Source organism: Akebia trifoliata, chromosome 5, assembly GCF_017979445.1.
Source record: "Akebia trifoliata isolate Shusen 1 chromosome 5, ASM1797944v1, whole genome shotgun sequence".
Lineage (NCBI taxonomy): Eukaryota > Viridiplantae > Streptophyta > Magnoliopsida > Ranunculales > Lardizabalaceae > Akebia > Akebia trifoliata.
The window spans coordinates 28679751-28805718 of NC_141379.1; the positions used below are offsets into that span (position 1 = coordinate 28679751).

General features: G+C 34.6%; 9 protein-coding genes across 13 annotated transcripts; 4 read left to right on the top strand and 5 right to left on the bottom strand.

Annotated features, from left to right (window-relative positions):
• Positions 1-5432: 5432 nt before the first annotated feature.
• On the bottom strand, positions 5433-16125 carry LOC147401980 (phosphoglycolate phosphatase). Of its 2 annotated transcripts, XM_086443483.1 has the most exons (10): positions 16065-16125; positions 15926-15961; positions 11025-11220; positions 9582-9901; positions 9216-9457; positions 8393-8539; positions 8186-8310; positions 6982-7186; positions 6480-6733; positions 5433-5745 (listed from the first exon to the last, which is right to left on the bottom strand). In XM_086443483.1, exons 3-10 carry the CDS (start codon positions 11132-11134, stop codon positions 5577-5579), a joined length of 1572 nt encoding a protein of 523 aa, XP_086299609.1. In that variant the 5' UTR covers positions 11135-11220; positions 15926-15961; positions 16065-16125; the 3' UTR covers positions 5433-5576. The 2 variants fall into 2 exon arrangements, with proteins under 2 accessions (XP_086299609.1, XP_086299610.1); XM_086443484.1 differs by having other exon boundaries at positions 9216-9441; positions 9578-9901; positions 15926-16110.
• A 5368-nt stretch (positions 16126-21493) lies between these two features.
• Positions 21494-29756, top strand: PMP (putative type 1 membrane protein). Its single transcript, XM_086443485.1, has 11 exons — positions 21494-21656; positions 21758-21841; positions 22479-22574; positions 22676-22751; positions 22848-22949; positions 23234-23322; positions 23443-23550; positions 23661-23798; positions 28214-28319; positions 28720-28931; positions 29298-29756. Exons 1-11 carry the CDS (start codon positions 21588-21590, stop codon positions 29364-29366), a joined length of 1149 nt encoding a protein of 382 aa, XP_086299611.1. The 5' UTR covers positions 21494-21587; the 3' UTR covers positions 29367-29756.
• Positions 29757-32359: 2603 nt separating this feature from the next.
• LOC147401982 (glutathione-disulfide reductase) lies at positions 32360-47606 on the bottom strand. The gene is made up of 17 exons (XM_086443486.1): positions 47376-47606; positions 46963-47125; positions 46642-46706; positions 45460-45529; positions 43058-43129; positions 42332-42535; positions 39930-40003; positions 39752-39835; positions 38676-38763; positions 38512-38593; positions 36984-37057; positions 36693-36800; positions 36485-36549; positions 34833-34946; positions 33425-33524; positions 32966-33019; positions 32360-32711 (listed from the first exon to the last, which is right to left on the bottom strand). The coding sequence occupies exons 2-17, from the start codon at positions 47104-47106 to the stop codon at positions 32616-32618; spliced, it is 1494 nt and encodes a 497-aa protein (XP_086299612.1). The 5' UTR covers positions 47107-47125; positions 47376-47606; the 3' UTR covers positions 32360-32615.
• Positions 47607-53793: 6187 nt separating this feature from the next.
• Positions 53794-57044, bottom strand: LOC147401983 (RNA-binding protein). Its single transcript, XM_086441595.1, has 5 exons — positions 56737-57044; positions 56503-56626; positions 56153-56390; positions 54891-55016; positions 53794-54165 (listed from the first exon to the last, which is right to left on the bottom strand). The coding sequence occupies exons 1-5, from the start codon at positions 57027-57029 to the stop codon at positions 54044-54046; spliced, it is 903 nt and encodes a 300-aa protein (XP_086297721.1). The 5' UTR covers positions 57030-57044; the 3' UTR covers positions 53794-54043.
• Positions 57045-61686: 4642 nt separating this feature from the next.
• LOC147401984 (uncharacterized) lies at positions 61687-69712 on the top strand. The gene is made up of 3 exons (XM_086443487.1): positions 61687-61926; positions 67343-67462; positions 67567-69712. The coding sequence occupies exon 3, from the start codon at positions 67747-67749 to the stop codon at positions 69550-69552; it is 1806 nt and encodes a 601-aa protein (XP_086299613.1). The 5' UTR covers positions 61687-61926; positions 67343-67462; positions 67567-67746; the 3' UTR covers positions 69553-69712.
• Positions 69713-76816: 7104 nt separating this feature from the next.
• TMKL1 (transmembrane kinase-like 1) lies at positions 76817-82584 on the top strand. Its single transcript, XM_086443488.1, has 2 exons — positions 76817-78354; positions 81713-82584. Exons 1-2 carry the CDS (start codon positions 76833-76835, stop codon positions 82351-82353), a joined length of 2163 nt encoding a protein of 720 aa, XP_086299614.1. The 5' UTR covers positions 76817-76832; the 3' UTR covers positions 82354-82584.
• A 4555-nt stretch (positions 82585-87139) lies between these two features.
• On the bottom strand, positions 87140-93889 carry LOC147401986 (putative pectate lyase 8). Its single transcript, XM_086443489.1, has 7 exons — positions 93672-93889; positions 93209-93262; positions 92473-92547; positions 88357-88999; positions 88145-88248; positions 87825-87963; positions 87140-87734 (listed from the first exon to the last, which is right to left on the bottom strand). The coding sequence occupies exons 1-7, from the start codon at positions 93776-93778 to the stop codon at positions 87513-87515; spliced, it is 1344 nt and encodes a 447-aa protein (XP_086299615.1). The 5' UTR covers positions 93779-93889; the 3' UTR covers positions 87140-87512.
• Positions 93890-109305: 15416 nt separating this feature from the next.
• On the top strand, positions 109306-115659 carry LOC147401987 (Tetraspanin family protein). Of its 2 annotated transcripts, XM_086443494.1 has the most exons (7): positions 109306-109757; positions 110013-110112; positions 110768-110848; positions 110959-111063; positions 111959-112162; positions 114885-115015; positions 115195-115659. In XM_086443494.1, exons 1-6 carry the CDS (start codon positions 109444-109446, stop codon positions 114987-114989), a joined length of 909 nt encoding a protein of 302 aa, XP_086299620.1. In that variant the 5' UTR covers positions 109306-109443; the 3' UTR covers positions 114990-115015; positions 115195-115659. The 2 variants fall into 2 exon arrangements, with proteins under 2 accessions (XP_086299620.1, XP_086299619.1); XM_086443493.1 differs by lacking the exon at positions 115195-115659 and having other exon boundaries at positions 109307-109757; positions 114885-115160.
• A 2539-nt stretch (positions 115660-118198) lies between these two features.
• Positions 118199-123881, bottom strand: TRM20 (methyl-coenzyme M reductase II subunit gamma, putative (DUF3741)). Of its 3 annotated transcripts, none has more exons than XM_086443490.1 (7): positions 123701-123881; positions 123124-123168; positions 122552-122701; positions 122027-122106; positions 120012-121865; positions 119237-119375; positions 118199-119129 (listed from the first exon to the last, which is right to left on the bottom strand). In XM_086443490.1, exons 3-7 carry the CDS (start codon positions 122691-122693, stop codon positions 118414-118416), a joined length of 2931 nt encoding a protein of 976 aa, XP_086299616.1. In that variant the 5' UTR covers positions 122694-122701; positions 123124-123168; positions 123701-123881; the 3' UTR covers positions 118199-118413. The 3 variants fall into 3 exon arrangements, with proteins under 3 accessions (XP_086299616.1, XP_086299618.1, XP_086299617.1); XM_086443492.1 differs by lacking the exon at positions 123701-123881 and adding an exon at positions 123350-123625; XM_086443491.1 differs by lacking the exon at positions 123124-123168.
• Positions 123882-125968: the final 2087 nt, after the last annotated feature.

The window sequence follows — 125968 nt, forward strand, 5'->3', positions numbered from 1 at the left end:
AGCACCTATTAAGGTTGCAACTTAACATAATGTGTGTAGAATAGAAAGGGATATCCCTACAAGTACATAGATTGTTCCCTATTGATATATGTTAAGAGTTCTTTTTTAATGTCTAGGAGTTCATTTCTTACTTTTTGTACCAAGGTGGGCATGTCAGATTTGTATGCTCTAGCTTGAGGAGGGGAGTGTTAGAGTTCTTATTTAATGTCGTGTGGGCCCAATACTTAAGCCCACACGACCAACCACATGATTTTAACATAAAAGAGAAGCCGAACCCTAATGGGAGTGATCTACTCATTCGTTTCTTTATGTTCCTCCTTCTCTCCTTAACCCTAATCTTCTAACATTGTATCAGAGCATTTTTATCATTAGATATGCTTGATTTCTCTTATTTTCTTATTTTCTTATTTTCTTATGTTTATCATTAGATATGCTTGATTTCTCTTCTCTCTTCAATCTAGTACTTCCAATCCTAAAACCTTGATTCCGAAAAGGGATTAGGTGTTTGAGGTTTGTTTGCTTGCACCTAGATGTTTATCTATATTTTGGTTTGTGTTTGTTTAAGGTGTTTATGAATGATTGAGGAATTGTTGGACAATTTTAAACCCCCAAAATTCAGATTTCAGAAAAAGAAATTGTGAATAATGCCGTGTGAATAATGCATGTGAATGGTGTTTTCGGGTGAACAATATTTTTTGCACACAAAAAATTACACTTCTTAAACTTCTTGATGAACAGTTTGAAAATTTTCCCCACATCTCTATTTTTTTCCGGATGCTTTTGGGTCTTGCGATTTTATTCCGATCGTTGTTTCGTTGGCCTCTCAACCCTAGTCGCATTTCATACAATATCCCTAGGGATACTCTATTTTTTTGAGAATTTTTTTCATCTCTATGCAGGTTTTCAGTTTACTCCTTGGATGGAAAATTTGGGGATTTTTTATGGTGTTGGTGCTTAGATTACCTTTGTCAAGTTCAACGGCACTAATCATCTCCCGTGACACTGTGCGAGTATTTCTTTATGCTAAGAAGAAATCAAGATTTTTGGTTGAAGATTCACCTCCCTAGGATGACAAACAGTATGAAGATTGACAAAGTGATAATTCCCTGGTTATGACATGGCTGTGGAACAGTATGGAGCCCTTGATTTCCTCCAATATGATGTATTTGGATACAACAAAACAGATCTGACTACCCATACAGGAGATATACTCTCAAGAAAAAAGCGTTTATAGGGAATATGATCTAATTGAGGCCATATTCACTAGACAAGGAGATAGATGCTTGAGTGACTAGTATAGCTCTCTTCAGGGTATGTAGGAAGAACTTCAACAATATCAGCCCTTGACTACAGATCTTGAGACCTAGAAAAGACACTGAGAAGAATTTCAGGTTACCCGTTTCTCTCTAACCTAAATCCAAAGTATGCTTCTTTGATGGGTCAGATTCTTGCTAGTGAGTCTTTACCAACTACTGCCAATGCCTTATCTCGTCTTCAGCGTACTTCTCTTGGGAATGTCTCTCCTACAATTCCTAAAACATCATCAGCATTGGTTTCTGGTGATTCATCCAAATCTTCTCGTGATCATGATAGAGGAGGTCGTGGTAGAGAAGGCTGTGATGGTCGTGGAGATGGTTGTGGTGGTGATTTGAAGTGTACCTATTGTGGCTACACTTGTCACACTAAGCAATTTTATTGGGAGAAACTTGATTGAGTTAATCAAGCTTAAGAAGAACCTCCTCATAATTCCACTTCTCAGACAAAATCTAGAACTACATCTTTCAATCTTATCACACAATTAGGAGAGATTCTTCATAAGTTGACTATCTCGACTACAAGACCTACTCCACCCACAACTGCTATGGCTGTTTTAGGTAATCCCGCATTTATGACTGTCAAGTCTCTCTTATCTTGGGTCATCGATTCAAGAGTTAGTGCCCAAATGTCTGGTATATCTCATCTCTTTTCTAATTTTCATTCTCTTACTTCTCACATTATACTAGCCGATGGGTCTACTCATAATGTAGTTGGGAAAGGTGATGTTTTTCCAAACTCATTTCTTCTCTTATCTTCCACTCTTTTGATCCCTGATTTTTTCATTTAATCTACCTTCTTTTAGTCAACTAACAAAATCATTTGCAATACTTCGTAACCTTATTCTCTTCTTATTGTGTCTTTCAGGATCTCAAGATAAGGAAGATGATTAGTTTGGGGCATGAGAAAGATGAAGTATACTATTTAATATATGGTGTCCCTACTTCTGCCTTAAGTGCTTCAGTTTCACCCCTTCAGTGGCACTATCGGTTAGGTCATGTGTCTTTGTCTAATTTGCGTTGTGTTATTCCTAAATTGAGTTCAGTGTAAGTTTTAGAATGTGAGGCTTGCCAATTGGGCAAGCATCACCATAGTTCGTTTCCTAATTGTACTGAGAGTCGTCAATCTAGTACCTTTTATGTAATTCATACGGATATTTGGGGTCTGTCAAGAATATAAAAAAAATTATCTAGTTTCATTACTTTGTGGTGTTTGTGGATAATTATTCTCGTATGACATGGCTCTTGTTATTGAAAGATTGCACTAAATTACCTCGTGTTTTGCTTACTTTCTATATATAAAAATTAAATCCAATTTGGCAAACTTGTGAAAATTATCCATTCTGATAATGCCTTAGAATACATACAATTCAGTCTTTTGTTCAGATGATGACATTATTCATCAAACCAGTTGTCTTAATACTTCTCAATAGAATGGTGTTGTTAAGCGAAAACATCGTCATTTACTTGATGTTGCTCGGACCATTATGTTTCACATGCATGTACCTAAACCTTATTGGGGTGACGTTGTCCTCACAATTTGTCATCTTATTAATCGCATGCCATCAACAATTTCAAATAGTCAATCACCTTTCTCTCTGGATTATCCTCAAGTTCATCCTTTTGTTGTTACTCTTAAAATCTTTCGTTGTATCTACTTTGTACACTCTTTTGAACCTAGGTTGGATAAACTTTCCACAAGATCCAACAAATGTGTCTTTATAGGTGTTATTGTCCTATCACTCAACGCTACTATGAAAGTGTTGATGTGACATTCTTTGTTTACATCTTATTTTTCTTCTGTTGTTACCTCATTTGATTTGGATCTTGTGTCTCCTCGTCAAGGGGAGCTGTCTCCTATAATTTCCTTCTCTCATATGCTTATAATTCTTCCTGCAGGTGACCCTTCCAATGTACCCAGTCAAGTATATCAACGCACTCGTTTCCGAGCACCTTCATCTTCTCTACCAACCCCAGATCCATCATCAGCTTTACTTAAGGTTCCTCCACATCCAACAACATCTACTTCTACCTCTAGTGACCTTCTTATTGCTTTAAAGAAAGGTACTAGATCTTGCACTAAGCACCCAATTGTTGATTTTGTGTCTTTTCATTGGATGCCACCTTCATTTTGCCAATTTGAACTTTCCTTGTCTGTTATTTCTATTCTTACTTCCTATACGTAGGCATTATCCACCTCTAAATGGAAACTAGCTATGGATGAGGAGACTGCAGCACTTCATCATAATCATACATGGGATCTATCTTTGCTTCCACTTGGAAAGTAGGTTGTGGGGTGTAGATGAGTGTATACAATCAAATATCTTCCTAACGGATCTGTTGAGAGGTTGAAGGCTCGCCTTGTAGCCAAGGGCTACACACAGACTTATGGGTTATAGTGAGACTTTCTCTCCAGTGGCTTGCCTGAACTTTGTTAGAGTTCTTATTTATGTTGCAATGTGTTATACTTGGCCCTTGCATCAGTTGGAGATTAAAAATGCCTTTCTACATGGAGACTCGTAGGATAAGGTATATATGGAGAAGCCACCTAGATATGTTGCATCTTGCAAGACTGAACAAGTGTCGCCTATGGAAAGCAATCTATAGGCTAAAATAGTCACCTAGAACTTAGTTTGATAAATTTAGCTCAGTTGTTCTCACCTATGGATTTACTAGGTCTACTTCTAATCATTCAGTTTTTGTGAGGCACTCTTCTGGAGGAATTATTGTGTTGATAGTTTATGTGGATGACATCATCGTCACTGGAAATGATCTTAGTGGTATCTGAGATTTAAAGACTCATCTGGCCTAGCAATTTCACACATTTAGGTCTAATTCGCTACTTCTCGAGTATTGAAGTAGCTCGCTCCAAAGAAAGTATTAGTTTGTCTCGAAAAAAGTATGGATTTGCTATCTAAGACTAGTAATTTGGGTTATAAACCAGTTGATACTCCTATAGATCTCACTACTAAGCTTGATGCTGAACAAGGGGGATTACTGTAGGTTAATTGGCAAACTAATTTATCTAATTGTCACTCACCCAGATATTATCTTTGTTGTGGGAGTAGTTAACCAACTTATGCATGCTCCGCGACAAACTCATTGGGATATTGTGTTTAGGATATCTAAACGGGTCACCAAGCAAAGGATTATTATACAGACCTTCACCTCTTATATCCATTATTGGCTTCTCAAATGTTGATTGGGTAGGGAGCTAGACTGATCATAGATCTATTTCTAGGTATTGTACATTCGGGGAGATAATTTGGTGACTTGGCGCAGTAAAAAATAATAGGTTATATGGCTCATTCCAGTGTTGAAGTAGAATATAGGGCGATAGTAAAATATAGGGCGATGGCACATACTACATGCGAGATGTTTTGAGTTCACAGTCTTCTAAAGGAGATGGGAAACGAAGTTCCTACCCCTATGCCTATGCATTGTAATAACCAGGCTGCTAGTTACATAGCTAATAATCTAGTATTCCACGAGAGTACCAAGCACATTGAGGTTGATTGTCACTTTATTCGTGATTTGGTGATGGCTAAGAAGATATCTACTCCCTATATCAAATCAGAAAATCAGTTGGGAGATGTTCTCACAAAACCATTGTCCAGGAGTTCCTTTCTTACTTTTTGTACCAAACTGAGCATGTCAAATTTGTATGTTCCAACTTGAGGAGGAGTGTTAGATTTCCTATTTAATGTCTAGGAGTTCCTTTCTTACTCTTTGTATCAATTTGGGCATGTCAGATTTGTATGTTCCAGCTTGAGGGTGAGTGTTGAGTTCTTATTTAATGTCATGTGGGCCCAATACTTAAGCCCGCACAACCAACCACATGTTTTTAATTAAAGGAGAGGCCGGACCCTATTGGGAGTGACCTACTCATTCTCTTCTCTAGTTTCATCCTCTCCTTAACCCTAATCTTCTAACAGACTTTTAATAGTTCTCATTCGCAAGTAGCATTACATTGGCATAGAAGCTAGTGCAACATGCCAAGATTATTTGATGAAACGAAGGGTGCAATTGCCACTTATATCAAAATTAGAATGAACTAGTTCAGATACTGCAAAGTAAGACCACTAATACGCTGTAATTAAAACCATAAGAATCAAGAAATATATAGAAGAAAAATTAAATTTCAAATGAAGATATCATTCCAACATTGTTACATGTGATATTCTTCACAACTATTAGGGAAGAGAACAAGGAAGATTACATGGAAAATAATGAAAAATTTTTAAAAGACAAGGTTAGTATATCTCACCGCCACCCAAGTGACTGCCTTATCCCAGTGTAGATGAGTCCTAAGGACCTTCCAATTAAGCAAACCAGAAAGAACGAGACAGCATTGCTGACCTTTGCAAAAATAGCTCTAACCAAAGGCATTGTAATATCAGAACATTCAAGAAATAAGCTGAAATAGTACCTCCTGCAATCACAAACAATTTTCCCGACTCAAAAGTGTTTTCCATCATCGAGAAGCAAAATCACATCTGTGAAGGTGCATGCTTGTCACATGTTTTTTAGGAAAAGGCCTACATGATGAAGATGTTGATGGTGGTGTTGATGATGATGCTTGCCAACATGTGTATGTGTGTAATCATTTCTTGGAAGATAGATAAACAATAGGTTTCCGGCATTCAATCGTGCATGGAAGCCAAAATGTTAACTTCAGAACTAATTTATGAACAGTTTGTTGACAAACCATCTACCCCAAAAGACCGGTCTGATGGGGAAGGTGCAACCATGAATATAAGAGGGTCACAAGTCGAACTGGGGCACGATAAGTGAGCACATGACACCTGGGAGCAGAGGCGGATAACACAACACTCAACACTCCCCCTCATTCATAAGGGTGGAAAATTCCTTCGAGGAGACTCAAACCCATGACCTATACGAACCTAGCGCTCTAATACCATGTCAATGAACCATTTATCCCAAAAGACCGATCTGATGGGGAAGGAACACTCAACACAATTTGGAGTCAAACTAGAAACTGAATAAGAGGGTACGTGTGCAGTTCTTCCAGACTTCCAAAAAATGCCAGGTAAGGGTAAGTGATTGTACACATCAACCCCATCTTCATGAGTATGTAAGATGGCTAGTGGCACACATGATGCACACAACATAGTATAAATATAAAGCTGAGTGGAAGAGATTTACCACCCATTTAAGGCCCTTAATTCCAGGATTCGTTTTACAGACATGGACAATTGGCTGATCACAACATATCGTAATGGGGATAGTGTCGATGCTGGTTTTTTTAGGACAAGCTTCTTCCACCAATGAAATTTCCCCATCTGGTGCTTGTTTGGTTCCTCGACAAGTTGGATACGAAATGTCCACAAGTCTATACGGTCCTCGTACATTGATACAACTGACTCCATATTTCGATGCAGCCACTGTTTCAATGCCACCTGATGCCAAGAGGTTGAGGATCAGAAATGAAGTGGACAATTATAGAACAAAAAGTTCTGGTCTACCCATGAGGAATGTTTTGGTCCAACATTTACAAGCATGCGTGGGTGCATGCACCATCTTGATACATACGACAAAACAAACCCCAATGGACCAATAATGACAGAATCTAAAGAACCCAAGCAAGAAACCATAGATGAGAGCAGATAACTGTAAAATTATTCAGGAAAAAAGCAGAACACTGTACCTCATTCCGTAATCTTTGAAGTGCTCGGGTTGACATAGAACACAAATTCAATCCCAGGCGATTCATTTCAGTGGACATGTTACTATCAACAGAAATAAGCTCTAAATAACTGCTTGTGATTCCATCAGCCAAAGTAATCACCAGATCTTCCAAAATGTCAACCCCATGACTGGCAAGCAATTTACTGTCGTAACGGCAACCCACCCTGGTACAGAAATTGCATGTCACATTCAATACTAATAAAAGCTGTCACATGTTAGGAAATTCAAAATTGGTGAAAATAATGCCAAACTTTACCGAGATCTATTGTAGCAGACTTCAAATAAAAAATAAATAATAAAAAACGAAGAAGAAGAAAGAAAAGCAGGAAAGAGCATAAATAAGGATGAGATAATTGTAACACCAGCTGACCGACAAGCAATATAAATAACTGAATTACATTAAACAATGATTAATGGACATGAACCAAGAGAATAAAAAACTCACAGCAATGAGAATATTTCTATGAATTGTTTGTTACATAAAAGTCAAGGATATACTTAAACAAGAGGTATAATGTTTGTAAGGCAAGTCGTTCAAGACCTTGCTGTAGTTCTTGCTGTTTTTTTGGCTCTTTTGATTTCTTGGCTTCTGACCTTGTAGATAGGTCTCTCTACCTCCGTTTTCTCTTTGATGCATTTATATTCATAAAAACAAGTCTTCATTCACTTCTAGCAATGTCTTTTTTCATAGGTAAAAGATCAAATTTTATTGAAGAAACAAAAGGGAAAAAAAAAGAAAGGGAGGCCAAGGTGACCACCCAACAACAAAGACACAACCACCCTAAACAAAGGGTGAAGAAAGAAAACAAAACAACGATGCTTATCGTTTAGTCAAAGCTAATTTACCAGGCTACCAGTAACACGTCAATCCTACCGCTCAGGTTTTTTAATTAACCAGATGATTTTATCGAAGGGACTTTAGGAAGCAAACAGAACTTGATGGGAAAGGGAATTAATTAATTGGATGAGTCAAAGTTGCAAAGGTGAGTCAGTTAAATTTAAGAGATTGAGGAGACAATTTTGGTTACTTAGTAATGGGAAAATATATCCACAACTGAAAAGGCTGACTAAGATTGAAAATACTCAATGACCAATAAATAACCTAGAAGATGAACAATTGGTCAACTGATGTAGTAAGAAAATGCAACAAGAAGTGAGAATACCCAAGGGAACAAAATCTGAGAAAGAATAGAAAATCTGCATAAAGATCTTCCTTGCCCGATTTTTTAATGTTCTGGAAAATAGCGTCATCTCCTTTCAACTTCTTGGACATTGTTGACAGAATTTCCTGGCAAGAAAATATGAATTATCGATTTCAGAATTTAAATGCAGCAAAGTATTAAACTAGAGCATTTTCATACTAAAAATACCTTGTCATGGCTCCTGTTCTCCAAAAAGAGCTCCTCTTCTAGCCATGCAACGAATACTGGTTGATTGAATTTCTGTATGATGTCTGGTAACACTGCCAACCAATCATCCCTGTCAACGATCATGTAGCTTCCTGAAATGTTATTGACCTGCAAAACCATTTTATGAAATTTTTAGAGAGCTGCTATTGGCATGCAAACTTTTACGTATTACACCCCAATTTCTTAAATTATTCATCACACCCCAATAAAAGGTTAAAACACACTCTTCAGACATTACCAAGGTTTGGCTCAAATTATAATCTCAGCATTACAAAACATTATAATACTCATTCAAACAGTTTCAATAGTTGTTCACAATTATGATTAGGCTCATATAAAATTATAAAACCAAAAAATAGAAATTTAGCTATAAATGAGAGAGCTTCTATTGGCACCCCAACATTTACTTATTCTCAACCATTCACTTATATTCGTTATTTTTAATTGGGTGTAATAAGTAAAAGTTGGGGTGCCAACAGCAGCTCTCAATTTTTAGCCAGGCGAGAAGGGCACTGAAAGATAAACTGAGATACCTTCGTCAAGAAGAACTGATGGAATTATCAAGATAATTATATTCCTTGATGCTCATGTGCAACATATGATCTAGCTTTCAATCACAATACTTACCCATTTCTTTCTACAAATCAGTAAAATTGCAGAAGTTTTGAAATCCAACAAAAGAAACACATATCTGTTAAGTGTTAAAAATGAAAAATATTTCACTCAAACAGTAAACCTAAGCAACATTAAAAGTGACGTAAGAGATATTAGAGACAATGCCTGCCTCTTTCTCGAGTCGCTGCAAAGTAGCCCAAAGCAATCGCAACTTAGGAGCCTCTCTGATGGCATACAAACTTAAAGGGTGATTTGTGCTGTATTTTTCGCATTCAACAACTCTATTATCCGAATTACCATCATGTTGAATAGCATCAAGTGCATCCAAAAGTTTCTCTTTCACTAGATCCCAAGCATACTTTAGGTTGACCTGGTGATCATCACTCTTTATGGCACTGCAAACAGAAAAATCTAACCAAAGTAACTAAGAATTATATGTCAAACCTCAAAACAGAGTATTGAATTAGTATATTAGAAGCAATCAAATCCATAATCCAGATAAAAAAAGGCACATTCCATGCTTACCCTTACCTACCAGAAGATGTATAGTTTGCAGGCTCAGCATCACGATCCGAGATATTCTTTCTAGAATTAAAATAATCCTTCTGAGAGGGTACTACTCCAGCCATATATGCAAGGACTATACTGGACATCATAAGTACTTGATCAACAATAGGAACCCAGCTTGAGGGCGTTGCACTCTCAGGATTTATCAAACTCCCAAAGCAACAAGACCTCAACGAACTCTCCTTGAAACGGAGGCTTCCTTCCAGAATTTTGGCAATAGAGGAACTGAAGCCACACACTTCCCAAGATGAAAACCGAACAAAAAGTCTGTTTCCATAGAAGTGCTTTCTACAACCACAAAAACAAAATATTCTTAGTAATTCAGATTCCGACAGGTTATTGCCTAAATATCTATATAATAAAACACAACGGTGGGTCCCACTCAAGTTACAGTTTTGTGGGAATATAAACGTCCCACTCCCGTCACAGTGGAGTGGGATCCACACTATCCAACTTTATTACCTTTCCTATTCTCTTCCATCAACTTTATTGTCTTTCCTCCCCCCCTCCCCTTCCCCCTCCTCCTTTCCCTTTTTTAATAATATCCCTCCAATTTTACTCTCTTTCCTCTTTTACCCCATTTTTCAATAGTACCCCCAAACTTTACCATATTTCCTCTTTTACCCCTTTAACCCGAAAGAGGATGCTCGTGTCATAGGCACGGGCAAACTCTAGTCTATATAATAGAACACAACAATGGGTTCTATTTCAACTACAGTAGAGTGGGGTCCGCACTACCTCACTTTATTGCATTTCCTCTTCACCCTTTTTTAACTTTATTGTCTTTCATCCCCCCATAAAGCACGAGCAAACTCTAGTCTATATAATAGAACATAACAGTGGGTCCCACTCCAACTACAATGGAGTAGGGTCCACACTACCCCACTTTCTTGTCTTTCCTCTTCACCCCCTTCAACTTTATTATCCCCCCCTCCCCCTCCCCCCCCCCTTCAATAATGTCCCTTCAATTTTACTATTTTATCCCCTTTTTCAATAACACCCGTCTAACATTACCAACTTTCCTCTTTTACCCCTTTAACCCCAAAGAGGATGCTCGTGTCGTAGGCAAGGACAAACTCTAGTGTGTGTTATAAAAGAAGTTTTTGCCATACTCCATTCAGTTACGTGGAAATTTTTACTTTAATTGTGTTACACAGCATAATATATGTAAACTACATGACAATCATAAAAATAATCAAAATTTTGTAATTTGTAAAACCATGTTTGTTGCTAAGCTTCAAAGGCTAAGTAAAATAGAACCATACTGGGAAGTTGGAATATTACAAAGATAAATGGGTACTATGGATTGTTATCTCAACCGGTCTTTTTCTTATTAATACAATTGATCTACTTATCAATAAACGACAATTGGAGGTAAGAAAGAATTGAACAAAGAGACTGAGAGAATGACCTTCGTACTATTCTGAAACATGTAATCCTTGGTACAAAGTGGCTCAATTTAAAGCAACTTTTCTGCAACCGCGGCTTGGCACATGATGATATAATTGCGTATTCCGCCATTCAAGAAAGTGTATTGTTCTATGAATTATCTCACCAGTAAAGAAATTGTAAAGAATACAAGCACCATGTACCTACCAAATTAACTTCTGCACCAAGTATGAGCAAATGAGTCAATTATCTGACACCATAAAACATCAAGGCAATAAAAGAACGACAATAAAATAAGTTACCTAGAAAAAAAAATCTAACTATAACAATTAAGCTATATCTCAAATAAGGTTCAGGGTAGGGAATTGATGAAATTAACATCACCAATATTAGAGAGTTGGAATCCACCACTAAATAGAACAATCTATCAGGGCAAGGCAACTCACCTTGAACTAAGATCAGTTCTACATCAACATAAAGGAGATACATATGTATTTGAACAACTTTCTAAACCTAAATTTCCTAATTCTAAACAAACATAGAAAATATCCTACTACAACTCAACTACTTCTAAGTTTATATTCATTAACATATCAATCAAATGCTATATAATATATAGATATATATATATATATATATATATATATATATAAAATACATATAAATTCAATTTTAAAGTAAAACAAATGCTAAGCTATTCATGTGGGATTAGTTTATCTTCAAACAATGAAAATATCTTACTATAACTCAACTACTTCAAAGTTTATATTCATTAACATATCAATCAAATGCTACATACAATAAATAAAAAATGCATAAATTCAATTTTAAAGTAAAACAAATGCTAAGGCCCTGTTCATTTGGGCTTTGGAGCCGTGCTTTTTTAGCTTTTACTGCTTTTAAGCTAAAAAAGCCCGCTGGATTACGTTCGTTTGGGCTTCTAGAGTTGATGGAGCTTCAAATTGAAGCCGCCTTAGAGGTGCTACGCAAATGTGCTTTTGCACGAAGCAAAGACCGAAAACAACTCCACCTAAAATGACCTAAATACTCTTCTTTAAACAATATTCCACCAAATGATTTGTACCCTTCTAAAAAAAAAATTTTGTGCTAGATGGGTCCACCACATATAATGGAACGAAAGAGAGAGTGATGAAGATCTGAGAAAAAAAATAAAAATTTGTGCTAGATGGGTCCGCCACATATGATGGAAAGATAGAGAGAGAGTGATAAAGATATGAAAATAAATAAAGGATGTGTTATTACCACACCATTAATTCTGACTTCACCCCAAGCAATTTGATTTTTTTTGTTTAAGTTATGGAGAAATTCTATTGGCATCCCAACTTTTACTTATTACAACCCAATTACTTTAAATTATTTATCACCACTTCCCAACAAAAAAATTAACACAGGGCATTAAAAATAGGAATTAATATTTTCACATTGCCACCATCGACTATAAAATTTAGATGGGGTGTTGTAAGTAAATGTTGGGGTGCCAATAAAAGTTCTCATTATAGATAATCCCGTGTGCTTTGAAATTCAAAGTTCAAACTGATGACATAATCTTTCTTTGGCCTTCCATGAAATATTAACATAAAATGATGGAAATACCCTTGTCTTTAATCTTAGCTAAAACAACCTTGATTTTTTCTTAAAAACATATCATCTCAAGTTCTAAGATAAAAATAAATAAAATTAAGCTTATTGTTTTTAACCTAAGGATTTAAAGACAAGCATAAGAGGTTTATTGTTCATCAGATGACGGTTGAGATAAAAGGAAAATAACTAAAATTTATCATAGATGACCATATATTATCTGTTTAGGGACTAGTATAATTTGTTTTCAGTGATTAATGAAAAATCACCAAATAAAATCCTAGATTTTTTTTTTATAAAAAATTTGAATTTTCTTTCAAAAATTAGTCATCTTCAACCTTTTATATAAAATAATACAGATGATGATGATAAGACAATAATAATGATGACAATGATAATGATGGCAATGCGTTAATGTCATGTTTCATATGTCCATTTTTAAGAAGAGATGTTGTCGAAATTTTGATAAAATTATAAAATTTATATATTTATTTAAATTAAAAATAATTATTTTTATAATTTTTTAATGGGGACGGTCCAGCAGCCCTAAAGTTTGCCAAGTTTGGTGCCAAACATTTTGCAAAATATGGGTTGGAAGCTTTGGAATGAGCTGATTTTTTGTGAGGATGATCTCTATGATGAGGAGATCATTCTCACCACAAATCAGCCTATTCCAAAACTTCTAACCCCATCAAAAGTGATTTACAAAAATTGGACGGTCCACGATTCTTCAACTTGTAAACTAGGCTTAGAAGTTTCAAAATGAGCTGATTTTTTGTGAGGATGGTCTCTTCACCGTAGAGATCATCCTCATAAAAAATCAGCCTATTCCAAAACTTCTAACCCCATCAAAAGTGATTTACAAAAAATGTTTGGCACCAAACTTGGCAAACTTTAGGGCTGCCGAACCGCTCCCTTTTTTAATATATATATTAAAAATAATTGTTTATATATATATACATTCTAGTCATTTTTTGTGCATTCTAGGTGCATTATCAACATTAAGGGTATTTTGATCATTTTACCAGAATTCAACAATAAAAAGTTGTCAAACGAACATCCATTTCTACCTTATATGTTTCTGTAACGAACAAGCTTCTGTTGAATATAGCTTTTCAGACTCTAGGCTTCTACTTCTTCCAGAAGCTGACTTCTGGAGCTGGAGCTAGCTTCTGTAAAAAATAGACCCTAAACTATTCATGAAGGGATAGTTTATCTTGTTTCATCCATCTATCAGGGCTACTGCAATGTGATGCTCTTGTATCAAACCTTCCTAGTTGAAAAGAAATCAACCTAAAAGTTGGATACAAGTATTTTAATCTATCAATCCATTGAATGGGATCTCATTCCTCTCCATCTTCATCGTCCATATCATCCAAATGGGAGTTGAAGTTAATCTCCAAATTACTTGATCAATCATGTTGTGAGCGCCAATCAAACATGATTTGTCAACTCTGAAAAAGTCATAATGAGTTGAATACATGATTTATCGTCCTTGATCAATGGCTGAGTCTCAACTCCCATCTCTTTAGCAATTAAGTAACTATCATGCATCATTGGAAGATTTGCATGGGTATTCGGCAAAAAATATCTTGCTTCATTTCCTCACAATTTTTTGTATAGGTAATTGGTTTTCACTTCCACGAAATCATCATGAAGAACAGGATCTTAGATGGTTTGAAGTTTAAACTTGACGGGGGGTCCGACTGCCATGAAGTTTTGCCCATACTTAGTAAAGGTACAATATAATGCAGTCTTTAGGGTCACATTGATTGGGTCGGGTAAAACAAGTCGTGATACAAATTTTACCAGTCTTTTCAATGAGGGATTGTGCCTATCAACGGGCGTAATGAGGGGAATTCAAGTTGATATCAGATGGATGGACCACAAAGCTTAATCCCCAAACAAAATTAGAGCTTGGCCAGTGCTTTCTAGTTTTAAGCCCAAAAAGTCTTGCCCTCCAACGTTTTACCAAAACAGAGGTTTTGATTTTTAAAAACTGCTAGCCACGGTAACAAGTCAGGGTACAATATAGCCGAGACTAACGGATTTGAACAAACCGTTCCAATGCACAGAAGATATCGAACAACTGCAACATATGGTTAAAAATGCAGTCATAGTTCAAAGTTTTGTTCTGTTTCAGAATGTTTCAGTGGAACATCCCACTTTTTCTATATACCAGAACAAAACAATGTGAAAATTCAGATGTTTCATAAAACACAGTAGTACGTACCAATATATATATATATACACAACACCCTACACTTTACCCTATGCTTTACCAAACGTGTTTTGTCCTACATGGGTTAGAAGTTTTGGAATGGGCTGATTTTTGGTGAGGATGATCTCTACGGTTAGAAGATCCTCCTCCCATTCCGAAATTTCTAGCCCCATGTTTACAAGTTGAAAAATCGTGGACCGTCCATTTTTTGTAAACCATTTTTTATGGGGTTAGAAGTTTTGGAATGGGCTGATTTTTTGTGAGGATGATCTCCTACTGAAATTCAAATGTTTCAGAATGTTAGGCAAAACATATCAAATGTAATATTTCAAACTATAATAACCATTAAAAAAATTGTAATTTTTAAGATTTTTCTAACCAAATGAAAAAGACTTTGAGAACATTATATATGCAACAAATGCAATTTTTCGGGGTGCAAATATTAGTTTAGCAATGGTCCAAAACTTTTCTAATGCAATCAATGTTAAAAACATAATTTTTAATCTAATTTCCATTTTAAACACTTCAAAAGTGATTGGTTATGAACAAAACTTCTAATAATGTTATAGAATGTTTTGAACCTATTTCATTTTCTTTCCGAGTTCTGGAAAAACAATGGAACAATATTACGAGATCTTAAACCTTGATTGCAATCAACATTAAACATGTTCTAGTTCAGAACAAACATGTCATACTTATTAAGATAATAATGGGATCGTATCAAGCCTCGAAACATAATACACAATTCCATAAGTAACTCAGACTCAAATTTCACATTGAGCCAGTCAATTCCTCACTGAATCAACCTCGGATTCCCCTATTCGTTTCTATTAGTAATAAACCCTAGATTATCGTTCTTTAAATTTCATCTATGCTTCCGATCTAATCAACAAAAAACTGTCAATAATCAATGGAATTCATCGCCGAAACAACAAAAATTGTCAATCAAAACCAATAGAAATCCTAACAAGCAAAAAGTGGAAACAAACCGATCTGGTGAGCGAAAATGGTGATAAATCTATGAACAAATTAAATGCAAATGTCTTCGAAACTCGAATAGTAAGAACAAGAAGTATAAGAAGATTGAGGAGAAGAAGACGAACATGTTCTGGTGTAGTTGTTGCGACTCCATTGGAACCCTAATATCGATTAGGGTTAGAAGAAAGGCATTGTTGAGAGTTCAGAGACGAAGTACACAATCACCAAGTGATGAGGATGAGAGAGGATCGGATATGTGCGTACCTGGTTTTATTACGGACACTTTGTTTCTTCCTCGTCTCGACTCGGCTACGTTTTTAATGAGCCTTTTAACATCAAACATCGCTTGTTTAGAAGTAACGAATTAGGGGTGTAAGGAAAACGAGTCGCACAGGAGAAAAGCCACGTCATCATAGTTAGACTTTTGGGACAAAATCATTAATGTGGAAAGATAATTTGCTATTCTTGTTTATATAAAAAGTTTGATACTATTCTTCTAAAAATATATTGTGGGGCTCAATAATCCTATGATATTAAGGAATTCTCTTGCTGGGGCTATAGACGAGAGAAAATACTAGTTGATCAATAATAGGATTGTTATTGATGAAATGGGATCAAAATCAATGATTATGCATCAACTAGAGCTTGCCCACCAATCCGATATGGAGATCATCTTTCAAGTTAGATTATGAGAAAAAAAAAAAAAAGACAATTAAGTTCGAGACGTATTATTAGAATATTGAAAAAAAGAGGATATAAAATAAATAAATCCAAAGAGATGTTCTTCAAAAGAGGTAGTAAAGAAAAGACAATAAAACCAAAAATTGTCATCAAGATAAACAACAAGATTAAATCCAAACCTCTCTTTATTAGGGGAATGAATCTTCTGTGGTACGCTTTTTTTTCCTGCAGTATTCCATCAATGGTGGAGAGATCATGCTAAAATATACAATCTAACACATCAACCATGTATTGATCATGACTTGGATTAGATTTGGAAATATATATATATATATACGTCTTCTTCAGCCTGATGAAGTGGATTTCAAATAATCGGTCACTATAATCTGAAAATTTCATGAGTGGATTTTGGTCTCTATACCACATGGCATTCTATCAACCACACAACCAAACTACAAGGAACTGCAAGAAAAAAATACTACAAAGGATCCACCCTCCTCTATTAGGGGGTGGGGGTAGAGATTGAGACAAAGTGGGGGATAACCATTATGTTTTATTATATACGTTATGAAAATTTGTCAATTTCAATAACTTGTCACAGTTAAAATTGAACATTTGCCAATAGAAAGGGTCGATCGAGTGTATTTTATAAGACATTTTCTTTGGGAGGGGCATCAAATTGTTTAAATGGACAAAACAACAAATTTTTGCCTCTCATTCACCTTCACTTAGAAGATTGATGCAAGGATCTCACATCAGACTCTGACTTATGACAATAGTTGGTAACTCATGAAAATATATATGGATCTTTTTGTAAAGCTGATTTCAAAAAGTTGCAGCTCCCCAAATCTTCGTGATCGTCATTTTTGCTAGGACTTACTACCATAGTTTTCAAAATCGAGAGACCACGATGACTCGCCCGAGACATCTTGGTATTGTTTACCAATGAGATGGATAGATCCAGTGTCTCCATCTTTACATCATCTCGCAAGATAAACGAGATGTCTGGAATGACATTTTGAAAATCTCACCCTGATCAATTGGGATTTTGTAGATTTTGATTAAAATAATTAATTTTTTAAAATTTAAATATTTATTATAAATAAAACATGAATTATATAATCTTTAAAAAAAAAAAACATGAATTTATGACTAAATATCTTCTAATCTCCCTTGTTTATTAAAAAAATTATAATTTTGTTTATTTAAATATTGAAATAAATCATTATGTATCGAGTTAAAAGGTTTATCTCATTTGAGACAACTCGGTAGTGCCCATGGATGAGAGACGTCAAACCAAGTTTTAAAACCATGGTTACTGCTCTTAAATTCTTACATACAAGGTGAAAGTTATAACTTATTGATTCATGATTAGAGTCGATAACTCCCAATGACAATAGTGGTGGTGATGATGATTTGATAATGGTCACGACCATCTGATTAGATCGATATATTTTGGTAGAAACTTGGATCCAACCTTTGTCAGGTGTTTTTAATTCTCCAAATAATATTAGAGAAACCATATTAGTAGTCCATGTGTTCCACCTGTTTTTAGTCTGCCACCAAACCTTCTGAGGGATTTATACAATCCAATCTTCGACATGATACACATGTATTGGAGTGGCTGTTCTATGCAAGTCTAGGGGTAATTCTCAAGCAATCAAGCATTGGAATTGCAACTCTCATTATCAGTTTTTTCTTTCCAAAAGTTGCACTATGAGTGGTTATGCTCCTTGGTGCACTAATAGCACCGTAGGGGGCGCTACAAGCGATTTAAATGCTTTAATAAGTTTAATTTTAGAGTCAATTTCGAACTTCTTCCAAGAGATGGAAATGTGCCCGCTTACTAGGGCCAACACCAGGATTCTAACTCCACGTGAAGTTCGAGGAGTTGGATTCCTGTCAAATTAACATACATTATCGACCAATTTACTATTTAAAAATATATACATATATTATATTTCTATTTTACATCCTATCAAAATTCGCTTTCATCTTCTCCTTCATTCATTGAATCCTAATGATCATTTGCCATAAACCATCGTGTCATCTCCATCATTGATTAATTTAATTCTTTTATAAAACATATTGCGTAATCAATTTTAGATTTGATAATATCATTTTATTTATTTATTTATTATAGTAAAAAAAAAAAAAAAAACAGGTTTGTGAGCGATTTCACGGTTGTAATCATCAGATTAGTTTCTTTTTCATTCTATTTTGTCCTAAAAATCGCTATACTGGTTCATTTAAGTGTATATCAATTATTTTTTTCAAAATAAAAACCCATGTAACAGTGTACAATTACGACTTTTATCGTATTTGTCTTAGGTGCTGTTTGTTAAACTGAAAAAAATAAGTGCTGAATAGCATTAAGCACTGAAACTTATAAGCGCTGAATTTAAGTGCTGAAAAAGTTGTTTGTTTAGATGCTGAATCATGTTTGTTACACATTGCTGAAACTGATAAATTGTCTTTGTTGCCCTTACAATCATATTATACATTATTTACATGTTTCAAATGCTTATTTATTATCAAACACAATAAAATATATTATTTCTTATAAAACTAAAATACAATTTATTTTTAAATAATAAATAATACTCAATTAATCTTCAATTTATAAATAATAATTTCTATTTATAAAAACCCACAAATTTCAAATTAAAAATAATAATGTCATACAAGTCACTAAAATTTGAAATCAACTTTAAAAGAACTTAATTTTGGATGAATAATTTTCGATGGAAATAAAGGATGTGTAATTATAAAAGCACCCTATGAATTAATAAGGACAATCCACATTATAACCATTTTTTGTTTTGTTTTATATGGGTTAAAGTTTTTGGAATGAGCAAATTTTTAGTGAGGATGGTCTATATAGTCTAGAGATCATCCTCACCAAAAATCAGTCTATTTTGAAACTTCTAACTTGTTAAAAATAGTTTTTTTTATTTTTAAAAAGGGACAATTTACGGTTCTTGAACTTGTTTTGATAGGGTTAGAAGTTTCAAGATGTGCTGATTTTTTGTGAAGATGATCTCCTCATTGTAGAGATCATCCTCACCAAAAATCAACTCATTCCAAAACTTTTAACCCATATAAGACAAAATAATTTAGCTATGGTGTGGGTTTATTAATTTGTGGGGTGTTTATATACTTACCATGGGATATAAGAGGTAATATCCTTTTAAGAATAAGGGCATACTTGTCCATGTTCAAAAAAACAAAGGGCATACTTGTCCGTATTGAAAAAAGCGAAGTGCTTACCGCTTCAGCACTTTTTTTCAGCATCAAAATAGTGCTGAATTTTTTTCACTTATTTTCAGCAATAAGCATAAGTAAACAAACGCGCTATTTTGACAAAAGTGCTGAATTTAATTTTTTTCAGCAATAAGCACTGAAAAATAGCGCAAGCAAACACCGCCTTAGTTTTATATATATATGTAAATAATGAGTTAGTGGTTAGCAAGGAAAAGTTGGATTCAAGGGAATTTGAACCTACAACGCAAGTGATTATGAAGTACTATTAAATTATTAACCGAAAATTAGGGCAAATTTGAAAGAAACCCTTCCATATATCACTGTTTATTAAATTATTTTCCCTAGTTTTAGGCAGGTTGGTTGATATAAAAATTCTTTGCTAATCAAAACAAAGTTAAGCCTATTCAATAAATATAAGTAAAGAATTCATATCTTTAGCAATAAATATTTTAAAAATAAATAATTAATATTAAAAGGGTTGGGATCCCTCAACTCCTAAGAATGACTCATGAAAAAAAACACATGATTACTAAATGCAAAATCCAATGATTGAGATTTATCCTCAGGATAAGTATCTTCGGGATTTGTGTTATCAAGGTACTCATAAATCTAAACCATTAGATTTTGTTTTTGAAGGATTGTGATCATGTGTTTTTTCACGAGTCATTCTTAGGAGTCAACCGATTCCAACTCATATTAAAATATTTATACATTATCATATAGTCTTAAGTTAGGGTTGAACTGGGTTGCCCAAATCCTCCACCAGTGGTAGATTTACAATAGGGGTACATCGACACATGCCCCTTACCAGAGTTTTTAAAATTACGAAGGGGTTATGTCTTACTAAGACTAAAAATAGCAGTTAAAAAGAATATCCACCTCTATTGCCCCCCACAAGATTTTTTAAAAATTTATAAGAGAATTAGTTACCCCAATGTGGATAAATTCCTAGTTCCATCCCTGCTCTCAATCTGAATTAAGGCCGAGTTGAGTTATCTTAACCCAAGCTCAACTCATGTTCTACATAACTTGGTCATGGCTCACCCATCAATGGGGTTGAGCTCAAGCCAGCACACCCAACTTGCACTTGCATATGTCAAAGAGTTGTGCTAGAGTGACCTTAGTGGGGGACATCTTGGCGTTGTGGCATGCACATGTCCATAGATGCATTTTACTCGTATCTCGAAAAAACACATCTACATACATGCGCACCACCACATCAAGATGTCCCCTACTGAGGTAACTCCAGCATTAATTTATGTTAAAATATCATTTATCATCCATTTACTATATGGCGTGATTTTATAACAAAATCACTTAGGGTTTAATTCATAATTTTATAGAATTACTATTGGCACCCCAAATTGTACTTATTCCACCACAACTTCTTAAACTGTTTATCACACATCAATTAGAGATTAACCACACTCTTCAAAGTTCAAACGTCATAAAGTTTTGGCTCAAACTCTCTCTCAAACATTACAAAACATTATAACATGCATTCAAACAATTTAGTTGTTTAAAGTTGTGATTAGGCTCATAAAAAATCCCAAACTTAAAGCTAAAATATATAAATCAAGAAAAAGAAGAGAGAGAGAGAGCTCCTTTATTCTCAACCATTTACTTTATCTTCTTTATTTTTTATTGAGGTGTAATAAGTAAAAGTTGAGTGCTAATAGCAGCTCTGTATTTTTATGGTGCGGTAATACCATCTCTGGAAAGTCGAAACAAGTCTCAATCGATTAAATATCACGTGCTTTTCACGTGACCTCATAGTTTTATCATTTACGAGATCTGACAAGAGCGAGTTGAATCTCTCTCTCTCTCTCGCTCGCCGAAGCCATGGAGTCTCACCTCTCCAGCAAACTCCATCTTCTGATCTTCGCTTCCCTTCTGTGCCTGCGAATTAGGGTTTGTAATTGTATTTCTCCGCATCTGACTTCGATTCTTCCAATCGGATCTACTAACCATCATGTTCGTTTGATTTGTTTTGATTTTGATTTCGATTTTAGGCCGAAAGCAGTGGTTCGGTTTTCTTCCTCGACAGCCACAACCATAAATTTCTCCGTACCCATTCATCGGATGTTGTCTCTGAGGTAAAAAATTTCTATTTTTTCACTCCTCATCTTAGATACCTAGAGAAATTCGAGATTATGTTATTGTGGACTCTTGAATTGGATTCAAATCCGACATCTTCCAATCCTAAACTTTTCGATTCTGTTAAGTTCAAGTAAATATAGATCTTTAACGCCATTTAATTGTTTTAATTTACAATTTAGAGAAGAAAGACTGAATATTTGATGAAAAAAGGGTTTCTTGATTGGAGTGGATGGTTTTTTATTGGTTGCCCATTCAATCCATCTGTTAAACGATTCGTATGGATGCCTGGATGTTTCTCTTTTCCACATTTCCCCTTCAAATTGCTACCATTTAAAGATTAAAAAATTAAAAGATAAAAAATGAATCTTTTTGCTCCTTTTTGATTGATACCAAGCTGGAATTTATCTAAGGCTAGATATTTTTCTAGAAATTCTAAATAGATAGTCCAGTGTTATGAGGTATAGTGCCGTTTAATACAATACGAAGGACGTTTTATTCTCTAAAAATTAACTGATATAGATCTGCTTACTCACTCTTCTCTCATTGTTGTATTGTGCGCGCGCACACACACACACACACACATATATATGGGATCAATTATCTTATTGTAGAGTTCTATTTGTATTGTCACAGGCTGGGCCAATGTCGCTCGATGATGTTGCTGCTGCCGTGACAGTCTTCCTTGGTTTTGCCCCACCTTCTTCTCTTTCAGCTGATAGTTCATCTAAGGTTATACGAATGATAGTTATGCCAACTAACATTTTTGGCAGAGCTTATCTTTTTGGTATTGGAAGGCTTGGTTGTCTTACTGATGGATTTTTTACTTTCAGTTGAATGAGATCCTCTCACCCAATCCATTCTATAGGCCTCGTGCTGTTCTCATGCTTGAAGTTGGAGGAATTGAAGGTTACTAGACTTAATCGCTGACACACATCTTAATCCTGCTACCTTAATTTCTCCTTACATGGTGAATAATTCCATGTAATATTTTCTTACGTGCAGATCAACGAAAATTGGCACACTCCTTAGTTAATGTCCAAGTTGGTGGAGCCATTAGGAGAAGGGTTATAGTTGGTCCAAGCAAAGCTGAGATCCAAATTCCAGGTATTGCAACTCTAGGAAACATGTTACCTTGACAGAACCACTTTATGAGATACGATCACTTGGAGAATTATTTTAGCTGATAGTTGCATCTGAATTTTTTTGGGAGCTTCTATTGCCACAACAACTTTTGCTAACCCCCCCCAAGATGTATGCTAATTCTTTGGTGATTTACATATGAATTGAGGAGGCATTAGCAAAAGTTGGCAGGGCAATAGAATCTCTCATTTTTTGTTTATTAACATTCAATTATGTTGAGGGTATCTTAATCATTGACTTTGTTGCAGACAAAGATGAAGTCTCCGTGGTTTCCTTGGATGAATCCTTAGCTTCAGAATGTGATGCGGCTTGCATGGATAAAGAACTTAATGATCTTGTTAGTCATGTTTTTCTTTGTTTGATTTGCATGTTGTATTGTTAACCTATTTAACCATTTCATGTTGTTCTTATTGTCCTATGTTTGTATTTTGAGTTCATTTTATATTTGTTTATGCAGCAATCTTTGTTGGGTGGATCATATGTTAGTAGTGCCTTGAAATCATTTGATGGGCAGTTATCTGTGGCTTTGTCCAGTGGCATCCCTTTGAATCTGGATATGTCAAAGGTCTTTCTTAGGCTTTGAACCTTCCTGTCTTGCTATTCATTTGTTTATTTAATATTTGAACAAGAACATTTTATGTGAACTTTTTTCTTAATCTATCACCCATTCTGCAGAAAGCAGACAGGGAGTTCACAGTGAGTCTAATTTCTCTGGTCCGCAATATCAGAAGGGCCATGGAGATGCATGGAGATGTTTCCGGAAGCTTGCAACGTCCGGCAGAGTTAGTGGCAGGCCGTTTCACTGGCATTGAGGTGATGTAATTGTGTCTGGTCATCTTGACCTCCTGTTTGGTTTATTTCAATATAATCTTTATTTATCCCAAAAAAAAAAAAAAAATTCCTTTTTTTGGGTGCCTCATGCATGGTATATCTTCTGTCAAGGCATGAATTTTTAGATCATTTAGTGCATGGGATATATATTAATAAAGGAAATCAACTTTTATGTTCTATCAGTTTTTGTTTGATGAAAAAGATCATCGATGAACTGATCGGATTAACCACCCAAAGTTAGCTTCAGTCATTATGTATTGAACAGAAGCAAAAGCCTCGGTAACGGTCGGACGATAGTAAAAAGTCATGGCAAACCCCGTCGCTACTTGTACTAAAAAACAAGTAAGCGTAATCCCTCCTAGACAATAAAATATGTTGACATGAGGAGGAACATATTTACTAGTTATATCATCTGCAATGAAACAATAGATTTTATCCTTTTCCCTGTCATTTATTGTTATGAAGTTTATTTAATGAAACAGAAAGAATAATGCTGAAGTGACCTCAACATTGTGCCTCATATTGCACTTTCCTGATGTGGAAGTGTATAGTAACTATAGATGCTTTTTCACTCATATCTCGATGAAAAACATCTATGGTTCCTACACACTTCCACATCAGGAAAGTGCGATATGAGGTACAATGTTGAGGTCACTCCAGCACGACTCAAATAGAAACTACATAATATCTAGCTTTTATAGATGCATTAAGGGTGATTACCAAAGAACCATGGTAACGAAAACTATAGTCTCACTTTTCTCCCCCTGAATAACCCCTTGAATGCTGGCCTTGATTGATGAGCATTGGTCAATAATCGTGGAACATGAAGCCAACACACAAACAAGAGCACCAAAAACATGGGTGATTACTCCTCTTTCATTAAACCCAGAATGAAGAAACAAAGAACGTGAGTTGTGAATTAGAGAAATGTGGACCACTGCAGATGGTCTAACATGGGATTGCTTGGCCCCCATGACTTTCAAATGAGAGTTAGAGAAGGGAGAGAAAGAAACAAAAAAGGTTGACAAACACTGTAAATGGTCTAGTAGAATTGAATTGAATGGGAGAGCGGGAGAAGATCCTTGTGCAAAGGGAAATTACTGAAAAATCTTTATTTATGTTTTTTTGACCAATTCGTTCTAATCAAACTATGGCCCTGCTTGGTTGCTCTGCAAACGCAAAACTTTGTGTTTGCGATGATTTACATTTATGTTTTACAAGTGAGATGCTTGGTAGATACAACCAGAAAGTCTTGCTGCTTCTAAGACCAAGACATCAGACTTGAATTCATCTTTCTGTTTGGCAAGAAAGAAATAAATTATCAAATAAATTTCTGAAAAGTGTTTGTAGCTCCAATTATTAAATTCCGAACAGCAGAACCCAAAAAATTAAAAAGAGATAAAAAAATAAAAAAAAATGAACTAGGGTTTGAGAGAGGAAGAACTGGCCAATTTTTTTGAATCCAACGGAAATCTTCAACTTCGAACTCTTCTTGTAGCGGATGTAAATCAAGTTTCAAAATTTTAAGGTCGAGTAGGCAACAAGAGATCTGATGCAAAGATTTCAATGGGGAAAATTTACTGTTTTTGGATTTAATTAGAAAATCAAACCTGGAGATTGAGAAAAGTAGGAGAGATTGAAGGTGGAGTTGCCTGGTTTCTAACAGTGTAGAGAAGAAAACAAGAAGAGAGAGAGAGAGAGAGAGAGAATCTGATTTCTGAAAGTGCAGAGAAGAAAACAAGACGACATAAGAGAAAAAGTGGGTGAAGGCGCACCTTTGAATCTCAAATTGTCACGTGTCGTCAGTTTGTCGAGCTTAATCCCATTAGTTATTTTGCGTGTCTTATTCTTGCAAATAGTAATATATTATTTTGCTGGTTGAAAGAAGGAAAAAATTCCTATTAATTGATGCAGTGGAAAATTTGGATTTGTGCGAAGATCAGTAGTCTTCTGAACCTTGACGAACAGATGCCAAGAAAAGATGTCCATGCTCTTAAATCCCGCATAGATGTTGTTAATTTCTTATTAGCATAACTTAGAAATCCGAGCCATTAGATGTGTTGGAAGGCTTGTTTAAAGATCTATAACAACTATTTCACGATTTTTGGGAAAATTATGATGTTTTAAATGTCAAAATATATTGAAAAGTTTAGGACATTGGAAATGATAAAAATTAAAGGCATTTTTATGTTATTTTAAATGAATTCGTATGATTTGTTTATTAGCAAGTAGGTTTTAGGGTTTTGTATTCTTCTATAAATAATTGGTTATCTGAACATTGTAAGTAGACTTTGATTGATTAATCATATTGTGATAGCTTGTGCTTTGCTAATATTGGTTAGTGTTAAGAGTATTAGATTATGTTGTATTGTATTATGGTGTATAATGATACACTAGATCATTATCTTATGTAGTTAGGGTGTAGTTACACGGTTATGTAACGGTTGCATGTAATCTTTATCTATTTAAGAGAATTTCACTGGAGATCTAAAACATCCGGGAATTTCACTTCATTCCAAACTCTCTCTCAATTGTTCAGTTGTTTTGAAAGTCTTTCATGGTATCAGAGCCATGACCGGCTCCAATCTTGTGATCAGGCCGGCCATGCTCCTGGCTTCTAAATCTTGGTTCTTTAATTTTTCTCTCTCTTTTTCTTGTACCTCTCTGTATTTGTGTTTTTAGCCATCAAAGACCCACAATCTTCTCTCATTAGATCTTGGCTTTTCATGTTGTTGCTAGTAGTGTATGTCCTCGTCTCTACATCTCACATTCAACAATCCAAATCGATCACCATCTATCATTATGCCTTTATCTTCACCATCCCTCCTCAACACATCATCACCACCATGTCCAGATTGCCCATCTTTCTTGCTTGGCTGCTCACCATCAATATTGTTGTACAAACACTGAAATACCATTGTTGTTTTATCACAATGACTATCAAACATATCATGTGCATATAAAAGGTTTTATTACCCATATCATACACTAGATCATTATCTTGTGTAGTTAGGGTTTAGTTATATGGTTATATAACTGTTGCATGTAATCTTTATCTATTTAAGAGAATTTCACCGGAGATCTAAAACATCCAGGAATTTCACTTCATTCCAGACTCTCTTAATTGTTCAGTTGTTTTGAAAGTCTTTCAGTTAGCCTTGGTTTTTCATGTTGGTTCACTTATATAGAGACTTTGGTGGGGTATCTCTTGATTCAACCACCTTGGAATACTTTTTTTGGTCTTCTTGCAGTCTTTTCTAATTTCGTATCATTATTAGCTTATATTTCTTTTAGAGAGCACTTTTCTCCTGCATCATTTGGTATCAGAGCCATTACCTTTCTAGGGCACGTGCCGATCTAAAAATGAAGCAACTGTAACCAACACCAAGAGATGGATTCGAAGAGCAACACTTGGAATGTTGTGTACGGAGATCCCACATATGACGTTTATGACAATGAAGAGATTGATTAGGTTGTTACTTCTCTGATCATCACACCATCGGGCAACATACCAATTATTTTCATACCATCAATTGTCTCTCTATCAACCATTGATCACGAGAAGTTACTTAATGAAGACACCTAAGGCACTAGATTCAGGTCTAAGCTTTTTTATGAGGGGGTGACTAATGCAGTAGAAAATCTATATCTCATATGAAGATCATAGATCAATAATCTTTTAAAGCCTTGGTTTACAAATACCAGGAAAATAGGTCCATGTCCTCAAATCCCGCCGGACTTGGATGTTAGTAGTTTCTGATGAACATGGTTTTTTAATTAGACATCCATTAGGTGTGCTCAAAATCTTGTTTAAAGATGTACAACAATCATGAATTTTTGGCAGATCCTAATGCTTTGGATGCTTAAAATATATTGGAAGTTTTGATACATTAGAAGTGACAAAAATGAAGGGTATTTTAGTATTAAAAGAAAATATTTATGTTATTTCAGATGAATGGTTATGATATGTTTTCTTAGGTTTTAGGGTTTTGTTTTCCTATAAATAGTTGATTACGAGCAATAACTTTTTTATAGATTGTGTACCTTTTGTGAGGGTTCACTTGCAGAAAGGTTTTGGTCAGTTATCTCGTTTCAACGACCTTGGAAAACTATTTTCAGTCTCCTTGGAGGCAGGTTTTTCTAGTTTTGCATGAAAACCAACCTATTTCTCCTAGTGGGCATCGGTTCTCCTGCATCATTGCTGGTTTGGTAGTTTGTCATTATACAAAACATGTCTCTATATAGTATTCTACACCCAAAGGTTTTCTTTTCTCCTCCTTTTAATCAAAATGTGTTTCGTTTTTGCTGTTTGTTTTTTTTTTTTACCCCTTTTCATGTAGGCTTGTTTTTATGTTACGTTTTCTCGGCAATTTAATCGAGTTCTTTATTATGTACAGGCTTTGCAAGAGCAATATGGATCTGAAGGCATTGCCCAACAGGGAATGGAGCTGTTCGTGACCACACTAACAAAATTATTTGACTCGCTACAGGAGGCATACCAAGGTTAAATGTTGTTTTGGCTTAGGAAGATTAACCAGTACTACTTGGAATTGGCCAATTTTATACACAAAATTTCCTAAAATACCTGAAATACTCTGTATTTACTTAACGAAAAAAAGAAGGAAAAGATAGAAGAGGACTCTAGTTCAGTAACAGTACTCAAGACTTGTCTTTCTTTCCCTTTGAGACAACCTTGGAATTATCTTAGTTTTATTATATAGAATAAGAAAACTGGGCTTATGTCCCAAAAATACTCCTTAGTCCTAATGCTGCTAAAGTCCTTTATTGAGGACAAATGTTTTTTCTGATTTTCCGCTGACTTTGTGAATTCTATGAATGAAATCTTTTTTTTGGTGCCCTCCTTTCCTATCTCAGAAACTTGTTGCACGTATGATTTGGGCAGGTCAAATTGTTGGAGTCATATTTTCCAATGGGAAGCATTATTCGGCATCCGAATCAATGTTGAATGTGAAATTTATTTCTCGGCCTTCTTCAAGGTGGTTGCAGGAGGTTCCAAGCCCGGCTAATTCGACCGCTGTTGTAGAGGTGCTACTGGTTAGAAGAACCCTTGCTTGGATAACAGGAATCATTCTTCTCATATCAACTCTGCTTGGGGTGAGACTTCAGTTAACGAAACATGGTTTAGCACCTTGTCTGTTTTAACTTTTAAGTAAATTAAATTGTCAAAATGTTTTCAAAATTTATAGAACATTGGTATCTTCTTTCCAAAAATATAGAGATGTGTTGAAGCTCTTGAAAGTTTTGTGAATTACATGCAACTGTTTTAACATATTTTTTTCTTCATAAGGATGATTTTCAATTTTTAAAAATATATTTTTTCAAATTGCGAGAAAGTATCATGAAGGATGACTAGCATCTTATGTTTTAGATTGAATCTTTGTTGGGGGGGGGGGGAAGGGTGCAGTCCACTCCAAGGATACTGACATTGTTTGGTGGGGTCTATTTTTTGTTTATCTGCAGATCTACTTTCTACTAAATATGCCGCTCACAAGGGACACCCTCCTTTACTCAAATGTCAAGCTCGACTGAGTATAAAGACGAGCCACTTGGTCTCCCAACTGCACCAAAAATTGAGGCACTCTGCCATCAAATCTCTGTTTCACAAGATATTTGTAGCCAATGCTGTTTATGTTTTCTCGGGTATGACTTTATCAGGATTGATTCAACGTTCATTTTTTGTTTCCGTTTTTGTTGAAAGATCCATTTCTCAGTGTGTATTTAGATCTGATGTTTTTAGCAGTTAGTGGTTGTTGAATTATGACAAACTGCAAAGAACTGAGAAAGTGAAACTATCAAAAGGCCATTCCAATGAGAAAATGTATATGGAACTAGCAGGTTTATGATGTATTTGAATTATATAGTAGATGGATCAAATTGGAATAAAATCACAAATGGTCTATGTAAATTCTTAAGATGCCAGTTGTACCATGTCGAGGAATTGCTTTACGGGAAAATTGCTCGACTGATTGTAGTTTCAGACCAAAGTAGAGTTGCCTTTTCGAAGTCCCATTACAACTGCCACACTGATGCCCTTGATATATGTTGGGGGGTGTGGGGGGGACTACAATTTTCCTCTATTGTTTCCCTTTTTAGATTCAAGAATAGTCCTGGACCATAATAATCTAGAAGTGGGAGTGCTTGATTGCAAAATAAAGGGAGATGTCAGACCTTTTGGGAACGTATCTGTCATCTGATCAAAATATAAATTTCTGAATTCATGTAAGATGTATTTGGCTTTGACGGCATCTAAACATTTAAAAGAATCTTCAACTACTAAAGTACTTGCAGTGGCTTAAGTGAGTTCCTTTTATATATATATATATATATATTATAGGATCAGGATCCGTGTGCACACATATCTAACGTATTTTGTCCTATGTGAGTAAAGTTTCGGATTGAGCTGATTTTTGGTGAGGATGATCTCTATGACGAGGAGATATTCCTCACCAAAAATCAGCTCAATCCGAACCTGTTAACCTCGTCAAAAATGATTTACAAAAAATGGATAAGAACCATAGATGCTTTTTCACTCATCTCGAGAAAAAATACACATGGGAAACCCATACACTTTCACATTAGGGTGTGCAATGTGAAGTCCGATCTTGAGATTACTTGCATTACAAATTAAAAAGATGTAAAAATGGGGATGAAATAGGGAAGAACGATGGCACCGTCTAAGATAGCTTGTGTTCTCTTCCCATATATTATGCTAATATGATTTTGGGCACATATCAAGTAGAGCCTTGTTGAATTCTTCATGGAAAAGCTAAAATCATTAATTCCTCTATAACTTGTATCGCAAGGATTAAAAATTGTGGAAATAAACATCCCTCATAACTTAATACCGCACTTTAATTTATGATAACTACCCACAGCCATGTAATCCCCAATGTTCTTTGTTTTGTAAATGATAATTATAGACCAAACTTAATTATGGTTATGTATCCATCCTGGGTTTCCCCCTCTTCTGGATACTGGGGCTCCTCCCTGGAGTTATTGAACCCATATGCATTATCACTGTCACCATAGTAATATTTGTTCATCAAAATCCACCCCTTTTGATGTTCCAAACCCCTCATTGGCTGGTACTCATTACAATATGAATCCTCATTATTCAAGTTGTAAGAGTACTTGCCATTCTCTAGGAACCTGGCGTCACTCATGCCTTGCTTGTTTCTTGTCCTTGGCCCAATTGTTGTTGTAGCCCATGTTGAACTCTTTGTACTCGTAGCTTCCACGAGAGTACTCTTCAGTTGATGTTTTGCCAGGGAGGTTGGCATACATATCATATGCATTATTGGTGGTGGTGGGAGAGTATTGGTTCTCGTCATGACCGTCGAGGCAAAAAGGACTTTATTCATTAGGAATCTCCAATGAAGGCCGACCACGTGAACAACATAAGTAGGGAAAAAAAACACAGTATTTACACATGACTTGGCTGTAAATAGGTTTATTTTTTTGCTATGTTGGTTAAAGTCTTGAGTGTTGATACGAATTACCTGGGTTTAGAAACCCATATGGTGCAAAAAGGTCTTCACTTTTTAAGTCTCTGGAGGGAAGAGCTTAAATTCTATAGGTATAGATGTGTATAGAGAAAGGCTTTGAAGATGTTTAATGATATGATACAAAAGGGTAATCTTCCCATATGGTTTTTCTTTTGTCAAATATTAGTGTCCACTTTGAAGTTTTACTCCTTTAAAAGCAAGTAAAATGCTATCTGTGATGCGGGAAGGATGATCAAGGAAAATGATTTTCTTTGTCCGTCAATAGAGAAACAATATACATTTAAATTTATAATTCATTAAATTTTTTTATAATTTGTATAAACCAAACGAAATCATGTGGTTCAAAAGTACTTTTGCAATAGTTATCATCACTCTCACGTGTTTTTATTATAAAAATTACTGGAACACGGCCATATCTATCTATTGGGCTTGGATGTTACATTAATTACCACTGTTCTTTGACACAGGTTTTTACATATATATGCCTTATTTGCACTGGGACTTTGATCTTCACCCCCAAAATCCTCTAATTTTTTTTTTTGATAAGAATATATTGAAAAAAGAGGGGAAAGATTACAAGAGGCCGAGAAAGCCTCGCAAAGGCTACACAAAAGAAAAGCAAAAGCATCAATGATTACAAACAGAATTCCATCTAAAGACAAAATCATCAAAAGTGATCCCTTGAATTCTAAATTCTGATTGGACCATAGGTACAACAAACCCAAAATCTCCAAGAGTCATTTTCTTACTTGATTGATGAGCTATGGTTGTTGTATCATGGGTTTGTTAGGCAGAAGACGGGTCAGATGATATAACAAGAATACATTAGGTTATAGAAAAGAAAGAATGGAAAAAATGGTGAATTCCATGGGATTCTTGATTGACATCCACATGAATAAAACTCTTTCTACTAAAATGAAATAGTGGATGACATTGCAACTCTTATTAGTCACATGATTGAGGTGTTTGTTTAATCAGGACTGAAAACTAGAAGATCATAAAAATGACGAGAATACATTTCTGCTGACAACATTGTATTTGTAATTGTTTTTAATTAAATCGTATAAATACTACATTAACATCAAACAGTACTAATTTTTGGCTATATTTTATTTTTATGCCAATAATTAAAAATAAAAACTCTTGAACATTGTTATAGGAATTATAGATCATATATGCTATTCTTCCATTTATTTGCATTGGAGGCATGTAAAAACACCACCTGAGCTAAGAGAAATGTCTCCCTTCTGACTTTTGAGTTTTTAATCCCTCTTCAAAGATTTGTCTTTGGTTTACTACCTGCAGGAACACGCCTAGTAACTGAGCGCATTGTTACGAACTCCTCCGCAGCTGAAGGGTGGATGCCAACCTGTATAGATTATTTAAAAAAACCAACTTAGTACTCAAAAACAAAAACAAAAACAAAAAAAATTGGACGCATGTTGACTCAAGGCATGGCCCTAGAAAGAATGGAATGTCAAAATAAAATCCCATATCCAACCCAAATAGTTGAAACTTGGACTAAGGGTCTGTCAATTGATTTACTGAAGCTACTCGTTGGAGAGGAAGTCTTATGTCCAGTAACTTTGCAAAGACAGAAGGTTGAGACGAATTTTTGCTTACCGTGCTGTCGAATTGTGCCTTGGTGGCTCCACACTTGAGTGCAACAGCAATTCCCTGTGAAGAACAACACCCAAATTAATATACCAAAATCAAACAACAGAAAAGAGAGAAGAAAAAGAAAGTGAGAAAAAGGTGAAAATTCATTAATGTCATATTTGGACAAAAAGTGAAATTGTTACTGGAAACTACAATTAGATTTTGTAATGAAATTCAAATTAGTTTTCATCTGTCATTAAAGGATAAGATAATATGGTCACTAGCCACTTATTTCTATAGGGTAACCAACTATTACATGCTTATTGACTGCTTTTGTCGCCAGATTTCTTCCATTAGTGCTCTATCAGTGACCAGGGATTAGATGTTCTCCCAAGTCAAGTTCATCGAGAAACAAAGCCGACAAGAGGGCACAAGATGTGTGAGAACAGATTTTGAAGCCATTACATTTTACAATACACATACCTGCATGATTTCAGCTGCATCTGGGCCACTCATGGATGCCCCAAGAACTTTATCTGTCTCAGCATCAACAACAAGCTTCATCATTGTCTTCTCTTGCCTTCTGAAAGAACAAGAAAATGAACAACATATGAGCGGTTATAAACTTAAAAGCATCACCTCTATATGAGAAGTGAGAAATGCATATCAGAAATTACAATGTCAGTACAACCAGATTGAGACCTAAAAAGGTTGAGAATTAATAAACAGTGTTCTAATCATTATCTTAGGATCTGTTCAATGATAAATGGTACCCTCTAATTTTGAACTTAGTTCTGTTAAGATGCTATCAAATGTAATCACCAAAGCACATGAATAAATCCACACACTAACCCCCCTCAGCAAACATTTAGGCCTAGGAAGGATGAAACCATTTTCAACCTTTGGAGCGAGATAGCTCACCTGTCCTTTGTTAAAGCGAAAGTGAGAAAAACTAAAAGATAGATGAGCAGAACCATGCTTTCAAGTTTTGCTGGGCACAACAAAGCTCACAGCTCTTTTAAGGATAGAATGCAGCTTAAAGAAAAGAATAAAAGATTGGATGCCAAACATAGGGAATATGCCCAACCATCAAGTTTTTGCTAATGCAGGTTTGTCTTTTTAATAGAAAATAAAAGACGAACAAGTTGTTGAAGCATGGAATGTGAAGAATGAATGATGTGATATGTGATATTGTTCGAGACGTGGATCAAGTATTGCCTTATTGAAGTCAAAGTTGACATAACAATATGAACCATCTAAAATAAATACATGTAATTGGAATTAATGTTAGGGATTTCTCAAAGAATTGATTATGAAAGATGGGGAACCCTACATGCATGAGGATATGCAAGTGAATTCATGTATGCTTTGTCTCCCGGATTTGGCACTCAATTCTCTCACACCATTTGGTACTCACTTATGGCACTTGACTCATAGATTAGGTTTAGAATCAGTGACAGCTAATTTGATTAAAATAATGGACTCTTTCATTTTCTTGGTATCACACACATTATTTTGTATTAATTGCGGGAAACTCGGTTTGGATTGCCTGTAAGAAGTACTTTGATGTGGAACATTGAGCACTAAACATCATCAGATTCCCCATGTTGGAATCAATAGAAAGATGAATAGGTCCAAGGAAATATTAATGTGGATTCTTCACATTAAATCTTATCCAAGTACCTGAAGAAGGTAGCTAAGCTGTCCTCTATTCTTTCAGGTAGCTAAGCTGTCCTCTATTCTTTCAGGTTAATGGGAATTTCATAAACGATTTCAAGATCTCCACAATAACTCTATAGTTGACATCCGTACCCGCATTCAATTTTAATTAATGAATCATAAAAAAAGCTTACTTTTCAAATGATTGATGTTTCTAAACTACTAAACTTACCCAGATATAGTGTTCTTCATTGGATTGAAAGTTGATGTGAAAATCAAAATGTCACCCTTTGTCTGTTCAATAGCTTGTTGTTCGCTGAGGCCCACTACAGAAAGGGGTGGTATACTGCCAACAATAAGAGTAAAATTTCAGCACAACTAGTTAAATTTTTTTTTTTGCAATCGTTAGCTCACTTCTTCATTTAAAAGCTTAGCAAAACAAAATGTTAAAAAAATATATTCTGCGGCTATTGTTAGTAAACATAAGAAAGTATTACAAACAAAGGAATATTCATATATACAAACAAATTTTGTGGCTATCTGTACAAAATAAATAAATAAAAGAAAGCTATTAAATTTTGGTTTCCTTGTTTATTTTGGTCAGCCTGGAAATGAAAAAAATTCATGGTAATATTTCGATCAGCATGAAAATAAATACAATTATCATCGAAGTGTTGTGGAAATGCTGCAAATATTAAGAAACTTTTTATTGCAATTGCAGGAAAAGATAAAATAGATAAGAAAACAAACTCATAAATCATCAAACAACAATAAACAACCTATTGGAGTGTGGGATTGATGATCAATAGTATTCCAACATGCTTTGGTGTATTATGTATCTTAGAGCTTGATGGCCAAAAACAACAACATTCAGCACATAAAAGTGAAAACGATAATGTCCCATTAACTACATACACCTCCAATTTAAAACAATTGCTTAAATGAACAAATTATTACATACTACATTAAAGTATTATAACATTTTATTTTTAAATATTTAGGAATAAATTACTAATATGTCCAAGAAATCAGAAAATGGGTGACTGTGTCCGTATATCCAGACAATTGCAACATGGTTTTAGGGCTTGCTATGTCCGTGTCACCTAAATATTGGTGAAGGTAGGGTTTTGATCCCTGGTCTGCGACTTTACCACCTCACCAAGGAGGTAGCTGCTAGATTCTAGACTTTTAGATAAACACCCATGATTTAAAACTTCTTTTTGTTTTGGTATGTGTTAGCTGAGACTTATTGGTATTGCGTGTCACCAGAGTGGAACAATAAAGTTTGTCCCGGTCTGTTTCAATAAGTATCAGCCTCTTTCGATTTTTAATGATATATAAGAGTAATATATTCATAATATATTGCTTTTGATCATGTGCAATGAAGGCAGATTACAGCCCTAATTAGAAGAGAGGAAGTTCAAAAAGGGAGTAAGTTGAGGTAGTTAAAGTGGATATGAACACACTTGAATTAAAAGAAGACATGGCCTCTAGAAAAAATCAAGTGGAAGAAGGATTTGTGCAGCTGACCCCAAATTTTTGGATAAGGCTTTGAGGACGAGGAGGATAAAGGTGTTTTTATTTTACGATCATATTTAGGTAGCATTTAATTGAAAATTTGGAGGGGCAAGAAGAAGAGGTGGGGGGTGGGGGTCATAACACAACCATGAACATGAGGTTCTTCTTCTTCTTTTTTGATTGATAGGTTCTGCCTACATTTCTCCTTACTTCAAATGATTGTACAGATTTTAATGAAAATAAAATGTTCAGTCTGTAAAGAAATGTAATTGGCCTCAGAAATATTTATGTTGTTAACTCTACATGGTTTCTAAATAAAACAGCACACAAAAGAAAGCTCTGCATTAAACAGGGGAACTTTGTTACCAGAACACAGCACAGGGTACATCTTTGTAGTCTGGTTTACTAGGTATCCCGCCAAAAACAGTTTTCTGCAGGCAAGGGAAAAAATATTTTAGATCAATTAGAAATTAAATATTTCCCAATTTGATGGGGAAAAAAACAAATAAATAAGAAAATTTGTGGTGAGCTCAATGTTGGTAAAAAAACAAAAAATTTCAGAGAATTCACATACCGAAAAGCAGGTTCCCTCCATCAAGGCAACTGGAGTAAGATTAATTCGGTTTGTAACATCACCGACAGCCCATATACTGGGGATGTTGGTACGAGAGTACTCGTCTACCTGTAAGCAAATGTTTGTGAGGGTGTCTAAGCATATAAGGAATTTAAAACCCCAGAACATATATTTCTGGTCAACATCAACAAAGAAATCCCACACCATTAAATCTACTTCGACCTTGAGAGAAACAATTTAAGAATTCAGAGCAGATTAAATGAAAAGAAGGAAAAAAAAAAAAAAGGCAACCTTTACAGCTCCAACATTATCAAGCTCAACACCTACAGCTTCCAAGTTCAACCTCTTTGTCCTAGGAATACGACCTGCAACCAGAGAAGGAAGTTGTAACCATAAGAATAACTTCCCAAGCAAGGTATTAAATTTTGGATTTGTTCAATTTCAGTCATCCTGGAAATGGAGCCAGTGAAGAACTTCATATGATTTTCATGAAATGATGGAAATATTGAAATAAGTGATGGAAATTTAGAGGAAAATATCATGAGACTATACAAAATAACAAAACGGGTATGAAAGCACACTCATACGTCATCAAACTATAATAAATAATCACATCACGTGAGGAATGAAGATAAATCGTGTTCCACTACATGTTTGACTAAAGTCTTTGTGTGCCCAACAGCAGAAAACAATAAAATTATACATGAAAATGAGAATGCTCAAGTCAAATTAACTACATACACCTGAATATATAAAATATTTGCTTAAATAAACAAAATATTAAATATATTTGAATAAATAAATAATATATCCAATTGGTTTATGGATGATTGTAGGTGCATACTCACATGCAAGGTTTAAAATCTTGTTCAGAGACAATATGATATATAGATTCCTAACCAACATTAATTCATTTCTATTAATGAATGAATAGTATTTCAATCGAAATATACTGTCTTCCAAAATATTTCTACTGATGTCTTGCATTTTTATACATGAAATTAGATATTTTTTTATTATCAAAATTTACTTCTTCAATGAATATTTCGTGAAATGAAAGGTGATTTACGCTGAAATACATATAAAGAAATTTGGAGTTGAATTTCCTGTTGAGCCCTAAATGGTAAGACACTGAACACTGGTATATCATGGAAATGTGACAAAATTTAATGATAAACATGATTATAGTTACATCAAACTTTTAGAATAAAATGTCATATTGCAAGGAAGATTTAAATCTCGTTTTGAAGCAATATTTTGGTTAGGAGAAGAACTGAAAAAGGGTCTCGACCAAAACATTTGAGACATTTTGAAACATTCCTACAACATTCAATGTTTCGTTCCAGTTTCAGTCAAAACATTCCAAAATGTCACAAAACTTTGAACCATGATTGCAAGAGCCCCAAGGCCTATTTTTGGCAAGTAAAGCTACTAAGAATGTTGAGCAAAAAAGTCCATCAAAGGTCAATCAGAAATTGGAATTGTAGACAATAAGAAGATTGAAGAACCAAAGAACTAATGCTACCAACTAAATATTATTCCCCAAAAATCTGAAACAATAGAGGAAATGGATTTTATTTTTGAAAATAGGTATGTGATATGTAAATTTTTAACAAATTGAAAATTGTTCAAGTTCTGAACAGAAGAGCTCTGATATGCAACCACTACTTTGTGCCTGGACATATGGGAGAACTACTGAATGGCAAATGAATTGTGCAAACAAAGATGGTCAGCAATTAAGCGCTCTAAATATTTCTAACAGTTGTAATAAATGAGAGAGACAGAAATAGCTTATTATGAGAATTAGGATGGAAATTACCAGTGGCGAACAATACAACATCTGCTATCAACTCTTCCCCATGGTCTGTGAGAACTCGTATGCCATCTTCTGTTTTAATCAACTAAATCATGAAGCAATATTAGCAAAGGAAACAAGAAACGGAACTACATGAGTACAGTCATCCCAATGGAGAAAGAATACACCTCTTTCAAACTTGTCCCTGGGTGCAATTTAATTCCCCTGCCTTCTAGATTTCTTGCAACTACCGTCCTCATCTCTTCATCAAAGCCTCTGCAATAAAAGATTCAAAATAAAATAGTATAATCAACACTAATGCATTGTAGACATACAGAGATCATAACCAAGTGATGGTTTTTCACAAAGACCTTTTAGACAAAAAGATAAAATGACGTACAAGATGGAGTCGCATATATAACTGACATACAGGAATTTGGCGATTAAATTCAATTAAGTTTCACATGATTTGTAACACGTGTAACTGTTAACCAAAAATTTCAAAACATAAAATATGTTGCCAGTCAAAAAAATGGTGATATTATACTTTGCAATGGTTAAGATGATCTACGGACAATATTTAGATCAACCCCATGGTCAAAATTACAGCCTCCACTACTTTTCAAAAAAAAAAAAAATTACAGCCTCCACTCTTAGAGGAACCAAGTTTCTTAATATTAGACTACATTTGAGACTGTTCCACCAGAAACAGCCAACTCATAGAAGGAATGCATAGATAAGCATCCTTGTCAGATTTACCCCAAACATTGGCATCCTCCTCATTAGGAGCAAAATGAACCTCATAAAGCCACTTCAGAGGGGAGACACCCTCGATCTCTCATCCAAGAGATTTCTCCTGAAATGAACTTTTCATACACATTTTTTCTTTTTGATAGATAAAGGAACTATTTTATGAATGGGTTTTGTTAACGTGTGCCCTAAAGGCACACATTAAGCTGCAATAAATACACATTGGGATTTGATTTCCATACCAAAACTGCCCTCAAAAAACTTTTTAATCAAAATACCCTCAAATGCTTATTTCCAAGGTGTATTTAATGCAGCTTAATATGTTCTTAGGGCACATGTTAACAAAACCCTTTATGAACAATACAACTAGAAAAAAAAAAACCCAAAACATTCATCCTAATCATGGGAGCATGCAAATAGAAAAACTAAATACACAGTATAAAACAAAATTGTGAAGATCAATCAATCTGGCTTCTAGTCAAGAATGAAAATCTATTAATACAAGAGCTGCAACCTTAAAGGAAGCTCTTTTCTGAAGAAAAGGTCAACGGCAACACCCATTCCACGCCATATTGATGCAAATTCAACAGCAATGTACCTGTATATGAGAGATTTAAAGAATGGTGAAATCACTGAGCACAGATACAGATGCATAATTATCCTTCACAAAAAATGAATTAACGATGACATACCCTCCTCCCAATATCACAGCTCTTTTAGGTAATTCCTCCAAGCTTAATGCCTCATCAGAGGTAATACCCAACTCCTAAAAGTCATCATATAAGAAAGTAAGAAAACAACAATGAAATGAACAGTTGTATAACATAGGGGTGTCAATGGATAGCCGAAATCCGAATTTGAATTCGAAAAATCGGATATTATCCGAAAATTTCGGATATCGGATATCGGATTCGGATATCATTCTAACATTCGAATGAGTTTCGGATACGAATTCGGATATTGCGATATCCGATTCGATAATATCCGCTCCGATAACAATACATATATCATGTATTTATGTTTTACAACAAAACTTTTATATATGTATATATATGTGTTATGTATTCGTTTCATATAACGAAAATTTATTTTTAAAACTTCGTCTTCTCTATCTAACCCACCTTAATGGCTAAAGCCGTAAAAAACTAGACGACACGGCGGGTTTCGATCGAACTTCGACCACTATCTTCTCCGGCCGGCGAGCATCAGGTATGTATTCTCTCTCTCTCTCTCTCTCTCTCTCTCTCTCTCTCTCTCTCTCTCTCTCTCTCTCTCTCCGATCCGATCTGAACCGGTTGGAGTGATTTTTCGGACAAATCTGTGGGTTTCATCGTTTCAACTATGCGAACTCCGACAAGTCTTCCCCGGCCGGCGAGCATGCAGATACATACTCTCTCTCTCTCTCTCTCTCTGATCTGAACTGGTCGGAGTGATTTTCAAACAAATATGTGGGTTTCGTCGGATATTTTATCGAATCGGATATTATCGGATATCCGATATATTTTTCGGATTCGAATTCGAATGTTTGTTAGGGATATCCGATCGGATTCGAATTCGAATTCGGATAGTATTATTTATTTTCGGATTCGAATTCGGATATAGCACTATCCGATCGGATAGTTATCCGTTGACAGCCCTAGTATAACACTAGCCTTAATACAGAGTATAGACCAATTTTTTCAAACGTTGAGACGTGAGGCATGGCATTAAGATCTCCAATTCCTTGAGGCATAAGGCACAAGCCTCGTGCACATGAAATCTTTTAATAAATAATACAAAATATGTAAGTAATTGGAATTTTAAAAAAGAGGAAATGGCACCACGGCAGTACAAAATCAAAATCAAATCACAGTTATAGAAAATGCATCAAAATAGTTTTTTTTTTTTTTTTTTTTTAAATTAAAGCATAAATTTCTGACTTACACATATATAGTAGTATGGTAAACATAGATGTAGATAGAAATAAAAATAACTTAAAAAAAGGAATTACTATTTTACAGCAATGCCTTATACCTTAGCAAAAAAAAAAAAAAATGTACGCCTTTGTCATGCCTCAACTAAGGCATATGCCTTTTTTACACTTTATAAAGTTTTCTTATCAATGCCTCGAGTGTTTGGATGCCTCAATATGTTTTTTGGTGTGCCTCATATTGAGGTGTGCCTTGAGACATATGCCTCAAACACCTTTGAAAACACTATAGAATTTCTCACGCAACAAGCAATAGTTCCAAGCTATGTATCACTTTTAAGAATTTAAGATTGCACCAGGTTCCCAAAAGATGCTACAAATGTAAAAGATGGCCAAATGCTTGCAAAATCAATTCTATAATCCTACTGCAGGAGAGCTTGGAGGTTAAAAGTTTAAAAAAGTACAAAAAAATACTATTTATTATTTGGGAAAGAGAGAGAAGACTCTTTCAGAGATCCTCAGTTCGGGACACTTGCAATACTATTAGGAGCTTTAATAGTGGATTGGGTACTAATTTGGAAAGTTTTCCAGGAGATCAAGCTACCAGAAAATGGAATACAGAGTGGAAGGCTTGTAGGGTGATTAAAGTTAAATATTGATGGTAGTTTTCAGGCACCCTTATCTAGTTGGCATTGGTGGTGTCTCAAGAATGAGCAATGTCAGATAATTAGGATTTTTCCAGGCTTGTTGAAGTGGTAAACCACATGGGAGCAGAGATTAAAGATATTCTTCAAGGTTTTAAAATTTTCAAAAACAATTTTGAAGGGCCTCTAGGAGTTGAAGATGAGTACGTGGCTCGTTAATCACTATTATTATAGAAGTTTAGACTTGAGTGGGATCAAATATATATCCTTTGGGCTTTGGTCATTTTATTCATCATAAATTGATGACAAACATTCCTACGATCACATGGATCAGGAACATCATAAGCCCTTGGTGAAGAAATCATTGAGGTGATCTGTACAAGGGGCAAAGAACTTATAGTGATCCTCTAGCAACACTGTCATGGACAAAGAGATAATCAATCTCGATGTGCTTTATTAGTGCATTGAGAATTAGATTAACACTGAGCCAATTTAGCTCACCGTATAGGATAAACTAAAAGAATATTGGTGCAAAATATACCTGCCCAGGAACATCTGGACGTTGTGCCCTACTTCCAGTTGAGATCAAAATATGCTTTGCAGAAAAGTGTAGTTTAGTGCCATCTAGTTGAGTCAACTCAACTTCATGCGGTCCAACAACCTTCCCCACACCTTCAAACATTTTAACCCCGGCATTCACCAACATCCTCTTGTAAATCCCATTTAATCTGGTTATTTCCTGGGTCTGCAGTGTCAATAGAAAACAAATGTAAATAATTGATGAACACGATTCCAGCTTTGTGCAAACAGCCAGAGAAATTCATCATTGGGCAATTCTCTTATTAAAGAGTGAGCTCAGAAATAGGGAAATAAATAGTAGAGTATAAATTGAAAGAAGATAAGAGAACAAGGTAGAAGAATCTTGGGGTATAAGTTCTACCTATCTCATTAACTTTAGCCAAAAAATTAAAATATGACAAGCACATGTGTAGGCTAAAGGTTATGAGATAAAACCAAGTATGCCCCACATACAGGCCTATGAATCTATCAACAAAGAGGAAATTTTGAGATCAGCTATAGTCTCAGCAAACAATGTTTGGCTGCTTGAATTTATTCTTCCCTGATGAAGCATGATGTTTATTATGACTTTCTTAAATTCATTACTTATCAGAAGACAGGCATTGAGTGTATATAGCCGATTAGAAATTTAAGAGGGGTTTGAATGATAATCATATGCACAAAAAGAAACATATGAATTAATACTAACCTTATTATGCAAGAGCTTTTGCCAGTTGAAGTCAATTTTCTCATTCAGTTCCCAGCCATAATTTTTTGCATCCTGCAAAATAAGAACCCATGACTAAATTAATAGATTGCACACTGTAAAACAAAAATTTGAACCATATAAACTGAATTTATCTTAATTCTGATGCTCTTTTCCAGAAAAGCTTATGTGGAAAAGACAACCAGCTCCAATTACAATAGAAGAGAGTGATGCATATAATACAAGGATACACCATGAAAATAGGACATTGATTCTATCATATAGGTAGGAAACTTGAGTTGGTCATATCTATTGCAGTACTCTTGGGTCTTCAGTAACATCTTTCATCATGTAACTCACACACATCCACAGGAAAGCACGCCATATACCGAGATGTGAGCCATGGAGATGTATAGTGCCTGAATCAGATAACTGGAACCAGCTTTGCCATTTTAAGGGATGAGATCATCATAATGTACTTGTTTACATTCCCCCATACAACTGTCTCTTTTCGAATACCAGAGGTGAAAACAATATGAGTCACTATGAACAATATTTTTCACTTCCCACGTAAAGCTGAAGACACGTAGGGGTTTAAGATCAGATGTCCAAGTAGACATATGGAGATACATGGGAAGTATTGAATTGACTTATCCAATTAAGTTTTTGAACAACAATATTTTGAAGATATGTAGGATAATGAATGAATTGAAGAAAATACTGTAGTACCTATCTATAAAAAGAAAGGAGACATACGAGCTCGGGGCATCAAACTTATGAGTCACTATGAAATTAAGGAGAAGAGTGATGGAGCAAAGATTAAGACAAAAACAAAGATGGCAGATAACCAATTTGATTTTTAGGGAGATCAACCATCGAGGCAATCTTTCTTTCTTTCTTTATTTATTTCTTTTTGGCAAGTAAAAACTTTATCAAATAAACATGGGGGTGTCGAGGAAACCAGCAAGCAAACACGTTACAAGCAAGGCAACAACCAGACCAATACAGGCAGCTACAAATAGACTAAATTACAAACCCAATGCCACGAAAAAATCTCAATATATATATATATATATATATAAATCCCTTGGAATTCTTTAAATCCTTTCCCCCAAAAACACAACAAACCCATGATTGACATGACACAAATGGGGGTAAGTTTAAAGAATGAAGTCGAATCTCCACATGGTTTTTAAGGACTTGTAGATAAAATATTTGACAATGTGCCTAGAAAGTTAATTTAGTGCATAATGGAGAGAATGAGTTCCAAGTAAACATATTGACATAGTTATGGACATGCATAACTAGTGTGGGAGTAAATGGTGAGGAGACAATAGGTTCCCGGTTACAATTGGTTTGCATCAGGGATCAAATTTGAGCCCATATATGTTTGCTAGAGCTATAGAAGAAGTAACTTCCCATATCCAAAGAGCAAGTCCATTAGTGTATGTTATTGGTAATAGAGGAATAATTGATCTCCTTAGTTTTAGCTATTTGTTTGTGTTATTCAAAAGTTTATTAGCTGTAGTTATCAAGCGTAGGAATTAGTCTGTAACAGACTCTAACTTACAGGATCTGTAACAAACTTTCTGGTATTCTACCTATTGTATTTATATACCAATTCTGATCAATAAAAAGCAGATTGAACAAAGCTCATTTTGACCTCTGTTAATTGGCAGATGGCCTGTGTTAGTTGAAGACTGGAAAGGGAGTCAATTTAAAAGTCGAAGTCTAAAGAGATGCTTAAAAGTCCTAGGGCTTTAGAATAAGTAGAATAAAGATATAGCAAGTAAAGTGCAAACTTATTATTCCAAATAGGTGATAAAGTACGAGAAAGTCGAATCACATGGTTTGGTCATGTGCAATAAGGCCAGTGACAGCCCCCGGTTAAAAGAAAGATGCAAGTTGAAAGTTCTAAGAAAACGTAAGGAAGACCAAAAAGCACATGGATTAAGGTAGTGAACAAAAATATGAACACCTTCAATTAACAAAAGACCTGACCCTAACTATAATTGAATGGATGTACATGATTTGTTCAGCTGACCCAAAATTTCTGGGCTTTGATGATAACAAATTATACATTTATGTTCATCGAAGTAAATTTTGATTCAGTCTTCTAATTAGGTACCTAAAGCCAATACATTTTTGGGTTTTAAACCTTCCAAATAAGAATTATTTTTCTACATTACATTTATTTGTTAAAAAAATTTATGAAATAAATAAATAACATCTAGGTTTCGCCAGGGTCATTATTGGACACTTTGGATTTCACTAGGCTATATATGCATCGCAATAAACTAATAAAAGCTAATCCCCAAGAACTTGGTTCCAAATAAAGTGATATGGAAGAATTCTTCACTCCAACAATGTTCAACACAAACTTCTAATGTAGACTAATATCTCACCTCAAATTCACCAGCAAAAGATGCTCCATAGACCAAAATCTTTTTAGGAACACAACCACGAAGAACACACCTACAATAACAAACATCAATAACATCATAACCAAATGGATGTTAATTGCGTCATGAACGATTCAAAGATCATTGAAACAAACGTTACACCCTATCAAAATCACAATAATTAACAACAACCAATTATAAGTCATTTCAATAAAAATCTATAATGAATTTGATGTTTATTACACAGCAACAATTGTATGAACCACTATTTGAAATGAAGGATTTCATCATTCAAACTTACTGAAACATAGCATTAAATTTAAACATATCTGCCAAGCAGGGCAGGCCAAGTCGTAATGAGCCCAATCAGATCTGCCAAGCAGGGCAAGCCAGGTTATACAATAACCGTAAAACTGTTGCGTGCACGCCAATCCCGGAAATCCCAGAGTGAATCTTTGCAAATAAGCATGATCGAACCAGAGGATCCCTATTAGGTAAACAACCCCGCAGAATTAACAGGGATTCCATGATTATAGCCTATAGAGGGGGAAACCCTAGAAAGGGCTAAGGGGGATAAATAGCATAGTAAGCACTATTGGAAGGGATCTGGCTGGGGAGATTGAGGTGGAGCACATTAAGAAGACTTTGGGATTGTTCCTCTACTGAACTAATTTGAGTGTCGGAGTGGTTTTGGCAGGTACCATGCCACCACAGGGAGGGAGGTGCTAGGAACGACTTCGAATCAGTGCGATCAAGTCCATTGTAGCCGTACACCGGATTCCGGCCACACATACTATTATAATGACATGAGGGTGAGTATCGTTGACACAAATCCATATTACTTAATTTTTTAAATTACAAAATGTTTTACAATTAGCCCAAGAAGGAATATACATTGTGATATCCATGACTAGAAAAAACTCCCAGGGTAATATGGGAAAAGAAAACAAAAAAAGGTTTCAACAACATATGTAGATCAAACCCCTCGGAAAGTTTAAGTAAAAATGTTGGTGTCATAATGTCTCCTTTTGCAACTTTAAGATAATGATACTTCCAACTCCAGATGAGATCCAACTCGATAAAAAAATAAAAATAAGTTAATTATAATCCTAATGATGACTCACAATCCATAGCAAACATCAATTGCCAGTAACACATAACAAGATGAGAAAATAAAAAACTTACGTTCCACCAACTCCTCCAACGACGTCTGAGCTAATCGGATGGAACGGAAGCTCACAAATTGCAACCTTGCAAATTTCCATAAGGGTTAGTGCACTATGGAATCTAGTTTTAATCAACATTTAGCCACAACGACACTACAATCATAAAATCTCACTTTATATCAACCACAAACATTTAAATTCTTAAAAATCGTATATGAAAACATACTAAACCAAAACAAACCAGTTGACTCAACCTTTTTTCCAAAAAACCAGCCGAATTTTTCAAGAAACCCACTGAGTTAATTGGATACGACAGAGATTAAGAACCAAGATGTTTTACCTTGGCTCCGAGTCCAGCTGAAGTTCTGGAGGCACGAACGCCACCACTTCCAGCCCCAATAACAAACAGATCATAATCGTACTGTGCCGCCTCTTCTTCAGTAGAATTGTTCACCTCTCCATCGATAAGCATCTTTCTCGACATGATTACAACACGAAGAAAACTGAAACCACATCAAATCATTGAAATGTTTCGTTAACCAACAAAAAAAAAAGGATTTTGAAGTTCATTGCAGTTAAAATTGCCAACAATCATCCATTTTCACAAGAAAACTACAAATTAAAAATAAATAAATACGAACAGGAGTCAAATCTGAGCGGATTTGATTGGAAGTTTATTATTAGACGGAACAATCAATAGAAGCTAATCTAAGAGGGAATCAGATCAAAAGCTTTATGGAACTTGAATCGTACCTTCTTTGGTGTTAAAGTGAAGATCACAGATAAGAATCTCTGTTTGATTTTGTTGCTCTTATGGAGATTTCAACCAAACAAAACTCTTGTTAACGAGACAACCACGACAGAGATCAAATTAGGGTTTTCGTCTTCGCATTTATAAACTATAAACTTTGGTCAAAGTAAAATTGCATTTGCTCTTCTAGTTCTAGCCGAAGTTGTTAATAAGACAACGTTGGCGCGTGGCATCAAACGTACGGCTCAGATGGCAGACGATTTATAAAAGCAATAATAAAGATTTGGTTCTTTATATTATTTTTCCAAAGATTTGGATCTCAACCCACGTTGGAGGTTTTCTATTCGCAATATCTTTTGGATAAGACACGTATCTGTGTTTTGGGTTATTAACATGTGCCGCACACTATACAATGCATTAAATAATGAATACACCTCGAAATTTTAAGATGCATCAAACACACCTCCCTCACCGGTCTCAAGTTCGAATCCCACTAGTTGCTAACATCAAGGACCGTAGGGTTAAAAGTCTTATTCAAAGAAGAGGGAATAGTTGGTGCACGCAAACTAACCCAAATACCCTTCTATAAAAATAAATAAATAAAATACCGAGGTGTATATGATGAATTTTAAGGGTAAATGTTAACAAAGGATAATTATAAAAGCACCTACAAATTAACAAGGACAATCCACACTATAGCAAAATCGGTAGAAGTTTCGAAATGGAGTGATTTTTTATAAGGATAATCTCTATGTCCTCATCATAGAGGTCCTCCTCACCAAAAATCAGCTCATTATGAAGCTTTTAACCCATATATGACAAAACAATTTGGCTATGGTGTGAGTTGCCTTTATTAATTCTTGTGGTGCTTTTATAATTATCCGTTTACAAAACCATCAAAATAATTTTCTTGCGAAAACACCTGCAAATTCTTATTTTTTAAAGTGTATTTACTATTTAATGTGTCTTAACATACGTCTTTAAGGCACAACATAAACAAAACTTCTATCCTAGAGTGATTAAGCTTAAATTTTGTAGTGTTTTTATTTTTTATAGTTTCCCATGCATTTTAGAGATCCCCATAGATGCCACATTTCTATTGGTTCACGTTGGTTGAGGTAGTATTTGCTTTTCATTTTCTTTTATGTTATTTAGTACAAGCACATGCAAATTTATATATATATATAGGGTGAGGTTTCTATGACCCCCATTACGACTCACATTGCGACACACCGTTTGTCTTATATGGGAAAAATGTTTGGAATGGACTGATTTTTTGTGAGAATGATCTCTGTGATGAAGGGATCATCCTTGCAAAAAATCATCCAATTCCAAAACTTTTAACCCCATCAAAATTGATTTACAAAAATTGGACAGTCTAAAATTTTTCAACTTGTAATCATGGGGTTAGAAGTTTCATAATGAGCTGATTTTTGGCAAGGATGACCTCCTCACTATAGAGATCATCCTCACAAAAAACAGCCCATACCAAACATTTTTGCCCATATAAGACAAAACGGTGTGTCGCAATGTGAGTTGTAATGGGGGTCTACAAAACCACCCACACACACACACACACACATATATATATATATATAGGGGACGGTTCAGCAGTCCTAAAAGTTTGCCAAGTTTGGTGCCAAACATTTTTCAAAATATGGGTTAGAAGCTTTGGAATGAGCTGATTTTTTGTGAGGTTGATCTCTATGATGAGGAGATCATCCTCACCAAAATCAGCCTATTCCAAAACTTCTAACCCCATCAAAAGTGATTTACAAAAATTGGGCGGCCCACGATTCTTCAACTTGTAAACTAGGGTTAGAAGTTTCAAAATGAGCTGATTTTTTGTGAGGATGATCTATTCAGTGAAGAGATCATCCTCACAAAAAATCAGCTCATTTTGAAACTTCTAACCCCATCAAAAGTGATTTACAAAAAATGTTTGGCACCAAACTTGGCAAACTTTAGGGCTATTGAACCGCTCGCATATATATATATATATATATGGGTCAGGTTCAAACGACAATCATTTCAACACACATATAGACAATGTGTTTTGTCTTATATGGGCAAAAATGTTTGGAATGGGCTGATTTTTTGTGAGGATGATCTCTGTGGTGAGGAGATCATCCTTGCCAAAAATCAGCTCATTATGAAACTTCTAGACTGTCCAATTTTTGTTGAAAAATTTTAGACCGTCCAACTTTTGTAAATCAATTTTGATGGGGTTAGAAGTTTTGGAATGGGATGATTTTTTGCCAGGATGATCCCCTCATCACAGAGATCATCCTCACTAAAAATCAGCCCATTCCAAACATTTTTGCCCATATAAGACAAACACGTTGTCTATATGTGTGTCGCAGAACCCGACCCTATATATATATATATATATATATATATATATATATATAGAGAGAGAGAGAGAGAGAGAGAGAGAGAGAGAGAACTTTCTGAATTGCTATCAAAAAATAAAAAGAAATTATCTTGCTCTTTCAATTACATAGCTTTCTTATTTAAAGGATTTTGTAGGCAAATTTTATTTAGCAATTTTCATGGACCCTCCTTAGCAATACCTCAATTTTACTTATTTGTTTTTTGGATTTCAATGTGTCGTGTATCCTTTTCTTTTATTATTATTATTATATTTTAATTGTGTTTTTACTTACTTTGGTGGGACTCATTAGAAAATGTCAAGTTTGGGTTTGGTTTGCCTTTAGAGTCGTGCTGGAGTGACTTACAGCTTGTACTTCAACATCATTCTTACCTTTAATCATGCCAAGGTGGGAATTTGAAGTTTGAGATTCAACCAACCAAGATAAGATGGGCCCTGTTATATTTGTTATTATTATCAGTTGTCTAATTACTTTTATTGTTTAAGAAATTTTAATATTTGATGTTTTTGCAATGTTTATAATTTTTTGCGTATGTTTTTAAAATTCAAAATTATCGTTTAAGAATTTTAAACTTGTTTAAGACTTTTAAAATGGAGGATTATCATTTTTTGTGAATTTTAAGGGAAACTTTGTTATTTGTTAAATATTTCGAATTTTGGTGAAAAACTTAGTTTTATCCCAAAATGATGATTTTTATACTCCAAAGTCTCATGTTCTTGGCGTAATTTTGGTCATTTTGTCAAGAAAAGCGAAAATGTTCTTCCAGTTCCGGATTTAGTTTCTATGTCCCAAAGTTGAATTTCCTAACGTTTTAATATCTCTAAAATCAGTGAAACGTGACTGCAATCCTGGGCATGCATAATCTCTATGCCAAGTGTGCCAAGGGGGAAAGAATTCCAAAAAATTTTACGAATTCAAATGAAGATATTAAAGGAATTGGACGGGCTGAGAAAAGTTGGGAGAGGTCTCGCACAAATTTTCGATCTCTTTAATTACTTTTATTGTTCATCATTAAAAAATCACAACAATCAGAGTGATAAATTGTCCGATTAGGCAGATACAAAATGGGATGTCTACAAGGAAAAATCTAATTATATATTTTACAAGAGAATAACCCTAATATCACCAAATTTTCATGTGAATTTATTAAATTATCATTTTTTTTCCTCGTGTACCTAGTTAATGATTAGGGGTATCATGTTAAGTCCAAAGGTAGGGCCATGCTTAATAATTTTCATCCCATCAAATCTGAATTGGGCTATTGCTTAATGGTAACTAGATTAGCACGACCCAACCCGCTACTATATCTTATATAAATATTCATAACAACATATTTAATTAGATGAATATTTTCTTAATAAGAGTAAGATATAATGTATAATTACAATTTAAATCTTATTTATAATTTTTATAGGTTAATAAGACATTAATTTCAAATTCAATTAGATAATTTTCAAACCAAATAATAATTTGGAAAGTACCTTTCATTTGACTCGAATCAAGCCAGAACCCACTAGAGTAGGGTTTCAACTTAAGCCCTATAGGAGTAAAAGGTTGGTCTAGTTAGAGCCCATCTCTTTAGATTCGGGACAGTGCTGAACAAATCCGTGCCTGAACCCACCCTCATCACTTTAAGACAAGGGCTTGACAACCCTATTAATGACCATGTTGCTCATCTCTTTAAACAAAAGCTTTACAATTTCTTTCTGGCCACATTACCAATATTTAAAGAAAATAATTGTCTGTGAACATGTTCCTAATATTGCTATCTCTATAATAAAACACAATGGTCAACCCTTCTCCATTTATCCACCACATAAAAAGGGGTTTAAAATTTAGTATCGTTGTGAATCTCGAGGATAACTTTAAACGTTATTGTCTATACTCTTCTATTATTTTTCAAGAATATCTTTCTAACTTTATTGTCTTTATTATTTTACCCCCCTTAACCACAAAGAGGATGCTTGTGTCAATAGGTAAGGTCAAACTCTAGTCTATATAATAAATCTCGCAAGCATCTCAAGGAATAATTTCAACTTTATTCTCTCTTCTCTCCTACTTTTTCAAGAATACCCTTTCAAATTTATTGCCTTTTGTCCTCTCCTTTTCCAATACTTAGTGTTCATTTGTGCCTACGGCACGAACATCCTCTCTTGGGGTTAAGGGGGGTAAAAAATAAGATAGAAGAGATGAAAAATAAAAGAAATAAAATGAATCTCACAAAAGAGGGCTTATCATTGTTATTAAAAAAAATTGAAGTTACAAGATAAAAAATAATAAAATAATAAAATGATTTAAAATTAAGATATAATAAAGTTAAAAGGAATGAAGAGGAAAGACAAAAAAAAGTATGTTGTGTGTCGATGGGACATTTGTCCAATCATAGTCGTGGTCGAGGGGACATTTATTACCAACTCAAAAAACATAAAACTATAAATATCCTTCTATATTTATTGTCTTTAACCCTTCTACCATTTTTCAATAATACTCCCACAACTTTGTTATATTTCTTATTTTAACCCCTTAACCCCAAAGAGGATGGTTGTGCCATCAGCACGGCAAAATCTATTGCAATGTATATGGAGTGCTCCCTTCTAAAATAATAAAGTGAGGTTGTTAGAAATCTAGTTATTTTTCGCGACTAAAAGTCCCAAAAGTAAGGCTGGCAATGGATGGAATGGTATCTATTAACCCAACTCATTGAACCCAAGTTATTCATGAACACCAGACCTCAAGTGTGATTTTTCAAATTCTCTTTTGACAATGTTGGGAGTTGGGACTGAGGAACACTAGGCATGTAGAAACACATCTCCTCCATTGTATATGTATATTCAAGGTAATCTGAGGTGTTCTGGTCATAAAAAACTGCTCGTATGTTGATCCACAAAATATAGCCACATGGACACATTTTTCAAATGATACTGATCCCATGAACTTTGGGGCCCACCCTTTGGTGGTCATTCCCACCAAAAATCAATCAACTTGATACATGGTTTCCAATTGATTGATCAGAGCAATTTTCTTCTAAGGCTTGAAGTATTTTTGGCCAATAATCAGAACTTTCAAGCCCAGTTCCACAAGCCATTGCATTACAATCAGAACCCAAAACAGAGATAAGCTATTCCCGATTACTATAAAAAAATTTGGATAAACAAGCAAGTTAAAGCGGATTTTAAATCACTGTAAAGTCTACCTCAAGAAGGTGATGTGGGCAGTAGGGCTGTCAATGGATAAGGTTCAAATTGGATTGAGTTTGATCTTTATACTGATCCAATAAGAATTGCATTAGATTCAAAACAATACTGTTGAAGGATAAATTCTCCGACCTATGAGATAACAACAGGTGTCACCAAAGAACAAGAGGGTCCACAGGAAGTATTCTTCTGACCTATACGTATGCAATCGCTTAGGTGGTTCACCAAGGGAAGGGGCTTGGACGAAGGTCGGGGAAATAAGGTTCCGTGAATGCAAAGGACTCTAATTCTTGAGATTTCAGGATTTGAGCTATTAAATTTGAAAGGAATCTTACACAATTCTTATTTCAAAATATAAGGGGAGATAAGATAGGAAAACATGCAAAATGGAAACTCCCTCTCTATAAATAGAGGACCACCAAATTAAAGGTACGCAATTTCTCTACACTAAAACCTTGTTGAATTTTCTCTAGAACTAACTTAGGCGTCGGAGGCTCTGTGGAACAGGGAACATGAAAGATCTCAAGGAGTTGCAGATCATCCAATTGGGAGAACAAGAATCTCAAGGTGATCACAAAAATCACCTTTACAAATACATAAGAATTTGATCCTTGTTGAATTTGATCTTTTATCGGATCTTAATATTGGGATCCAAATCCAGCTCAATAACAAGTCTGGATCAAATCAAATCCAATTTCAAACAAAATATAAATAAAGTTCAAAAGGTTTCAAATCGGACCCTTAGCAAAACCCAAATCCTTAATCCAGGATCTGAAGTTACAGGATCAGAATGAATCAGAGCCTTAGTGGTGGGGAGTCATAATGCCAACAATCCATAAGCAAGAATAACAATTGGTACTTGGGATTTGGGAACATTTCCTTACATGTATCACAAGATGGGCTGCAGTAATATGCCCATAATTTGTTTCTTGTTGGATTTGTTTTTTTCACTTTCATATTATACATTTAATAGACAGAAGGCTACAGTAACCAATCTAAATTAAGTAGATCTGTAGATGAGCCAATAAATAGAAACTTGGAATGAAGATGAGGCATACTATTTATGAATCATTCAAATTCCAATCAATGCCACTCCAATCCTCCCAAAGTTGTTGATCCCATACCTTCCCATACTTCATTGCAACCTATTTCTTCACTATCAACACCCTCCATATTGCAGTCCCACCAACCACTTCCATTAGCATCTAAAAACACAAAAACAAGAACCAAAATTATAAATACCAAATTTGTCAACTTAATTCACCAACGCAATTTGCTATTAGTGCCAAAATGAAGGATTTGTTTGGTTCGCAGAGTTAGACTTTTGAAGTTAACTTCTAAAAGTTGACAGTGATAGTTAATTATAACTCGAGTGTTTGGTTGCTTGTGAGAATTCACCCTGGAGTTGCAGAGAATTCCAACTCCAATACTTTGTCAATTTAGACTGTACTTGGATTGGATAGTGTAGATCCTCTAATATACTTCGTGGTCCACCAAGATTGAGTGGTGCAGATTCATGCACCACTAATATGATTTCTCTATTTGTCCAGATATAGTCAGGTGATATTCATCATAATTTGTTTTCTTATATTGGGTTGTAGGGTGAGTTATCAATTCTCACTTCTTAGGTAGAGAATTGGAACTCCTAAAAATATATAAATTATAAAGGGTTGGAGAGTTATAACTTTACAAAGTAGGACATTTCAACACGAACAGATATAACAACTTCTATGAGTTTTACTAACTTCCAACTCCAACTCTCTGCTTCCGAACAGACCCATAAAAACTCCAGCTTGCATGCAAAACCCATATATGAAAGAGCTCAAGCACACACACACACACGTAAATTATTGAGAAAATTTTGATTTGGTGATAGTTAATTTAAGAATAGTTTTTCAATAAATTGTGAGAAGTAAGATGGTTTACTTACAGTGATTAAAGTGAGGTCTTGGTTTTTGGTTCCTGATAAAACTAACATCTCTCCTCCTATATTTGGGCTTTGGATCATCTCCAAGAATCACCATGTGCCTTGGAGTGGTACGTCTCTCATCTCCTCCTTAAAAACCAGATGGAACAAAACAAAAAGTCAGATCAACACTTGAGACATATAAAAGCAATTTGATTCACAATGTTGGAATTTAAATAATTGAACAATATGCCAAGCATAGAACTCATATCAAGTGAAATGGGTGGTCCAAAAGTTCCTCAAGTGTTTCTTTCAATTATGATTAAATCGAACAAATGAAAAAGACAGACACCCTCATTAGATAGCATTAGAAGTCCAACCAATAACAATTTTAGAAAACCCCATAATTACGCACCCACACATTTTTTTTTTTTTTTGCTAGGCAAGCAAGGGTTAGTGATCTATGCGACGGTGGGTTCATCGGGTTTTGAACCCTTGTCACAGGATAAACACTACACACAACTTACCAACTTAGCTTACGCATCTTCTGCACCAAGACAATGTGGAACTTCTGCTTACAACAGAAGTAGTGATAGGTTGGCATTTTGAAGCTGAGACAAATTAGTTCTTTCTTCTTATTATCTTCTTTAAAAAAAATAGACAAACTATTGGAAAACATTGTGACTCTTCATCATCATTGTTGAAGCCTTATCCCAATAGAATTAAAGAAAGAACACAACACAGTAATTGGTGTACTTCGTGTGGTTTGGCATGATTGTCTACACCCACGGGCGATGATGAGATTCTTTCAGTGAAAACTAAGGTTATAATCTCTCAATCTCACTTCTTCACATAGAAAATCTGAAGATTCCTAATATAGAACCCCAAAATGAGTTTGCTATGAATCTATAGTCTGTACAAATATGAATACTCCCCTAAGACTAAATTTACGAAATTATGAAAATTTTACCCAAAATTTTTTCAGCCCATATGATATAATACCACTGACCATGGTTTGGAACTTGAAACCAAGATGACTCATCCAATTCGTCTCAGTATCATCCACCAACGAGACGGATTGACAAGTCATCTCAATTCTGACGTGTCTCCTAAAAATCAGTTGATTGTGTCATTCTTGAACGAGCGACTCGAATAAATCGGAAAACTTGTCCAAGACAACTCGGTCTCGTACATGGACTAGACGAGATGTCGAAACGAGTTTTAAAACCATGCCACCTACAGAATACAAAATACAAACATTACAAGGAGAGAAGGAGACAACAAACCTGTAGAAGAAACTAGAAATGGGTTTCTTCTTTTTCTTGAATCTAGTCCATCAGTTGTTATAGATACTTCAAATCCATCTTCACTAATTGAACCATCACATAAATCTTTCTCTTTCCTAGGATGCTTGAACTGTTCAAAAACAGATTCGTCAAAAAATTGATTTATCTCTGCTCCTCTCTTGATCCCAGTACCTCCATCGACTGAACCCACAAGTGACGAATATGGCTTCTGCTTACTCTGTTAATAATTGGGTTTTCTTTATTTAGCCAAAATGGGTGACTGTAAATATGAATAATCTTTGTAGTAATAATAATTACAAATAAAATTACAATAAAAAAATGCAATTTACCTGAACTGTTTTAGGTGGTACAGAAGATCTATCGAGTTTTCGATTTAGAAAATCAGAGAGGGAGATGGATGAATTCTTCCTTGATGGTTTAGTTTGCAAATTTTCTTGATTAGCATCCTTGGTACTAGGTATAGATTGATCACAGCAACAACCACCACCAAAGATTCAGAAAAAAAAAACCAAAATTTCAAAACTTGCAGAAAGATGACGAAATGGGGATTAGGGTTTCTTTACCTGCTGGAGGGTTTGAGGAGAAAAGATGGAGGAAGAGAGAGTTGCCCAAGTTCCTTGAATGAAGGTGGTTTTGAATCCATTTTCTTCTTTCCCTCCAAAACTGGCTTTTTTTTTCTCTGCATTTGCTTCCACTCTCTGTGATCTACTTTCCTTCTCTCTCTTTTTAGCGCGAGAATTTCAAATTTTTGAATCGGTTTAAATTGGAGAATTCTAGAGTTGATCATCGGCTGTGATGAGAGGATGCTTCCTAGAGATTTCCTTCCAAATATCTCTTTCAAATCTGTATTACTCATCCCATTATGATTTTTGGTTTTTTGGAAGTTTGCTACGTGAAAGAATCGTGATTTTCTGACACCCCCTCTAACATACACCCACCCGGTGGCATAAGCTAAAATCACAGATCTTTTTCTTTAGATACACAACTGCACATCCCCATAAATATGTGCATTTGTGCATCCTAGGAAAAAAGAACTATGGTTCTAGCACATGCCACACCAAGGTGCATGTGGGAGCGTATGTAAGAGGGTAAACCTTTTCTTACTTAAGGTGAGTGACGAGATCTTGGAGCAGATGCGAGAGCGGAGTGAGAACGCGTGAACGCCAAGTTCAAAAATATCTTTAGGTGTAGAATGCCTCTAAAGCATTATATAAATAATAACTAAAATATTTTTTTTATTTTTGTACACGTCATTTGCTGACTTATTCCATCACTACTTACTATCTGTTATAAAAATAAAAAAAATGTCTCTTTTTACAATTTAAATTTGACAAATTTTTAGAAAATAAATATATTTTATCAAATTAATTTCATATTGAAAAATATAATCATGGATACACTATTCTCCATAGCTGTTATATTCACTCACTCCATTTCCATGGGAAAGTGATTGTTTTCTTGTACTATTTATATAGGTTGATTTTTTTTAATTTTTACAATGGTGTTTTGATTCCGTAGGCCTGACTACCAAGGTGAAGCAATTGGCATATCTAGCCCAAATCCCCCAAGTATATGCAATACCTTGCAAACCACACATACCAAGTGAGTGGGGATAAATCTTTGTGGGTAGCTAATGAAAGGGCTTGAATTTAAGGTCTCTCCATTTTTCAAGGGATGCCTTGGCCACTAGCCAACGAAGGGTTTTGAACTCAAGACCGTTCCCTTCTCGGAGGGATGTCTTGGCCACTGCATTCACTACTCATTGGTTTGTATAGGTTGACTATTATCACCAATGTTATTATGTTATTCCTTGCCCTAGTTATAAAAACACTTTATTTATTACTATTATTATTAGTAACTCAATGACCAAGATTCGTTTCAATGATCGAAGTTTCTTTTTTTTCAATGGTTTTAGATTAATTTTGCTATCTTCTAATTGCAATACTCGCCAATATTTCGTTGCAATGTTTGTTTTTAAGGTCATTATGACTAATAATTATTTAACGAGGAACAAAATATTCAATATGGTGGGTAGAATGGGAATCTTCATGAAAAGCAGGTTTCCAATATTTTGGGAGCTGATTCCCATTTTGAGAGTGGGATTGGAGAAGGATGCACTTCCAAAACACTAGAGTGGGGATTGAGAATGGGAGTGACACTCCTAACTGAAGGATTGGGTCACTACCCCCACCCCCCCTTTCAATTATTGAGATTGATAGATTCAAATTGTTGAGATCAACTTTACTCCAATCATCAATATCGACCTTTATAACTGTCGAGATCAATGACTATACATCATCTATCTCAACTTTTGAACATGAATTGTCAAGATCAAAAATTCAAATTGATGATATTGACCATTTGAATAATTGATCTTGACAATTAAATCCTAGTCTCGATGATTTGAGTTTATTGTTTTTCTGGTTTGAGCAGTCATTAAGAAAGACTCTATTTTTATTGATCGGGTTGTTGAGATACTACCAAAAAACTTAAGGTGCATTTAGAAATATGTCTCTACTATATAATCTATTAAGTATTCTACCATATCTTTTAGGAATGTAATTTAAGAAGGGTGGTGATATTGCAACATTATCAATAAACACCATAAGTGATTTTATTGCCCAACAAAATAAAAACCATAAATGGTTTTATTATGTGGTGCGATTTACAATAAAAACCACTTACAACGCTTATTCATAACATAATGGTGTGATAATACACCTCCCTTTAACAATGATGGTGTACTTATTTGTTAGACATTGTATTAATGTGGATTGATCCAACCAAATTGGAATAGGGTTCAACCATGGTCTAATTATTTGACAAATTGTTGGTCCAATCATTGGTTCGATTTTTAAAATGATGGTTGCTTCTCAACATTTTTAGGCTCTTCGAGACAATATGGGCCAAAGGTTCCCTTCTAAGCTTTGAAAGCTCTTTGAGGTGAGGTGAGCCTTAGTTGAAATATTTCTTTGATCGGACTTGTCCAATTTGAGGTGTCTATAAGGCTTATCACGACAGACACTCAAATTAATTTTTATACTATCCCACAGTCGCATTTTCTACCACACTATCATTAAAGTTTTTTATTTTGTATACATTGTAAATATTCAAAATGCTATTATTGGATCTTTCACACTTGATAGAGATTGCGGATAAGGGATAAATTGAAAGCACCCAAATCAAGATATTGAACTATGTATTTACCGCCCAGTAAAGGTTCTTCTTAACCAATAATCTTAAAATATTCATTAAATGATTTTCATCTAGAATAAGAAAAATATAAAAGTTATTGTTTACTTCGAATCTAAATGGTGTAACTTGAAGGAGTTTTTTTTAGCACTTTAAACATCATCATTGATATTGTTGAATTTCCTTGCATGGATTTTCCTAAATTATATCTACGGGGAATGCTAACGTATAAGTAGGGATGTACATTTTATCCAAAACCCATTACTTGGACAAAAAAAAAAAAACTAGGCCAAACCCCGTCGAATTCATATTGAATCGAAATTGAGAAAAATTCGATTCGAGTTTGGGTTGACCCCTCCAAAATCGGACCAAACCCGAACCTGTTATAAGGACCAAAAATCAAATTATTATAATATGTTTATTTTTATAAAATTTAGCACAAATTCTAACTTGGTGAGTTGGTGAGACGTGGTTACTCTGCCACATCCTTGGTTCGACTCCCTTGTAATTAATTTTGTTTGCAAATATTTCAAATTCAAATATTACTTCGATTCTACCCGAACCCCTTATAAGGATTGAAAATCAAGTTATTATAATATATTTATTTTTATAAGTTTTAGCACAAATGCTAACTTGACAAGTTGGTGAGATGTAGTGGTTCCACCATCCCTGGTTTGACTCCCCTAGAACCACTTCTGTTTACAAATATTTCAAATTCAAATATTGAATTTTTGATTTACCTGAACTCGAATATGAAAAATACTTGAAACTTTCGGTTCAATCTGGGTTCAATTTTAACCTTTAGAACCCGAGATTTTTGAGTTGGTCTTGGTTTCAACCAAGTCCAGACCGAACTCAAAAATTTGGTTTGGTCCGATTCGGCTTTATTCAAATGTACATCCATATGTCCAACAATTCAACAATCCTATAAATTTATAACAACCTTCAAAACCATGTATTTTTCATAAATATCTTTATAAAGTAGTATTGTTTTGTACTCTAGTGCAACAAGCAATAATTGTTTTTAGCAATGCTTTTTTTTGTACATGATTATCGTATCATATGTGATCTTCTTGACTTTTCCAAGGCTGCTTAAAAGTATGAGAGATATTTACTTTAATAGATTCAACTACAACATTGGCCATGAAATTACAAATTTTTTTTTTCCGTATGTTGCTTTAATGGTTTTGAACTTTTAGTCCTTGTGAATAGGGTTAGAGCTTGGCCAATCCAAACCCGAGTTAGGGTTCAATTGGATGTGTTTGCGCCGCACGTGACAATCATTTATTTTCAACATAAATACTATATACATTATTCATTGGTGTTGAGAACCCAACACACGCAAATAAAAATTAAAACTTTAAAGTATGATTTTAAAACTTGTTCAAGATTGAAATGGCTTAGGTGAGTTATCCTTGTCTTGGAGACAATTGGGCAAGATGGTCAATGTGAATTGTCCTCGATGTTGAACATTCGAGATGACATAAATTTATATTTTTCTAAATAAAATAATTTTTGTATTGATTTAAATAATTTTTTTAAGGGTATCTAAATATTTGTTATTTTATTATTTTGTTTTATGGATTTTGTGATTAGTCATCTTTAATCCACCTTATAATAAGATATCATTTTTAATATCTATATAATAAAGCACAACAAGATGACTAAGATGACTGTCTTCCCCCAATGTTTATATCCCTGTAATAAGAGGTTCATATTCAATTTCACACACATCTCAAAGAATAATTTTAACTTTATTCATTTTCTTTTCTCCCTTTCTAAGAAGGATTTCGTTAACACGGACACTCAGGGTTATGGTTAAATTAAAAAATAACACGTGCCCTCAAAGACAAGTTAAGGTCATTAAATACACCTTGAAAATAAATATATGAGGATATTGTTGATAAGAAAATTATTTTTGAGGGCATTTTTGTAAGAAAATAAAATTTTAAGTGTATTTAATGTAAAAGAAAAATACAAAATCTTTTCAAGATTGTTATTTTAACTCTATTGCCTTTTTCTCTTTTATCCCTTTTCAATCATAGCCTCAAACTTTATTATAATTACCTTTATCCTTCAGCCTATTTTCTAATAAAATATCTACATTTTTATTATCTTTCCTTTTTTATCACCTTAATCCAAAGAGACAATTTCTAGTAAATCTGTAATATTAAATGTTTAAACTTGTTTATATGATTGGACTCGGCATGGTGAGATGACTCATCCGAGTCATCTCTGGTTCTAAAACCAATCTTTAAAGCAGGAAATAAATAGGTAGGGCATTTTCGTAATTTAATCACCTTCGGATATGGTTTCTATCGAACCTCTTTGCTCTGCAGCAATCCATTGTCTATTTTCCATTTCCCAGAAGAGAGGGGCGAGGGTTTCAATCAACAGGTCTTCAAAAATCAAGAACAATATCTGATTATAACTTGGAAAGATCAATTAGTTAGATCTGATACGATCTAACCTAAACTTCCTCAATCTCACTTACTTAAAAGTCCGATTTTCGTGTTCGCATCTGGAATTTCTGCATTCTTCGATCTTTGAATTAATCGGAGGTAACATTATTTACTTTTTTTTGTTGATTTGCTTCTTTTTCTTTAATAGTCGTTAGGGTTTTTGATTATGGTATCGTTGCAGAAGTAGAATTAGTTTTATTTTTTGTTGGATGAAGCAATTTGTTGGTGAGGGTTAATTTAGGGTTTTATGTATTCTTGTTTGATGGTTTTTTCTTCTCGATTATTTATCCTATTCGAGAAATTGCTTGTAAGGTTTGTGTTGGTCTGGTTTCATAAAGATCAGTTATTTTTATAATTTCCCCTCTGTAATTAGAATCAAATTAGTGTTTTTTTGGGTTCTCTTGGTTTTCAGTATCGTGAAGTGGTTGGGCAACTATTTAATTGTCCAAATTGATCTTCCATGGACATCTTTGTGTATTCGAGTTGTGCTAATCTGATACAAATCACACTAATGCACCAAAAACGCGTAGGTGTTAATGGTGCGGAGAGTTGTAATCTTTATATATTGGGGTTGTAGCACACCACCACTCTCTGTAGACATCTGTGACGAGTATCATTTGATATAAACCTATCCGATATACTTACATCACTTAGACATTGTTGGTGAAAGTTAAAGCCCTCATTTCCTGGGCTTATAACACACTACCATGCTTCATTGCTGATGAGTGCTATGATACACTCTGTGGCGTTTTTTACCTTGTACCCTTTTATTTATTTAATTTTTCATATGGGGATGTGGTGGGGGATGCCAGGTAACCCTTTCGTAGGTTGCCTCTTTTGGGATTCAAATATGAGTTGTGGTGCTAGCCCTAGTACAAATTGATATGAACCTAACCCATATACCAAACACACCTTGACATAAATGGTGAGGACTTAGCCCTTATTTCTTGGGGTCATTGTATAATCCTACGTTTATCATACATTTTGATTTTTACCTACAAATTAGTTAGTAGGCAAGGGAGAAATGTGAATGAGTACTGTTTTTTGTAAATTAAAGTGGGCACGATACCATTATTTTGTTCCTTTTTTTTTTTGTGGGTGGGGGGTGGGGGTTGTAAATTGGACTTGAACCTCGACCTCAAAGTTGCTTTGCAATGTGTTAAACCAACTGAGCTATGGGTCTAAGCCCAATAACATTATTTTGTTCTTATCATACTTTTGTGTGTATTGTGCGGGTAAGAAATGTTCACGTGTTTTATATTTGATACTCTTCAGAGTTAGGGCCAAGTGGACTGTTGCTTATTTCTGTTGGTTTTAATCCACTAAAATATGATTGAATTGGTGCTGCAATATTAGCTATGCTTGGAAAACAATTTGAAGATGTAATTAGGACTTAATTTAGGTCATTGAAAAATCAAATAGTTAATTAACTAGATGACAATATTAAACTGATTTTTTATTTTTTGGTTGTGTATGCATTCATCATCCATATGTTTCATTAATAAGCTATATAAGTCACAGATTTCATGCCTTCATCAATGTTAAACTTAAAACCTTGTGTATGTTACGATAGTCAGTAGAACTCTGATTAAGTTTTCTGTTGCACACCCCTTACTTAGGACAGATTCCCCCTCAACTGTCGATCCATTTTACATGTTTGAGATGCAACTAGGTTATTGAGTATGTGCTACTAGATAAAACATGAACAATGTGCAAACTACCAAGCAAGTTGGTAAGTCTACACAACTAACATGTAAGAAAAATGAAAACAATGTAATCACTAATATTCAAGCAATTTGATGCAGTTAATATTTTAAATTACAAAAGCGCTCCTTACAATATTTTAAATGATAAAATAAGACTATCTATTTACAAAATTTAAAATTAATTTTAACCATGCATAAATCCTAAATTTTGCAATACACCGGCGTTTGCGCATGCCACTTACTATTTTTTTACTAAATATTTGAGGGACCCCTTATGTTCTAAAATTGATTAAATAACCTTTAGAACACTGTTTCTATAAGAATATTACATAAAATTATACTTTTAATCCCGCTTAACGCAGGTAGGGCCTAGGTGCAATTTTGGACAGCATTGGAGATAGGAAGAGCAAATTTGAAGACAATTGATTTACCAAAAGATAGGCTTACATTGTATTGAATTGAGGAGCAGGGTTGGTTTAGCTGACCTCGGATGTTTAGGATAATGCTTTTAGGTGGATGATGATGATAAGTGCTGTGAAAAATTTGAGGATAAATAGTGACGAAACAAATGAGTTTCCAATTACCATTAGTTTACATTATAGATCAACCCCAATGAGTTGTGTTGGAGTCCAAAGATTTTAAAATAATTCAAACTAAGGCTGAGTACATGGAGTGCAAATTTTATAAAGACTACATTGAGAAGATGTGCCAGTGGGAATTAGTAGCCAAAAAAGTTAATAGCTGACATATATGTTGCATTAACACTTGCAGATCCATGTGTTGGGGGAAACACTAAGTCAACTACACGAGTCAATTAATGTACATAAACTACTTCAAGCTGACTTCTTCCATGCTGCAAATAACCAAGCTGTTAAAGCATATCGGCATGGGATGGGCCTTATGCGTCTGTGAAACACACTCTACTATAATGATTTAACTTTGATGTTGCAATCATAAGCGGTTGATTTAGTCAATTTTTATGATGTATGCTCTCTTTCAAGACTATTTTGTTCAAATATAAAGCGTCAAAACATTTTTTGTACATGATATAAAGTAAACCATCTTGGAAAAACGGTCAATGTCATATACAATCATTGGTCAATGGTGTTGGTACTAGAGGTAGGGAGTATACTTCGGTATTCTGTATGTGCCCCTTTGATGGTATTTCTCATCCACTATTTCCCTTAACGGCTTTTCTTGACCAAAGCAACCTCCAAGACCACTACCATGCAAGTCATAATCCATTCACCCACCCAGAAGAACCTTTTGGCACTCATAACCGCTACTAATTTTTTTTTTTTTGCTGTATTCTACTTTCTGTATCCTTTTGCTAAAGCCTTTTCATTTTTCTCTTGATTACTAAGCTTTACGTAGAATTCTTCATTTTCTTTGGTACTTCTAACAAACTAGATGGAACTGAGACTGCATTTGGTTTGTAGGAAGTCATTTTGAATTAGAAAATAATTATATTGAAATGACATTGTTGTGGATATTGTTATCAAAAGTTTTGATATGATTAATATCCCAAAATATTATGCAGAACACTATTTTGGTCCCACCAACCCCATGATTGATGATGTTAGCTGTTGAGTGTTGTTAAGGGTGATTGCCAGCCATTGGCATTATGTATTGTTTGGAGTACTCAAATCAAATTTTAAAAATCGCCAATGAAGCTGTTCTTTCATTTGTATGTGTCTTCTAAAGGTGGGCCAAACATTCATGATGTCAGTGGGACTGATGAATGTGCCATATGTTGCAACCTTTTAGGCCCATAACCATACAAATATTTGTTCCAATTCCTGGTGGGCCTTCACATTGAAAGTTTGCTTGATTAGTGATTTTTAAATGTCTGATTTGAGTGCTTTAAATGTTTCCAAAACCAATGACTAGAGATCATTTCTTATGAAAAAGCTTGAACCTGCCATACACACATGCTGAATTTCGTTGTACAAGTCAAACTGGATATGGGGCGCACATTCGTGGGGTCAGTGGACCTAAATACTGTTTCATGTGGCACTTTGGGATTACTAACTTATGATGTCGAGTGTGACATCAAATTACAGGCTTACATCTTTTTGAGAGGGGAACAGAAAGGCTGGTTAGGGTGGTTGGTGGAAAATGAGAGTGGAAAACGGATCTTTTATTTTGAAATGGAAGTCGTTTTCCCCTCTTTTTCCTTAATTTTAGGATTTTGTTTTTCCATCTATTGATTTCCTAGAGAAGCCAACCAAGTGGGAAGATAGCCTTAGAAATTAAAATTGTTATGCTATTTTTATTTGAATCAAATGCAGCCTAAGTTTTATTCGGTTTTTATTCTATAGATACCAAGACAAATGTGTGGTATCTTTATTCTTTATAGGCATAGCAATGCTCATGATCTTTTGAAACAAGTGCTTTTCACTTAAAATACCATGCCACCTATTACCAGCCATTGAAAATCTGAAACCACAGAAGTTGGTTTTGATTCATAAGAGTGTGAATGTCTGTTCTCCTAGTCCTAGCTGCAAATATTCTGGTTAAAGAAAAGGTCTTAGATAGATTTGGCAACCACTTCCACTATGCTCCTCAATTGACTTTTTCAGACTAGAAGTGACAATTGGATATTGATGGGTGGCTGCTTAGACTGACATGACTCACCCCAGAAGACTTGACTTTGGACAGAGACATAGCGGAATGGAGGAGCAAGAGTCATTTAGCTGACCCCAATTCTTGTTGTTGTTGTTGTTACCTAATATAACTGCAAATATTTGAGGGTGATCTCCTCGATGAAACTTTGTTATGATCATCTATGTTACTTAGTAGAAGAATTGCATATAAACGATATTTATTTTTCAATCCAAACAAAAATTGTAGGCCCATCCTATTAAGAAATTATTTAGCACTTCTATTCAGTGTTTTAAAGGCATTTGAGGCTTTACACCAACTCTCCCAAAACCCCATGTGCCATACTAACAAAGCATAAAATATTATGACATCTGGTTATCAAAAAAGAAAAAAAAAGAGGAAAAAATGAAAAAGATTATGATTTCTCCCTCTCCAAAGGTACCAGATTAATAAATATCTATAAACACATCCATGTTGCCTGTATGAAACAGATCAATTTTATTTTGTTTTTTTTCTTAAATTTCTCCTTTGGCTAAATTTATCCTATTATTTTTATTTATTTATTTATTTTTTGTTCATTTCGATGGTGCACTTATGAATTGTACTCCCCATGATTTGAGACTTATGCCTCACGTTGTTGGCCATTGAAGGACATGCTTTACGTCCCCATGCTTGAAAACAATTATTTTGTTGACGAATCTGTGTGCTTTGATTTCGAACCACTCTAGTAGTAGTCTATGTATTCATAATTGACGCATGCTTTTACTCATAACTCGTTCATTACGTTTAGAGCTATTCTTAAGGAACATCCTTCCTATTCCATGTAAAAAAATTTTAGAAAACCTTGCATATTTCCAATTCTCAATCTGTGCCATACATACTAGCACCTGTTATCTTTCAGTGCATGTTGCTGCTTTATGGTTTCTACACATGAAGTGCCTCAAGTAGACCATGGTTTGAGGTTAACTAACCTTCTTTTTCATGATGGCATGGTCAATTTTGTTCATAATGCTGGATTTTTAAATATAATTTTTTTTAAATAATACTGCTGGACTTGATTTTAAATTTACTAATAATTCAAAACAGTATTATCTTCATCTAATTTAGTTTATTTTCTTTCATATGATTCATGTTGCAGTTTGGTGAGCATTTATAGACCTGGTTGTTCTTCACAGGAATCATATTTGTTATTTTGTATTGTGCAGCATTGCAGATCAATCACTCTAGGCCTTAAACTACACAAAAGGATATCCTGAAATGCAACTCTGTTGCCTTATTAACAATAGCACGCAGTTCATTTCAACATGGATAAATCATTGGTTCTGGTACCATCCTTCTTCTATAGCTACTCTATTATTATTATTTTTTTGCTTCACTTCACTTCATTTCTTTCTTTGTTTTTCTTTTTCTTATTCCTTTTCTTTTGCAGGCATTGCATTTCATTCTTAGATAGGGATACAACACGTATAGACGACTAAAAATTTACAAGGACCAAGGTTTTTTCCTTCGATTGAATTGATATTGGGGTTTTCTCTTTGGAGCATACCATATGGCATGACTAGAAACCTTTGAATCTCTGAATAACTGGAGCTTTTATTTTGGTGGATTAATGGCTGACCATTCTCTATCAGTACCTGCCCATTCTTTAGCAGTGCCCGATGATTCTTTAGTTGCAATCGACCATTCTTTAGTTATCGGGCAAGAATTTCCCGATGTTGAAACCTGCCGAAGAATGCTAAAAGAGATTGCCATAGCATTGCATTTTGATCTTCGAATAGTGAAATCCGACCGAAGTCGGTTTATAGCCAAGTGTTCCAAGGAAGGATGTCCATGGCGTGTCCATGTAGCAAAATGTCCGGGCGTTCCAACCTTTTCAATTAGAACTTTGCATGGAGAGCATACATGTGAAGGAGTTCGCAACCTACATCATCAACAAGCTTCAGTTGGTTGGGTTGCCAGATCTGTAGAAGCACGTCTTCGAGATAATCCACAATACAAACCAAAAGAGATATTGCAAGACATTCGTGAACAGCACGGAGTTGCTGTATCTTACATGCAAGCTTGGCGTGGAAAGGAGCGCAGTATGGCTGCAGTTCACGGAACATTTGAAGAAGGATACCGCTTTCTTCCTGCGTATTGTGAGCAAATCAGGAAGACGAATCCAGGAAGCATCGCATTGGTTTTTGCTACTGGACAAGAAAACTGCTTTCAACGCCTCTTTATCTCGTACCGTGCTTCAATATACGGCTTTATTAATGCTTGCAGACCACTTTTGGAACTTGACAGAACACATCTGAAGGGAAAGTACCTCGGATCACTATTTTGTGCTTCGGCTATTGATGCCGATGGTCAACTGTTTCCTTTAGCTTTTGCTATTGTTGATGTGGAAAGTGACGAGAATTGGATGTGGTTCTTGTCAGAGCTACGAAAGCTTCTAGGAGTGAATACTGAGAACATGCCTAGGCTTACAATATTATCCGACAGACAAAGAGGCATTGTCGAAGCAGTGGAGACACATTTTCCGAGTGCTTTTCATGGATTTTGTCTGCGTCACGTGAGTGAAAATTTCCGTGACGAGTTTAAAAACACTAAGTTGGTGAACATCTTTTGGAATGCTGTTTATTCCCTCACTGCCGTCGAATTTGAATCCAAAGTCTCTGAGATGGTAGAGATTTCACAAGATGTTGTGCAATGGTTTCAACGCTTCCCTCCCCAACTTTGGGCCATAGCATATTTTGAAGGGGTGCGTTACGGGCACTTCACTCTGGGCATCACCGAATTGTTGTATAATTGGGCTCTCGAAGGTCACGAGCTTCCTATTGTGCAAATGATGGAGCATATCCGTCATCAATTGACATCTTGGTTTAGTGATCGTCGTAACATGGGAATGGGTATGACCTCAATTCTTGTACCGTCTGCCGAGAAGCGCATTTTAGAAGCTATTGCAGATTCTCGATGCTACCAAGTGCTTCGTGCAAATGAAGTGGAATTTGAGATAGTTTCATCTGAGCGGACAAACATTGTAGATATATGTACGCGTGTGTGCTCATGTCGTCGTTGGCAGCTCTATGGTTTACCATGTGCACATGCCGCAGCAGCACTAATCTCTTGTGGGCAAAATGCGCAACTGTTTGCTGAGCATTGTTTCACCGTAGCAAGCTATCGCGAGGCTTATTCCCAAATTATAAATTCTATTCCGGATAAAAGTCTTTGGAAAGAGCCGGGTGAGGGAGCAGATGGTGGAGGAGCCAAAGTTGATATCACAATACGGCCACCCAAGACTCGACGACCACCTGGTCGGCCCAAAAAGAAGGTTCTTCGACTAGAGAGCTTTAAACGCCCAAAGCGGGTGGTTCAATGTGGTCGTTGTCACATGTTAGGTCATTCTCAAAAGAAATGCACACTGCAAATTTGACACTTCAATCGATTTTCTTTGTTGAAAGCTTGTGTTTATTTTATCATTTGCAATGGAAATAGAATCAATCAATAGGTTGGCTTGTAATTTTGGTAATGTTTTAGTCATGTGATCATTATTAAGGATTTTTTTTCTTTGGCAAAGTTGCATATTTGTGTTCTATATGTGCTCTATATCTTTGTAGCCTTATAGCATTACTATATTTCTGTGCCTTTCTGCATCTTTTTGTCATGTTGGCTTCTCTCTGTGCATGAAAGCTTTGAAGGAACACTTTTCTTGAATAGTATTAACCAACTCCACGTTTACCTTATGTAGGGGAGCTAATGAGATTTACGATATTGAGCACTCTGTATTCATTCTTTAACATGAACTCTCATGAGGTTTCTCTCTTAAGATTGTGTACGAAAACAGATGGGATGAACCCTGTTCAAATGTTGGCACGTTGAGGTTTGGGTTTATGAGATCTTGGGAGAGGTTTGGGTTTATGAGATCTTGGGAGTAGATGTGGACACTGGTTTCTAAAATTGCAATTGTTTGGTGAAAGGTTATATCTATTCTTGGCACACTTTTTTATTTTGTGCAGGCCCCCTATTTCATCAAAGAAGAGAAGAATTCCTTCTTTACCGTGTTGAGCTAAACACTGTTTTGTAGATGACTAGCAAAACATTGGACTTTTTATCAGGAGAGTTGTACCATTCATATATGTGTGTGTGTTTAAACTTTTTCTAGTAAATCGAAAACGTTGAACAAACTTTCGTACTTTTTTTTCTTCCTGATGTGTTGTTTGCATCGTATGAATGATATTATGTTGGCAAAAATTGCAGTGAGAAATGATAATGGAAATTTAGCTTATTTACCAACCAAATTCAGACCAGGAAAGAGGACATTACCGCAGATCGTGGACTGACTTAAAGAGAGATTTTGGTGCTCTCCTACCAAAATCAGTTCAACATTTTTTCAGAGATTCGTTTTCAACCTGATTCATCAAGCAAGGTACAAGAACTTGCACTTTCTCAAACATGTTACCATTTCCTTTACCTAGTTAAAATCTCATGAAGAGTAATCCTGTAGCAAGTAGCATGTAGTTTGTCTTGCATATCTAAGTTGTTTACTTACAGCTACACCGAGCTTCTCTTCATAAAGAAACAGACAAGCCTCATTGGATGTTGTTTTGTTCATCATTGTGCTTGAGTTGAACATTTAATTTTTCAATGTAGATGATTTTTGCTCTTAGCTTATTATTTCAATTGCCATCGTAGTTTCTTTCCACAACATATTCCATTAATCAAATTCATTGAAATAGATGCAAATCTTTCGAACCTTCTCATGCTTTCTTTCCTGTTGTTGCGTGGATATCTTGGAATTGACCCTTTTTTCTCATCTGTGCCATGTCCCAACCGTGTACGACTGGACACCTGATTCTTGTTTCATTATTCCCACCATTCCATTCATTCTTGGGCTGAATACTCTTGTTGCTTTGTATGCAAATTCAGTTCGCTACTTCCAATGGACCCTCTCTTATTTCATCACCTATTAGAGCTACTTATAGGTTCCCTCTCTTGCTTTAGTTTATGAAAGATCAAAGAGATGATTTTTTTTTTTTTTTCAGGTGATCAATTATTAGGAATTAGATTATTAAAAGTTAGTCTTTGGTTTTGGGCTGATGCTTTGGTTACATCATGCAATTCCTACTCTTTTTCACTAAACTTCAATCAGAATTTCTTTGTTGTTGTTGCAGCAAGAGAAAAATCACCCATGGAGCTTTGCATGGCAATAGAATTTGTAAACCAGACAACCTCAAGTACCGAAAGAAGCATTTTATTCTAATGTGGTTTAATGGAAAAACAGAGGTAACTTTTTCAGTTTTACATGTTATATGGAAAAGTTGTTATTGTGGAAGTTCGTTTTGATGATGAGAAGTTGGTTGATGTTACAGTCAACCTCTTAAGAATCAATGGATAAACATTGTTAAATAAGAAACCTTAACAGAATAATGGAATAATCAAGCGAGAGATGGTCAATGTGAATCGTTTAGCAAAATTTTGAGATATTGTTTTATTTTTAGATATAAATAATCATTATTTAATGATTAAATGGTGGTTATTTGTTTAATATTTAATAACTTAGCATTTGCCAATCCACCTTATAATAATAAAATAATTTTTTTTATTTATAACTATTTAATAGAAATATATTTTATTAAATAAATTTAAATCAATTTAAATGGATTGATTCGTCTAAATGTTAATGACGATGAAGATGGTGGTGATGATGACGATGAGGATGAATAATAAAGGTTGTAATGGTGATAATAAGGAGGAGGACATTGTGGTCATTTTTTTCATTATTCTATGAAAAAAGACCAAGGTCAAGGGAGCATGTTATCAATTTTAAAAGACAAGGATGTATCTCAATATTCACCAAAAAAACGGGGCATATATCAATATCATCACTTTAAAAACATAATTGGCCATTGTCATGTAAAGGATGGACTACATATATGATCAAGGTTTATGGACCACTGTACATCAAATCAAATATATTTAAAAAAAAAAGGTTAATTTTTCTCAGAGTAGAACCATATCTGCAAACTTTCTTTAGGATGACTATTTTTATGGCATTTTTGATAAATAATGAGATCTATTGGTCCTGGACATCGAATTGGATGTTTTTGTTATATAAATAATGATATCTTAGTGGGGGCCCATCCGACAATATATCTCTTAGTACTGTCCTTTTTGATCCGTTGAAAGTGACTATTTTACATCTCAACTACTAATTATTCTTCTACAGCCGTCCACGTTTAGACCATACCCCACTCAAGAGTGGGCCCACAATCTTTGTCGTGATCATCAGACGATTTTGCTGACAAAAGTTGATGTTGCTTCCAAGATGCACCAAGAGCGATACCCCCCCTATCACATCACATCTCACGAGAAGGTGATATTGATATGAGATACCAATTGACCGCGGTTTACGGTAGAATATTAATGAAATGACCTAAATACCCTTATCTTTTACCACTTGTTAAAAAGTAAAAAAAAATTCATCTTGTTCTTTTGGGGCTTGAATGTTGAAGGAGAAAGAGTTTTAAGCTTGAATATGACGATTTTTTTTTTCTTTTTTTTTTTTCTTTTTTAAATCTAGAGGTTCAAGATGAGTATTTAGATAATTTTTTATTAGTTTCTTTGAGAAGTCTGGGATTAAGAAATATACCTTCGATTTAAAAACAAAGGTATGTCTCAAATATTTTGTATCTAAATCATCTCCAATCACAAACCTACGTTTTAAACCTATCTATTCAATATTGTAGCTCTCAGAGACGATTGCCTTGATTGAATTTGATTTGATTATTGTAAGTTTTGAGTTTATTATCGAAAATTTTCAAAAAGATCAAAACCCTTTTATTAGAAATCCTAAATTTATTTTCAAAAACTCTTTTTCACCCTTTGCTAGAAGTCATCATCTTCACTTTTTAGTTCATAAAACTAAGGTAAAATAAAAATTAAAATGCAACCCATAATATACCATATATAAACATAGAGTGGCTACCAAAACACGACCTAATAAGTTTTACATTTGTTCTAAAAAAAAAAAAAGAGCAAAAAAAACATAAAATTTCTAATACTACAAGTGTTAAACTTAAAAAAAAAACCCTAGCCCTGGTGTTGAATATCAAAATTGTATTATTTTCTTGTATTGATTAGATAATGCTGAAGTGACCTCAAACTAAAATCTCATATTGTACTTCTTGACGTGAAAGTAAATAGGAATCATATATGATGAAAAGCATCTATGGTTCCTATTCACTTTTACGTCAAGAAGTGCGATGTGAGGTTTACCTTGAGGTCACTCCAACACGACTCTAAATAAAAATACCATCTATTAAATTTAGAGAACTACTATTACCACACCAACTTTTACTAATACCACACCAATTCTTATATAACAAAAATCACCAAAAAAATTGCACACAGTTGTTGTGGTCTTAGTAAAACTTTGCGTGACCATAACAACTCTCTAATTTTAAATTAATTTGATTCAATCCTTATTTTTATTGATGCATCAAAGTATGTACCGTTGGAATGCGTCATAACCTATATTACACTATTATATAGAACTAAAGTGAACTATATTTTCCTCCATCAAATAAGCCGAATTTTATAAAAGTTAAAATTAATAAATAAAATATCTCAAAATAGACCAAAAATTATGAACCCTAAGGCATGAGTGGCATCAAAATCTAGTAGTAGACAACTGGTTTGAGTTCTTTTTTCCAGTCTCTTTGAATCCTAGGATTGAAATTATATAATGATTAACCATCAAATCTTCAGGCACTCTCTCTACTTTATGGCTGTTGTGGGGTTTTAGAAATAAAATAAGAGGAATTCTATTGGCACACCAACTTTTACTTATATCTTTCGAAATTAAACGGCTGTTTCTGCATAGATTGGTGTGTTAATTATTAATGGAATCTCTCTATGGTTTTTTTATTTTTTTGACAAGAGATATAAAATGAGGGTTGTTTGGTCTTCAAATATGGTCAAAGGGGATGTGTTATCCATTAGATTTTCAAACCTGGAGGGCACCTCAAATAAATAAATAGATATTACAATTCACTTAAACCTATAGTTTGAGTCAACTCAGGCACTCTGTTGGGTCTACTCCAAAAAATTGTTGAGTCGGACTAGATATTAGTCCTACTTACATGTATATTTAATGTTCTTCTTTGAGAAATTAATATAATTCTAAATTTAAAATATAAAAATATTTCTTGGGTAACTAATAATTTTAGGATAATGTTGAACTAACATTAAAATGTGTATCGGGCAAGACATTTTTGACGTGGATGTGTGTCAGAATCATAGATGTTTTTCATCTAGATCTTATTCGTATCTCGATGAAAAAATCTATGATTCTAACTTACATACACGTCAGAAATATCCCGCACGATGTACATTTCAATGTTACTCCAGCCCGACTCATAAATTTAATAGACATTGACTCTTTTGAGTCAACTCGAGAATCTAATTTTTTGGATACGTAGGAGCAATGGATCTATACTTTTTTTTGAGTGGAGATCCAGATAAAAAAAAAAATAGATGGTCAGGATCAAAGGGAACATTATTCACAAATTTTCTTTTGCTTTATTATTAGAAAGATTTTTAAATTCTCACACTACGTTTGGCACAATTCATCAAATGACGGCTGAGATGAAATTAAAAAAAAAAGGATTTCATAGAGATTCGTTAGAGATGATTCATCTTGCGAATCTCTATTTATAACTTTCCATCTCAATAGTACGTTTGATGATTAGTGTGAAACGTAGTTTGACGCTGTACTTTTTTATCTTTTTCAGAAAGAGAGACAAGAAGCGGTGGCGTCTCACGCTCTCACCTCAACGATTCCCAAAGGAGAGAGAGCGCACTGCCTGCCCTGGGCGTGCGAAACACACCGCACTTTATTTCATGCTTCCCATAATATAAATAAATATCTATAATTCTTTAAAGAAAAAATAATTTTGTGCTTACGGCACTAGTTTATTATAATATGAACCTCATTTCAACTTTTTTTTTTCTTATTAAAAGACAATAATTAGTAAAGTTATGTATCACACACCAACATTGGATATATGCATACCATTTAAAATCTTAAATTAATTTTCTTACTCACTAATTAAATTCACTTTTAAATCACTATTTATCAGTTTTCGCTTACACATTGATTGTTGAGTTCTCTCTCTTTTTTTTATGATTAGGTATCTCAGTAGACAGGGATCGAGATCGTATCTGGGCTTCGCCTAATCCATAGGCCAAGGTCTTGTCCAAGGACTAGTCCAAAGGCATGTGCAATGCAGGGCGGTGCTAGAATTTTGCTCATGTGAAGAGAACCAAGAGTGAAAAAAAAAAGAAATTTTGGGGGCAACTAAGAGTGAAAAAATATTTATGGGAGCAATAGTGACAAATTTTTTTATCTATCGCTAAATCTATCGCAATAGTTCACCGATCAATGTACTTTGAAAATTCTTGTGGGCGCAAGTGCCCCCACTATAAATTCACCCCTGGTGCAATGTCTTAAATATCGAAGTTATGCTTTTGCATGCCACCCCTACATTTGAAAATAGTGCTTGTGATTTTATTGGTTTGTTGGCATTAAAGATTAACCATGCAACTTTTATAGTGTCAATTATCGATCTCGTAGAAATTCTTAATAGGAAGATTGTTAGGTGGATAACAAGTAAATTAATTTGTATTGATTTATCATTTTGTTCTTGAAGAGGAGAATCTCTAATTTGTATGGGAGAATAAGAAGAGTAAAGTGTGCAAATGGATTTTTTTTTTTCCACACTCAAATACCTTATTTAATTTTAGAGAACTCTTATTACCAGTAAAATTTATCTTATTGTACACTAATTTTAATGGAAAATATATATTCTAATGATCTTTATCCCCTCTCCCACGATCTCTTTTTCAACAATTTATAGGATTTTCTCCTAATTCCTCTCGATAACTCTCTATTCTTCTCTCTCTCTCACTCTCTGTATATATATACCCGTTCTTCTTCTCTTTCTAATGGTATTTTTGGATTCCTCCTCTGTTTGGCATGAACTCTTTCTTCTAGTGTTAAAGTTTTTATGTCAACCATGACTTTTCTTAACCTACCTTACATTTTGTATTTTCATCTTACTAAGTGCTGTAATGGATTTTATGTTTGCCAAATAATATCTCAGTCGTTTAGATTTCACGATATAAATTATATATGAAAATAAAAATTAAAAAAAATTCTTTTTTGATTTGATTAAAGGCTTTGTAAAATAAATAATCATTGATATTTTAAATTTAAAAATTTAATAATAAAAAATAATATTATTTTAATTTTTATGAATGTTCTTAAAATTTTGTGATCTACATCACTCTAACGTTTGATCATGCTTTTGATGCCACACGGATGGGCAGTCAGAAATTAAAAAAAAATAAATAGAAAAAGGTTATCCCAATGTTCCTAAATTATTTAATTTATCTTTGGGGGGGGGTGTTATAAAGAATTTTTTTTTGTGGAAATACAAATTTTATAATTTTATAATAATATTATCATATTATAAAAAATTCTGATGTGGCAATATAAAGTTATAAAATATCTAAAATATGAAGAAGAGCACATGAGATGATTTTCCACTTTTTTGACGTGGTATCATATTATAATACCACAGAATCTACAGAATCAATGTTCATATAATAATTAGTTGAGAGAGAGACTAGAGAGAGGGCTGTTGGACTAAAATGTTACACAGTCAACAAAGTTCTCTGCTTTTTCCAAAAGACCCGTCCAAGCCCCAAAACAAAACACTCACACACTCACACACCACCTTCTCTCTCTCTGTTTCCATGGCTTCTCTGCAACTTTACTCTTTCTCCATTTTCTTCTTCTTCTTCTTCTTCTTCTTCTTCTTCTTGTCTACTTCTGCTTCTACTCAGCTTTCCAAGACATCTTCTTCAGATGTCGAGCTTCTCTTGGGAAAGATAAAGTTCTCTCTACAAGGAACCTCAGAGAATCTAGTACTTTCTTCATGGAACATATCTAGTCCTCTATGTCAATGGAGAGGACTCTTATGGGCTTTCTCTAATGGTTCAACTCTTCACTGTGATGATCTTTCTTCACCTCAAAGAACCAATCTTTCACTATACAAAGACCCATCTCTCCAACTTCTCTCTCTTCAACTTCCAGATGCTGGTCTCTCAGGAGAAATCCCAAGAGAAATAGGTGAGCTTTCTTCCTTAAAAAGTCTCTATCTTGGTGTCAACTATTTAAAGGGTTCAATCCCTCTTGAGATTGGTTACTCTGCTTCTCTGTCTGATGTTGATTTAAGTAGCAATTCCTTCAATGGGTCTTTCCCTCCTTCAATATGGAATCTCTGTGATAAACTTGTTTCCCTTCGGCTTCAAAGAAACCAACTTTTCGGTTCTCTTCCCGAACCTGCATTACCCAATTACTCAGCTTGTAAGAATTTGGAGATTTTGGATTTAAGTGATAATAGATTTCAAGGGAATTTTCCTGAATTTATATCTAGGTTTCATGGTCTGAAAGAGCTTGATCTTGGTAATAATCTGTTTTCGGGTTCGATCCCTGAGAGTTTAAATGGATTAGACCTTGAAAAATTGAATCTTTCTTACAATAATTTTAGTGGGGTGCTACCAGTTTTTGGTGAATCAAAGTTTGGCGCCGAGGTTTTCGAAGGAAATAGTCCTGGGCTTTGTGGTGCTCCTTTGGGGAAATGTAAGGGAAGAAACTCTGGTTTGAGCTCTGGTACAATTGCAGCTATTGTGATTGGTTTGATGACGGGTGTCGTTGTTTTGGCTTCATTGTTGATTGGGTATGTGCAAGGGAAGAAGAGAAAGAATAGGGGAATAAATGAGGATGACATCGAGGAAGGTGAAGAAGAAAATTGTAATGTTGGTGGTGTGGGTGTTAGTGGTGGGGGTGAAGGGAAGCTTATTTTGTTTCAAGGGGCCGAGCATTTGACGTTAGAGGATGTGTTGAATGCTACAGGTCAGGTTATGGAGAAAACGAGCTACGGAACGGTTTATAAGGCGAAGCTCGCGGATGGGGGAACCATTGCTCTTAGGTTATTGAGAGAAGGTACTTGTAAGGATAGAAGTTCATGTTTGCCTGTAATAAGGCAGCTTGGAAGAGTTCGACACGATAATTTGGTTCCACTTCGAGCTTTCTATCAGGGACAGAGAGGGGAGAAGCTTCTCATTTATGACTATTTCCCCAATAAAAATCTACATGATCTTCTACATGGTAAGTTTTATTGCTCAGTCTCTTTTATGAATTCTTTATGTGTAATGTCTTATCTATAATGTTTTTCTTCCCGACTTATGTGTAAATAAGTCCATGAAAGCATACTGATAGGTGCTTAGAACCTCATCACGGCAACGATAAAATCAAGATTGTATGCTATTGATCTCTTTATAATGCCACCTCCATTTAAATTGACACCAATAATTCTCAGAAGGAGGAACCCACTTAGTTTAGTGGAATGGAGACGAGTTCGGCTTCATTACATAGTTTATCTGTCTCGAGTTATATCAATGGCATAAGTTTTTCCTCCGTCTCCGGGCCCCAGCCATTCGGGCTGTGCCCCTAAGGTGCAAAATAAGCCTTAAAAAAAAAAAAAAAAATTCTGAATTAGCCTCTTGAAGCCCAAGCCCAACAAAGGAATACTAGACATCTCATAACAATATTGATCCCTTGAAGATATGTTGTGTCTCCCATTATCCTTCATTGTCAATCTTTTTGATGGAAAATATTTAGTATCTTGTTGCAAGTGGCAGACATGTTGCTAGCAAGAATTATGACCTCCACATACAATAACCGTATGACATGACTGCTTCCACTGACCTTGAGGTATATACAACAATCCTTGTGTTTTTTCCTCAAAGCCATCATGGTTTAAAATATTGTATCGATTGAATGTTTCGGTTAATGAAAAAAACCGATATGGTGTCATCCGATGCATTCGTTACAAACCCATACATTCCTAAAACGTTCAATATTTCGGGGTCAATGTTTTGTATCGGTCTTGGCTGATACCAATATGTATCGACCAATACATTCCGATATTTTAAACCATGAAAACTAGGGTTGCAACTTGGTTTGGTTTGAAATTGGAACCAAACCAACATAGGTCGGTTCCACTAAATTAGAACCAAAACCGAACTAAAATGTCATTGGAACCAAACCGACCCAAATGAACTGTTGGTTTGGTTTGGTTTGGTTCGGTTCTATAGGTTGCCAATATTCTATAAATTAAAATTAGAAGTAACATATTTTTAATGGAAAAAACAAACATATAATAAACATAAGATTTTATACAATAAATCTTAATCTATGCATAAAAAGTCATTAGTTTATCCATAATAAAATCTTTAATCTATGTCCTAACTCCTAAAATAATTCATAATACATATATATATATATATATATATCTATTTATTACTTCAAGGATTCGGTTCTCAGTTTGGTTCGGTTCTTTACAAGCTTGATCCGAGAACCGAACCAAATTGATTGGTTCTCCATTTTCTTAACCCGGAACCAAACCGCAACTTGTTCCAAACCCAACCAAACCAAACCAAACCCAACAAAGCTATCAGTTCTCGGTTTGAACTAGACCAGTTGCACCCCTAGATGACCATCACATCATCAAAAAACTTGTGGACAAGTCTTCCTTTTCTTCGATATGAAATTCTTCTGGTTGTTACATGTAAGGTCTTGTCGTCAATCTTTCCATTTAGGAACATTTTCTTCGCATCCATTTGGTGCAATTTCAAATCATGACATGCTACCAAGGCTAAAATTAGCTCAAAACCCTTCAATCTTTCTGGATACCCAATAAATCTGATAAGTTTTGTTTAGTTTTTCAGATACGTTGTTCCTTTATGGATTTTTGGGAGTAGTTTATTTAGGAACAATTCCATGTTCTCGAAGGTGCCAACTATTGTAGTTGGTAGAGTCTGTTGGTGTTAATACCATAGGCTTGGGATAAAAACCTGCCTCACCCGAGTTACTGATCTCATTAAAAACAAACTTTTACTGTGACAACACCAAAACTTTAGAGGGTTCGCAATTAGAGTAATTCATAAACTCTATGAGTGCCGATAACATGAACCTAGGATCAAAACCCCCGCCCTCACCTGAGCATTCCTTAAGACTTCGTTTAAAGGAGATGAAGAAACGTCAACCACCTTTAGTATTAGGAAAAAGGGTTGTGGATACTACATTTATGAGTTGTAAAAAACCAGAATTCTTGGTGGCATCTAATTTCTGCGTTTTCTTTGTTATTTTGTCACAAACTCACAATTGACACAATTGTGGAAATAAGATAAGTCTAGAGGTCGCTAGACTTTGTCCTTAACTAATGGTTGAAGACTGTCTTAGGGATGTGTCAGTTTCTTGTGCATGGCATGAAATATAGTTTTCATAGAACATTTTGCATCGAAGAAACATAGATGAATCAAAGTTGACATCCAATAGTAGTTTACGAAACCTGTCTTTTATAAACCACTACCAAAAATTGCAAACATTGATCCTTCATGTTTAGAAACATTCCCTTTTGGTTGCTCTTTCATTATCCTTTTTTTTTTGGGTTGCACTTTCATTATCCTTTTTTTTTTTTTGGGTTGCACTTTCATTATCCTTTTTTTTTTGTTGCACTTTCATTATCTTTCATTGACCTTGATGGATATTTTAAACCCATAAGACCATTACATGGGCCGGTTTGCATATGGAAGGCCCATTAAATGTCCAAATCACTTAATCATGAACCTTTGGGTTCGGTCCTATGCATGCACCAAACCAGATTACTCACATCAGGCATTGGGTTCGGCTTATGCAAGGACCAGCCCAAGACCAATAATGGATTCGGTTTTGTCTGGTCCATATGGACTGGACCAGTGGATGAGGTTTAGCATACATGTGCTGAACCTGATCTCAATTTTTTTTATTGTTTCTCGTGCCACTTGTGGTCCCCATGGGCCCAATTGTACCTAGATCGAAAGTCCACGTTGGTTGTATCAGGTGATGTATTGTGCGTCCTTGTGATTCTATTTTAGGCCTTTTGATGAGCACAAAATACACAGGGTTTGATTGATTTCCAAATTGCATATCAATCAATCCTTCGAAACATGATGAATTTCAGGTCTTAATCTGATCTTTAATGTATGCATGAATTTAGGACTAGAAACAATTGATAAAAAACTCTGTTGGTTATTTATTTATTTATTTGAATCCAATTATTTAACCCTAATATCTGAAATCAATCAACATAGACGTGATGAATACCAATAATCTCGATCCTGAATCCCATTAATTGGTCTAATAATAGATCCATACTATTTGTGTGTTCATTGATTTCCATGTAAATAACCCGCATGATCTAGATTTGATCCAATGACAAGGTCTTATTCTGTACTTTGATACCAAATTTTAGGGTTTCTTTGGCCAACTCTATCCACGATTATCTTAAACATATTGGACCAACATTAAATAATTATATCAACCATTAATCAATGAAGTAAAATATTCTTATTGGCTGAATCTGCTGATTTAAATATCTTACATTTCTATCTCCCGTTTGATTATAACGTGTCGTGGTCTTCAGATACAAGGTCAGGCAAGCCAATGTTGAACTGGGCTCGGTGTCACAAGATCGCGTTATGTGTTGCTAGAGGACTAGCATACTTACACACAGGACTTGAAACACCCATAACCCATGGGAATCTGAGATCGAAAAATATCATAGTGGATGAGTTTTTCGTGGCCCGGCTAACCGAGTTTGGGCTCGACAAACTAATGGTTCCCGCTGTCACCGACGAGATTATATCTATCGCGAAGACCGACGGGTACAAAGCTCCGGAACTACAAAAGATGAAAAAATGCAATTCAAGGACCGATGTTTACGCCTTTGGAATACTTTTGTTGGAGATATTAATGGGGAAGAAGCCGGGTAAAGATGGGAGAAGTGGGGAATGTAGGGATTTGCCGTCGATAGTAAAAGTGGCGGTTTTAGAGGAGACGACTATGGAAGTGTTTGATGTTGGGTTGTTGAAGGGAATAAGGAGTCCCATGGAAGATGGGTTGGTTCAAGCATTGAAGCTTGCGATGGGATGTTGTGCACCGGTTGCGTCTGTTAGACCTGATATGGCTGAGGTGGTGAAGCAATTGGAGGAGAATAGACCAAGGAACAGATCTGCTCTTTATAGCCCAACTGAGACAAGGAGTGAAATAGGTACACCCTTTTAAGCTCTCTTTTGAGTCTGTTTGATATCTCATTTGTTTCTCTCACACTGTTATATCTTAAGAAGGGAAGCTTAATTGTTAATTATATTTTGATAGTGAAGTTGTTGTTGTATTATTAACTGAAATGAACTATAAATGTTTGTAGTCTAAGCCATTCTTACTAAGTAGGATTGTTGTCTTCAACTATATGTGATGAGGGTAAATGTGAGATATCCTATTAGTTTTTGTTGTTTATTTGAGATACCCACATTGGTTTTGAAACTGATGATGTATCACTTGACTGTGGTCTTCTATGTGAGGTTTAACAAAATGACAAAAATGTCCTCAACTTTTGACCCTTCCGAGAGCAAAAACTATTGGCTTCTTGGGTTCTAGTAGATGAGTGTGGGACTTCCACTCTCCACATAAATTTTATAGTTTTCTCTCTTGGAAACCTAGCCATTGGACAGATGAGATATTGGGGGCAAACTAGATAAAATAGGGTAAAATATCTAGACCCATAACTCAGTTGTTTGACACATTGCAAAACAATTTTGAGGTCATGGATTCAAGTCCAGCTTACCATAAAAAAAAGTGTAATTTTGAGATATAGGGTATTTTATTTATTTATTTTGGGAGTCATTTTATTAATCTTTTATAAAAGACCACAGTCAATACCCAGCCACTGAAAAATAAAAGTTGATCCTAAAACCATAGATTATCTCAATAAAAGTGCATATAAATTTTTAGTGATTAATTTTTTTTTTTTTTTTTTTGTAAAATTTAATCAAGAAAACTCTGTAATGGAGTTTAACAATACTGAATTCTTTGAAGATATTTTCACTAAAGAAAATACCTTAAACTAAATAAAATCAGTCTAGAATTATTCTTGAGAATCAAAGGGACTCGTTCGACATAGAAGAGTATTAACCTAGGAAAATTAATCTGAATAAGGCCCTCAACTAATTGTGGTCAATTTTCTCATATATATATTTGGTAGAAGATGACCTTCGAACATTTAACGAGGCAATGACCTCATCTCATGCTTCATTTTGGAGAAAAGTTATTGATAATGATATCAAATCCCTAATGTGTAATAACACATTAACTAGGTTATTTGATCTAGATTATGAGGAATATAGTATTAGAAAATGGTCCACTACAAAAAACATAAAAAAAAGAAAAAAAAAGTGTAATAGGATACATCATATCATCTCTCAGCTAAAGAGCTTTGGATCCATCTCTTATTCATGGCTTTGTGAAGCATATGGCCCTCACCGATAGCTTTTTCTCATTATTGCATTTTGTAGGGCCAATGAAACAAAGGGAAGTGTTAAGGCACCCCAATTACTACCTAGGGCACCCCACTCCATAGCCAAAGTTTTTGTTGAGGATGATCTCTATGGTGAGGAGATCATCTCATAAAAAATCTGCCCATTCCGAAACTTCTAATCCCATCAAAAGCGGTTTACAAAAAATAAATAAAATAAATGAACGATCCATGATTCTTGAACTTCTTGTGATGGGCGTTAGAAGTTTCGGAGACCATCCTCATAAAAAATCAGCCCATTCCGAAACTTGTAACCCATATGAGAGAAACAAAAAAATGGTCAATTGTTTGGCTGCCCTAGGTAATAATTGGGGTGCCTTTAGCACATCCCCAAACAATTGGAGTGTTATATTTTCTTTTAGAGAGCTTCTATTAACGCACCAACAACATGTGCTAATTTCAATATGAATGGTGTGTAATAAGTAAAAGTTGGTGTGCTAATAGAATCTCCCTCTCAAGGTTTTTTTTTAAAAAAGTAGAGGTTTATATTGCCATAAATGAAAATATTATTCATGAATGCAAGGCATGGACAGTATGATGATAATGTTGGTGGGGGGAGTGTAGACTGAGGTGACAGCTCCCATAATACTAAGTAATAACATCCACTCCACTGCATTTCTATATATCAGTAGTTCCACATAATGACTTGTCCCCTCTTGTGGGAAATTAATTTTTCATGTGATGTACACCATATACCATGCCATGTGGGGCCTTCACATATCATGCCAAACACTGTGGGCTCATCATCATCATCTTCATCATCATCAGGTGAAAACATAATTACCAATCTGCCATGTTCTTCCTCTTTAAATTCCAACGTTCATTTTTTCTTTCAAGTACATTTTTATTTTTATTTCTGCATGTTTATAGAGATTGGCTGATAAACTAATTTTTATTAAGACCCAAACCAATGCTCCAAAAATATCGATCAGGAGCGAAGCTAGGATTTTGGCCATGTGAGGGTAATCAAAAGTGAATTTTTTTGCGTGGGGCAATAGAGACAGATTTTTTTTATCAGTCGCTGTTATCTGTCGTAATAACTCATAAATCCTAAAAGATTTTGAAAAATCTTGTGGGGGCAAGTGCCCCCTTTAAATCTGCCCTTAGCGTCAATGGAGCAGAAAGTTTAAGTCTTAACCTACGGATTGTAACAATTTTCTTATGCACAATAATGAGTTTTGTTCCATCCTTTTGGAGGATAGGGAAGGGAAGATGTACCTCAGGGATGTATTTTGTTGGGTTCTTGTTGTTTCTAGTTGGGGTTTGCCTTAAACCCCTCTCTCTCTCTCTCTCTTTTAAAAATTATTTTATTTTTGTTAATCACGGATTTTGAGCAATATTATAAAAACTGAATAGGTTATCCAACCAGATTTTATAATAATTTAGTGTCAATTAGTATACCTGATTTTTTAGGAAAAAATTACGGCAATTTAGTTGTAAAAATATATATATTTTTAATAAATATAATTTGGTTCAACCAAATTCAATCAAAAAATATATATGTAAATGATTACTTTTCTATGATAGGATGGATTAATAAAAGTTTAGTCACAAAATCCTTTTTTATTTTATTTCAATATATATATAGATTTATAAAACATTTGAAAACTTGATTATTTCATATAAAAAAACACTTGTTAAATCAACTAAGTAATACTCGGCCAATATTTTCATAATAATATTGTGCAAGCCATCTTGGGTCTTGGATGAGTCAATGTGGTGGATGATTCATATCGATTATTGTGCTCAATTCTTCCAAGGCTAGGATGACTCACCCAAGTGGCCAAGTACTGGGACAAGTTTTAAAATTTGTGATTTGTAGTAGAAAACATAATTTTATTTTTATTAATTTTTTATATCATTAATTTAGTTGAATGTTTAAGAAATTTTTTGAATGAAAAATCAAAATTACATTCTAACTTTCCCCAACTTCGTGTTTTTGGCCGTACAATGAATTGCTAAGTAGGGCACCACATCAAACCATTGTGAAAAAACTAAGTAGCAATGAGAATAAATCGCACACAAACACAAAGATTTATGTGATTTGGCAGTGTGCCTATGTCCACAAATCCAAACAAAATCCAATCACAATATTCTTTTGAATTACAGCCATACAGATTTTTCGCAAAGTAGAGAAAAAATGTTTCTCAAAAATAGAAAACCCTAAGCAAGTTTCCCCAAAAGAATACATATATACCCTAAAAAAAACCCCAAGGGTTTGGCTTAGTGGTAAGCCGAGCCTTGATAAGCTCCTCGGGAAGGGTAGGTCAAGTGTTTGAAACCCCACAAAGCTATGAATTCCTTGGGGCTACCCTCCAGGGTCTGATTGACTCTCTACTTTCGAGGGGACGGTACGTGTGACCGTGGGATTAGTCTCACCCGAAGGGTGGGGATACCCATGATAAGTAAAATATATACATACCCAACAAAAAATTCGCTCCATGCCTTGATCCTTTGGGCTGAGCCCACTTCCCTTAAAGAAAAGGTCCCCTTTGATATTGTTTTGCCTCTTGAAGCCCAAGCCCGAAAAAGAATACAAACATGACACACAACCACCATCAACTAGTAGGCAGGTTTTACTTGCTAGCATTTGGTAGGATCTTGCTACCAATTGAATCCTACAACCCTTAAGCTGTAGTTGCTCCAAGCCAAATTTGAAGAATCAGATTTTGGGTTGCATGCCAATTCCAATTTGGAGCTCGTATTAACAAATCACCAGTTTGGTTTGATTTTTAAAACATTGTTCCCAATCCTAAACCATCTCTCCCAAAATTCTGATATTTATATTTATTGTTGCACGAAATATCCCAATTAGAGTTTCGTTTGAGTGATGAACCATGGGCGTTTTATTTTTATTTTTTAAATGGGGAAAAAAAACTTTATTAGTTGGATTAATTTAGAGAGTTTCTATTACCACACCAACTTTTACTAACAACACTCCAATATGTGTGTTAATTGTATGGTGATTAACATATGAATTGGTGTGCTGCTAGCAAAAGCTAGTGTGGCAATGAATCTCTCTTAATATTTAGGGATTTTCTCCAAAAATGTTTTCGGTGCACTGTTCCTTTTAGTCCCCAAAACATGCATTTCGAGTGAATTCATCACTTTTATAATCAATGAATTCGTAGATATTAAAAGTGACGAATTCATGAGTTTGTAGGTTACAAAAACGACAAATGCATGTTTTGAGAATTAAAATGAGCAGTGTATCAAACTCTGGAATTTCATCATATTCAGAGCATGCATGAATCGGAGATTCACCCTTAATATTTATTGAGAGCTGTTATTGCTACACCAACTTTTGCTAATGCTACACCAATTCCTATATAAATCACAATTTGAATTGAAAACAGTTGGTGTTTCAATAGCATCTCTCTATTTTTTATTGTTTAGTGACTTGTGGTGGAAAAACCCTTAGTTAGGGGGGTATATTTTCCCTGAAAGAAATAATAAAACAAAGAGAAGCACAATTACACATAGAAAATCGAAAATGCTACTTTCATTAAAAATAGCTAGAAGAGAATGATTGCTGGTATGCATCATCTATAACAAAGTTCACAATTACTCAAATTAACATTCATTCATACTATGGATGGTAGTAGAGACCAAAGATTGAAGAGAAAGAAGAAGAAATGAACAACGCTTCCGCACCTACTCCAAAAAATGGAGTTATTTGCAGTTGAAGGCAGGCCGAGGTTGAGCAGAGAGAGAGAGAGAGAGAGCAATGGTTGAAGGAAGATGTGTTGTATGAGAAATATAGGAAACAGATCTAATAATAAAAAAAGAGAGAAGAAAAGTGAAAGATTGATTTTCTTTCTCTCTTTCTTTTAATTGAGAATTTGAGGTTGATTTAGCACTGATGGCCTCTACGACAGGAGAGAACACCAGCACCAGCAGTAATGGAGGCCACCATAGAAGAGGACTTGGCACCAAGACTTGAGGCCCTTGCATAATTGGCTGAAGCTCCAGCTCCTGATGGGGTAAAATAGGCTCCATTCAACAATAGGTCTCCTTCTGATCTCCAGTTCCAGTTCTTCCATTCGTTCTCATTATTTTCTATTCTCTTTGTTACCTAATAAAGATAAAACCCACAAATTCTATTTCAATTTCAATTTCGATTTTGATTCATAAGAGGAGAGAAGAGAGAGAAAGAATGAGAGACCTCCTTGGCAAAAGGGTTAGCTGGGGCAAGAAAACGGTTGCCTTGGCTGTTAATGGTGGGGTCTGCACTTCCACCAATTGCATACATTTCCCAATGAGTGTAGTCGTTGTTCACCACATGGAAATACCCATGTCGACACCTGCCAACATTTTGTTTTTTACCAATTTCAATTCTCAATTAGGAAAAATACAAACATATTGGCTTTTCAGAACAGGTAACAACCAAGAAGAAGAAAAGAAAGTAATTCGGAAAAACAGACATCCATCATGAGAAGAACAAAACGTCTTTTAAATGAGTTTATATTTGATTATATATATTACCTTGGCATCCTCTGAATGAGACCTTCTCCAAAGTGGTTGTAAGCAATGGTCACTTGCATCTGCTTGTCTCTCACATAGGAATCACTATGACCCAACAATATCACCTAGTTTTTAAATCACATAAGAGGTTTGCCATTATCAGTAGTCAAGTTATATAGACCAAATTGTTATATTATAATACAACAAAGGTATATGTATATATTTATATGTACCTCGTTGTGGTGGGTGAAGTAGTTGTTAGAAATGGTGATGGCCGTCGAACCCATGATAGCGTCAATGAGGCCATCCGCACAATTAGAGAGTGAATTGTGATCAACCCAGATGTGGCTGGATCCAAAGATTGAGATGCCATCACCGTCAGCCATTGTCCTCCACCCGTAGTGACTTGGCGAGCTACGGACCATGGCATTTCCAGTGGGCTTGCAATCATGAATATGGAGGCCATGAATGATGACATTGGTGATGAACTGAATGGTGATGCATGCCCCGTTGGCAATATGTACATTAACACCACGGGCATCGATGGTTTTGAAGCTGTTCATGATAAGCTCCTCTTTTAGTGTGATCACCATGTCTCGCTTGAACACAATCCACAAGGGTTGATCCTGAATGACAGCGTGACGCAATGTGCCAGGTTGAGGATTGACAGGGTCATTGTCACTTGGGTCAGTTACGATGTAGTAGCGACCATCACGACCACCAATGGCATTGCGTCCAAATCCAATACCACAGTCTGCGAGACGCTTGCGATGGGACTGCCAGCGGGAATCACAGCGCCAGCAGTCGTCAATGGGATTCCCAGTGCTACAAGAGAAAAAGCCCAATTTCCTTCTTTCGGTGCTGTTTCGTATACTCCTGCTCAATCAAACCTTATCAGAACATTCATGCATGTAAACACTAATAATCTCATTTTAACCACAAACCCAATTTGAAAAAAAAAAAAACTATGGCTGTCAATTGATCGGGTTCAAATCGGATTTGGTTCTACATTTCTATACATCCAAATAGGAATATTTTGAACCCAGGCCTGAAAGGAACTATCATTTTAAGTCCAGGTCCAATCTGATATGATATGTATTATTCCTGCGGATCTGATCTGAAAGTGAATATACTTCCAATATCTATATATATTCATAATTTATATACTTTCAAAATTGATTCAATAAGTTATTGTGATCAAATTAGATAATCGCAGAACCCCAATCCTTGATCCAGATCCATAGTTTTTGGATTGGAATGGATCAGATTTCAATTTAGGATTTCTCCACATGCTTCTTCAGATCTCCAAAACATTTCAAACCCAGTTTCCTACTTGATTTTATTCTCTGGTAATCACAAATGAATTCCATTACATACACCCAATTTTTAAATAGAGCAATTACTTCTAATTTTACTTTTAAGTTCTGGTAATTTACAATAGTTTTTTCTGGGTGCACAAAAGCGTCTATCAGTGTCATTAACAATGAGAGTTGCTATTGGCACCTCAACTTTTATTTATTACACTCCAATTTCTTAAATTGTTTATCACATCCCAATTAAAGATTAAAACACACTTCAAACATTACAAATGTTTGTCTCAAATTATAATCTCGACATTTCAAAATATTATAACACTGTTCAAATAATTCTAGTAATTGTTTACAATTGTGATTAGGATCATATAAAATTCTAACCTAAAAAATAGAAATCAAGCAAAACAATATTAGGAAAGAGAACTTCTATTGACACCCCAACTTTCAACCATTCACTTATATTTTTAATTTTTAATTGGGGTCCAGTAAGTAAAAGTTGATTGTCAATAGCAGCTCTCTTAACAATAGCTTGAGAATGTAGAAATCTACAATAAAGCAGTCATAGAATAAAAATGCAGCATTAATTGAGGGGAATTATTTTATTTTATTTATTTATTTATTTGAGATCTGCTACCGTTTTATTGATGGTACAAAGTCCAAATTCGATCACTTTATCGTATGTGTGCATTTAACACTGCCGATCGGAAAAGATATGAAAGCAGGGCATTTAAAACTCGGGGTGATGGTGGAAGTGTCGGTGGAGGTAACAGTGGTCATATTGAATGTAATGGGTTCAATTTCGTTCTTTTCAAAGTTCAAACAATTTGGACTGGAAGAAAATCAGGAGAAGATGTACTTTCCTGACTTATCCATGATCTGTCCCGTGAAATAATAGAAGAATTAAATAAACTTTCGCATTTGTCCAATTAGGCACCAATAATCTAGTTGTTTTGTTTGATGGGTCCTATCATATGGTCTGATCTGAAAAACCTATGTAGCCTGGAAATTTTACTGATGAAGGTCCGATAATAACCCAAGAAGATGGTAAAGTGATGGCAATAATCTTCCTGTGCCGCAAAGTAAATGGTAAATCCTAAAAAGATGCCAACTTAACTAACGTTCCGTGATTTAGCTGAATAGTCAAGAAGGAGCACTGTTTCTAAAGGTATTTTCGTAAATTTATTAATATTATATAAAATATTAATTATTTTTTCTTAAAATATGTATTTATTTTTTTTAATTAGAAAATTATAATATATAATTGTAAGTTTTCTCTTCAAAATATAATCCATGTGATTCATAGATATATTTTAATCTTAAAGAAACATAATAAAATTTATATTTTTAAGTATAATTATATATATATTTATTCTTTCTTGTTCTTTATTTTTCTATTTTTCTTAACATACACTGAAACCTAAGACACCTAAATAAGAAATTTCAATAAAAAATTCATTCCCATGCATTATGTATAATGCAGTACTTGTAAATAATGGAACACGTGACTTTGGAGTCTGGATAAAGTGAAAATGAAGAGAAAGATTTCCTATTTCCCATTCCGGGAAAAGACTTCAACGATGATGAAAAAATAATTTATAGAATTTACACCTTTCTCAGGATATCACGACATATGCATGTGGGAACTGGCAAGGGCTGTAACTTATACAATAAGGGAAGATGGAATAGGGTCTGGAGTAATATATAATATAATATATTATACAAATTGCAGAACAAGAAGATGGGCGTTGATTCCTGAGATTCGGAACGGTGTAACATATTAATTTTTAAGTGGCTGCAATACGGACAGGGAGAAGTACAAGAGAAGGGCCACAGAAACTTATATGTTATAGGAAAGACACGTGGTCACCTTTGGAGCAATCTTGAAGGAGAGCTAGTGGACCAGTTCATCGATGGAGGTGAGAGGCCATCAGTTAGTAATTAGTAAAAAGTAAAAAAAGCATGCAAATTTTCACTTTTGCATTCGCCGAGATCAGACAGTAGTTGAACTTTGACTAGATAGATGAAAACAAATAAAATTGCAAACGAAAGGGTGATTTAGACATGCACCCTCATGCTTTGGTCAATATTAGAGATAGTTCAGTCTATTCGACTTGATAACATGCCCCTTATCCTATGGGATACACATAAATGGATTTTGTTAACCTGTGCAACAAATACACTTGGGAAAGTGGAATTTGGGGGGTCTTTCGATAAAAAAGTAAAACTTTTCAGGACATAATTTTCAATACAAAATTTTGTATTTATTGCACTTTAACCTGTAACTTAAGGGACACATTAACAAGACCCAACGTAAATAATCTAAATACCCTCATTTTTAATTTCAAATAATAAATCCCTTAATTTTCTCTCGACATCAATCATCTTCATTCCTCTAACATGTTTTTTACCCTTGTTTTCAATTGTAAGATACTATTTTATTCAATCTTCAAGAGCAAGATAGAATTATTTTTGAAGATTGCCTTACTAAAGTTATCAGCTTGAAGAAAGAGAACTTTTAGGATAAACTCATATTCAATATTAAGATAACTCCTACAACCTTCAAGTTTGAAGACTAAAATAAAATAGAAAACTGAAGGATTTTGTACAAAACATTAAATATGATTGATTGATTGAAGAAGAGATGGAATCCGTTAAAAATAGGTTCAACAACCTGAATGTGACATATTTTCTAAGACAAAGGCATTGAAGTCATTTTACCATAGTCTCTTGTATAAAACCAAAGTCAGGGCATGTCATCCGTATCAAACACGAAGATTGAAAACGTGGAGGGGTATGTGTCTAAATCAACCACATGGCTTTAGGGATTATGATTTAAGAAGGTAGGTACTGTTTCAATACATACGTTTAATAATGGCCACGTTCACGTTCATATCATGTGAGCCTCGGTGATGAGGCTACATGATTTTCGCGGAGAAAACTGATTAACTAAATATAAAATAAGAATTAAAAACGCCAATACAAGTTGGAAATTAGAAGTTAGAACTTATAACAGAGGAGAGAGAAAGAGGGACTCACATCTCAACCATGGAAGCTACCTCCTCCGGATTCTCGACCGCATGCTCATTCCAAGATTCTGCTTCCTCCTCCAGACTAAATCAAAAAACCCAAACACAAAGAACCCATTACATAAAAACACCAAAAATTAAAATTAAATATAAACCTCATCAATTGTTTAATTGCGAGCTCTGTTCTGGACTAAATTACTTGGAAGGAAATCCGAATTAAAATTATGACTAAGACAACCTGAATTTGATATTTCTCCTATTTTAGCAGGCCAGATTCTCGCGTTGATTCAAAGAGATAAATTTATTTCTTTCTCTTATTTTAGGTAGCTAGATGTTTCGGATACGGGACAGTCACGAACACTGCTCGAGGCAGTCTTCTTCCTGTAAAATTATAAGAGAGAGGGGGCGAATCACGGAGGAATTTCTCAAAACGCTTTTTTACATTCTATTAGTAAAATACCTAAAATGCCCTCAACTTTATCGAAAAAACAACAGACAACAGTTGCCTTTACTAACAAAGACACATGTATTAAATAAATTAGGCAAGGACAATTTAGGGCATATGAAAAAGATAGGGTAGCATTCTGTCTGGCACGCTACCACATCCGTTCTAAACTATTTCCTCGAGATTTAAATGAATTCGGATCCGAAAATTAATAAAAATCTAACGATCCATGTATAGTTGAATGCAACGTGGACGGCCTTAGATGTATTGATCTAGACAAAGTCAAGTACTAACTACTAACCTCTCCTCCATTGTTGAGTTCTTTAAGCTCTGCAACTGCTCTGCTTTTCCAACCCTAGAACATCAAATAAGCAATAAAGATTTAACCTCTCTGAGAAGGAAAAAATACGCCATTAAAGCTGCAAAAAAATCTGCACAGAAATTCAAATCTATTGAATTTCTCCATCAACGGCGAATCATGTTAAGAAACCTATACAATACTCTGTTTCTTCATGGAATTCGGCCAAAAAATTGTAGAAAACGAAAAATCTAGTAACGAAAAATACAAATTACTAACTTCTTTGGTTTTCTAATGGATCGATATGCAGAGAAAATTTTAAATACTTCTCAGTAAAAAAGTTCTCGTCACATAAAAAATGCAGATAAATCTTCAAATATTTCTCAGTGAAAATTACCTCATTTTATAAGTTTCAACTTAACAAATAGAGAAAAATACAGACAAACGCAAATTAAAAAAAAAATACCTCAAGTGCGAGATCTCTTCTTTCCCTACTCCCGCGCCCGCCATTACTCCAACAAACAGCAAAAAAACCAACAAACAAAGCGAACAACACCTCAAAGAAACCGCCATGATTGTTTCAGATCTCTCTCTCTCTGGTTTTTCTTCCTCAGGAGCTCAAAGAAAGACTAATAAGAAAAGAGAGGGAAAAACAGAGAGTAACAAATGGATTTAAAGAAAAACTTCATGAAACAGCCTTTTTATAGAAGAGACTTGGGCCTAAATCTGTTAACTAAACCCGTTAGGTCTCATGGTTAAGTTAGTTAACCCTACTAAAGCCCATTTTAACTACCTCACTACTACTACCCTAACCGCCACTAACGGCCTTTCTTTTTCTGACCTTTTTTTCCTTTCCGTACGTGCGACAGTTGACGCCGTCATTGACACGTGTAGACCGTGTCGGCCTTTCATGTGCGACCTCCACTCCTGCAGTTACTGCGCTTTAACGGTAGAGGAGTTTTAACATCCCCCGTTGGAGTGTTTTGGTAGTACTGTCCTCCTAAAATCATCACCACTGCACTAGTATTCTTAAAGATTTTGTGAAATCTCGAGGAATTTAAAACGGTTAAGATTTTGGGATGACATTGCTACACTATATACCCTTGGCTGATACTGAAGAAGTATTTAACTCTAGAATTGAAGAAGTTTTTTACTTTATTGGGCCCCCCTCTAGAAGTCCTCCACGTCAGCATAACAATTACCGGATGTTGCCGGTTACGTCTCCGTACGGTTTGGACCAAAAATACTTCTCATGATCTTCCGCCGGTTTCTTCGTTTACCTCTTTATTTATTGGACGTTTTGATGAACTTCAAGCAGGGGCGGAGCCAGGATTTTGCTTTCGTGGGGGCAAATTACAAATAGAAAAATTTTCTGATTTTCTATGGGGCAAAGTAGTAGAATGTTAAAAAATTTTGTGGGGCCAAATTACAAATAAAAAAAATTTCAAAACTTCTGTGGGGGCAAAGCAGTAGAATGTTAAAAAAAATTTTAAAATTATTAATGCCTCCCTATGGATTTTAGAAATTCTTGTGGGGCAATTGCCCCCACTGTAAATCCGCCCCTGACTTCAAGTGAGGTTTAACGTTCTTATTCAAAGAGACGGCTGAGATTAAAAAAATCCTAGATTTTATAGAGATACTCTAGTTTGGGGGAACTTTAGGAGTACTTTTACATCCCAACTGTTCATTAGACGGAGGGCAACAAATATCATTTGAGGTTAATGTTTTGGTTATTCTTTTATAAAATTTTAATTCATCGATGTTTGACGCAAGGGTGGTCAGTGGGCCGGGTAGCGCTAACCCAACCCTAAATGGGTGCTCCGTACCTTAAACCACTCCAAAACCCATTTAAGTTGATTATGTCAAACCCAGCCCGAATTTGGGTTGGGTTGGGTTTGGATTGATTTTCTGAGTTAAAAAAAATATATATATATTTCATATTAATTAAGAGAGGTGCTATTGCCACACCAACTTTACTAATGTCACACCAATTCTTTGGTGATTTACCTAGGAATTGGTGTGGCATTAGTAAGAGTTGGTGCGGCAATAGCAACTCTCTTAATTAATTTTTGCATTAGTTTGGTGTCTCTTCATACTATATTATATTATGGGAAAATAAAAATTCAATCTTCATCAAAATAAGGGTTCATTGACCTTTGATGCTATTTTACATCAAAATAAAGATGCAATTTTTATTGCAGTTGAAAAAAATATTTGATAAGGTCCAAGACCTTATCAATTTAGGCAAGCCAAACCGGGTTAGCGGGTCAAATTGATAGTCCTATTTGATGCACCCTTATAATTTTGATGAAAATTTACTTTTAAATAATATTAAGAAAAAAAAAAAAAAAAAAGGATCCGTAGAGAATTTGTACTGATCTTAAAAAAATCATTTGTTTTTCCTCCCTTCTGAACCAATGCCATGGGTTAAATGTCATTGGTGATTAAAAAAAGAGTTATGTTGGGATGACACAAAGGGGGACAAAGGGATGATACAACATGATAGCGCGCACATAACCGTAGATGCCTTTTTGTGAGATACGAGTGAAAAACATCTACAATTATGTGTGCACCACCATGTCATTTGTATCACCCCTATGTGTTGTTTGTGTCATTATAGCATTGTTGTTAAAAAAATCTTTATATTTTTTTAATATTTTTTCTTGGTGAGAAGCACATTTATGATCTAATGAATGACCCGAGTGGCTTCCATCATATCATGGAATCTCGCGTCAACGGTTTACATTTGTTTAACATTTCACCTCACCACATATGTTTTTGTCACAATCATCCATCACATTTAGATGTTGAGTAATACTTCCCAAATCAGGGCCGTCCATCTATAGGGGTCTCCAAGATTTCATATTAATTGTATTATCAGAAAAAAATTTAAAAAAAAAAAAATGAATCCATAAATTAAGTACATAATATCATTTCAATGTGGATGATGGCACCTTCAAGTGGTGGGTCCCATGATCGAACGGTCTAAATCAATCAATTAATGTGTAGTTAATTATACTTAATATTCTTTTTTATCTTAATTAGTTATTTTATTTTATTTTTGTGATTGAGTAAAATATGAGAGTGGGACCCACAACATCATCAAGAATTCAAACCTTGTACTACACGCCAAGATGAAAAAGCCTAGTAGTTCACTTTTTAGTTTTTATCATTCAACTTCTACACACCAGAAAGGTTATATATTTTGTAGGCTAGTTTTGTACCAGAACTTTGGCAAGTTTTTGACTTTCTATAACTACATTTTGACATTTTAATGACAAAATTTTGGCATATTTTGTAAGCTAGTTTTGTACCAGAACTTGGCAAGTATTTGACTTGAATAAGTACATTTGACATTTCAATGACAAAATGTTTAGGCTTGAGTTTGATTCAAAATGGCATATCTTGACTATAACCATTGTTCTATAACTCAATATTCAAATGGGTTAACTAAATTTTGCAACTAAGGTCTTTGGTTGACGTCTAATTATTAGTTTATGGTCCTAACTTGAATATTTTGGGGTATATTGTAATCGGAGGCATTTTTGTAATTTAAAATGTGTCTTTTACCCTATGATGCCATATATATTTCAAGTTTAGAAATATTAAAAGTGGTATTGTATTTTTACAGTTTTCATCAATAAAGAATTATTACCGCCGTCGTTGTCTGTGAATGTAGGTAATTTTATCGAATCACGTAAATCTCTTGTGTTATTTGTTTTCTTTATTTTTAATTTATCAATCTCGATCGGTTGAAGGGAGTTTTTCCACGGCACTAATATCATCAAAGAAACTAGTGATCTACTAGTTAGTTAAGTATTAGAGAGACGTGATCAGGGTCGACTCAATATAAGTTGAGTCCTAAGGCAAAAAGTGGATGGAGAATTTTCAACCTTGATAATGTTCAAGTCTTACAATTTTTTTTATAATTATTTATTGAATTTTCTTTCAAACGATTTTGAGAAAGACCTTCCAACATAAGTGTTTAATGGTAATTATTTTTTAGGGATTTCCTCACAAAGTGGGAGTTAGTAAGATTTGAAATCTTACCAAGGATAGTTGAGCTTACCTTGTGTCATCAAAAACATGATCCCATGCCCCTAGGTGTATAGAGGACAAAATTCTATGGACTTTAAAAAACAAACAAATCCAAAAAAAAAAAAAAAAAAAAAGTCATCGTTAAATTAGAGTTCAACAACCCTTAGTAAGATTTGAAATCTTACTTAATGAGGAAAGTTTTTCTCTTTAAAATTTTATTTTTGAGACCTCTTTTTATGGGAGAGCCGCATAATGCTATAATTAGACATTTTTTTTTCTTTAAAAACATTTAAAAGGGTTTAGCCATAATTAGAAAAAAAAAAAACCTTTTAAAACATTTAAGAGGTTTTTCCTTAAACAAATCTTATCACCACGTGAGAGGGGGTCGAAGAGTTTTAAGTTTGGAGATCTTCTCTCAACTCAGGGTTTTAAGCGATTGCCTTGATTATCTTATGATTGAATTGGCCTTGGACGTGATCCTGGCATTCTATCTAAATAAAGTAAATGGTCGTTCGAACGTTACTACAATTTAGATTGTGCTTTCGATATTTGTATGACCAACCAAGTGTCAAACATGGTGCTTAATGCAAAGATGAACATGCCATAGCATAGGTGAAGACAATATTTTCTTGTAAAGGAGTAAATTATAGTTAACAGATAATGTCACGAATTGCTTTGTCTTAGTTTTTCTAGTAAGAATAATAAAAAATGATATATTAATTATTTTTTATATTAAATTATACCACTAATAAGAAAATTAGATACTATAGAAAAAGATTTTATCTAAAAAATTCTTTCTCACTTAGTTACTTCTACAATTATATTCATTTATTTGATGAACTTTGGCAATGCTTGTCTCGTTCAACTTCTTCGATGTCAATGTTCTCGATTTTTCACCATCAGAGGGAGAAAAAAATAATTAAAACAATAGTTCTATCTTAAAGTTAAAGAATTTGCTATTTTTCACCTCTATTCACTTATTTCTTAGCATGATTTAAACATGCCACCTCTACGTTTTGGTCAATAGTAGAGATACTGCCTTACGTTTCAAAATCATGTCATGCCCCCTCTTGACCTAAGTCTTTTTGTATGAGACTTAAGTAAATTATCTAAATGCCCTTAGCCCTCCCTCCCTCCCTCCCTCCCATTTTTGTAATTTTTTGAAGATGACACTATCACATTAATTAGAAATGATTTAAATATCTTTTTTTTTTAAATTCAAAATAAAAGTTTTCAAATTTTCTCTCTAAAATCATTCAATTTCTAATTCTTCAACCTTATCATTAATTATAATTTTTCCCCACTATAAGAAAATAGTTGACTCCGCCCCTTGTAATGTGCATAGCTCATTGAAATTCCTTTTACTTAAAATTCTCTTCATGTTCATTTTTTCAATTATTAATTAAATAGTTTACTTTTTATCCTTTTTTGAAGAGTTATAAGTGATTTAATAAATTAAGATATGTTGAGGAGACTCAAAGACTAGTTGTAAAAGCCAACATAACCATCATGACACCACGTGTTTCTCTCTCCAATCGGAACTCCCAATCCCTACACTTTGAGTTCATAATGGACTCCAAAATATTCTAATATTATTTATTTTATTTTATTAGCTTTTAAAAATAATAAAATTTAATACAACGTGCCAACTGTCAATGGCAATATCGTAAATTTGAAATAAGATTAGGTCCTTCAGCATTACGTCCGACCATCTCCCCTCTAATTTTGGCCGGTTTGCTGCTTAACATTGGCACGATGGAATAAGTTTGGTGGGTCCCACACAGCCAGCTAAGACTATCACGTGACATGGGACTCTATGATCAGCGCTTATTAAGGGATGGTATCTTTGCTTGCGGAGTGATTAACGGTCCATCTTAACACATCTCAACCGTTGTTTATCTTTCTTGATAATTTATTTATTTTAATATTGAGAAATTAATATAACAAACCATGTGGTACGGTCACTTTGGTGCAACCCTATATGAAGAATCTTCTTAATCACCTCTTTATCCATTTTGGAAGAGAGAAGTCGTAGTTTTCATTTGATAAATAATATGAGATGTTGATCACAAATTCCTGTCTCTTGTATTCGTCGTCTTAGATTTGTTATTGTCTATTATTAGTCCTTGTGCACTTCCTATATGACAATCAATTAAGTGATGATTGGATTTGTCTAATCTCAAGAGTGTCTGATTTTCTAATTCAATCTGATAGAATAACTCAAAGACTCACTGATGTGGCATGTGCAAGAATCATAGATTTTTTTCATCGGGATACACAATTGTACATGTTTATAGGGATGTGCAGTAATGTATCCCAAGGGAAAAAATCTACGATTCTTGCACATGCCACGTTAGTGAAATTCTGATGTCCATCGAACGGTTAAAAGGGAAGGCAAAAAAAAATAAAAGTTTCCTAGGGATTAGTAATTCTACAAAACCATTTTCCTAGGAAAATCCTAAGAATATCTCACCATCTCAAACTTAACCATCTACGACCCCCCTTAAATAGATCAATCTGGTGTGCTTCGAACCTGATCTGGGGTCAGGTCTGGGCACAATCACCTACAATTCGGGCTCCAATTTTGGCATTTTTTTTTTATGAAATCAAATTGAGTTGGGTTCAATCATAGCATCGGTTGTTCGATTTGCCAAAACTTGAATCTTATATGATTATAATTTTAAAAGAAGATAAAATATCTTTCTTTCATTCTAATTCACAATTTACATTTTCAAACTTTAATTAATCATCATCTTCTTCTTCTTCTTCACATTTGCTTATGATTTCATGTACATGAACTTTGAACTATATTTTTGTGAGAACTAATTGTAAATTTTATAAAAATCTATCACTTATCATTTATGAATCATTAACATTACTAAAATGTATAATATTAATGAGGAATGAACCAACCTGACTTAGGTTGAGAATTTCATGATGGGGGTCGGGTTGGGCCTTGCTAGCAATCTCCGTTTAATTCTTGAAAATTTCATGAATTTTTAATTTTTTTTTTCAATGAAAGTATTATTCTCCGGATTATTGAACTATTCTGAGTGATTCATGTATTTTAAGCTAAAAGAAAAAGAATAAAACACATTTAAAATAAAAAAAATTTAACGAATTTTTATAAAACTCGATCGAAAATGAATGCTACTGTAACTTGTTGTGTCTTGCAAAGGTAAACTTGTAAGTTGTGATGTGTAACACAAGTCGACTTTGAAGTGGTTATGCTTCAAAATTTTACAAGAATCCACCTTTTAAGTGACAAATGTCCCTTTTATCTTTAAAAAAAAATAATGACGTGCCCTTTACATTTATTTGAGATTACAACTTAATTTTTCAAATTGATGATTTGACTTTTGACTTTGATCTTCTTTTATAAATCAATGGATAATTACCTCAATGCCCTCATTATCAACACCATCATTATTATCGTCACCGCTATATCATCACCTTCACCCCTTCACCATCACCATTAGCATCACCAATTTCATCACCACCACCACTATTAACATCACTATCATATTATCAAAATTTTGATTTTCGAATTTTTTATATGAGACGGATAATACATGTATGAAGCATATACCGCACATTTGTTGGGCCCTGGTTGTTCCCCAACCCGATCTAACTTGCATAAGTTGCAGCCCCACTTTTCAACCTTCAAAACTTGGAAAGATAAAATAGAAATAAATACATTTCAAAAAATGAAAATTGTGAGGAATAGTTCCAACGAAAGTCGACTATAAGGTCAGTAGAAATAAAATCCATGTCGAATGATTTGATGACGATGAGATGACCTTAGAATTCCTTTAAAAAATAAAATAAAAATTGAAGTTTATTGTATTGTTGAGGAAATGGGGTGAATCATATTCTTTTCCAACTAGACCCGTTAACATCATGGACCTTCCAAAGACTAAATGGATCACAAGAAGTGGTGCCAAACCATTTCAACATGTTTGGCATATTAGTCAGAATAAATAAATTAAATATCATTTAAAAGTGCATTTTTAACATCATCTACTACCTTGTGATGACAAAGATTTAGTGATGGATAGATTCTTACTTGGAATCATTAGTCATCACCAAAACTATTGAAATTAATTGTGTCATGGACCCACAAACATATTGGGAGTCAAATTCCAATTTTTTATTTTTTATTTTTTATCTTGGTAGCTTTGCTTCTTATTTAGTGGGGTTAGCTGGAATAACACTTCTTAGTAGTGTTTTGGTTTTGGTGGGTGAGCAGATTAGTGGTTGTTTGGTAAGTGGGTGAAGATTGATTATGAAAATAAGTTCTTAGTATCAACATCGTGCGATTTATCAACTTTGAGTGGGTAATAATGCATTTTGATGCAAATGTGATCGATTGCTTAGAGGGTGCATTTTGAGTTTGGATATGTGAGGAGGTGGTACCACTTCTACGAATTGCTCGTAATGCTGCATCTCTGGTATGAACTTTGAGTGGGTAATAATGCATTTTGATGCAAATGTGCTTGATTGCTTAGAAGGTGCATTTTGAGTTTGGATATGTGCGGATGTGGTACCACCTCTAGTGGTACAACTTGGTCTAGTACAAATCGAGAATCGAACCAAACCGATGGCTTTGAATTGGTTTGGTTAATTTTGGAACATGTTGTGGTTTGGTTCTGGGTTTAGAAAATGGGGAACCAATTAATTTGGTTTATTTTCGGTTCAAGGCTTGTATAGAACTGAACCTTATTAAATAAATAAATTAATGACTTCTTTATGGATAAATTAATGAATAGATTAATGATTGATTACATAATTTTTTTTTTTGTTCTATTGGCATTTTGGTTTGGTTCTGATTCTTATTTGATGGTACCAACATATGTTGGTTTGGTATCGATTTACCCACAAACCGAACTGAGTTGCACACCTAACCACTTCTACGAATGGCTCGTAATGCTGCATCTCTCTCGAGACCAAAACCCTTTATCATGACTATGTACAAAAATTGGGAACAAAAAATGACAATAATAAACAAAAAACTCAAATAAAAAATTAATAGGGAGAAACGACACAACATTTGTGTGATTTGATAACATTACCTATATTCACGAGCGATGATGAGATCTTTTCACTAATTTCGTGAAAAACAGAGTTACAATTTCTCATCAAATTGAAAATCTCTTCGTAGAACCCTAAAACAAGTTAGCTATGAATTTATTATCCATACCAAAGATGAAATTACTCCTAGAAAAGAATTTACGAAATTGAGGAAAAAAGATACCTAAAAGTTGGCTATGAAATCGTTTTTGGTGTAGTCCATTTTACCAATTATATAATACCACCAACATAATACGAAGCACAAAAGTAACAGACTAAGTTTTAAAATTTTATCGTATTACGGTGTTTCAATCAAAAGAAAAATCGAGATTATTTTTTGGGTCCCGACCAAAGCCAACCAAGTCGCAATAGAAATATTTTGAGACAATACAAAACTTTAAACTTTTGCAAGAAATCAAATTGTCTATAGACCTGTTAATAGTTGAAGTGGGTGCAATTATTGACTATTAGGGTTAGGATTGTGGACTCCATGAAAAATATATAAAAAATATGTAACAAAATTCAATGAGGATGTTCTTTTAGTACCAAAACTACCTAATATTTCTTTGTTTTTTTTGTTTATATGACGCTATTGGTAAAGTCTAACTTACCCAAGAAAAATCTGAATTTGTATTACATTTCCTTGTACTTGTGCAATAGTTACTTCTTATTTTAAGATAAAGAAGTTGGACGGTAAAAACGTCCAACATAAATAAAAATGTGTCATGTCTACTTCGGATACTTAGACCGATGACCTAATCCAATATTTATCAAATTAGTCGAACCATGGTGGAACCTTGATTCAATTCGATTAGCCCGAGATACATGTTTATTACAAAAACATAAAAAAGGTATATATTTTTTCTAGAATGTCCTTATTTGTATTTTTTAGAGATGGTACTCACAAAAATAGTTGGTTTATCGATAAATAGTTAATGCCTGTAGGTCATAAGTTCGATATCCAGTATGAACATTAATTCCTCGGGGGCCACCTGTGAGGGCTCACCCTCAATTACCCAATGTGTGTGATGTGCGGGTGTTGCACGTTCCCCAAGACTAGTCCTTGGACAAGATCCTGGTATATGATGGAGTGGGAATAACCCAAATATAGGCCGATCCGCTGTCTACAAGGATATCTGATTATTTAAAAAAAAAAAAAAGTGTTGATTTATTAGCTAATCGATTTTATTACAATATTTGGTCAAGCCTAGTCGTACAACTAGTTTGGTTCAATTTTTAAAGGAAAAATTACAGAGAGGACTTTGGCAAAGGGATTTTTTTTCTTCTAATTAGTACTTGAGTCTTGGACGGTTGCTTGATAGTCCATTTAGTTATAATATTTTTGAAATACCCAAATTACCTCTCTTCTTCCCATACTTAGGTTTTTCAGTAACAATTTCTGTCATTTTCAATGATTTTCTATAGTGAATGACAGATGAAAATAATATATTTTTCATTGTGAACATTTAGATGTATATTTTTATATTCATTTTGATGATTTATAACAAAAAAAAAAAAAAAAAAATGTAGAACTAAGATGAGATTCAAAAAAATTTATATAGTGTCGAGCTCCCCAATTTTTATTTATTGACAACCTCACCAATTTTATTTATTGTCAAGCTTAACAATTTTTATTGTTGAGTACAACAATTTTTTTATAAAAAAAGTCAAACTTGACAATAAAAATTTTGAACCCGAAACTAAAAAGTGGTAAGCTCGAGTTTTTTTTTCTGATTAAAATACATGGAAAGATTGACTAAAACCTTAACATAACAACTTGTGTAGATGATTTCAAACCAAAGGAACCATCCTTGATCAATTTTTATCTAAAAGCAAAACAAAAAATTAAAAAAAAAAAATCATAGCTTTTTACATACATCTTCAAAATGTTTTAAAAATCCTTGAAAATTGCTTCTTCTTCTGTCCCAAATCATTTCCATTAATATGAAGTCTCCAAAACTTGATTAGGATGTTGGAAATCCAAACTTTTGGATAAAAAATGGTGAGTTCAAATGGTTAGGGCAGTTCCGACATTTCAATCATAAGAGATGTGTGAATTGGGGTTCAAGGATTGATTAGAGATAACAGTTTTACTAAATGGATTATTAAGAGAAGCCCTAAAACTTTGGGACTAATTAGAAAGAATTCCCTCCATCAAGGTCCTTTAAGTAATTTTTTCATTTTTTAAATAGGCACCAAAGTAATTATTTCATCCAACGCTAACATGAAAAATATAATTATGAACATGACAATATATCCAATGTTGTAACTAAATTTTTCTACAATAAAATTTATCCGACAATGGACGAATTTATCGTTACACCCTTGAGTTGAATGTAGGTTTATAAGAAGGTAAATCCGTAAATAGAAAATGTGGGTTTACAATATATAACCATTTTAGTAAAAAAATACATAATTACAAAATCAGGTACATGGTATGCTGTTTTTGCAAATATTAAATGCAAGTTCAAAATCATTCCACACCCATAAGTCCCTTGGTCAGTTTTATATCAACCCACTTTTGAGGGTATTTTGGTCATGTTCGAGAAATACAATACGTTTTGATAATACAACAATACTAGTAACTGTTTGATAATATACGATAATTGATGTAATTATTTGAGAATTTACCCTTGTATTAATAGATATCCAATCGTAATTTTTATTATTATAGAATATTAATATTTAAATTATTAAATATTTATTATTCATAAATTCATGGTTATTACTTATTACCTATTGGTTTTAAATATAGTTTGAGGCTGATATAACTTAGACAGGCACAAGCCTTCTTTAGTCCCATTGAACTTTAGTATTAAAAAAAAACATGAAGGAGAAGAAAACAATAGTGAAAAAGGTCATTTAGCTTATATCCCCACATTTTGATCAATATTAGAGAGTGAGAGACCCCTTCCTTTTCAAATTGATGATGTGGATCCTAGGCCTCGATCTTCTACTATATTCAAAACTCTTCAAAATTTTCCAAAATTTTGTAAAATTCTCTAATTTAGAGACTAGTTGATTAAATTGACGATTTAGCTATTTATCATTGAACTAGGTAAAATTTGTACCCTTCAACCTCAAAATTTTATTTTCATCAACATTATATTATCTTAAAAAACAAGATAGGGACTTGAGGAGGTTAAAGATGATGTGTTTTGTTAAGAAATTTGAAAACATTACTTATATATATTTTAAAAAATTTCTCATTTTTAAATAAAATTTCTCCGAATTAACTGTATTGAATCCCTATTGAATAATTACCCTATCTGAACTTTATTACTAGGACTCATGGAAAATAACATTAGGACCATCACTTTCGACTTCTATCCAGACATTTAGAAAAGAAAAAAAAAATAGTAGTTTAACCCCCAATGTTTTGATCGATATTAGAGAGATAATCATGCGTTAGCATTCTTGCAGGGACCCGTTTGAACTTTAAAAAAAAGTTAGTTATTTAGCCCCCCATGTTATGGGAAATTGGAATTGCAATTGACATTTGTTGGACAAATCCAAAAAATCTCAATTAACCGTCTCTTAGTTTATCACCTATTCAAGTTATTTCTTCATTTTTCTCGGTCATTTTATCTTTTCTAATTTTACCACTAATCCTTTCTACATCTTGATCTCTATTAAGTTCATTTATTATTATTATTATTATTATTATTATTGGGTGGTATTTGGAGCCCTAAAGTGAACCGAACATTTTTTCAAAAGTGATTTACAAAAATCAGACGGTTCGTGATTCTTTAACTTGTAAACTAAGATTAAAAGTTTTCAAATTAGTTGATTTTTGGTGAGGATGATTTCTTCACCGGAGAGAACATCCTAACAAAAAATCAGCCCATTCTGAAGTTTCTAATCCATGTTTAAAAAAATGTTTGACTCTCTTTAGGACCTCTGAACGCTCCTCATTATCATTTGTGTTAAGCAAGCAAGACTGGTTAATGGAGGTAAAGATGGGTTCAATGAGATTTGAGCCTAGATAATGGGATGAACTCCTCAAGTATTTACCACATAAGTGGCACCTTCTTCTTGTTAAGTTTAATTATTAACCTAATGCTTTTTGTATGGACATAAAATAATACTTCCGCCTAAATTAGACATGTGAAGCTAAAAGTGTATAACTCGATGTTAGGACTAATCTTGGGCTCTAATGGGCACAGATCCAGAGGACAATATAAGAGATCCACACCCCTCTCTTCTATCATACCAGGAGACATTACATGATTAAAACTTGATATTATCTAATTATAAAAGAAATCTCAAAAGAGTCGTGATGAATGCACACGGTATTGGTACGCGGTTGACGTGGCAAGGGCAGAAAACCATAACTCGCCTTCATCGGGATACACAGGAAAAATATGTGTGGTTTTGTGCTCTTGCCCTTGCCACATCATCCATGTACCAAGATCTCGTGCATTCATCATTATTCATCCCAAAAAGGAAAGTTTCCTAATTAATGAATGGGATTTACGTAGGTAATTATGAATCAGGGTAACTACAATTTCAAATAGCTTAAAATTTAGGGACCAACTAGTTGCACACCACTAGTGGTTGGTTGCACCCCAATCTTAAAAAAATACCTCTTTTTTTCTTTTATTATTTTTAATCTCTCATAAGTCATAACCTACAAGTTACACTTCATTAGGATAACCTACTTGTCCATCTTCCTTATTCTATCTATGTCCCCTTTGTTTTAAGATATTTATTTATTAAGTAACTACTGATTGAGTCTAAATGTCTTGATTTATCGAGAAACAAAATAATTTTGCACAAATTTATGAACAAGCAATAATTATTTTTTGCAGTCGTGGTTGAAGAAGGGCAATTTTTCTTTTTCTTTTTTTCTTTGGAATGCAAGGGAGAATTTTTAACTGATGGAGTGCAAATGGTAATGGATGGTGTGCAACTACTCATTAAAAACAAGGACCATGGATTGGCAGAGAGGAGGGAAGAAGGGAAAATGCAGCATGTAGCATTATTTGAAAATTATTGCATCAGTTCTCGAAATCTTGAGGATGTAATCATCAGATTTATGACGAATCGCATAAATAAATCACAAAATTCTCGATTTTTTAAATTCAAAATTCGACATATTTTATATTTTCAAGTGATTGTATGAATCGTGAACGTTCGTTTTTTTAGGGGAATTCCAGAAATCAAAGATATTTCTCCACATATTTGTTTTAGAGATATTAGATAAAGAATTCAAAAGTGTCTCTTCAAGAAGATTTGGGACTCAATAATAAAAGCAGTCGTGCTGGAGTGACATTGAAATTGATTTTGACAATCCATCATCATAATCAAGAGTCCTGACGGGACATCAACTTGAAACAGAATTAATAAACATCAACTTAAGGCCATAAGATATATTAGGATAACATTTCATGCAATTGCACAAATTATAATACCCATGTCCGTATAATTATACAACACCAATAATCTGATTTTGACAATCCATCATCACAATCAAGAATCAAGAATCAAGAACCAAGAATCGGGTCCTTAATTTTTTGCATGATTGGTATGTCAAACACTTGATGGTCATAATACAAATAATATGACACTTACATGTCACAAGTTAAAAACTCGGTTAATTGTATATATTTACTTTATATAACACCAAGCATTTTAACATTGTCCTACTTATAAATTGCAATCTTGAATTATTTATATGGGCGAAACTGATCTAAAAACTGGGTGAGAACCAAACTAGCGAACCCTAAGTTAAACCAAGAAACGAATTATCTCTTCCTACACTCCTATGAACCAGGTTCATTCTAGAGTGATGAATTGCAAACCCAGACTCGAATGGAGAGACTAGGATAAAAAGAAAACACAACGTTGACTTAATGTTAATGTCAAGGGGGTAGACTTAATCTTGCATTTTGCAAGGGATAAACCTAATTTCACCAATTTAACAGGGGAGTATTTCTATAAAAAAAAACCCTAAATATAAGCCCATTCTGAAAATCAACCTCACCAAAAACCAGCCCATTTCGAAATTTCTAATCCCAAGAAAAGTGGTCTACAAAAAAATTGATGGCTCATGATTCTTCAACTTGTAAACTTAGGTTAGAAATTTCGGAATGGGTTGATTTTGATAAAGATGATATTTTCATCATAGAAATCAACCTCACCAAAAATCAGCCCATTCCGGATCTTCTAATCGTATGAAAAGTGATTTACAAACAAGTTGACAGTCCACAATTCTTCAATTTGTAAACATGAGTTAGAAGTTTCGAAATGGGTTGATTTTTTGTGAGGATGATCTCCTCTTCATAGAGATCATCATCACCAAAAATCATCTTGATCGAAACTTTTCTTAATCGATTTGAATCAATTTAGATTCGGTCAAATCATGATCTGGATCAAACGAAAGTAAAATGGTTCGGATATGATTTTAACTAGTAAGATTCAAATTGGATTTAGATAAGAATTTGGATCCAAATAAAAATTCTCATATGAATATGGAGAAACTCATATCCAGCCTGAATCCTACCCATTTTAAGCTTTTAAGCTTATTTCTTATATCTCCCAATTTTGCTTTCCTCACTGTATAACTTTTCTTCTTCTTTATTCGATTCTTAGTATCATTGAATTAATTTAAGTATTGATGCGTGAAAATAAAATTTTCAAATTGAAATTAGAAAATGATGAAATCTATGCATAATAAAAAAAATTATTAATGTAAATAACATTTAGATTTAATTTTTAACTTAAGCATCAAAGTCTCTTTGATAGGTAATAATACATTGTGTATGTCTTATTGTAATATCAGAGATGTTGAAGGATTCTTCAAATGTTGTTGTTGCGTCTCTTTTTTAAATATAATTTTTTTAACTTATTTAAAATAGTTTGCAGTTGATCGATCAAATCGAATGGTCATTCATCATATTTGATACATCATATATCACACAATGAAAAACCTCGTATTTATAAGGCTGGATTACCTGTACAGAGAGGGAACCTACGAAATAACTGAAAAATAACGGATTTTTAACAGAAAAGGGAGTAAAAAGAGATGACAAGAGAGGTTATTATTGACGCTTAGGGTTTTCCATCCAAAAGTCTCTGAATCTCCATCAATTCGATTCGATCTTACAAATAAATCAAAATTCACAAAAATGCGTCGAAGCTTTTGCCGAAGCTGCCTCGCATTCCATCTGAAATTCTTGAATTTCCTTCAAACCTTCGTGGCAGTCTCCATTATAATCTACTCTGCATGGATGCTCAATCAATGGAACAAGCAAAGTTTGATTCCTCCACCTGTAGCTCCGCCTCCTCAATCTTTAGGGCCTATTTTGAGCATGAATTCGCATAATTCGGAAATAATTAGGGTTCAATTGGAGCACAATCTTCCCTTGAATCGCAAATCGGCTATCGTTTCTGGGATGGATGATGATCTTCAATTCTATTTTCACAATCTTCCTGCTCCATGGTTAGGTTTCCTAACTTTCCCATTCAATGTTTCAATTTGATGCATCATGCATGTTTCTAGGGTTTATGGACTCTATTGTTTTTTTTTTTTTTTTGGGTGTTCAAATTTGTTTCATGCCTTCTGTTGTATTTGGTTTGGTGTTCTTTGTGTCTCAATTGGAAAATGTGGGATACAGATATCTGTATAACAGCTCTACCGTAAGAACATTTTGCTACAAGTTTATATTTGTTAATATTTGAACCATTTTCGTGACAGGTTCATTTACTCGATTATGGGAGTTGGTATTCTGTTGTGTTCGATTACTTGCATTGGTCACATTGCAGCAGAATCGATGAACGGATGCTGCCTGTGTTTCGTATCCTTTTTATCATGGTGATCCATGTATTTTGAGTACAAAGGTTTTAAATTTTGATATTTTGTTTTGGTTTCTAGCATTTTTGAAATGTTTACTGTGTGGGTAAAGATTCGGAACCAGCCAGGTTAGCAGATTCTCTCCTTCAAATTCACTGGTTGATTCCCCTGAAAACACCCTTGACAGTCAAGTCAGTAAGGAATTTGATGGAGTTTAGCTGTAAAAGAAGAAGATCTTACCCACACATTTACTAAAGTCCCACACAAAAATCATGAACAAAATTCTGTTGAAATTTTGATTTTTTTTTGACAGTTCATAATTTGTTTTGCATGTGATCATTAGCGTTTTACATTAATGATCATTTGTTTTGAATGAGATTATTTGTGTTTTTCAAATTCTCTGGTAGATTCCCCTAAAAACATTCTGATGGTTAAGTTAGTAAGGAACTTGATGGAATTTAGTCATGGGAGACGAAGATCTTACCACACATTTACTTAAGTCCCACCCAAAAAAATCTTGGACAAAATTCCATTGAAATTTAGATTTTTTTTTTTTTTTTAAATTTGTTTTGAATGAGATAATTAGCATTGTATGCTCAGATGTTTCATTTCAATCATTTATAATTATACCAAATTCCTTAATTTCAAAATAACACCAGTATTCTCTACTTAATACCGTACTCATTTTACTGGAAGTGGCCATGGTGGCTTTTATCGTATTTGATAATCACTGGAAAGAGGTTCGTATGTATTCTAATGTAAGGTTGTTTAAGTTTTACTTTCTTCTAGGGGTGTTTCCATATGGTAAGCATCCTTTATTGATGAACTATGTTTCTTCATTCCTTCACAGGACCTTCCGAATGATTCAACTGGACAACTTGAAAGTCTTCGATTGTTTATTGAAGATAATATTGATATATGCAAGTGGATTGGTGTAACTGTGCTTGCAATTCAGGTATCCATTCCCTTACCTTCACATTTCTTCATGATCTTGATGATATTGTATTTTTTTCTCTCTAGAATCCTTAGGGGGCCTTATAAACCGTTTTCCTTTACCTATTTTAGTGGCCTCCTGATTAATGATTTAGAGCTATGTTACCTGGTTCATCAGTTCGCCACTCTATAAGGAGCCCAGTTCTTAGGGGTAGGTAGAGATAATTCATTTCTTGGTTCGCTTTGGTTCTCCAGGTTGGTTCGCTTGGTGCATGTATATAACTCAAGTATACATGAACTTATAAATTCAATTATAATGTTAAAAAATTCTAAGTTAAATAGAAACAAATTAATATAATAATCCAAATTCTAATATAAAAAATGAAAAAAAATATATAATAAATTGGTTTGGTAAACCAAACCAATTTTAAAAATTGTTTAGTTCACTGAACCAATCGGTTCGTTGAACCCAATCCAAATTTGGCGGGTTCGTGGTTCGCTTGATTTTACAAATTGTATCGTGAACTGGTTTGGTTCGTGCCGGTTTGTGGTTCGGACTAGTACCAATGAATTGGGTAACATAGATTTAGAGCACCATAGGCATTGCTTCTGGATTTGAGCTGTTTGCTTTTAGTCATAATCTAAGCTCGAGAATGTGAGCTTTTTGTTTATTTTCCTTTGTTTTAAAGTTATTACATGTGCTTTCTTTGAAACAATTATAGCCTTATGGGTATTAAAGTATCAATTTATGGGTATTAAATATCAATTTTGTCCCTACCAGCATTGCATAAGATATTTTGCAACCAAGATAGGTGATAATAATTTTCGAGGATTAGTTGTTAGAAATAAAGAACTAATTTTGAATGAAGTAATCTGATTGAGAATCTTACATCTGCCGTCTTTGGTATTATATTCAGGCATTGGCTTTACTACTGGTAATGATCCTGCGCGCATTAGTTTCTACTAGGACACCTGATTATGACAGTGATGACGATTATGCTGTAATTAGGGCTAGAACTCGGCAGCCACTGCTAAATTCACAATTAAGCCCAAATTCTGTTTCCAGCTCAATGGAAAGCAGAGGACACTCTGACATTTGGAGCTCTCGGATGAGAGAAAAGGTATGACATTTAAGCTTTAGCTCATAATATAAAATCTTGGTGGATTTACTTCTTCTTGATCTTCCTGAATTTGGGCCCTTAGATTTTTTTTATAGAAATAATATATTTTTTGTGATAAAGCAGTTCTTTGTACTGGAAATTTAGTGAAAAGAAAAGGGTGGTTCAAAATAGAAAATGAAGGACCATGTTTGTAGTAGAGTTGAAATTCTGTGGCTTATTATCTGTTAGATTTTGATTGACCAGTACCCCAGTCCTCCCAAGTCCCAACAAAACAAAGAAAGAGGAAAAAAGGAAGGAAATGTTCCACGTTCTTTATCACATTGTTCTTTTAGCTTATTGCTCATTAACTTTTTATTGCATCTTCGTCGTGATCAAAGTCTTATTCCAAAGATTTGGGTTGGCTGAACGAACATTCTTCCTCCATGCACTCTGTCTAGAACCACGTCTTATGTTATTGACCGTGTTTGTATCTGCTTTCACTATCTCAGTATACGTTCTTTTGTGTCTTCCTGCTCTCTTCGAACCTTCAACTTGAATATTCTTCTAAATTTCCCTAGTCTTGCCACTATTCATCTCATCATCACCATCTCTGTTATGCTCAATTTACTTACATAATGCTTCTTAACTGCCCTACATTCAGCTCTATGAAGCTCGTTGGTCTTACTATCATCTTATAAAAAATTTCTTTTCATTTGATTGGTATGCATATGTCACATAGTACTTCAAAAGCGCACTTCAACCTTATCCATCCAGCTCTGCTTCTATGAGCAACATCTTTCCCAATCTCCCCATCTTTATGTATGATAGACCTGATATAACGAAATTGGTCTCTCCATCCTTATTCCTTGTCTTGGGAGACTAAATTTACACTATATACTTGGTTTTGGTTCTACTTATTCTAAAGGTCTTGGACTCCAACATCTCTCCCCATGAGTACAATTTTGTGTTGACTCCCTCTTCTCTAGTCTAATCAATTAATAGTGCATTGTCTATAAATGTTATGTGCTCATGAATATAAACAGTTACTTCATTTATAACTAGAGCAAAAAATACGGACTCAAAACCAACGCTTGATGCGCACCAACTATATCTAGGAACTCGTTTGTCTCCCTTCCATTTGCTCCTACACTCGTTACAGTCCCTACATACTTGTCTTTAATTATGTTAATGTATCCATTTGGGACTATCTTGTTTCCCAATACCCACCAAATTAGCTCTCTAGGTACTTTGTCGTATGCTTTCTCTAAGTAAATAAAAGCCATATAAAGGTTCTTCATCTTTTCTCTATACTTCCCTATAATTTGTCCAAGAACAAAAATTAATTTGTTAGTTGATCTACGGACATAAGAGTAAATTGGTTGTCTGATATGTTCTTTTTTTATCTTAACCAAATTGGAAGAATCTAAGAAGGTGAAATTGACAGACCACTTTGGGCCTGCCCCTTCATTTGCCTTTTATATGGAAAAACCCTAACACTTTGAAGAGTTTTGGATTGGTTTTCCAGTAGATCTAATTCCCCTCATTTCCCAATATAAATTTGAAAGGGAAAAGATGTGCTGGCTCAATTGCTGAAACCTAAATGATATGACAGTAGTTTCTAGTTGTCATTATTTGGGGGATATTTCAAAGTTGCTATCCATGCCTTGGGATATGCCCCACAATCATGATGTTTGTGGAAGAGCCTTTTGTTAAGACACAAACCAATGCTCGAAAAATACCTAGGCGTTAATGGAGTGGAAATTTAAGTCTTAACCTAAGGGTCCTACTGTACACGCTTCAAGGCCGACGCTCTCGTTGCTCCACTTTATGGCAAGCCCCCCTAGCCCCTTGGCCTTCTTTCCAAGTACCAGGTACCCCTTTTTTTCCTTTTCCATAAGTCATCCCTTCCCCGACTAGTCACGGTGGCCTACTATGGTGGACCCCTTCCATATCCCATAGTATGGTGAAGCCCTTTGTTTTTCCAAGGACTCCTTCCATATCCCATATTATAGAGGAGCCCCATTTTTTTTTCTTTTTCTCCTTTTTTTTCCAATAATAACACCCCGCCCCCCCGACTCGAACCTTGGACGTGGAGTTGGCTTTGATACCAAATGTTAAGACCCAAACCAATGCTCCAAAAATACCTAGGCGTTAAGGGAGTGGAAAGTTTAAGTCTTAACCTAAGGAATGTAACACCTTTATTCACACACCATGATGAAGATAAAAGGGTGACTCAAAGACATCTTTTTCATGAGGTTCAATGCCGAATCCACTTACTACATCTGAGGCTCTGTGGAGCCAATTCACTAATCACTTGTCTGCACAAACCGGATGGGAATGTGCGGTCTCTTGACCTCTCGACCTCTTTGGAATGTAGTCTCCCCAACCTATTGGGAATGCTCTGTCCCCTAGCCTCTTGGCATTGGACCATCTCCTAACTTCCTGTGTCTTTCCCTAACTACCGACTTCTCATGTCCTCTCACAATTCTCAGGTGCCACATGTCTAACCTAGATGAAGTACAATATAATTGCACCTATAGTTATTATTCGCAACTTCCAACTTTTGTATTGCCCATTTTTATATTAAACAGTGAAACATGACTCTGCATTATTGCACCTGTAGTTATTATTCCATGTTTCCAATATCGTACTTTCTTGTTTGACCTTTTTTTTTTTACCTTCTCTAGATTTCCCTATGTTGTAGTATGTAAGAGTTTGGATTTTATATATGTTTTTGTTGCAGTATGGGTTGCATGCTGGAGATGTCAAATATACTTTGGTGGACCCAAATCCATCACTCAACATGAATACAAGCACTGAAGATCAAAGTAGATGTTCCATCTTGTAAGAAGAAAAAAGGGCTTTACAAGTGTGGTATGATTCATAAACTTTCGTTAGTTGGAACTGCTTTTCAATTATTTGTTCTTGCATTTCATGTCAGGAAGAGAAAGCTGCGATGTGTATAGTTGTGGAGATGATCTTAGTTAAATATATTTGTGAAGGAGCTTCTTGGTGTTAATTCTCTTTTTAAGTTCATCTTTCAACCAATGTAGGGTTATGTCAAATGGAAATTATGGCGGAATCGATGAAAAGGAGACAGAGATCGAATTGTTGGCAATCGGAGTCGCAAATTGTTCTGAAGACGAATGGTTTAACTGTTGCAACAACTGATTTTTCCAATAGGAGAAATCTATGGGGTTGCCACTTACAAGATCTTTAAAATTCTTAGTGGGAAACCTAGGCTCAACCCAAGTGGTAGAACCATCAACCCAATCGTTGGGCCTGAGCTCACTATCCCAAGATTGATCTTGTAAAACCAGGTTGAGCTCGGGTTAGCCTGAGTTAGGTAATTTTGGGCGAGTTGGACGGGTTGGCTTGTTAAATATCTTTAATTTCATTTTAATCAATAAACCAATTGTCCACAAACTATAATAATAAGATGGAATAAAAAAGTTAAACAAAAACATATATAATTACTATAAATTTATTTGTATATGAGTATATAGGCATCGGGGCAGAGCCAAGATTTTACCCATGTGGGGGCAACCAAGAGTAGAAATTTTTTTGTGGAGACAACTAGGAGTGAAAAAAGATAATTGTTGGAGTAACTAAGAGTGAAAAAAAAAATTGTGGGGGCAATAGTTGCAGATTTTCTTATCCGCCGTTAAAATCTGTTGCAAATAGCTCACTAATCTTTTGACTTGGAAAATTCTTATGGGGGCAAGTGCCCCCACTATAAATCCGCCCTTGGGTTTGTGTTGAGTCGGGTTGCTCAATCCCTCAACCCGAATTGAGGTTGAGTTGAGATATTCTAACTCAGGCTCAACTCTTTTTCTACATAACTCAGCCCAAGCTCACCCTTCAATTGGGTTGAGTCCGGGCTAAGCCCACCCATGTTACAGCCCTAGGTTTGACAGTTACACCAAAATTTGAATGAACATAAATGCCCCCACTTTTATATTTAAATTTAATATAAGTAGAGTCATCACGACCATAGAATCAAGAATCTTAATTTTCTAAGTTACAAAAATATCCACTTGTACTATCTAACCTACCAAAATCCTGTAATCAATATTTTAAATTACAAATAAATCCTTTTGCTACATGCCACCTTTAGGGTTAGTTAACAAAAATAACTCTCTTATTTAAGGTTGGGAGGACCCAAAAATATAAAATGAAACTGAGCTTATGATGAAAATTGTGACTACTTCATTAATTCATAAACATTTGAATTTGAATCCTGATTGAAAATAATTTGAGGAGGCATTAATGGTTGAATACTTGCAGATGTTGAAATTCCACGTGGAGTGCCTGTCCAATCTTAATATTTCACTGTTTAATCAAACATTTCAAATAATTATAGTGTCTCCAACAGTGTTAGACACAAATGTTCAACAACTTCAAATGTCTATATAATTTCGAAAAAGATAATTTTAGAATTTTTGCGTCAGTGGAATTTGAGAGAAATGTATTTGATCTCCTCCATCTATTGATAGTGTGGGAATCATCATAAGTTATAACTAAAAGATAAAATTAAAAATAAAAAAATAAAAAATTCAAGGAGGAAGAGAGAATAAAAAATGTGGTGATTTGAAATCACTGGACATAAATTAAGAGAGAGTTCATCATGTTCACCATACATAATGAACTCTTTAAGAAGGGAAATAGGGGTATTTAAATTATTTAAGAAGGGAAATGTTCAACACCCTACACTTTACCCTATGCTTTACCAAACGTGTTTTGTTCTACGTAGGTTAGAAGTTTTGGAATGGGCTGATTTTTGATAAGGATGATCTCTATGGTTAGAAGATCCTCCTCACCAAAAATCAGTCAATTCCAAAATTTCTAGCCCCATGTTTACAAGTTGAAAAATCGTGGACCGTCCATTTTTTGTAAACCAATTTTTATGGGGTTAGAAGTTTTGGAATGGTTCTAACCCATGTAGGACAAAACACATAAGGTAAAATGTAGGGTAAAGCGTAGGGTGTTGAACGGGACCCATTTAAGAATACATGGTAGACCCACAATAATATGTAACTAAATTGCAAGCATATGATTTTGAAAGAACCTCTGACTTTAGGGAAGAAATTGCAAATTGCATTCAATTTAGGCTCTAAAATAAATTAATTAATTAATCCTCTAAAACAATTTAAAACAATACTTCAAAGATAATCATTTTCAACACAAACATGTTTTTTTAATTAACAACTACACTAGTACGTAGCAAAAAGAGAGAGAGAGAGGACTCGTGACTTAATAAGTAGACAAACCCAGCTAAAATGATACCTATCTAGAAACCATCGATGATGGGGGGAGAAGCATTTTATAATCGTTTCTAGAAGTTGTCGGTGGGTTTGTTTTGGCATCTCCTCTCTCCCTCTCTCTCTCTCTGGCTCTTTAATGATAAAATTATAATATTACTTATAATAATGCTAACAGTGTGAAGATAGAGAGCCAGCCAAGGATGATATCATATCTTGGTTCCTATCGTAATGTGCTGGCACAAATCCCATAATCAAAACAATTTTTACCAATAAACATGAAACTATAAATTGAATGTCATTTGCTTCATCTCATAAGCTTTGAGTTCTTTCATCGAGAATATGATCGCTTAAAGAGGAGAGGAGACCCCCCAAGGCAAACCATCCCCGGTGAATATAGGGCAATGCTTGCAGATCATCCTCACAAAATTTCAATCTATTTAACCCTACTTCACCTCATGATACGCTGAATGGTCCATGTTAGTTTCCAAAACAAAACAGGACAAGGTGTTTCCCAAACAACTTAATTGACTCCTTACTCATGTCAGGATCAGATTGGTGTCGGACACTCTAACGGAAGCACCTTTGTAGACCATACAAGAGAGTGGCATGAAATTCACACATTATGAAGCAAAATCAAGAACATTCTAGTATAAATGAAATGTAATTTCCGCATATCATACCATGTTGACTAAAAGATTAGGCTAATAATCCCTAAAGATAAAATAACTTCAGTTTTCAGCAATCAAACGATAGAGACAACACTAATTCTTGCGAATTTTTACAAAGAACGGTAGGTAGGAATCCAACAATATATATAGATATATATATACTTTTGAGATGTGGGGGAGGAAGGGGTGAGGGGAATCAAACTTCCAATTGTACACAAACGATGATGAGAAGCATTATGCAGATAATGTGAGAGGAGACCAGTAACAATCAGATTAGACAAATAATTGATGGAAAAAAACAAACACAAAAAAACAAAAAACAAAAAACAAAAACAAAGCATTAGCACAACCGACCTGTCAATTCAAACAAAGCCTCCTCCATCAGATCCTCCAACATTTTCCCCTCAATCTCCTTCCCAATATCATCTACTTCTAACCTCATAAGTTCCACCCATCCTCTTCCCCCAACCTCTTTCTTCACCACCGTCTCCACCACCACATTGTCGATGTCGTCTCCACTTTCACCCGAAATACAGAACTTTTCTTCACTTGAAAACCACTCCTTCACTCGGCCCCACACTTCTTCTGCAGTGACTGGTGAACCTATGGAGAGTGACTTTTGAGCCCTAGTTGAGCTTGAATTCGAATCACACCCTATGATCTCCACTAGGGCAGCATTAACACAATCAAATATAAGCTTTTGTTTCGATCTCCGGTGTCTGCACTTCGCCTCATGCCATTTCTCTATATTATTATCTGGGTTAATGAATTTTTCTATTAATAATGGGTCCAATGGGCTTTCCAATGAATGCCATCTGGAAAAATCTGAATGAGAATGCTCTTCACGATCTAGGGTTGCTGACGAGAGTAGTGTCTGTATGAATAATAACCATTCTTGCTCTTCCCTGGCCTCAGATAGGACAATGGGGTTTAGTGGGTCTGGTGTCACTACTTCTGAGCAGGCCTCATCCCATGATAAGGAACGGGCAAGCGTTTCGATTGGTGGTGATTTGGCAATTAAGTTGGATTTAAGAGGCTGAAGATCCACACATAGTCCTGATGAAGAGAGAAGAAAATTAGATTGCTAGATATGATTTTTTTTTTTTTTTAATAAAAAAATGGAAATTAATTTGGTGCGGTGAAGAGGTGCCTGCTTGACTTACCCTGAAGGTCAGATTTGACTTTTCCACGGGGCTGTGGAGTCATATTATCATCTTCAAATGGTGTTTCCAAGACAGAAATGGGACTAGGCTGGTCCTGGTTCTCACTTTGGGTTCCAGGTTTTTCCAGAGACAAGACCGCCTATAAAAAAAATAAAAAATAAAAATCGAAAATTCTTATGGTTTTTAACAAATATATGACTAAATGAATGCAATATATTCATTACTAAAAAATTGGATTCCACTTTCTTAGAAAAGTTTTGCCAACAAAACTATAATCGGTATCACACAATAGGAAAAAAAAAAAAAAGTTCCAAGGATGGGCTTAACAACAAATTGGAGTCGAGCCTCTCAAACAACGAGTTGCACCTAGTATAATTGGACCAATATAATATTGGCCAAATCACAGATTCCATATTGAAATGTGAAGATATGAGATAATCTTTACTATTATAATCAGAGAAGGTGGAGAAGAAGTGGTTTAACTCCAAATTTTGCATCCCACAAATACCCCCACTTTTACATTTAAACTAAATATAATCAAGGGTCATTTTGGTATATAAAAAAACAAGAAAATTGAACATTGTTTAATTTTCAAAATTACAAAAATATCTTTTTTACATAATATTCAAAAGCCCTGTAATAAATGTTTTAAATTATAAATAAGCCCTTTTGACACATGTGTCTGCACATGCCACCATCTAGTTCAAAACAAAAAATATTGCAAGTCAAAAATATTGAAAAATAAATAATCGTGTGAGAGGTAAAACCGAAATACCTCATGACAGATTGTGCCCTGTTTTGGTTGCACACAGGTGGAAGCCGGTAAGGATGTCTTACTTGATGATCCTCCAGTAGTCAGTAAAGACCCTCTTTCAAGGTCACTGTTTGCAACACATTCTAAAATACCATCACCTGTGGTTCCAGCAGAAGTCTTCTCCGAAACTTCCGGTATTTCCACAATGGCGGACTGGAATTTATCTCGAGAGCCAGCCGAGGGAGATTCCCTTTGTTTCTCTTTATTTGTTTTTCTGTTTCTTGAGAAAAATAAACTTGAAACTTTCCCCTTGAACGATGATTTCCCACTTTTTGGCTTTTCGACTTCCTTGGGAACACTGGTCTTACCAACCTCGGGATCAGGAACTTCAACATTTAGCCTTGCCCCATAAGTTGTAGACGATACGGGTACAGATCTTGACCGTAATAGATTCCTAGGAGAATCTTCCCGACCATCATTATCCTGACCACCCGACAAGCATAATGTTGGATCCCTCAGATCTTGTTCACCACCACAAGACCTACTACTTAAGAAACCAATTCCTCTAATGCTCTCTTCGCCAAATCTCGTTGATTGCTTTGTATCAGAAAGTGCAAGCATCTCACCCAAAGTACTAGAGCTTCTCCGAACTTGTCTTTGCTCTTGAACAGTTGTTCCATTTGATGCCATCATAGCCCACCTTTCTGAGAGCCGCTTCTTTGCTTCTCTGCAAACTGATGATTCTGGAGAATAGGACGCCCGGCTGAAGGAGGAAGAGTAAGGGCTATCAAACCTGTTGTGGTAATCCCAAGAATATCTTGAAGTTGGTGTCATGACCTCCGAGTCGCTGAGATTTTCCTCTCCTATGTATGCATTATCTGACCTATTGAATGAACTTTCATCCCCGACATATCCGTTGGAAAACACAGAAGAAAGCAAAGTTTCTTCCCTCCGATGACTGCTGCAACTTTCGGACGTTTGCCGTGTACTCTCATCCTTTGCAACTTCTCTTGAACATCGTGCTTCATCGTCTTCTGATTCTTCACAATAAAGCAGTCTGGGTGATGAAGAAGGGGGAGAAGAAACTACAGCCTTGACGTCAGGGGTCTTTCGAGGGCTAGGCTTCAAGACCACTATCCGGGTTGATTGAGTAGGACTATCATCCTTCCGATTTTGTTTCGGAATCTGTTTTTCACTCATTTTCTCATGTCCAACAAATCCATTATTCTCCATTGTCTTGGAAGGTCTCAGTACCGTAATGCGTTTTGTCTGAGGAGGCGGGGGAATGGACTGCAACTCATACAGGTGTTGCGAGAACAGAGAATTTGGTTCTTGCAGGAACTTGAGGAATAAATCTTTATTTGAACTCAGAACCTCCACCGCATCTTGGAATTCCTTAGACTGGCGAAGTTTTTCATCTGTGGCAAGGCGTTTTGCTTCGATGAATTTCTTACGAACTAGGTCCATCTTTGCTTCGTTCTTATTTTCAGTATATCTTCCCTTCTGTGGAGATTTATCCTTAATGTTATTGGTCTTTGGAGATCGTTCCCAGACTTCATAAACATCTTTGTATTTGTGTTGCTCCTGAAACGGATGAATCCCGCTCCGCATTTGCTTGTCTAGGAATCCATCTTCTTGTTGCCTAGATGTTAGTGGTCCTGATTGAGTAATTTGTGAAAAACTATTAGGCTGGCTTCTCTGTGCCATTGAGTTGGGATGCTTCTCTGGTAGGGCATCAAGCCCCATTAACCTGGCGACCACATTGGGTGGCTTCTGCTTAGACTCCAGTCCTTTTGACATTTCCTGCGCTATTAGCGTTTTCATGGGTGTTCCATTAGATCTCTTGTTTGAAGATGACCTCAAGTCATATTTTACCTGCATGTCTCAAACAAAATGCAATATAAATCAAGATATTGGATCTATATGTTATGCTTCAAGATGATGAGCATACAGACACGTTCTGGATGGAACTAATTGCTTTTGATGATGAAAGAGTTACTTTATTTAGTGAAAATGAGAAATGTTAATTAGCTTACTTGTTTGTCCTCAATCAGAGCTCCAATGGGATCCAACGTCTTTTTTACCACATACGGCTGATTACTAGGAAATAGAGAACCTGTTTATCCATCAGTTTAAGAATTCAGATCAACAATGGGTGGATACAAATTATCATTTAAGATTGAAGAATCAACAAGTACCAACATAGTAGTCAGTAGTCATGAACATCTTGCAAAAATTTAGACACAGGTTCGGAAAAGAACAAGACAACGTATAAGCCCATCAATTAGACAGAGGTTTCCAATTCAATATGAACAAAGGAATCTTAACTTCTATGGCGGAATCATATGATGAGTAAAACAAAACGGAGAATAAAGACGTTTAAAATATTTATTTTGATAAGATAAGTGTGATTTTAATTAAAACGCACAGAAGAAAAGCTCATGGCCATTGGTTTTAACAACAAATTTCAAAATTAGAAAGAATTAACATTTTCTTCTCTCTTTTTTTCCCTCTATGAGGAAGTTAAATGGAAAGAGAGAAACCCAAGCAAAGAAAATAACCATCTCTATGTGCTTTATCCATAAGCAGCTTGTTTCCAGTCATGCCAGGACCAAAATCAAAGAGGTTGACCATTTTTCCCATGCATCCTGGAAAAGATTTCTCGCGGTTGTGAGCCGCTCTTCTGTTTGGAATCCCATTCATCTCAGCACCTGAGAGGATTTTAAAAAAGAGCAAAAAAACAAAAAAGAAAATCAGAAAATCAACCACATTTTCCATCTCTGCATCTAGTAAAAGAATCTTCATCAGAGCATTCAACAAGACCATAAATGCTACATTGAGGGAAATGAAATTCTAAAAATAGGAGTAAATTTTGCATAAAGTAGAAACCCTTTTGTGTTCAGAAACAACTAGTAGTGAGGGGTGCACTAAAACCCTAGATTTCAATCTAACAACATAAAAATAGGGAAATACAATGATCGAATTTCTAATTCAGGCAAAACCTTCGAAAATATCTCCAAAAAAAAATAAATTCTAATCCAGGAACTAAAATCTAGCTTTGCTACAAATAAAATTTAATTTTAAAAAATAAAAAACAAAAATTTCAAGTAAATTTGAAGACAATAATACTTACTATTGCAGCTCTTGGATCAAGAGAGAATCAATTTACACCGAAACCCTAGAATGAAGAAACAACCGGAATCGAGATCCATAAGTTTACATTAAAATAGATGCAGAATAAACTGAAACACTTTACAAAATGATGCAAATTATGAACGAATCCTCAATTCGACTGAAAATTTGATCAAAAAAACAAAATCCACAATCACATTCAAATCGAAGTTAAAAAATAAACTTACATTATTGTAAAATACAGATCACGGACCAAATCATCACCATAAAACCTCTAGATTCAAATCGAAAAGCAAATTTAAGACGAAAAATGACATTAAAGACTGAAATTATTTAAGAACAAAGAGTATAAATCAACTCAGTCAAGATTCCAGACAAAGAAAAAGTAGAATCCAACTGAAAAGGCAGAGATTCGACCAAAAAAGCAAACCAGACAGATAAGAATCTGATTTTAGTTCAGAAAAATAAAATAGCTTAGAAAAAGTGAGATCGAAATAAAAAGCAAAGAAAATGGAAGATCAGGAAAAAGTAGGAGAATTTAAAATCTGACAAAATCAGAGAGAGAGAGAGAGTTGGACCTTGTGTGGCCGGAATCTGACATTCCGGAGCATTCAAACTGATATCCTACTGGAAAGTTCGCCGGATTTTCAGTCACGATCAGGTAGTCGTAAGAGAAGAAACCAAACATTAAAAAAAAAAAAAAAAACCAGAGAAGCAAAGTGAGACTCTGAGAGCTCTCTCTCTACCGACTTAGCTCGGACTTGAAAGTTTTTTATTCGTTGTGGTTCATTTGAGTTTCGATTACGACTTCTGTAAGAGAGAGAGAGAGAGAGAGAGAGAGAGAGAGAGAGAGAGAGAATTATTGATTAATTACCATTTTTGTCCGCTACTTCAACGTCTCAAAATAACGTGCATTTTTCATTATGTACTATGTAGAAAGATAATTTGCTTTTCTCTCCTCCTTAATATATAAAGTTTCACGTACTACCTCTCAAAATACATTTTGGCACATTTAACTTGATTGGTTAGTTATGTAATTAGACACAATGGTGGGTTCCACTTTCATTATTCCCATAAAAAAAAAAAAGAGGGGTTGGGATTTAATTTGGAGTTGATTCTGATGCCCCCATCATAAATAATTTGCCTCATGATACACATGAAAAAGATTTATGATTTTGCATGTCCCAATGCAAATGATCGTATGATTATGTGATGGGGGTGTATGTTGTGGGGTTAGAAAATTATCAATCATTTTATTTTGCTACAAATCTTGAGAAGAATTTTAATTTTATTGTTTTTCTTCTCTTCTTTTTGTTCAAAAATGCCTTTCAAACTTTATGATTTTTCCTTTTTTATCTCTCTTTTACCTCTTAACTCTGTAGAGGATGCCCGTGCATAATTACAAATAAATTCTAATAAATATTTACTATAAAAAGATAACAAAGAAGACTGAGCATCGTACAATTTTTCTTTTTTATATCAAATCCAATAATTATGAATCACCAATAAAATAGTTGTGTATTTACAAGTCCACCAAAATACATTACACAATTAAGGGGCAAGTTGAGTGAGAGCGACAACCTTTCCATTAGGGGTGCATAATTACAAACAAATTCTAATAAATATTTATTATAAAAAAAAAATACACAAAGATGACTGAGCATCGTACAATTTTTCTCTTTTATATCAAATCCAATAATTATGAATCACCAATAAAATAGTTGTGTATTTACAAGTCCACCAAAATACATTACACAATTAAGGGGCAAGTTGAGTGAGAGCGACAACCTTTCCATTAGGGGTGCATAATTACAAACAAATTCTAATAAATATTTACTATAAAAAAAAAAAAAACACAAAGATGACTGAGCATCGTACAATTTTTCTCTTTTATATCAAATCCAATCATTATGAATCACCAATAAAATAGTTGTGTATTTACAAGTCCACCAAAATACATTACACAATTAAGGGGCTAGTTGAGTGAGAGTGACAACCTTTCCATTAGGGGTGCATAATTACAAACAAATTCTAATAAATATTTACTATAAAAAAAAAAAATACACAAAGATGACTGAGCATCGTACAATTTTTCTCTTTTATATCAAATCCAATAATTATGAATCACCAATAAAATAGTTGTGTATTTACAAGTCCACCAAAATACATTACACAATTAAGGGGCTAGTTGAGTGAGAGTGACAACCTTTCCATTAGGGGTGCATAATTACGAACAAATTCTAATAAATATTTACTATAAAAAAAAATACACAAAGATGACTGAGCATCGTACAATTTTTCTCTTTTATATGAAATCCAATAACTATGAATCACCAATAAAATAGTTGTTTGTTTACAAGTCCACCAAAATACATTACACAATTAAGGGGCAAGTTGAGTGAGAGTATAACCTTTTCATTAGGGGTGCAACTTGGTTCAGTTTGAGGTCAAATTGGAATCAAACCATAGTTCTACTAAATAAAAACTAGAACCGAATCAAATTCCATTGGAACCGAACTAACCCAAATCGACCTAAAGTCGATTTGTTTCGGTTCTATGAATTGCCAATATTCTATAAATTGTAACATTTTTTAATTAAAAAACAAACATATAATAAAAATAAAATTTCATACAATAAATCACTAATCTATCAATATAAAATCATTAGTTTATCCATGAAAGATCATTAATATATGTTCTAACATCTAAAATAATTCAAAATAATTATTATATACATATACTTATTTGTTTATTTATTGCATAAAGATTTGGTTCTATACGACTTTGATCTGAGAATCAAACTAAATTAATCAATTCTCCATTTTCGTAACTTGGAACTGAACTTG

Bases quoted from the DNA above. Each gene is read 5' to 3' on its own strand.
- LOC147401980 (XM_086443483.1), bottom strand. From the start codon at position 11,134: ATGGCGGAATACGCAATTATATCATCATGTGCCAAGCCGCGGTTGCAG. The intron at 8,540-9,215 runs GCAGGCATTGTC...ATGGTTTTGCAG, and splicing joins TGCAGCGACTCGAGAAAGAG to GTCAATAACATTTCAGGAAG. The intron at 5,746-6,479 runs GTAAATCTCTTC...TTGTGATTGCAG, and splicing joins TTAAGGGCCTTAAATGGGTG to GAGGTACTATTTCAGCTTAT.
- PMP (XM_086443485.1), top strand. From the start codon at position 21,588: ATGGAGTCTCACCTCTCCAGCAAACTCCATCTTCTGATCTTCGCTTCC. The intron at 22,752-22,847 runs GTTACTAGACTT...TCTTACGTGCAG, and splicing joins TGAAGTTGGAGGAATTGAAG to ATCAACGAAAATTGGCACAC. The intron at 28,932-29,297 runs GTGAGACTTCAG...GTTTATCTGCAG, and splicing joins TCATATCAACTCTGCTTGGG to ATCTACTTTCTACTAAATAT.
- LOC147401982 (XM_086443486.1), bottom strand. From the start codon at position 47,106: ATGTCGAGAAAGATGCTTATCGATGGAGAGGTGAACAATTCTACTGAA. The intron at 40,004-42,331 runs GTATATTTTGCA...GATGACTTTTAG, and splicing joins GTCCAGATGTTCCTGGGCAG to GAGTTGGGTATTACCTCTGA. The intron at 33,525-34,832 runs GTAAGTTTAGTA...TTGTTCTTTCAG, and splicing joins ATGAAGAACACTATATCTGG to AAGGCAAGAGAAGACAATGA.
- LOC147401983 (XM_086441595.1), bottom strand. From the start codon at position 57,029: ATGAGTAATACAGATTTGAAAGAGATATTTGGAAGGAAATCTCTAGGA. The intron at 56,391-56,502 runs GTAAATTGCATT...AATTATTAACAG, and splicing joins TACCACCTAAAACAGTTCAG to AGTAAGCAGAAGCCATATTC. The intron at 55,017-56,152 runs GTTTGTTGTCTC...CTGGTTTTTAAG, and splicing joins ATTTCTAGTTTCTTCTACAG to GAGGAGATGAGAGACGTACC.
- LOC147401984 (XM_086443487.1), top strand. From the start codon at position 67,747: ATGGCTGACCATTCTCTATCAGTACCTGCCCATTCTTTAGCAGTGCCC.
- TMKL1 (XM_086443488.1), top strand. From the start codon at position 76,833: ATGTTACACAGTCAACAAAGTTCTCTGCTTTTTCCAAAAGACCCGTCC. The intron at 78,355-81,712 runs GTAAGTTTTATT...CGTGGTCTTCAG, and splicing joins TCTACATGATCTTCTACATG to ATACAAGGTCAGGCAAGCCA.
- LOC147401986 (XM_086443489.1), bottom strand. From the start codon at position 93,778: ATGGCGGTTTCTTTGAGGTGTTGTTCGCTTTGTTTGTTGGTTTTTTTG. The intron at 93,263-93,671 runs GTATTTTTTTTT...TTGATGTTCTAG, and splicing joins GAAGAGATCTCGCACTTGAG to GGTTGGAAAAGCAGAGCAGT. The intron at 87,735-87,824 runs GTCTCTCATTCT...TATCTTTATTAG, and splicing joins CTAACCCTTTTGCCAAGGAG to GTAACAAAGAGAATAGAAAA.
- LOC147401987 (XM_086443494.1), top strand. From the start codon at position 109,444: ATGCGTCGAAGCTTTTGCCGAAGCTGCCTCGCATTCCATCTGAAATTC. The intron at 110,849-110,958 runs GTTCGTATGTAT...ATTCCTTCACAG, and splicing joins TTGATAATCACTGGAAAGAG to GACCTTCCGAATGATTCAAC. The intron at 111,064-111,958 runs GTATCCATTCCC...TATTATATTCAG, and splicing joins TAACTGTGCTTGCAATTCAG to GCATTGGCTTTACTACTGGT.
- TRM20 (XM_086443491.1), bottom strand. From the start codon at position 122,693: ATGAATGGGATTCCAAACAGAAGAGCGGCTCACAACCGCGAGAAATCT. The intron at 121,866-122,026 runs GTAAGCTAATTA...TGAGACATGCAG, and splicing joins CTCTGATTGAGGACAAACAA to GTAAAATATGACTTGAGGTC. The intron at 119,130-119,236 runs GTAAGTCAAGCA...TCTCTTCATCAG, and splicing joins AGTCAAATCTGACCTTCAGG to GACTATGTGTGGATCTTCAG.